The sequence below is a fragment of the Schistocerca americana genome, chromosome 4, assembly GCF_021461395.2.
Source record: "Schistocerca americana isolate TAMUIC-IGC-003095 chromosome 4, iqSchAmer2.1, whole genome shotgun sequence".
NCBI classification, from domain to species: domain Eukaryota; kingdom Metazoa; phylum Arthropoda; class Insecta; order Orthoptera; family Acrididae; genus Schistocerca; species Schistocerca americana.
In genome coordinates, this window is record NC_060122.1 from 139,183,026 (window position 1) to 139,327,204 (window position 144,179).

The following is a 144,179-nucleotide window of genomic DNA, read 5'->3' on the forward strand; positions in this document are numbered from 1 at the left end:
TAGCATTCGCAGTGCTTTTACCCTGTTGGAATCCGAACTGGTTTTTAAAAATTATATCATTTACAGTAAGAAAGTTATTAATTTGTTTTGCTGCAATCTTTTCAAACACTTTAGAGAAGACCGGCAAGAGAGAGATAGGGCGGTAATTCCCCATATCTTCTGTCAATCCTTTCTTGAATAGAGGTTTGATCTCACCATATTTCAATACCTCTGGAAAGCATCCCTGTTCATAAGATTGATTTATAATAGTTGACAGTGGTTGGGAAATAATATCATACACATACTTGATTACAGATGTTGTTATTTCATCCCACCCATGTGAGGTTTTGTTTTTTAGAGACAATATTTCCTTTTCCACATCCCTTTGGGTTATTTTTTCAAATTGTTTAAAAGATGTGTTCTGGCTGTTTTCCAAATTTGTGATGCCCTGATAGAATGTCATATCCACATCCGATCTTACTACGTTTAGGAAGAATTCATTGAAACAACTTGACATCTGAACAGGGTTTACTATAATTTCATTTTCATGTCTAATTTTCAAAATCTCATGAATTTTTGCTTTGGCTCCTAGTTCAGACTGAACAACTGACCACACTGCTTTTGTCTTATTTCTGTGTTCTCGTATGAATTTATTATTTGCCATTTTTTTAGCTGCTGCTACAACTTTCCTAAATACAGCTTTATACTGTTTGACATAAATGACAGCACTGACAAAATAAAGAAGGTAGGGTTATCAATTTTTCATCAAAATGTGAGAAGCCTCCCTAACAAAATAGACCAATTGCTTATCAACATTAATGAGAAATACTGTATAAATAATGCCCAGATATTGTGCTTCACTGAGCACCATGTTACTAGCAACTGCATCATGCCCTTTTTACCAAGTTACAACTTAGCAACCCAATACTGTAGAGTAAATAAAGAAGTGGGGGGAGTGGCAATATATGTTAAGGAAAATTTTGACTACAAAGTAATTGACATTACAAAATACTGAATGGACCAACATTTTGAAGCATGTGCTACTGAAATAAAAACTAATCTCAATTCATTAATAGTCCTGGCTGTTTACAGGGCACCATCAGGAAATATAAAAATATTTTTTAGTCTCATGGACCAGGTATTGTCAATTTTATTTTCAAAAACAAAGGATATTGTAGCCTTAGGTGATTTTAATGTAGACTGTCTGACTGATAATAACAATAGAAGTAATTTCCAGAATGTGATGTACTCAATTTTCCCACTAGAATCACACCAGATTCCCAAACTATGATAGACAATGTATTTTTAAATGTAAGTAGATACCAGAACATTAATGTAAACCAGGTTATAAATGGTCTCACAGACCATGATGGTCAATTAATCACTCTTTACAGTGTAAACCCTCTTGTTAAACTATCTCCCCAGTGGAAATGTATAAGAATAATGAACAAAGAGGCAAAAGAATCCTTCAACCGTAAGTTGCAGCTAATGGACTGGTCCTTTATTTACAACATTGATAATGCTAATGACAAATTTAACTATTTTATAAATGATTTTTCTGCCCTTTTCGAAGAATCTTTTCCAAAGAAATGGGTCAAAAATATTAATCCAAATTCCGTAAGTAAGCCTTGGATCACTGAAGGTATTAAACAGTCACGCAGAACTAAGAGAGAAATTTATGCTAAAATCAGAACTACTAATGATACACAAAAATGGAATCATTATAGATTGTACTGCAAAATTTTAAAGAAAGTAATACAGAAGTCAAAAGCCCTTTTCTATAAGGAGAAAATAAATAAATCTAATAATAAAATGAAAACAATTTGGAAACATTATAAAAAGTGAGACAAAGACAAAAACAAGCGACACAGATGACCTAAAAATCAGGCATGGGGGTAACTTAATAGAAAATCAAAAAAGTGTGGCTGAAATTTTTAACAAACATTTCCTGTCAGTAACCCAACAAATTGGCTGTAGGCCCTCTGTTGAGGAAGCTATGACTTTATGTCGGGATGCATACTCCAACATAATACCAGAAATGAACATTAATCCTATCACTGTAGAGGAAATTCAAACAGTCATCTGGTCTTTAAAATGTAAGAACTCTGCAGGAGTAGATAATGTATCCAATAATTTATTGGAATTTTCATGTATTTGGATTAATGATATTCTGTGCCATATTTTTGATGCTTCATTTCAACAAGGCATTTTTCCTGAAAGACTCAAGTATGCCATTGTGAAGCCCCTATACAAGAAGGGTGATAGAGGTGAGCTCATTAGCACAATTTCACTGTTAACAGCCTTCTCTAAAATTCTAGAAAAATTAATGCACAATAAAATTACTGAACACCTCATAATGAACAGACTTATCAACAAGAGCCAGTTTGGCTTTCAAAGGGTCTGTTCAACTGAGGATGCAGTGTATGCACTTACAAATGAAGTACTTGAACGTCTAAATCAAAAAATGATAGGAATTGGTGTTTTCTGTGACTTATCAAAGGCATTTGATTGTGTAGATCATCACATTCTCATGCAGAAAGCCAAACTACTTGGAATAAGGGGTGTCGTAGGTAACTGGCTGCAATCTTATCTTCAGGAAAGAAAACAGAAAGTAATTTTAAACAGCTCAGATGAGTCAAGGGATACCTCCGCTCAGTCTGAATGGACTTCTATTAGTTGTGGTGTGCCTAAAGGCTCAATTCTGGGGCCACTGTTGTTTTTGATGTTTATAAATGATTTACCATTGTGTGCAAGCCTGCCTTGCAAATTTACTCTTTTTGCTGACGATACCACCACCTTCATGAGTGGAAAATCTGATGTTAATTTCGAGGAGTCGGTTAACAACATACTCTCTGAAGTGATTAACTGGTTCAGTGTTAATGGTCTCTCTCTAAACTCAAGTAAGACAAATTTTATCCAGTTCCATACAAAGACAAAAGAAGTGAGAGAAATGAATGTAACATGTGGAAATCAACCAATAGAAAGAATGGATGTGTCTAAATTTCTTGGAGTACATATTGGTAGCAAAATGAATTTGTCCTTCCATATACAACATACCCTAAAAAAATTGAGCTCAGCTATGTATGCTATCAGAATGATGTCTTCCATTGGAGATTTAACTACTATGGGTATTTTCACTCCGTTATGTGTTACGGAATTATCTTCTCGGGAAATTTACCTTGGGCAAAGAAAATTTTTGTGGTCCAGAAAAGGGCTATTAGAATTATGTGCAGAGTACCCCCTAGGACATCATGCCGTAACCTTTTCGAAAATCTGCAAATAGTGACCACTGTATCCCAGTACATATATTCGCTGATGTGTTTTGTAATTAAGAACCCTGCACAATTTCCATCAAATAAGAACTATCACAAATATAATACAAGACGGAAAGAAAATCTTCATTGTGAACTTAAGAACCTGAAAGTTGTTTAGAGAGGTGTCAAATGGTCAGGAACAAAAATTTTTAACCATCTCCCTGACCAGATAAAATGTTTAAGACAAAATTAATCTCTTTTTAAAGCAAAACTGAAGGAATATTTGTTAAATATGTCTGTTTATACATTAGAAGAGTTTTATGATGCAAAAAGGGAAATAGCATTTAGATAGAATTATCCATCTTGTTAACACAGAAATGTGCTTGCAATTTTTCTCCAAATTAAAACATGAAATTTTGTATTAACACTCAAAGAAATCTGCTGTTATATGTACAATATCTGGAATTCCTCTAAACTTTGTATTAACTATATGCAGTTATGTAGAACATTTTTTATATATTTAATGAAGACTATTTTGTATCTTTTTGTATGTTTGTTGTTTTGTTTGTATGATTCGTTCCACATCTCATGTGACGTGATCACAATACGAGCACTACGGACCATGAAATAAGTAAATAAATAAATAAACTGTCTTGAATGCTGCCAAATGCCACAAGAGTATTCATTACAATAACAAATAACCTGTTGCTTTATAAAATTAATTCCAAGGAACATAATAGGTATTTTTAGTAGTCTGAAGCAAAAAATGAACATATCAAATAAAGTTAATTATTTACCAATTATAGCATAAACAAGACATGATTGGGAGAAGAAGGGGGGGGGGGGGTAGGGTGTCACTCCCTCCACATCTCACCAGATCCCAACAAGGGGGGAGGGGGGAGGTTCGAATTTTCAAAAAAAGTGCCTCATGTAATTAATGGACATCACGTAAGGCATAGAAGGCTAAATGTAATTCTTTATGTTAGGGTCACATTTATTAAATTACACTAACTTATGGCCTAAAGTTATTGCTAAATCCCAAAGTATCACAAAAATAAATATAAACAAAGAATAATGTAGTAATATAAGAATATTGTATTAATAATATAATTAATTACATAATTTAATAATACATAAATATCTGCAGTTTTAGCTTTGTTACTTTTGTCATAAATAAATATTTTAATACCTACATTACATAATATGTTTAATTTAAAAAGCACTCCGTCATCAGGCCAGGACTGGCCTACCGGGATTATCTGACCGCCATGTCATCCTCAGTGGAAGATGCGGATAGGAGGGGTGTGGGGTCAGCACACCGCTCTCCCGGTCATTATGATGGTATGCTTGACCGAAGCCGCTACTATTTGGAAGAGTAGCTCCTCAATTGGCATCAGGAGGCTGAGTGCACTCTGAAAAATGGCAACAGCGCATGGCGGCCAGGATGGTCACCCATCCAAGTGCCGACCACGCCCGACAGCACTTAACTTCGGTGATCTCACGGGAACCGGTGTAGCCACTGCGGCAAGACCATTTTCTGTTTAATTTAAAGGTCCTTCAATTAACTTGGGTTTGCCTGAAGCTTTACTTACATGTAATATAGATTTTGTGGGATTTTTAATTTCCAGTTGGTTGAGTTTATTGAGGATAAGAGCAATGCCTTTTTCAGGGTGTATACGTGGACGAGGAAAAAAAATCCCGGATTTTTCGAGGATTTCCAGGTTAAAAATACACTTTCTCCCGGATGAAAATACACCTTTTCCGTGTTAAGTAACAAAAATGGCTCTGAGCACTATGGGACTCAACATCTTAGGTCATAAGTCCCCTAGAACTTAGAACTACTTAAACCTAACTAACCTAAGTACATCACACACACCCATGCCCGAGGCAGGATTCGAACCTGCGACCGTAGCAGTCCCGCGGTTCCGGACTGCAGCGCCAGAACCGCTAGACCACCGCGGCCGGCCGTTAAGTAACACTATACTCTTCCTCGGAACTGTAAAACTTATTAATTCTTTCAATGGTTGTGGTTTTATATACCGGCGTTGAGTTTCCCTGCACTTTAGAAAACTCAGGGGAAGAAACACGTTTTGAAAAGTTGTCTGATGTGCAGCAACATGTACATTGCATATTTTCGTATAACGGAAGTATAAATTCGAATTCGAGATTACGATGCGTTTTTTTAAGCCAGTTGCAGCTCATGTCAAGCGATCTCGCCAGCCGATGACAGAGGATATTCACAGCATAGGACACTTGATGTAGTCAGCCAATAGCAACATCACTGTTAAGTAGTGCGAACACACAAATAGGAAAAGGTCATGGTTTAACTTAATATGCATAGTGTTGCCTCTGCCTGGCACTTAAGTGTGAATTGCAGAGTAACCATGTAGGTGTATAATACTGGTCTGTAAGATTAATAAGCTGCAAAGAGAAGCTAAGCTTTCACACATAATGTTGATATTTTTTGCGCGTGTTACGCTTTAAGATACATCACACAAATGTGCCAGTAAAATTTTTAACAGCGACATAAATGTCTGATTTTCTGGGCTCGAAAATATTCTAAATGGTCGTCCTCAAAGATTTGATTTTAGAATGAGAGTCAAACGCTCTGTAATTTAAGTAATTCATCGGACATTCGTGCACAGCGTTCATCTTGCGTAAAAGGAAATTAACTTTGAAAGTAATGCTTCTCAAACAACCATTCAGAATACTTTCCCGCGACCTGTTAGAAATAGATTCGCTTCAGCAGTTACCAGAGCGTCGCCGTGCTTGCACAGCTACTATGATGTTCGTATGACTAAAACATTAAAACGTCTTACATTGTGTCAAAAAAGAAACAAGACATTAGAGGATACTCCAAGAGCATGGGAATTTTGTGGACCATACTGAAATGCAATATTCGTCTTAAAATGCACATGCGTATGTCCAGATTCAGATGTAAATTTTCTTGGAGTACCAGTACTGTATTATCTCATGTTTGGTTCTTTATTATGGCATAATGCCATACGTGCTAGAAGATGAAAATGTGAACTTGAAATACAGCGAACAGTTGAAACTAGCCAATAGTGTGGAATTAAGCACTTCATTTCAAATAAATTGACTGCCTCAGCGGAAAAGATTAATAAAAGTCAAATTTCTCTAAAAAAACAACAAAAAATAACTTTTTCATTCTGCAAGGTGATTAACGCTTGACTGTCAGAAAGGTGGAAACAAAATAAAATCTGAAACTAATAACATATTTTGATGATGATGATGATGATGATGAGGTCCCATAATCTGAGGAGCGTAGTGAACGATGCGGGAGACCCTTCAATAATTATGTGAATGTATTTTAATTCACTTGATAGCTCCCGGCCACAGAAATCCGTTTTGTTTTCATTTGACGTGAGAGCAACAAATGAAGAAGAAACAGCAAAACCACTTAACGTAAACACGGGCCACGTGGAGACTATACCACCTCCCCACTACAACTCAGACTGCTCTGTGCATCAGCTCTGGATCTACATTATTTCCGAACCGTGGCAATATTACTTAGTGGCGCTCCCCCTCCCTCGAGCGTTTGAGGTAGGACGCTAAAAATTTAAAAAATCGACTTTTCAAAAATATCTTCATTTTGTAGCTCACGTCTTTCTGGAGAGTCTGATACATAAAACATGTATGTTCGAGGGAACGTAAGACACGTTATTTGGTCGTAAGTGTGCCGAAGTGCAGTGCCATGCCTCTTCACACAGCATTCTTCCATCGCACGCCTCTCTATTTCGCTCTGTGGAATTCAAATGTGTAATTGTAATGGGTGCCATCAAACTATATTCGGGCCAGTGTAAATTAAACTCTCCTGTGGTGCCTCTCCTGCTCCCAGTCGGCCAGTTTGACAGCCTGCCCATCTTTAAAAAAAAAACTTGCAATTAATAGCGAATGAGATTATTTGTAATCGGGAGAACAAGAACTCTTCAGAAAATCTGCACTTTTTACTGCCTATTATCTAGTAACTTGCTGTTTTGTTTGACATAAAATTAAATATAGGATACATAAAACGAGTAAAGACAAGAGACAAGTAAGACAGTATACATTTCTTCAATCCTTTAGTCCTAGCTTTTTTTCTCTCTAATCTTGCCACAGCTTTATATGGAGTACTTTCCTTTCTGGGAAAAAATCTATTACCTCATCAAAGTTCGCTACATGAAAAAAACGAAAGGTCATTGTCTAATACTAGAAAAGCTGTTAATACAAATAGTACCCTAGACGTGTGGTTTTCCGATCTGATTGCGTGTATTTTGTCACTGTCTGCTAGATAAAACAAAATAAGCACACCTAATATTGCAACAATCGTTACACACACCAAATAAACGAGACTGTTTTGCCACAAATCGTCATTTTTATAACGTGGCAGAATATAATTCACGAAGTACCAATATCATATGCCTATTAGGCCTACTAAAAGCAAAAAGTTTTATGTTAGGAAATAGTTTCACGTTTCATTCATACTCTCTAGCTTCTGAAGCATGAGATCGAAGAGTTGTAGTTGTTGTGGTCTTCAGTCCTGAGACTGGTTTGATGCAGCTCTCCATGCTACTCTATCCTGTGCAAGCTTCTTCATCTCCCAGTACCTACTGCAACCTACATCCTTCTGAATCTGCTTAGTGTATTCATCTCTTGGTCTCCCTCTACGATTTTTTACCCTCCAATACTAAATTAGTGATCCCTTGATGCCTCAGAACATGTCCTACCAACCGATCCCTTCTTCTAGCCAAGTTGTGCCACAAACTTCTCTTCTCCCCAGTCCTATTCAATACCTCCTCATTAGTTATGTGATCTACCAATCTAATCTTCAGCATTCTTCTGTAGCACCACATTTCGAAAGCTTCTATTCTCTTCTTGTCCAAACTATTTATTGCCCATGTTTCACTTCCATACATGGCTACACTTCATACAAATACTTTCAGAAACGACTTCCTGGCACTTAAATCTATACTCGATGTTAACAAATTTCTCTTCTTCAGAAACGCTTTCCTTGCCATTGCCAGTCTACAATTTATATCCTCTCTACTTCAACCATCATCAGTTATTTTGCTCCCCAAATAGCAAAACTCCTTTACAACTTTAAGTGTCTCATTTCCTAATCTAAATCCCTCAGCATCACCCGACTTAATTCAACTACAGTCCATTATCCTCATTTTGCTTTCGTTGATGTTCATCTTACATCCTCCTTTTAAGATACTGTCCATTCTGTTCAACTGCTCTTCCAAGTCCTTTGCTGTCTCTGACGGAATTACAATGTCGTCGGTAAACCTCAAAGTTTTTATTTCTTCTCCATGGATTTTAATACCTACTCCGAATTTTTCTTTTGTTTCCTTCACTGCTTGCTCAATATACAGATTGAATAACATCGGGGAGAGGCTACAGCCCTGTCTCACTCCCTTCCCAACCATTGCTTCCCTTTCGTGTCCCTCGACTCTTATAACTGCCACCTGGTTTCTGTACAAATTGCAAATAGCGTTTCGCTCCCTGTATTTTACCCCTGCCACAATGCTAGAAACGTAGGTTTGCCTTTCCTTAATCTAGCTTCTAAGATAAGTCGTAGAGTCAGTATTGCCTCACGTATTCCGATATTTCTACGGAATCCAAACTGATCTTCCCCGAGGTCGGCTTCCACTAGTTTTTCCATTCGTCTGTAAAGAATTTGTGTTAGTATTTTGCAGCCGTGACTTATTAAACTGATAGTTCAGTAAGTTTCACATCTGTCAGCACCTGCTTTCTTTGGAATTGGAATTATTATATTCTTCTTTAAGTATGAGTGTATTTTGCCTGTCTCATACATCTTGCTCACCAGATGGTAGAGTTTTGTCCTCGTGAGATAAGCCTCTACATCCTTACATTTGTCCTCTATCCATCCCTGCTTAGCCATTTTGCACTTGCTGTCAATCTCATTTTTGAGACGTTTGTATTCCTTTTTGCCTGCTTCATTTACTGCATTTTTATATTTTCTCCTTGCATCAATTAAATTCAATATTTCTTCTGTTACCCAACGATTTCTACTAGCCCTCGTCTTTTTACCTACTTGATCCTCTGCTGCCCTCACTACTTCATCCCTCAAAGCTACCCATTCTTCTTCTACTGTATTTCTTTCCCCCATACCTGTCAGTACAAAATTTTTATATAAATTTAGAATCATCATATTCTTCTGTAATTTGTGTGAGTCCCCGTTTCTTCTCCTTCCTCTGTCTAACAAACAATATTGTCATCACTAATTCTGTAACTATTCCTGCCAGTGTGAAAACTTATTCTCTGGTTAACTTCACTAACCCGGCCACAATCACCAGTTTAATATCCCGCATTTATTCTCCAGTTAGGCATTATTACCTGTTCGTACAACGCGTTTTCCGCGCTACTTCCAGAATAGAACTTTAGCGGCTGCTAGCTGGGGACTGTATAACTGGCCCTTAGTAGTGTATCGATCTGGCCAAAAATTTTCTGTCAAAATTTCATTCTCTTGGATACACGGAGAAGACAATACGTATTCCTGTTGGTCATTTATTTCCACTCTGGTAGTCTGAATCTGTGGATTTCGCTAATAATTATAACAACGCTGATCATTTGCAAACCCAGTCAACCACATAAACAGCGATTGGCATTCACCTGTTCGGCTTTATTCCGCTCAGCTCATATATACCCGTTCGCTTATGTCTGCAGGTAAGTTTATTTGTAGATGCGATCCCCTGCCAGAGATATCACGTACACTATGCACACATTAAAAAATCAGCTTATGATTCATTCAGAAATCAACTTACAATTTGTTCAAAAACCAATAGGGATGCGTTCAAAACCATATGAGTAATCGATAGACCAACGTACGCTGGATGCTAGGCGCTTTGGAAACAAGGTCTTTTTCCTCAATAATAAGAATTTGGCCCCACCCGCCCCCCTCCCGAAACGCCCAGGGCAGATACCCCAGTTTGCCCCCGCCCCCTAGTTTCGGGCCTGTTGCGCATATGCGAATCTGACAGCTTAGGCACACCAGTGAAATTTTTCCGGATAGCATCTGGTTGCTTGTTATTTTTGCTTATACAGCTAACTGCCACACGTCTGTAGCCAGAAGCGGGAGAAGGTACTACCACAGTCTATGTTAGACTGTGGTACTACTCATATGCAACTAATCTGCACATGTGCATAAGCTCGCTCGCAACCACTCAAACGAATCTAATGTAAACAGTTGTGACGTCACGCTCATCGGAGGCAATTTGTTGTTATGAAGCATTGCGTAGTCTTCATAAAGCCTTTGACACATTTTGCTGTTGGCAGACGCTTGTATGAGCACTGTATTTTGTTATTGTATATGATGCATTTCCTCTGCAACTTAAGTTTTATTTTCATTTTTTTCTCTCGTTCTTGTTTTATTGCTGCAGTATTATTCTGCAATAGCGAGATACAGCAATATTCTTTGTTAGAGTACTGGTTCTTACCAGTCAGTTACAAAAATTTAACTGAAAACTAAAACAATGAAAAATTCCCGGAATTCTAAAAATATATATATATATATATATATATATATATATATATATATATATATATATATATATATATATATATATCATGTTTTTTCCCGGTTTTCTCCCGGATGAAAAAATTCCCAGGTTTTTCCCGGATCTCCCGGTTGCCCGGGTCTTATACACCCTGTTTTTATGCCATGGACAAAGTTACAGGCAAAATCTAATTTACCTTTCAAATACCGAGGCTTTCTCTCCAACACAACAATACAATTGTAACTCATTACAGTGAATATTACACAAGCACTTAACATAATCTCTTCAAAATGTACCTCCAGGCACTTTCATCTTGTGTATCCTCATCTTCTACACCAAATCTTCTCATTTTCATTTGTACATTTTGGAGCCACGCAGTCATCAATCACTTTTTGAAAAATACCCTCACCAGTATAATTCTCTGCTAGTGGCCAACAAAATAGTAAATATTTCTGTACATTCACTGAATACCAAAATATTACCCATGCTACCAGCTGTACAAAGTTTGTAGCATGAATGTATTTATCCATGAGAATTGCAAATTTCAAACGTTCTTTAATTATTGAAACATCATGGTCACACTGGTCATTATTAATTTCCAGAATATGTCTGGGTCTACTTACTGTATCATTTGGCAGTGGAACTTATAAGTTTTTGGTTCAGGATAATAGGATTTGATAGACTTGTTTTTTATTTATCTGACTGCAATAGCACTTCAAAACATTATTGCAATAAGAAACATGTTTTGTAAGTGGGTGCACGTTTCTTTCTTTCAGTCACTAAGCATTCATTACAAATCAAAGATACAAGTCTGGCTTCAGAATCTTACCTCCTTCTTAGTATCACTGCCACACTTTGAAATACTTGTATTATTATTATTATTATTATTATTGTCATCTAACAAGCATTACTAACTTCCCAGTGTGATGTGGCTTGTATTTACTTTCCTCATAACTTGAGAAGAAGTTAGAGGCAAAGTTAGATTCTCTGTACCTATTGAAACTGCAACTATAACAAGCGAACATTTGTTCTACTTATCTCCTGTTGATTATCCATCTGTTATCCCTCTCGTTGTTAGCACAGTTGTCTAATTGAAGATTGCTATTTGCAAAAAAAGGGAGTTTTCCCAGATTCAGTGTCATCTCATACAAAGTTTTAAACAAATTTATCACAGACTGTTCATTTGGATCTTCCACATTTTATTTATTCTTTTAGCATTTCTCATGTCAACAGAATTCGATTTAATGCAGTACTTCTTCAACACATATTTATGACATGAAATCTGACTTACAATTCATGTCACCATAAACCATTATACCAAGGAAGATACATCAAAGAAGCTTCACTCTCAGTTCATTGAGAGTCTTTTCAGACAATAATTTTTCTTCATACTATTTCAATTTAAATACATCATGATTACTGTAGTCTGTTTATGTTAAGATTTAGTTTCTGTATAAATTTATTTTTATAGTGAGTATCATTAATAATTGAGTCTCCGATTTCAGTGGTCAGTTTTAAAGGAACCAAATAAATTTTACTTTTGTCACAAGTCTCTCAATAATCAGTAATGCTACCAACGTATCATAATAAAGAAAATAACAAAAGAATGAAGTACATAAACAAATGACAAATTATACATGTGGGGGCTTGACCAGTGAGACTCCCCAACACAACATCTCTATCAAGCAGTGATGAGTAGATAATCTCTGCCAGTTTATTCTGAACTCAGCCTGTTTTATGTTAGGAAATTCGGTCCACAACAGTGTACATACATAATGTAAATTGCACCCATCCGTACCCAAGATCCTGCATTGGTTACCCTTGACTATCGTATTGTACCATATTTTCTCCTTTTACTGCCAAGTCGGTTGCTACACAATAACAATGCAGCTATTATCGCACTCTATCGTTACACATTTCGTGCAAACTGACAGCGATTTTCCTGCATCCTTGTTTTACATGCCACGCTACAACATAGAACCTTCTTGTGCAAAGCATCAAACTGGTTCAAATCTGAAACAGTAAAACAACTGTGTAGTGTACCAACCACCCACTGCATCTACAGTGTTCCGCCATCCATCAGTGTGGCTCGTTTGGGCATGGAATATACAGCTGACAAGTTTGGTGCTCCACAAATGCGTTCTGAACGCTCTCCATGGGACTTAAATTCAGTATGAAGTGTCATTATAGTTCCAGATGGAGACACCCTATCCAACTAGTTAGATAGTATGTTTTTTTCGATGCTACTGTTTCAACCACACCATGTTCGGACAGTACACATTTTCATGATTGTGCTTTTCAGCCAAAACAGTCCTCACATGCTATTTTCTGCCCTGTTTTTTGTACAGTCAACAATGTGTAACCAACACTGTCAACAATGGCAACCTTCTTGCCTCACTGCAATCTCCACACACCTCCCAATGGCAAGAACCTGAACATGTATGAATGCAGCCAACTGTCACCGATCATGACATCGTCAGCGTGCCATTCCAGCTGGCTGATGTATCATGTCTCCCAACCATCACTGTAAAAGCTGGCGTTCTCTCCCTACCATGCTACCATGGCAGTCAGCCATGATGTCATACCTCCACCAAGATGATGTGACTGGAATGATCATTGCCTCGCAAGAGGGGGGGGGGGGGGCACTTCCCTACAGTGGCTGTCAGATGATGCAACAACTTGTTGTGCAGTGGATGCCGGTTTCCCACTATGTGCCACATGTCTATGCTAGTTCCACCTGCGGTCTGGCTCTTCCATATGCAAGTGCAGATGGCCTTGGACATTTTGCCATCACGTGTGACCCACATTGCACATGCAGAATTGCCTGGAGAATGCTGTTACTGCAATGAACATGCAATTCGAGCAGCATAGCACGGTTCCACTGGCATCTAGTGGGCAACTTGTTACACACCGTTCCTTCCTGAACAAGTGGAACACTTGTGTGACCAAGTTATGAGATATAATTTGCTGGTTTCAGACCATCCTCTCTCACAACAGATGGCAACTGCAGATCAGGGCATTCAATCTGCTGCCCATGTCACAGTTATGAATTCCCAACCTGATGACTCATATCCTACAATCTCTGTGAGAAATGGTCCAGTTATGCCTCATACACCTTTGCATCTTCCCATGAGAAACAGTCTGCCCACCCATGCTCTGTCCTGCAGCCAGCCATGACACAGGTGGTCACAAGCACCTGTCCTCATCCTGTGCTCTGCACTAGATGGAGTGAAGGTGGGGGAGGAGGCTGGTCTCTGTGGGGACTCGACCAATGAGACTTCCCAACACAATATCTGACTATAGAGCAGCACCTAGTGGATACTCTCTGCCAGGTTAGTCTGGACCCAGCCTGTGTTACATTAGGACATTCAGTTCACAGCAGTGTACATACATAATGTGAATATAGTAGTGAACTCTAGTGTATGGATCCATGTTGTGTCTTATTGTACCCATCCATACATGAGGTCCTACAGATGAAATGTTATTGAATTAACATTAATCAGATTCAGATTCAATTGGAAAAAGCATTTTGTATTGATACATGTGTGTAAGTAGTACAAATGACTCAACTGTAATAAGTAACAAGTAATGTATTTTGTTTTTTACTAAAACTTAAAGGCGATTATTGTCCAGTTTCAAAAAGAATTTGTGGAAAAAATTAAATTTATGACACAGAAAAATGTCGCACTGTAGTTTTACTTTATTATATATAAAGTCACAAAGTTTGCAGTTTTGTTGCTCTGCACATACTTATGGTAGCTAGATCATCCCAACTTGGTAGGACCTATAACTTCAGTATTATCTTTTATATTGGAATATGACAGATTTTTACAACTCATTCCATGCTAAAATATTTTAAATTCTATTTGGCTCTAACAATATTAATTTCATGACGCTCAATAGCCTGGTGCAAGTCTTTCAGCTGGATGCAACATAAGTGACACCTGTGTTTCTGAGCCAACATCGCCTGGTTCCCAGGTGGGCACCAAACCAAATTAACACTTAACTAGGCCAGACGTTACTTAATGCCAATGCCATGGGAGAACTAGTATATCCATCGTGGAAAGGCCACAGGCAGGTTTGAATTGCATAGTTGCTAGTAGTAGTAGTAGCAGCTTTATTCATCTGTAGATCTCTTTTTACAAGAATATAGGACATGTCGAAGTACTTAACAATGTAGATAATTTTAAAATAAGCTAATTCGTATACACATATATTTACAGACTTCTAGTTAGAGAGAATCATTAGATTTACTTCTGGTATACAATACTTTTTTTACAAATAACTTACTAAATAATGTAATGCCACACTGTTCACTCATATCTCACTATCAGTCACTGCACACACTATACACACATTGTTTCATAACACTTCACTCACTACATACACACACACACACACACACACACACACACACACATGGGTGATCTCTGGGCCGCAACTAACCATTTGCTATCCTGAAAAACTGAGTCAGCATCCCTCCATAATGAGTGAGATGTTGAGCTCAGAAAGAGGAGGAAGTGTTAGTATCGTGCTATGCATAGCTTGGGGTAATTATTTCTAGAAATGAAAAAACGAAGGCAAAAAGAAAAGAAAGTGAAGGTGTTATGTGGAATGTTGGATATTTTATAATCATTATTATTATTATTATTATTTACTTGTATAATATTTTTTATCAAACCCCTACTCTGTTTTAGCTAAGTAATCCTTCAATGAATAAAATGTATTGCATAACAGGTACTTTTTAGCTGCCTTTTTAAATAAGTGTATTTTGGCAATTTCTTTAAGCTCTTTTGGTAATTTATTGTACAGTTTTATTCCTTGGTAGAAAATGTTTTTTTGAGTTTTATGTTTATTTTTTCTTGGTAAATGTAAGTTGAGTCTATCTCTTGTTGCATGGTCATGGACGGAGCTGTTTGTGCAGTAATTACCAATGTTATTTTTGATGTGCATAACTGACTGGTAAATGTATTCACATGGAGCAGTTAAAATCACCAGTGTTCTGAACCGATCTTTACAATGAGCTCAACTAGTATTTTTGGATATTATTTTTATGGCTCTTTTCTGGAGTTTGAAAATTGTGTTCATATTTTGTACATTTGTTCCCCAAAAACGAATGTCATAGCTAAGAATTGAGTGTACATATGAATAATATGTAACTAAAAGACACTGCATGCTACACACTGATGACAGGATTCTAAGGGCATAACATGCTGATGGCATTCTGTTTGCAAGTACCTTTGTGTGTTCACACCACTTCAACTGAGAATCAATATTCATTCCTAGAAATTTTGCATTTGTAACAGAGGTGTCATCTACATTTAATTTAACATTGTCATTTTTTATCTTCAAACTGAAATTCATGGCATTAGTTTTCTTTACGTTCAATGTCTCTTTATTACTTATTGACCAATCATAAACTTCCTTGAGAGTTTCATTTGCTTTCTCGGCAAGGAGTTCCCATTTTCTCAGTGACTATAATATTGCTGTCATCAGTGAAGAGATTTTTTCACCATGAGTAACACTCCTGGGAAAGTAATGATGTATATCAGGAACAGTATCCGTCCTAATATGCTGCCTTGTGGAATCCTATATTAATGTATTTTGGTTCTGATACGTGTTTTACTTAATGTTTGGATCTATTTGAAATATGTGTTATCTCTACTCTTTGTACCCTATCTGTTAGGTATGATCGAAACCAGTCATTAGCTACCCCTCTTATTCCTAATGCTTCTAATTTATTTAATCTTGTGATCGATTGTATCAAACGCCTTAGAAAGATCCAAAAATATGCCTGTGACACACTTACCTTTATCAAGAGTATCAAGTACAACTTTTGTGAATTCTACTATGGCTAACTCAGTATTTTTGCCACTTCGGAAACCAAACTGTGATTCGCTTAAAATATTGTATTCAGGTAATTCATTAATCTGTCTTCCATAATTGCTTCTATTATTTTTGAGAATGCTGACAGCAGGGAAATCGGCCGGTAATTTTCTATGTCTTCTGCATTACCTTTCTTAAGCAAAGGTACAGCTCTTGCCTATTTTAACTGCTCTGGAAATGTCCCTGATGTGAAGGATTCATTTATTACATTTGTTAAGGGGCCTTGCATAATCCCTAAGCATTGTTTCAATACACACTTTGGTACTTCATCTAAGCCTACTGACTCTTTATTTTTTAGTTTTTGAATTGTTTTATTGACTTCATTCTCTGTGGTTGTAACATCATTGTATTTAGTGCAACATTATTTACAGGTGTTATATTTGTTTTGGGGAATTTTTGCTGTAACTTCTCTGCAATACTTGAAAAATGCTCGTTTACATAGTTTGCTAAGTGCTGTGGATAATTTATTACTTTATCCCCCTCCCTTAGCAGTATGTTATCCTGTGTTTGTTTGCCTCTCCCCGTTTCCTTTTTTATAACATCCCAGACTGCTTTGCTTTTATTCTCTGCATTATATATTATTTAGTCATTAAATGACTTTCTTGCAGCAATCAGCACCTTCCTATAGATCTTTTTGTACCTACAATAGAAATTTAAGAATTCTGCATCATTGCAAATCTTTTTCATGGAACTGAGGTGTTTGTTTGAGAGAACTTCATAATACCCGCTGTCCCATCTGTTTTTGTGAGATGTTGATATAGACATGCATACTTTTGGAAACGCCTTTTCAAAGTTCAAATTAAACAATGTGCAGAAGTTAGAGAATTTCATATTCACATTGGTTTCCTTATACACTACATCCCAGCTTTGTTTTTCTAGTTCTTTAAAAACATCTTTTATTTTGATTTCTGATAGATGTCGTTTGTACGCTCATAGTTTAGGGAACAATCCGATGCCTGACTTTACTGTTGTCATTTGACAGAGATGGTCTGATAGTCCAAGATCTTTTACAGCTACATCACATTTTTCCCTGTCCATATTTGTGGCCACATGGTCAATTACTGATGAAGTCATTGTGGTAACCCTTGTTGCACTATTGACCAATAGGGACATGCCAAAACTTTGAAGAATGTTTATGAAGGTGCTGCTGGATTCATTTATGATGGTAGTGTTGATGTTAATGTCCCCACACAGAATTATGTTGACCTTTGTACTTGAGACTTTATCTAGAACTTCTGTTAACTTATTGAAAAAGGTTTCCACACTACCACTGGGAGATCTATACACACACGAAATGATTAATTTCTTGGTGATATCAAGCCATATTAATTCAATAGCTGATATTTCGAAGTGTTTCTCTTCGTTTACGGTACTGAGGTCATGTCTTGATTTAAACTGTGTTCCTTTTCTGATATAAATGCATGATCCTTCACCCCTTGAAGTAGTTCTGCAGTAAAAGTTTGCCTTTCCATATAATGATAATACTACATGTTTGTTTTCTGTGTCTACACCAGTGCTCAGTAATACAAACTAATGTGCAGTTCAAAGATTGGAGCTCAACTTCTAATAGTTGTATTTAATTTTTTTATTGATTGCATGTTTTGATGGAGGATTGTTAAGTCTGTGAAATGCCCCATGTTACTCTTTCCAATGGTTTGTTTTTCTTTGTGGCATCTGGTATATGTGATGTTTGAGGTGTTAAAATCTGTCTTGAGAGCAATTGTTTTAGTATTTTTTAAAGTGCTGGAGATACTCTGTAGGCAGGGGAACCTGTTGTCTGGATTTATCCTAAAAAAGACCTACTTTTCCCTACCTATGACAACAGGTATTTGACCATGTGTAGCCCGAGATCCACCCCTATACTTTCAAGAATCAGCTGTACCAATCTTCCCTTCCCAGTCCTGTTTAGGTGTAGGCCATGCCTAGTGAAACCCCATCTGTTGATAATCCCAACGGGCACCAGAGAAATATGAGCAAAGTTGGCTGCCTCAGAGCTATCCCTAACCCCACACAGATTCACCTCACAGCTCCATCAAGGTGTGGTCGATCATGATGCTGAAACAGCTCAACAAAGTGTACATTGGTACCATGAGTCAGGGAAGTTATCTCGTCCAGGGCACTACCTATGTCCTATGCCCCATCCCTGTCCAAACTGTTTCCCACCCCACCCACTATCACTACATGGTCATCTTTTGTAGTCCTTACATAAAGACCCTAGGTCCTCTATCACATGACTTAGCCCTGCATTTGGCTTGAAGATACTGGCGGCCTGGTACACTGCCCCTAAACTTCCCTGTAACTGAGGCTTACACCTCGCCCATGGCTACTACCTAGCAGCAGCAATTTCTTCTTCCTGACACTTTGTACATTCCTAGGCTTCTTGGCCTCGGTTGAAATGTGCTGCACATTTCCTGCTTCTCGTTCTACCTGAGGCTCTTCTCCACTTAACTCTGGCAGTGGTAGATACCTGTTTTTTGTGTTTATGATAAAACTGTCCTCGTTCTCTTTCTTCCTATCCTCCTGCCAGCTGCCAGTTCACAACCACCCTCCTCCCCCCTATCTCCCTTGATCCTTATGAGTTCCTACCTTGCTTCCTCCAACTGTGCCTGAAGGGCGCAGATTTTCATTTCCTGTTCCCCAATCAGAATGTTCCTACTGCATACTCTGCAGCTCCAGGAGAGAGCCTGTTTCGTTCTCCCACCATTCTCCCCACTGCATCCCCCCCAGTGAAAATATTTCCTACAAGATTGGCAACAAATCCCTCTACTCACTACCCTATAACAGCTCCCACATTTCTCACTCATGGTCAGTTTCGAAAGAATAATTAAGTCTCCGGCAGCTCACTGAGAAACTGGGTGAATATGGTAAAGATTTGCATATTTTATTCTTTGATTTTAAGAAGGCATATGATTGCATACATTGCAAGAGCCTGCTCAACTGTTGAAGGGAGTTTGGCATGGCAGCGAAACTCATCAATCTGATAAAGATCTGTCTGAACGAAACACGTGCAAAGGTGAAGTTGGGAAATTGGGTAACTTAGGAATTTGAAATTGTGACAGGACTCAGGCAAGGAGATGGGTTGTCCCCTATCCTGTTCAACCTTGCCCTCAAGAATATCGTACGTGACACCTTCCAAGAGAATGAAGGGATTGAAATCGGGGGAAAGAGACTGGCATACTTAGCCTATGCAGACGACATCTGTTTACTCTCTAGGTCGGAAGAGGAGTTGGAGCAAATGACCAAAGCACTAAAGGAGGCTGCCAGCAAATTTGGGCTAAACATAAACGAAGCCAAGACAGAGTACCACGTTATGGCGCGTGATCATTGTCAGACTGCTGGTCATCTACAATCACTGCCGGTTGGGGACCAGTCCTACAAGAGAGTGCATGAATTCAAATACCTAGGGGCACTTTTCACTGAGAACTTGTCCTGTGAAACAGAGATCAATGCCAGAATACAAGCAGGAAACAAATCTTACCACAGCCTAGCACAACTGCTTCAGTCCAGATGTCTCTCCAGACAGTTCAAGATTCGACTGTACAAAACCGTGATCTAGCCTGTTGTTCTATACAGCTGTGAGATGTGGAGTTTCCGGAAACAGGACTTCCATAAGGTCCTTGTTTTTTAGAGAAAAGTGCTTCGGAAGATCTTTGGTCCGGTTCTGGATGCAGATACAGGGGAATGGAGGATCAGATACAACCAAGATTTTATTGTTTATGTCATGCAAAATTTCGGGTTATGTCTCGCAAAATTTCGGGTTATGTCACGATTATCAGGACTTCTGCTAAAGAACAAGTTTTTTCAAGAACAAGCGCTTCTGGGATGCTAATATTTAGTTGTGTGACAAGAACAGACACTACAGCAAGTATAAAAAAACAAAGAAAATTTAAATTTGACACTATTTCCTCTTAAAGCGGACGAAGAAAATACCTGTGATCTCACTCAGTGGCCATCTTGATTCTCTGCTTTATTTATTATTTTGTCATTAAATGACTTTTTTGCAGCAATAAGCACCTTCCTATAGATGTTTGTACCTATGATAGAAATTTAAGAATTCTGGATTATTTAATATTTGGTTCTGAAATTATTCCAGCCTGTAATTCGATACCATTCACTTACTCACTTCCAACTTTGCATGCAGAAGCACCATATAAACACTAGATGACATTAAACAGATTTATGTACATCCTGCACCAAACTTGTAAGCCACGAGGTATAGAGTTGGAAGCAGGGGTTGTGTAAGGATGGACGAGTATATTGTGTAGGTTTGGTGGACGCGGAATACCACTGTGGGAGGGGTGGGAAGGATAGTGGACAGAACATTTCTCATTTCAGGGCATGACGAGAGGTAGTCAAAATCCTGGCAGAGAATGTAATTCAGTTGCTCCAGTCCTGGATGGTACTGAGTTACAAGGGGAATGCTCCTCTGTGGCCGGATGGTGGGACTTAGGGAGGTGGTGGAAGACTGGAAAGATAAGACACAGGAGATTTATTTCTGTATAAGGCTGGGAGGATAATTACGGTTGTGAAGGCTTCAGTGAGACCCTTGATGTATTTTAAGAAGGACCACTCGTCACTGCAAATGCGACAACCACAGGTGGCCAGGCTTCTTGGTATAGAATGGGTGGCGGCTGTCAAAGTGGAGATATTGCTGGTGGTTAGTAGGTTAGATATGTACTGAGGTACTGATGTAGCCATCTTACAGATGGATGTCAACATCTAGTAAGGTGGCTTGTTGGGTTGAGGGGGACCAGGTGAAGCAAATGGGGGAGAAGCTGTTGAGGTTCTGGAGCAATGTGGATAGGGTGTCCGTACCCTCGATCCAGATCGCAAAAATGCCATAAATTAATCTGAACCAGGTGAGGGGCTTAGGATTCTGGGTTTTTAGGAAGGATTGCTCTAGATGGCTCACGAATAGGTTGGCATAGGATGGTGCCATGGAGATGCCCATAGCCATACCCTGTATTTCTTTGTAAGTAATGACTTCAAAGGAGAAGTAATTGTGGGTGACGATATAGCTGGTCATGGCATCTAGGAAGGAGTTTGTTGGTTTGGAATCTGTCAGGCATTCTTAACATTCAAGAAACTAACAATGCCATCACCTTCATCCTCACTCTGCAAAGTTACATCAATGTACATTCTGTTCACTTACATTGTAAAGTTTTTGATGCACACATAATGCAATGGTTGAATATATATTAGGAGCAAATGCATAATGTTTTTTTTTCCTTAAAACTAAATAAACATTCATTTAACCAGCCATTAACATTAACAGATTATGAGCAGCTTATTTAGTCTGCCCATCATTCCCTTTTTGCATCATCAGTGTTCCTGTTCCTATACTTAGGGCAATTTTCTTCTCACTTATAACCTTACACTGCAACTAGTAACCTGTAGTCTTCATGTAAAACATATTACTGCTTGAAAGCGCTTTCATAACACGGAGGTAAGGACAGGTTAAAAGGCATTATCAATAATAATTTAAACATGCAATAAGATACATTACTTATTATTATTATTATTATTATTATTATTATTATTATTATTCATAAAACAAAGTTCAAACAGAATAATTCTTACAGTTCTTCACAGTTATTTTCCTCATAATAGAATTACAAATATTCCCTCTAGTATGCTAAGATACATTTATGTAATGTCTGCTTTCCATGCATTTCTACCCTTCAACTTGGGCTAGTTCGCCAACCTCCACTGCTACATATATGTCACGCAGTACATTTTGTGAGGAATAGTGGACCTAGTCCAAAAGTCTTAACTTTGACCTTGCTCAGAATGTCTTAAGAAGACTAGGACAGAATTTGGCAGCCATTTTGTCACAAAAGATATGAGAGATCCTTTGTTACAAGGAAAATGTGTTTTTCATCAGTACATGTTAAATAATTTCACCTCAAATAAGAAGCAGTGAACAAATTATTTCAGTATATTTAAATACATATAAAATACAGAACTGAACTTTTTTTCATCCACATAACAATGAGCATTTAAGGCTAGGTAACTTCAGGAATGTTTGTCTCTACAATATCCATGTTTCCTTTCAGTCTGAGTTAACTGTAGATGAGATTACAGAGATTTTAAATAATACAAGTGAACATGACTTCTCTCAACCTGAAAATTCTTACAAATGATAGAAATTTCCCCATATGCTACTTCTACTCCTGAGATGCTGCAAATGAAAGATATTTTTGAGTCAGTAAATCTTGAGGATGCCCTATAAGGTATAGCGATGTCATGGATTAATGTGGACTTTATTGCAGAAAGCCAGTCTTTTGTGGAGCTTCCAGCAGTTGATCCTCAAGAAATCCTCCCGGTTTGGAGTATTTTAAATACCTTATGATACACTGAAATGATGAAACTCACTCTTCAACAAACTAGTATTTATAGAGCTTGGAAATAGAGCAATGTTTATTGGCATTCCTGTAACTGAACAAGAGCAGTTTTCAGGTATGTAGTTGCAAATTAGACTTTGTTCAAACACCTAATGTGAGATGTCATTCACAAACAAAGATAAATACAATCTGGTTGTCCAAGTAACAGCATGAAACTACTTTTTAAAAAATCAACACAATTTCCTAGGCAACCTTACTGATTTTTTTTCTTTTTTCTAAGTTATGGAACATTTACATTCACTTACTAGGTTCTCAACAGTTTGCCTGTTATTTCCTTATTGGAATCAGTGTATTGAAAAAGAAATTACAGCTTCCAAAGGACACAGCAGTCTTTGACAATACATTCAAAACAAGACAATAAGGTAGGGCTTCAAAATGTTGGCACACACTGGTTTCTCAGGACATTTTTATCACTTGATACATACCAAGGTGCAGCATCTAACGTAACCACTTTGAAAATGTCTTGGTTACAATATTGTAAATAAACTAACTAGAGAACCAGAAGACAATCACTTTTTAGTGTGTGTGTGTGTGTGTGTGTGTGTGTGTGTGTGTGTGTGTGTGTGTGTGTGTGTGGGAGGGGGGGGGGGGGGGGTGGAGGGGGGGCATGCGAGCATCTGTATGCATGCGCACGTGTGCATGGGTGTGTGGATGCAAATATCTCTGGCATTCTGAAAGAGGTTAACTTCACTGCAGGAATACGAATTACTGATTTTTCTTACACGTCAGGAAAGTGAAGTTCAGCTAAAATAGCAGTTTCATTAGCATAGGTTACATTCACTTTTACAGATAAAAAAACCAAAACAGGCATTTCTGAGCATTACAATGAAAACTTGCATTTCTAGACCTATGGGAACATATACATCTATAAAAAAGGAAGCCATTCTTGTGATTTCAATAACTGTCATAAGTCTGATAAGAAGCAATAGAGTAAAATGGTACTCAGTGATAAACAACATACAAGTTTCCAGAATGAGATTTTCACTCTGCAGCGGAGTGTGCGCTGATATGAAACTTCCTGGCAGATTAAAACTGTGTGCCCGACCGAGACTCGAACTCGGGACCTTTGCCTTTCGCGGGCAAGTGCTCTACCAACTGAGCTACCGAAGCACGACTCACGCCCGGTACTCACAGCTTTACTTCTGCCAGAACCAGGTTCGCAGGAGAGCTTCTGTAAAGTTTGGAAGGTAGGAGACGAGGTACTGGCAGAAGTAAAGCTGTGAGTACCGGGCGCGAGTCGTGCTTCGGTAGCTCAGTTGGTAGAGCACTTGCCCGCGAAAGGCAAAGGTCCCGAGTTCGAGTCTCGGTCGGGCACACAGTTTTAATCTGCCAGGAAGTTTCAACATACAAGTTTCCTACCACACTCAATGCAAAATGAGATATGCATTAGTCAAAATAGCAAAATCCTAGCAGGAAACAGTTTTGCTTGGATGAGGAATGTGCAAGTTTCAAATGAAAGGAGACTTTTCTCTCAAATTTAAGGTACATAATTCCCATTTCTCATAATAAGGTACATGATTTCCATTTATCATAATCTGAAGTTTTGCCTTCCAGCACCACAATGTACAAAAAAATCAATATTAACAAACATGGTCCCTAATACAATAATCAAGTACTTATAATTGAGCACTGAAATACAGAAAAAATGTCTTTGTCAGTTCTTTTGCAGAAGTCTTGACTTATTTCTGCTTACAGAAAAATAAAAAAATAAAAAATTCATCTATGGTCAAATTACAATAAATGCAGTTTTCTATCTGGAGAAATATCAGCCTCTTGACAATCATACTGATAGTAAATCTGTATGTTTCTCTTTTGGTTCCACTTCATCTAAAGATGGTACAATGGTTGCACAAACGAGACCTATCACTGCGACTCCAGACACAGTCTGCCAGTCGGGACTATGACGTCCAAATACAGGCAATGCTAACAAGCAGGCAACCATACGTGCCACAGCATTAGCCTGTGGAGCGGCCCTTGTCTGTGGAGCCCATAGCTGCAGACATGTTCCCAGCACTCCGCTGCACAGACAACCAATATAGAATCTTATCTGCCGCCTGTGGCGGAAGTGCAACACGGAGAATGCCTCCTCCAAGTAAAAGCTTGCAGGGGCCAACACGACAACACTGAAATACACAAATACAATATATTCATTATCTGTTCATCATTGAAGTTCCAAATTAACAACAGTATGCTTATAAGAGTACAATAAAAATTAATGTACGGACATAAAACCATGCCCTATGACTACAATGACAGCTGTACTCTGCTGCTGTATATCCAGTGTTTAAGCCACATGAGTATGGCATGTGCAACAGAATGTTTAAACACAATGTTGCAGTATTTATCCAGAGTTAAGTACACAAAATTATATAGTAGAAAATTTTCCTACAGGAAGATCGACATGGAGTGATACAAGCCACAAATCCCATTATTTCAAGATTTACAGTGCTAGTATCCTTATTGTGGAAAGTTACCATTTGTCTTCCTAGCCCTGAAAAGCCTGAGGCATGACGACAAGAGACGCCAACTTCCAGACATTTTGTGAACAGGGAAGTGTAACATCTGCAAGCAGTACACCCTCACGGCATGCAGGTGTGTGTGTGTGGGGGGGGGGGGGGGGGGGGGGGCGCACACACTTGTAAAGGTGTAAAGGAATTTCTAGAAATAACATGCTTGTAATTTATTGTGTGATTCAATACCTAACAGCTACTAAATTCCACAAGACTTGACGATTAACTCTCAAGAGCTCATTTGACTTTCATTCTTTATGCAGTGTGAAGACTAGTCACAAAATCTTTGGCCCACCATGCACATTGCTTCCAACATTGACAGCTAAGACAAAACATATAAGTTTCATAATCTCTTTCAAATAAAAACTATTCTGAAGTATCACACTAGTTCCTCTTGTGCTAAAAACTGTTGCTCTCCTATTCCCTATACTACATAAACAGTTAATGTAAGTCTTCAAATCGATATCGGCTGCCATTCAGTTAGCCGTACTTTCAAATACACGGGTTGTCCAGTTACACCACCTGATTCCTACAGCTGCCATCATGGCATGAGGGTGCTGCCATGAACAATTACGCCAATGCTGCCAATGAGATGCAAGCATCCCCTCTCTGAATATCCAGCAGCAGATGTACTTAAATTTACACATTTATGCACTGACCCCATTTTGTATGTCTGTTATTTACAGACTTTGATAGTGGCCAGGCATCTTCTGAATAGACATTCTATTGATGAGTGACAGATTTATAAATATCTTGTATTCATATATATTTCTACATTCAGATATACTGTTAGCAACTGATGTTGCAAATACAGCAACAAAGTTATGTATTATTTTTACTAGTTAATAGTGTAGAATAAATTAATATCAGAATTCTCTGTTCATAAACAGCATCTGTTCCTCACTCTTGTATCCAATAAGGAATCCAACAGCATGCAAGGGAAGACACAAAATCTCTGGCCAGTTCCATTTCCTGTTGTTGCTGAGACACAGTAGGTACATTGAACTTGCAGTTCTTAGTCATCTACCACAACTACAGTGATCATCAGTCCTCCAGCCGAGAGTGTGTACAAAAGAATAGGTTAATGGCATTCTTAATATACCAGGCAAGTCATAGCATATGAAAATCCTTGAGATATTTACCATCTGGTACCAGACACACTGACCACAGGCTGCAATTGAAGCAGTTCTCTAATAAAATCCCTGCCTGCACAATAATTTTTTTCCCATGTACGACCTCACTTTCAAAACTTCCCTGTTCTATAAATTGATGTTCCACTGTTGGGAGAATTGCACATGTACACTGCCATTTCATTAATACTACACTGGTTCAACTTTAATACTCTTCTATACCAGCATCTCAGGTTACCTGTTACATGTCACAATCTGGTTCAGTTCATACCATAATTGTATTATAACAAATCACAAAGTACTGAGTATTAACTGCAAGACATTTAGATAATTTTGGAGATTAATGTGCTCTTATACACAGAAACGAAACAAACACACACAAATCAAATCAACTAACCACTGAAGCTGCTAGAGTAACATGATTTTATCACAGATTATGCAATACATCTACCCTCTTGGCTAAACTTGGTACAGGAAATTTAAGTATTTTCCCTGCCTTTCTGTTAAAATCAGGGATTAGCTATTGGAAACTCAGGTTTCTCACATTGTGCTTTGGTAACAGTTATTTATTACTACAGGTTTAAATGATCACTTCCATTACTAATGTTAGGCTATACACTTTGGAACTCAAATCATGACGATGCAGGATTAGCTTGTCCATGATCTTCTGAGTCCTGCTGTGCAGTATGAGATCTGTATCAGATAGGATTAAAGTGCCTGTCATTCAGCTGAGACCTCAATCATCCCAATAAGCCTCACAAATCTTTGTGTAACTGATACCATGAATTTAACAGTTTAGTGCCCATAGTAAAATTGTATGAGACAAGTGCAGATAAAAGTTATACAATAATTATATTCTAACTACAGTAAAGAAAAAAAACTACAAAAATGCCTTAAACTTACTCTCACACACACACACACACACACACACACACACACACACACCACCCTCCCTCTCATTACAACGTAAAATTCAGTTAGTTAAAACGTGGTATATGGTGTTTTGCAAACCACAGACATTATAGACAAGAAAGAAGAGGGGGGGGGGGGGGGGGGGCACAGGAGATGACCTCTCACCAGAGTTTTATGGCATTATTAGGGATCAATGCCCACTATAGACGCACCAGACTGACCGGTCTGAGCTCTGTGTTAAATGGAGGGTGAATCTTGAAGAAACAACTGGGGAACAATACTGAACAACCAAGGCAGTCCTCTGTTTTGAACCATCAGTGTACACTGCTTTAAAACAATGGCGTCTTTCTAAAATGTTACAAAACACAGATTTAAATGTTAAATCTGGAGTGCAACCTTTCTTAAAGTTTGTCATGTCTAAAATAGTTCTTGGTCTCTTTAAGAGCCAAGGTGGAGATCTGCCCCAACTGTGGTATAAAGCTTTAAAATCTCTAAAAGGCAATGTTTGACAATAAATATCCCAGTCTACTAATGAACAAGATAACTTTACTTTTCCTTGTCTGTAAGTGGTCACTTCCTTGTTTGAGAGGAGGAGAATGAGATACCCAGACAAACACATTTGACCTTCCAGAAAGTATAAAACAGTTGCTTCATAGGAAAAAACAAAATATATGAAACGGAAACAGAATTTTTGTATATGTGGAAAATTTAATGCTAGCCCTTGATTAGGAAAGCAAGAAATAATAATAAGTTACAATTTTGGATTGAATTTCCTGAGTACTTATTCACAGGAACAATACAGTGCACAGAAAAATAATTTAGAAAAACAGGAAAGAGCCTAAACTGGAATGATATCATTAGTCCTGATCATTATTGTCTAGGATCATGTCTCCCATGTACAAGGAATTCATATCCTTTTCATACATATTTTTACAGACATTACTTATATATCATTATGTTGTTTTCCTAAAATTATATTTCATAATACTCTATAGAACTGACTATATACAGGGTATTTATAAATGAATATCGGGGTTTTAACACTTTGCAATATTTATTACATTAAACTTACAATTATAAATGGTGTGTCAAATGAAAGGGCAACTCAAACAGTTTTACCAACAACCTTATAAATGTTCAATGTGAGCACCATTTGTCACTGGGCACACATCAAGTCTATAGCCCAAGCACTGGATAGGTCGCACGGGGCCCAATGACAGGGCTTGCTTTGCATGGCCTTCACGTTCACCCGACCTAATGCCATGCGATTTTTTCCTTTGGGGCTTCATCAAGGATCATGTGTAAGTGCCTCTGCTACCAGCAGACCTACCTGAATTAAGAAACTGGATTGAATCAGCTGTTGCTAGAATCACTGAAGACACACTTATCAATGTTTGGGAAGAACTCGCCTATAGACTTGATGTATGCCATGTGACAAATGGTGCTCACATTGAACATAATAAATATTATAAAGCGCTAAAACCCCGATATTCATTTATAAACACCCTGTATATAAAGGTTAAAGCAGTGACATAAATAAACTCACCTAAAAATGTTGCTATAATACAGCTTATCTGTCTCTGTGTAGTGACTGTCAGTTATCCTGCCATGCAGAATTTGAGCTGTTATGAAAACAACATGTGCCAACAGCCAGGTGTATCCCGAATCTGCAAACTGTCCAGGTATGATTTTGAATACTGCAATAAAATGGAACAAACTGTTGACGACAACAAATTGAAATTAATATTTAATAGTATATATCAGCAATAAAATTGTTACACAGTCATTTGAAGTTCTGTTTCTTTGACATAAATCCATTTTTGTGTTAATTTCTTTTACCACAAGTTAAGAAATTAACTTTCCTACAGATTATATCTTCCTCTTTAAATGTTTAACTAAGAAATAAGAGAAAATCATAAAAACAACTATTCTGAGCCATGTAAGCATTTCACTTAAATTGACAGAAGATGATGCAAAACAGTCTTCCACAATCTCTATCATCAATTCAGCAATCCACTGCTGTGTTTGTGTGTGGGGGAAGGGGGGCAGGAGGTGCTACTACTTTAATTTCAGCATTCAGTACTTTCATGTTGCCCTGCTTGTCCACCTACCCATTTATTTGTTCTATTTTTATTTCTTTGATTGCTATTAATAATTACTGATAAGTAAGTCTCGGCTGTCAATTTCTTTTTTTCTCTTTCATTACAAGTTATGTCTCACAATTACTACAAGTCAAAACAGACATAACTAGCTAAAGACAAACCTTGTTTTTAAGAACTGTGTAGCACACCAAAGACACACTAAGTGGTTTTTTACTCTTCTATTTATTTATTTTTTATATCTGGTTGGTTTTTTTTTTTTTTTTTTTTTTTTTTTTTTTTTTTTTTTCTGTGGTCCCAGCTGCAAGAACAGGTCCATCTGGTCCGTCTATTGACTTTGTTCTCTTCTATGTGATGGTTTTATACATTTGTGGCTTAATATAACTGATTTTCAGGGATGCTTTCAAATTGCTTTACTAAGTTTATCTGCACTATAAGCAAGCACACATACACAGGCCTACACCCCTGAATTAACTGTGTGTATTTTACTATCGCTCAGAAAAGGATCATTCCGAAAGCTATTACTTTTTTTAAAAAATTTTTAAAGCAGAAAACTGCACTTGCCAAGTAAAGATCCTAGCTGCTTAGCTATCTCTACACAGTTTGAAATGTTTCTGGAGGTCTTGGAAGCAATCAGCAAATTTTCGACTGTGATGTTTGTAAGCTCATTTGTTACAGCTTGTTAGATGTCTGTGATATCTTGATGAAGCTTTCCTTTCAGTCCACTTTTCACTCGCAAAACAAGGAAAAAAATTGTAAGACAAGAGGTTGGGCAAATATGGCAGATGAGAGATGGCAACAACAAAATGTCTGGCCAGATAATTGGTAATAGATAAAGCAGTGTGGGGGTCTTGAATTGTCATGCACTAAGAACTAGTACGGAGAATGCCAAAAACTTGGGTGGTGATGCTGAATTGCTTGTCACAAACATTTCAAGACTTCAATGTAAAGAGTTCGATTCACTGTTTGAGCTGGAGGAACATACTTATGGTGAACTAATCCTTTACTAGCAAAGAATCTGATCAACATTGCCTTTGCTCTCGAAGGTTGTTGTTAGACTTTTTTTGAGGCTGGTGATACAGGACTCTGCATTCAGCACTTTTGACGCTTCATGTGAGGGGATACTAGTAACACCAACTTTCATCCCCAGCAACAATCTTTGGAAAAACTATGGATCATGTCTAGCTCTATCCTAAAGTTTAGCAAAAATTCTTTGTCTTTCCTCTTTCTGTTCATCTGTTAGTATTCAAGGGATGAGTTCTGGACTAATTTTCCATTTCCCTAAATCTTAGCGTAAAATCTTATGACACAAATGATGAATCAAATTAAGTTCTTCTGATACTGCATGCACAATTACATGATGGTCTTCTTGCAATAACTGCTTTACATGCTCCACATTTGCATCGGTATGTGCTGTAGATGGGTGGCCAGCTCTGGAGTCATCTTGCACTAAATCTCTCCTTTCATGAAACTTTTGTGCTACTCAAAAACACAACTTCTTGAAAGTGCCTCACCTGCATATGCTTGCTTAATCATTGTCCACATTTCATTAGGCATTTTACCAAGCTTTAACGCAGAACTTAATGTTCACTTCTTGCTCACAATCAGCATCAATTGTGTCACTGTGACTAACGCATCAAGAACCCAAACAACATGTTACTAAGCACAGCCCTGCCACACAGTGAGTTTGTGCGGAAACATGGCCAAGGTCATTTCAAGCATGCAAACATACCAGGTAACATAAAAACATTTGTTCCTTTTTAGTATTGAAAACTCAGAAAAAAGCCTGTCATGGAACTTTTCTGACAAAGAGAGTCAAATAAATGAATGCCATGTCTCAAGGGCCATTTGCACAGATTATGTTGAAACTGACTCAAAAACTACTCCAGCTTTTATGAATATTAAGTAAAAATTTAAACATTTCTACTGAAATATCATCAATTCTACATACCTTGCCTTTCTACAAACTGCAACTCATTTTATACACCTCACCTAGACATCACTTCCTGACAGTCACTACTTTCATTACAAACTAATTGCTTCGGATTCATCTCAAACTACCCAAACATTTACAGAAGTCATCAAATGCTTCTAACAATTTTCCCTCCACCATAAGTTACTGTGCCATTTTTCTGAAATGTCATTTCTACCCACCATAAGTTATGGGGTTGTTTCCTTCATACTCCTTTTGTTTACACTTTTTTCTCTTATCAGACTGTAACTGTACCTTCAGACATCCTTTCAACACCATTTCCAAGTATTTCTATTAACTCAGCCTATTCTATACGGTGTCTCAAAAGAAAGTTTATATCTGATGTGTCAAAACAAAATAGAGGCTGAAGTCTGTCCACAAAATCTTCATGTATTTTTGAAATTTACAGTTTAGGAATTTTGTCCTCAAACATAATGTCATTTAAATGGAATCCTGCAAGCCTATGGCACTCATTTAAATGATGAACAAAATTTTGCATGGCGGCTTCACTGCGGATATTTTCTTTCAGTTGCTCCAAAGAAGTTGGATTATTGAAATGCACTTTAGATTTGACATATCCCCATAACAAAAAACTGATGGGGCTCAAATCTGGAATGTGAGGGACCAGTTTGTGTCACTCCTCCAGAAGATCAGTTTGCCAGGGGAAATTCCACGAACCTGTAGTATAGACACATTTGACAAGTGTGCTCTGGCTCCATCTTGCTGAAACCATATTCTTTGGTTTTAGCCGACAAAGTTTTACAATTCAGGCACCAAAAAGTCATTTAAATCATCACATAATGTTCTGAATTCACTGTAACTACACGACCACTCTTGTTGTCGAAAAAGACTGTCCCAATTACTCCTTGAGCTGACATCGCAGCCCATACACTAACTTTTGGTGAATGAAGGGGTTCCTCATGCTTCTGTTTAGAATTCATTGCACTCCAGTAATGGCAGTTTTGCTTATTGACATGACTGTTCAGCTGAAAATGAGTCTCATCAGAAAATGAAATGTCGTTAAATGAATGACACTCAGTCACATCGTTAATGAACTGAAGTCTATATGTCTGGCTACCTGAAGCTTTAATTCTTGCATCAACTGGATATTGTAAAGATGCAGTTTAAGGTCTTTTTGCAGAATTTGGTGTTTTTATGATCTATGCACATTTAAAGAACCTGCACAGATGAAAATGGGGAAGTTAGGATTTTCATGAACAGATCAATTTTCACTCTCCATGGATTTGGTCGCTCTTGATAACCTTGGTCACCCAATTTTCAGTTTTGGTCAGTGTTGAATTAGTCTCCTCAAACGTTTTTAACCATTTCCAAATAAGGGGAACACTTGGAACATCATTTACAGTCTGCAATCCACAATTACTGCAAAATTTCCTCCATGCTAGTCACAAAATCACCATTTTTATAAAATTCTCGTACTCAGAATATGCAGTCTGCCCCTGAGAAGCACTCCACATTTATTAATTCCTAAAGGCCAAGCAAACAATGAATGTACATCCAACTCTGCTCCAATTTGCTATGCATGCACAGAGAGCTCTTCAATTACAAACTTTCTTTTGAGACACCCTGTATATTTTTCTTTATTGTTTGCTCATAATTCTCAGTTTTTCACAGTTTCCTCTTTCTGTCTAAGATGCTTTTCTTTTTCCTTCTTCATACAGTATTTGCAACATTTTTTGATATTTTTTAAATAACTTTGTTAAACAATTATCCTCTTCATTTATGTCCACATAATCTTAATTTTCCAAGATGCTGAACTTGTTGCTGAATTTGATATAGTGTACTTCACTATTAAGTGAATTCTCTTAATCAACATTTCTGATTCTCTGCTTCTTTTGATTTTTGTGTCAATTTTTACTTTTGGTCTTAAAAGGTTATGATCAGTTGAAAATCTAAAATGGTTTCAGCCTACAATATCCTGCTCAATTTCTTCATTGTCTGATAAATATAATCAGTTACAGTCATCCGGCACGCTATTTTGTCATTTTTTCACTACTCTCTATGTAACCTTACAACATACAACATTTGGTTTAACTTATTTTCCAAATCCACTAACCTATCACTCCTTCATAAAATTCTGTGATGTACTGTCTCTTGAATAAAAAAAAAAGTTTAAGTAGTTGGATTTTTAAAATCCAAATCATTGTTTTGTGTAATTGTTTGTTACATTATCTAAAGTACATTAAGGTCTGACTGAATCACAACACACTTAATAAGTACTTCATCTCCTTCCACTGACAATAAAAAATTTGCCACGGTGCTCACAAACTGCTGTTTTATTCAGCAGTGAAGCAATAAATAATATAAAATGTACGAATCCAACTGTCTACTTTTACAATCTAAACTAACAAATAATGACTCATCTTCCACAATTCATTCAAAGCACTAGTCTCACCTACACAGCAGTGTTTACGACCATACATAGGCAAACCTTTGATACAGTGACAACAGAAATCCTGATGCTCGTACTGCTACAGAGGACAAATCCCATGGGCACCCAGTCACGGTGAGCTCGCTACCAACAAATATACTGCTGTCTCAATACTGATCATCCTAACAATGACTGTCAGTCATATAGCTATTGTGTGTGTGTGTGTGTGTGTGTGTGTGTGTAATTATTTAATTAGCTGAGGTAACAAGAGAATGCTCTCTCTTCATCGTGGTGACTATCAGAAATTAAACTGCTCATAACTGAATACACATCAAGAAATGGATAGATATTATGGGGTGAAAAAGTGGCTTAACTCGGAACTGGGAGGAGAATCCTTAAGGGGAGCTGGAACAATGAAAATGACAAAATTAGTGTTTTTTGTTTTCTTTTTCATTATAAAATTATTTGGAGTTTTCTGAATAAAACAAATCAAGTTTCACCCTTCTAAGTGAATTCTATGTGTGTTATTTATCGCTGCAAAGTTGACGTGCCGCGTATAACGGTTGTAGTGACTTGGTGTGTCACCTCCGACAGCGCCGCTCACTGGCTGTAAAAATGTGCACCATTCCAGCAATAGAATGTTTAAGAAAAGGCACAATGAGTGGAAGAAGAAATCTTTTGTTGTCTCGAAGGGAGATGCTGCTGAGACTGCTTCACCAACTACTCCAAATGAATGTGATAGAACTTCTTCCAGCAAGAAAGTTTGTGACAACAAAGAAAAATTTGAGAACTATGAAAGTGACAGTAATGATGTGAATGAAATAATTAACATTTCCTTGCTCTCTAATATTTTGAAACATAACGTATTATGCCAAGTTTGCAAAGAAAGATGACTGGAATTGAAAATAACTTCACACATTGGTTTGGCATGTAAAATGTTATTGAAGTGTAACAAATGTGCTGCAGAAGTTCATCTTCTAATTCTAACAGTATTCCTCTTATTGGTAATAATGGAAAGAAGGTGCATGACATAAATGTTAGGCTAGTGTACGGCTTGTGTTGCATTGGCAAGGGCAGTGTGCAGGGACAATGCTATGTGGAATTATGAACTTGCCAAAATCACCAACCAAGTTTGGATTTTATAATAAATTGGTGGGATCTTCTGCTGAAGATATTGCTCAAGCAACAATGAAGAAAGCAGTTGAAGAAGCTGTGACAGATAATGGGAATTGTAGAGATTTAACTGTTGCTTTAGATGGATCATGGCAATGTGGAGGTCATAAATCTCTAAATAGAGTTGTGGCAGCTACCAGTGGAGACAGTTGCAAAGTAATTGATGTTGCTATTCTCTCAAAACATTGTAGATGTAAGGGCAACACCAAGGACAAACATAGTGAAAATTGTGAAGCAAATTTTCACGGTATGATTGGAGCAATGGAAGTAGAGGGAGTGAAAGTAGTTCTTTCCAGATCACAGGAATGGTATAATGTATGATACACTAACTATCTAGGAGATGGTGATTCTAAGGGATATAAAGCTGTAGAGGAACTCAAACTTATGGCAATGAAATTCACATTAAAAAACAGGAGTGCACTTGACATGTGCAGAAGTGCATAGGGGCTCACTTGTGCAAACTCAAGTAGACATTAGGATCCCAGAAGCTTAGTGATGGTAAGACCCTTGGAGGAAGAGAAAGATTGACAGATGAAGCAATTGATAGATTGCAGAGGTATTATGGGTGTGCAATTAGGCAAAATACAAGAAGCATTGAGCATATGAGGAGAGCAGTATGGGCGTTATTTTTTTATACTGCATCAACAAATGACCACCCACAACATGCACTGTGCCCCACAAGTGATGACTCATGGTGTAAGTACCAATCAGGAAAGGAATATGCCCATGAAAACAGTTTGCCAAATGCTGTAATTAATGTAACTAAGCCCATATTCAGAAATTTATCACAGCCAAGTTTATTGGAAAAGTGTTTACATGGGAAACACAAAATCCAAATGAAAGTGTAAATAATTTAATTTGGATTAGGATTCCCAAAAGACTACTTGTACAGATAAAAATGTTGCATTTTGGAGTGTATGATGCAGTGACAACATACAATGAAGGAAACATTATCAAATATGATGTGCTGAAATGTTTAGGTTTCCAACCAGGACACAACACCATTTCCACAATGCGACTAATTGATGAAGAAAGACTAAGAGGTGCAGGAAGGAGAGACAAAAGCCTACAACATGCAGCAAAAGGGAAGAAAAGACCAGTGAAAATGAAACAACACTGAAAAAAGAAGAGGATGCTGATAATCCATCATATGGGGGCAGGAATGTATTAAAAAACTTTGGAAGCCATTTCCCGTAACTTTAAAATTTTCATCTTTGAGGAACATTTTCTCGAAAACTGCAAACAGTATACCATTTAAATTTATACACAACATTGTTTTCTTCTTTTCCTTCATTTTTATAACAAATTGTAAAAAAATATTGCATAATTCAAGAGTTATAGAAGAAAAAGTGCAAAATTTTAGAGAAAAAATAAGCATCTGTTTAAAAAAATTGTAAAACAAAAACCAATAAATATTTCTTAACATGGCATTATAACTTTGTAGAGAAATATTCACTGAACATGTACTCCAAATTTCAGAGCAATATGTTTAATGGTTTTAGAAAAAATGTTCCTTCTATTTGTTAAAATTAACATGGAGGAGATGGACCATTCCGGCTCCCTCTAATTATACCTCAGAGAGGATTAAGGGAAACAACCAGATTCAATCCCATAGTCCAATCCAGAGACACTCATTATGCATCTGTTAGCCATTGTCTTCATGAATCACTTCATGGAAAACAAATACAAATGGGCTGCTCGCCAATCTGTTCAGCACACAACAAAATAAGGACTGAATATCTGCACCTCCTTAGACTAAATGTATTATGTGCTGCCAATAAAGACTGACTGCGAAATGACAATATCAGCATGAGATTCCCGCTGACCTGCTGGCCTACAATCAGTATGTGAACTGCTCATATTGATTCAGACTTTTAAATTCAGAAACACTCAACTCTGGGCTCAGAAAGCTATCAGCCTAACTTCGCCAATATTTATAATTTTTCATTTGTGTCATGGTACTTTTTGGCCTTCCATGATAGTGTACTAGCGGTAGGGCTCTCAAAAACCTTTCTGCCATAGGCAAAATTAGTATTCTGGTTCACATAAGTGATTACATGGAGGAGTGGACTGAAGGAACTTGGGCAATGGCTTCAAACACATCCAGTTATTTCTATATCCATATTTTACTGCATGAGATAGGGCTAAACTGTGATGCTGATGGTAGCAATGGTGGTGGAGGTGATATATTTGTTTCACTCCATGACACCTTGGTCTTTAGCACTCTTACGATGAGATGTGTGTTGTTAAAAGAAAACAGTATTTTAGACTTGAATTAAAAGGTACGCCAAATCACTCTCTCTCTCTCTCTCTCTCTCTCTCTCTCTCTCTCTCTCACACACACACACACACACACACACACACACACACACACACACACACATTAAAATCCAACCACCAGTCAGTAAAACTTCCGACTAAAAGAGAAATGACACAATGACTGTAAAAAATTATGTAGCAAAATTCATGACTTAAGAAAGGTGAGCCAGCCACTTGAGCACACAAGACCTGCAACCTAATACAAGGGCCAGTAACAAAATTTTAAAGCACGAACCTTACTCGTCTCATCATCTTCTGAAATACAAGGCAGGCCCTAACATAACATCAAAATATGAAATGAATTTCATTAAAATCACACATAGTGAAATACCACAGGTATTAAAATGGTTGGATCCTTTCACAGGAGCTAAAGTCATGCCTAAGGTGCCTATGTCCTACATAAAACTGAGTGAGTGAGATTTTTTCTTTCTTTTTGTGTGATTGGAAGGAGGAATGCCACAGGTAGGTAGCTGCTTTCACAGACCACATATTCTTGCACACTCTATAGTGTGAGCACACACAATCAAACACTGTGCAATACAAGTGCCTACAGAGGTCGCATCACAATGTGGTCAGACAGTGCAGCAAGGTTTGTGCCATGTGCACAACAGCCCCATATAAGTTCGGTGCACTGGCCTCACTTATGTTTAAGCAAAGTTGTTGTATGTCACCTAAAAGACTCTATATTAATGTGTTCTATAATTACGAGACTTTGGACTGCTATATACTTCATTCAGTGTTATTGTGGATCTCTTCATGTGGAAGAAGAACATTGGCGGTGAGTGCAGCATTCTACTCCACGTGTTTCATTTCTGTGGTTCGATATAAAACCCAAACGTTAATGGAAGAAGTTCTTCAATCTCTTGATGAATAACAGTGAGCTCTCACTGTCCAGTGGCAGGCTATCTCCATGGCATTAAGCATTTTGGCAGCCTCAGTGACATCACATTCCACAGCTGTTGACACAACCCCCACTGTTTCTTCCGTATGATGATTCCGTGGAGACTGGGACACACATGAAAAATGCCTTTGGCAACATTTTCAGGCTTTTGGAGTCACCAATCACAACTTTTGTATGGCTTTATTTTTTCCAATAGATTTCTCCTCGTGTTTATCACCTTTTGTATCAGCTAGCTCCTCTTCAGGAACCTGCCAGTCTCTCTTTTGATGAAATATGTCAGTTGCCCTATAATTACCATTGCAAATGTACTCATGTTATTGCTGCTTGCATTGAGTTATACTACTATCAAAAGTGACGGTAAGTCATACAGAGCTTGGGCAGCAGAACTCCATGAGCTTAGTGTAGTCATTCAAGAATTTCTGTGTGAATTCTAGAACCACTCAGCCTTCTACCGTCTCAGACACCTGATATTCTGGATATGAGTGTGGGACGGTAGAATCTTACCAACTGCACGTCACATGTTTGTGTCTGCAGGTTTAAAATCAGTCACAGGAAGAAAGTAGACGTGACGGATGAACGGCATCGACAAGTACCTGTCGGGCAAACCATAGATGTTTTAGTGAGTGTGTAGGGAAGAACCATGGAGTTTATATGCAGCTTTGTGCTTATTGGGTCATTGACTATTGTTATTAAAACAAAGACAGTTGAAAAGGAACTCTTGAAAACTCGACGTAACCTTGCTATAGGTAAGACTTATTTTGTGATTTATGTTAAGAAAAGTTATGGTATCAAAGCCAACTTTCTTTTAACTGTAACTCAATTTGTTTCTGACGTTCGACTGTTACCGGAAGTTATATACTTATGTTGAAAGTGGGGTTTTATTGTGTATGAAAGTCAAATACATCGTTAATTGACGAAAAGGAAAGTTTGTATGTCTACTTATTTCATAAGTAGAAAGAGTCTAAGAATTCCTGTACCTAGCTTTATTCGACAGAGAAGAAGTCAAGAGGGTTTCCAGCAGCCGGCTATCCAGTAAAGAAGATTGGCTGCAAATTCCAAGTAAGTCACCTCGCAAATAACTGGAAAGTGGTTTCGAGGAATAAACTGAAATAACCCAGATTCGCACTCACACTTTAAGTCGGAAACTTTAGATTAGCTGTCACTGCCAGTTTGTTACTGAAGCCTACAAGGGCTCATATGCTGATTCAGTGATTCGTGATGCTCTAACATGCCTGGCTCCTCCTCAGCTAGCATTGGTTAGCTCATGGTAGAAGATGATGAGTAGCAACCATGGCCTCCACGCCGCATGGGGCAGCACCATGCCAATCAGCAGCAGCACCAGCAGTTGGCATCAAAACAGCAGACATGTGCTCATCTCCCAACACAACCTTATTGTTTTGTTTAATACGTACAATGTGCCAACCTGCTGCACCAGACATGAACCTGGATGTAAGCAGTGTTTTCCACGTGATGGAAGCCTCAAACAAACTCTACACTGAAGTATGTGTGGTAGACAATGTTAAATGTGCAAATGTACACAGATGTGACAGTAATGTTAAATTCTTAAATGTATATGGATCTTGGATTACTGGCACTGCCGTCTGTATCTCATCAGTTGGTGAGTTACAACAAACAAATAATACCCATACTGGGACAGTTTTCAACTACCATAGTGTACAAAGCAGTTGTTCAGCCTTTCACCTAACACTACCAACTCTCAAAACTTATTTGGGTTAGATGTCTTTGAAATTTTTGGGTTCTCTATTTCTTATGAAGTGCATCTGGCATCAAGCTCTGTATCAACAACTGAATGTGCTCTGCTGGGATTTTTCCTCCCTGTTCTTGGAAGATTTAGGATGCGCTACCAGTTTTAAGGATCATAAAACAATGAAACTGATGGCATTCTCCCCCTCACCTCCTTTTCTTTTGTGCCTGCCCAGTCCCAACAACTTTATGGGAGAAAGTCAAAGTGGAACTAGATCATCTTACATCTTTGAGTGTTGTCACACCTGTTCTATAGTGAATATTCTACTCTGTTGGTAAATGTCAAAAAACCTAAAGGCTACCTTCAGCTCTATGGTGGTTTTAAAGTGCCTATAAATTCACTGTCTGTTAGTGATACTTATCCCTTACCCCATCCGGAAGATCTCTTATCACAACTATCTGGGGGCCAGTACTTTTGCAAAACAGACTTGTCAGAAGCCTATTTACAACTGCCTCAGGATGACGATTCCAAACATGTCCTCGTAGTGAATACCCTCTTCGGGTTATATCAATCCCAGCACGTGCCATTCAATGTGTTTAGCACCCCTGCCATTTCCCAACGATTTTTGTAACAAATCACGGCCTCTGTGCTGGGGTGCAGGTTTCTCAACAGGCAGAACCTACATGCCTCGTTCACAGGTCTACCGGCCTCTGCTGTAACTTGGGCAAGCCACAATTTTTTTAGTCTTCTACAGTTTATCTCTGTTTTGAAGTCTCACGTGCTGGCATCAAGTATTTACACCAGCATGTCAATGCCATTACAGTCTTGATGCATCCTACCAATGTCAAAGAGTTGTAAGTCTTTCTTGGGAAGATTGTATAGTATCATAAATTTCTTCCTGGTGTAGCCACAAAGGCCCAGCAACTTCATGATCTCCTACGTAAAGTTGTTCCATTTCACTGGTCGTCCACCTGCCAGTGTGCTTTTACCCCATTAAGGTCGAAATTACACTCAGCACCTTGGCAGGTGGTTCCGAAAGCCCTATTGCGTACGCTTCTTTAACATTAAATCAGATGCAACAGAAAAAGAAGCCCTTGCTATTTCTATGTACTCCAAAAATTTCATGTTTTCCTATACAGTTGTAAGTTTCATTTGATTACTGCTCATAAACCTTCAGTTTCTCTTTTCAGTCATTCAGCATCTTTACCAGATAAAGTGGCCCATCATCTGCAATGCTGGGCTCTGTTGTCATGCTGTAAAGATGAGATTCATTTCTGACCCGTAGCACAACACACTAATGTGGATGCTCTTTCTAGTTTGCCAACTGACCCTGATCCAGCATTTGAACAGAAGGAACTGTTGTGTTTCCATTTAGACATCAAAGCCCAAAACACCATGCCTGGTTTTCCCATTACCAGTTCTCAGACTTTGGTGGCTGTTGCAGCTAATTATGCTCTCTACCATCACCTCACAGCTCTCAATGATATTACTGTTGGCTACTGAAGAGCCAGCACCCAGGTTTGTGATCTTATCTGCAGTGTGGCGGGATGTCATTCTCCATCTGGACCACTGGGGTGTTTCTCATACAAAATTGCTGGCCTGCTGCCACGTTTTGGCCAGATATTGACAATGACATGTGCATTGTAACAGCCTGCCTGCAGTGCACCACCCATCAAGATCTCTCTTTCCCTTTGGCCCGCCCCCCAGCACCGCTGAGAGTGTGGTCATGCTGATCTTGTGGGGCTGATCATTCACTCCTTTTGGTTTGAAGTAGCTGATGCTTCTTCAAAATTTCCTTGTGTGGTTTGTTTCCTGTCCACTTCCACAGTGGCTATGGTCACAGCCCTCTCAAAGATTTTTTTTTCTTTAGAAGAACTGCCACATACACGTGTGGCAAACAACGGCCAAAGTTTGTGCCTCAAGATTTCGTAGATTTTTGTACAAAGAGTGCCAACAAGCATGTTATGCCCCTCCATTTCATTCCCAGTCCAATGGAGAGGTGAAATGACTGGTCCATATGTTTAAAACTCAGATGAAAAAAACACTCACTCTTTTCCCAAGGAAGCCTTCGATAGGTTCTTGAGTTCATATAGGTTCACTTCAGTTTGCGACCATAGCCTAGCGGAGCTTCTTCATGGCCGCCGGCCCTGCACACTGCTTCATCTGCTCTGGCCAACACCCAGCCACCCACCAGCATCCGACTCACAGCAATTCTATATGGGCTTTGCAGTCAGGGGTCCACGGATTTGGCTGGCGCCCTAAGTGGGTACCAGTAGTCACCCATCACCGCTAAGGCTGCTGCCTCTGTGTCGTGCGCAACTCTGGTGGCTCGGTGTCATGACACTACAACCAGCAAAGTCCGTAGGCGACCGACCATGCACCACAGGGGCCTCTGCCCCCATGGCCACTTCCACCATCTGTGCCAGCCTCCACAGTGCAATACACACCTCCTCCAGCTCAGAAGCCATCTTTGCTCTGGGTGCTGCCACCACTGGGTGGAGCAATCAGTGCCAGGCCACCTCCATCTCTGCAGGCCCTATTGCTGCCACCATTTTCTCTGCTGCCTCCATCACCGCATGCCTGTCCGGATGTTGACATGGGTACAGCATCACCATCACCAGTACTTCCTTACTGTCTCTCAAGGGGAGTCGGCACCACACATATCCGTACCCGTGCCATTTCAGACCAAATTCTCCTGTTACAGCACGACAGCCACTCCAGCAGTCGTTACTTACCGATGAAGATACGGACAGTTTTCCCCAAAGGGGAAGAAGTGTTGGACCTTAAGTGTGTGTGTGTGTGTGTGTGTAATCAAAAAGTGCATGATGCAAGTGCCTCCACAGCTGGCCTTTGTACTGTTCTCTACCTCATTCAGTGTTAGTGTGGATCTCTTCATACAGAATAAAACTTGGCTGGTGTTACTTCTGATATTGTGTCCATACAACAGTACAACATCCTTCATCCATACAACAGTACAACATCCTTCCTCTCCGGTCACTCTTCCACCCACTAGTAAAGTATTTTTGGGCTCAACAGCAAGCTCACAGCCTGCACAGAAGTGGCACACTTTTCAATTCCGTCATTCCTAAAGGCTTTTATTCCCATGTGCCCTTGTAGCGAGTAGAATGCTATTCCTGTTTATGCTGTTGCAGCAAGACAAGAGCATGCTGTATATTCTTTATAATTTCTCAGTCGGTTCAACATAACTGGAGGGCAATGCATTTTAAAATGTTAGGAGCTTTGAGGGATTCAGTACCCATGTCGTGATATGTGGCACTCATGTAAGCTACCGAATGAAAGTGGTGCCCAGAAACCTCACTGACTCTTTAAATTTGAAAAGGTATCTCTCAATTTAAGGTCCACCACTTAACACCCCCTTTACAAACATTAAGTGTATTGTGTTGGTCAGTTACAACTGGATGTTTGCCTAACTTTTGACATTTCAGTAGCAGTTATGCTTGCTCAGCAAATGATATCTCTCCTGGAAGGATTCCATCCTAGAGGCATTCCATTGACTTCAAATTTACGTAATCGATTCTAATGTTATATGCAGTAAAACGGGGATACTAGAGGGAGTACTAGACGGAATACATTTTGAAACATGGATGTTTTCACTTTGTGGTACTGATTGTTTTGGGAGCTAGTCTGTTGAGCTCTCCTGTTTAGTATTAATGTCAACCAACGATCTACATCTATAATCTGCGAACCACCGTGAGGTGCATGGCAGAGGGTACATCCCATCATACCAGTTATAAGGGTTTCTTCTGGTTCCATTCATGTATGGAGTGTGGGAGGAATGATTTTTTGAATGTCTCTGTGCATGCAGTAATTATTCTAATATTATCTTCACAATCCCTATGTGAGTGATACATAGCAGGTTGTTGTACAGGATACTATGTTTTCTCATTTTGTGAAGTGCACTTCACATTTCTGAACATTTAAAGCAAGTTGCCAGTCTCTGCACCACTTTGAAATCTTGTAAAGCTCTGCCGCAATATTTATGCAGTTTCTTTCAGATAGTACTTCCTTAGAGATAACTGCATAATTTGCAAAAAGCCCGATTTCACTATCAGTATTTTCTTCGAGGTTATTAATATACAACATGAGCAGTAAGAGCCCCAATAGACTTCCCTGGGGCACATCCGAAGTAATTGCTACATCTGCTGATGACTCTATATGCAAGATAACATGCTGTGTCCTCCCTGTCACAAAATTCTCAATCCAGTCACAAATTTCATTTGATACCTCATATGATTGTACTTTTGACAATAAGCACAAGTGTTGCACTGAATCATATGCTTTTTGGAAATCAAGAAACACAGCATCTACCTGGTTGCCTCAATCCTAAGCGTTCAGTATTTCATGTGAGAAAAGTGTGAGTTGGGTTTCGCATGATCAATGTTTTCGAAATCCATGTTGGTTGGTACTGAGGAGGTCATTCTGTTCAAGATACCTCACTACGTTTGGGCTCTGATCATGTTATAAGATTCTACAACAAGATACTGTCAAGGATAATGGATAATAGTTTTGCGGGTCACTTCTACTATCCTTCTTGTGCCTTTTCCCCTAGAACTGGGCATGGTTTTTTGTTTGAGGGATCTACAATAGATTGTAGTTAGAAGAGGGGCTAATCAGCCGCAAATTCAATATAGAATCTGATAGGGATCTCATTGGGCCCTGGAGCTTTGTTCAGTTTTAACAATTTCAGCTGTTTCTCAATACCACTGACACTAATACTTATTTCATTCATCTTTTCAGTGGTATGAGGATTAAGTTGGGGCTACTCTCCAAGGTTTTTCTTTGTAAAGGAAAATTTGAAAATGGAGTTAAGCATTTCAGCTTTTGCTTTGCTACCCTCAATTTTAGTTCCTGTCTCATTCACTAGGGACTGGACACTAAATTTGGTGCCACTAACAGCCTTTACATACAACCAGAATTTCTTTGAATTCTGTGAAAGATCACTTGACAATATGTTGTTACAATAGTCATTGAAGGCATCACGCAGTGCTCTCTTGACAGTCAAACACGTTTCATTCAGCTCCTCTCTATATACAGCCTTGTGTTTTGTCTTACATCTCAGTAATCTCTGTTTCTTTAGAAGTTTCTTTACAGTGACTGTAAACCACGAAGGGTCCCTTCCATTATGAACTGTTGTACTGGGTACATATTTATCTAGCAACTAATCTTTTTAAATTCAGCCAGAGTTGCTCTATACGCTCCTGCCCTGATGGACTGGACATCTTTTGGCCGAGAAAGATATGAGCCATTTTGATTCTATGAAATTTTAAGGAAATACTTGTACATCCAGAAAGAGGCCTTCATGTAGATATGCCTTATCAAATTGGGGAACAGTAGGTGGCTCAGAGGCTGCTAGCTAACACTTGCTTCGTCTCAAAATCCATTAACCCCATTGGCACATAGCACAGTCAGACTGAGGGTGCTTTTTTATCTTCATGATGTAAGCACGCCCCCTCTGACATACAACATTTCACCTCTACATTGCACGATGGTCATTGAAAGTTTATGGTTACCAAGTACTTACGTTATTCAGCAGTCCCCAGCTCAGAAACTAAGGGTTCGGCAAACCCAGAAGCCTAGCTCCCTGAGGTGATCACAATTTGACACTACCTAGGAGATAAACATTGCTTTACAAAGTCATGGAGACAGAGATCATTACACTCAAGTAAGGCTTTGTAAACTGTGTGGTTACTTGATACGCAAGTGGAGTTAAAAGAGAAATCAAGCAGCATCAAATGGGGTGCAGTAGGTCACAGGTGGGCAGCACGCAGCCTACAGGTCAGGTGTGGCACACAACTGGTTTCAATCCAGCCCGCAGAAGAAATTTGTGGGGGAGAGAGAGAGAGAGAAAGTAAGCAAGACACTACAGAATTTTGCCAGAGGAGTTTTTAGGATAGCTATTGTCAAATGTCATAACTAAAGAAACAATGCTCACCACACACAAATAAATGTAAACATCTGAAAATGGGGTAAACATAAAATGAATGTATGTACTCTCAAAAACGTGTGTTTCTGAGGTGTAATTTTCTACTGTGGCTTTTCATTAAAGAGGTGTCATTAATATCGGTGCAATATACCGTACACACTGTCATGGACGCTACAGTTCTGGAGTGCTGCTGTCGTATCATGCCTGCGAGCCTAACAAACGTGTAAACAATGTCCACTGGTCACCAAAGGTTAAGTCTGAGTACGGTTATCAGAAGTGCAGGAAAAAACCAACTTTACAAGGACTAAATTGAACTAAAAATCTCATTTATCATGGAATACCAAGCAATGAAGAAGCTGTATTCATTTTAACAGTCATATATTATTTCAGAATATTTCATGTGGAGATAGACTAGTGCTTTACAAATTGAAACTAGGTATAAAACTAGAAAGAAACTTACTGATTAGGGAGGAAATCTGAAATGTTGCACAATTATTTAACAATTCTACATATGCAAAAAGCAAAAGTTCAGGTGTGTAGAAGCCAAAAGAAAATCTCAAATGAAACTAAGCCGCTATTAAATATAATGTGAATTTCAAGCAAACGATAAAAGGAACACGGCAGAATACTCTGAACTAAACAAAATTATTCACAAATATCTTTAAAAGTATGCCAAAAGAGACAATAAAAATTTTGCAGGGGAAAAAAGATATCAGTCAAATCCTTTGCAACACGATTTGTCTAAAAGTAAGAAATGAAATAGATGAGAGAAACAATGATGCACCTAATTTGATGTACACTATTGTCAGTGCCCTTCATAGATGTGTCCAATGTTTCTCTAATCTATTTTATTTCTTACAGATAGACAAATCATTCCGCAAAATATTTGACTTTTTTTTAATGTTTTGTTCAAAAAGCATGATCTTTGTGGCACCTCATTTGCTTTTCTGGTGTCTTCTGTTCTGAAAACATCCTAAATTTAGTGCTTGATTTGTAGGAAGCCATTTTAAAAACCAAATATTGCACCAAAGTTTTTTTTACTCAAAATTACTACGCTTAGAAGAGATGACATTTTTAACACCCCATTTGCCTTCCTAGTGTCCTCTGTTATTGACGTGTCCTAAATTTCGTACTTGATTCAAAGGAAATCTTTCTAACAGTTAAGTACCACACCAATGTAGCTATTTATGTGTAAAATAGCTAGGCCACAAAGAGATTAACTTTCTGACACTTCATTTATATGGCTAGAAACAGCTGTTCATGAAATATTTCAGTTTTACCTCAAATCACTAATTAAGTTTTCCTTAATTACCCAGATTAGTTTCAAGCACTTGATTTTTTTTTTTTTTTTTTCAAAATAGATCTCACACTGTCAATTTGACACCCCATTTGTCCATTTCCCACTCTCAGATCAGCTATATAAATTTGGACAAAAATGTATTGTGTTATTTTGCCTCAAATCACAAATTAATTTTTTATTAACTACACTAACTTCTTTCAAGCAAATAAACTCTATTTTGCAAAACTACATCTTACGCCAGCCAATCTGATACCTTCCCATTCTTCATTTCACTAAAACAATGCAGCAATGTAGGCAAAAATCCACTGCATAATTGATAGAGAGTTTTGTTTTCACCCCGCTCAAACATTTTACCAATAATTGAAAACAATAAGACTACAAGGAAAACAAAACAGAAACTTACAATCATTGCTTACCTGTTCTTACCTGTTGGGGATAATAACAACAGAGTTAAATGTACAAGATTCCAATATTATCTTCAAGTTCTTAGTGTGCAAGAGGAGAAACAGATAGTTGAAAAAAATGTCATTCTGAATGTAATGATACACAAGATGTACAAAGCCATGGGTATGAAGGAAGGAAAAGTTCATGGGGATAATTGTGATTCAATAGACTTGTTTATAGCTCACGGAAAAATAAAACATAACAAACTTACAAAGATTTGGTTAATATCACCTGCCAATAAGGAAAAGTCTGAAAAAATTCAATCAAGCAAAGCAATAAGCTGGTTCTGGCACCTATCCAGGCAAAGCAATAAGACGGTCTCACATTTAGTCAACATTAATGTCAAGTGGTCGTTATGTTTGTTGTTATGTTTGTTATCAGTTGTTGTTGTTACTGTTGCTACTGCTGCTGATGATGATTTATTATTAGAACCTGTTCATCAGGTATACTCACAGGCAGACTCACGTCCAGCAAGATGACAGATGTAGCTGCCAATAAGCAAACCAACCCTGCAGTCAGCTGCAATGCTGTAGCCTTGATAGCTGATGACACATAGTCCAGCAGGAACACACAAACTCTTGGAAGGCTACCCACACTCACGAATACCGGAATAGGCTGTAATCACAAAATTTTCCTCAGAAAGTAATAGCCACTATAAGTTAAGAGTATAATGACAATAACTACCATAAGTTAGAAAAGAGAGAGTTAACAAAATTTAATTTGCCTTGATACCTGCACTGTTGTTCCACTTGAATGGGTGCTTTACAATAGCAAAATAATTTATAGATCACTTTTGAAACTAATGTTGGCTCAGTACACCTGTATTTACTTAAACTGCAGAGAGCAATAGAATTTTAATATCAGTGTTTGATCCTGTGTGTATTCACATCATTTTCAGCACTGGTAGAATTTAATGAAAACTATGTAATATTTGTACCTGCATTCATACTTTAAAATTCATTACACAAAAGCACGTGGTAACATCTCCTGGTACAGAACTAACATACAAAGGTCCTTAATGACATCTTGGTGACAATTAAAGAAACTAACCATAGTAGATCCCAATGTCTAATCCAAATGTTCAAGCAGCAATTAGTACCCCAAGGTAGCACCTTCATGGTTTACTTTACAAAGAAATAGTATGTATGGGCTACTCACAGCAGATGGCAATATCTCCAGCCTCTTAGACTTCAAAGCATGTCACACAAAGACAGTCTGTTGCACAACAACATCAGCACACAATCGCACACAAACAAATTTTGAGCCCACACTCAGACTCTGAAGTATTCAGACTTGAGATGAGGCTGCTGGACACATGTGTTGCCAAACTCTTTGAACCATGGCAGGCTATAGTACAATGGATACTGTCATGTGCTGGTTCATATTCCTGTCTGTGTGGCAGAATATTGGGAATACCACTCAGGGAACTCACACAATACCTCTACACCATGGACCAAATTCTTTGCAGTCCTCACAAAACCTCACTATCCGAAATTAGTTTCCACATCTATATCTACATACATACTCTGTAAGCCACTGTATGATGTGTGGTAGTGGGTACCCTGTACCACTACTAGTCATTCTGTTTCCTATTCCACTTGCACAGGTGGCAGGGGTAAAATACAGGGAGCGAAAGGCTATTTACAATTTGTACAGAAACCAGATGGCAGTTATAAGAGTCAAGGGACATGAAAGGGAAGCAGTGGTTGGGAAGGGAGTGAGACAGGGTTGTAGCCTCTCCCCAATGTTATTCAATCTGTATATTGAGCAAGCAGTAAAGGAAACAAAAGAAAAATTTGGAGTAGGTATTAAAATCCAGGGAGAAGAAATAAAAACTTTGAGGTCGCCGATGACATTGTAATTCTGTTAGAGACAGCAAAGGACTTGGAAGAGCAGTTGAACGGAATGGACAGTGTCTTGAAAGGAGGATATAAGATGAACATCAACAAAAGCAAAACGAGGATAATGGAATGTAGTCGAAGTAAGTCGGGTGATGCTGAGGGAATTAAGATTAGGAAATGAGACACTTAAAGTAGTAAAAGAGTTTTGCTATTTGGGGAGCAAAATAACTGATGATGGTCGAAGTAGAGAGGATATAAATTGTAGACTGGCAATGACAAGGAAAGCATTTCTGAAGAAGAGAAATTTGTTAACATTGAGTATAGATTTAAGTTTCAGGAAGTCGTTTCTGAAAGTATTTGTATGGAGTGTAGCCATGTATGGAAGTGAAACATGGACAATAAGTAGTTTGGACAAGAAGAGAATAGAAGCTTTCGAAATGTGGTGCTACAGAAGAATGTTGAAGATCAAGTGGGTAGATCACGTAACTAATGAGGAGGTATTGAATAGAATTGGGGAGAAGAGAAGTTTGTGGCACAACTTGACTAGAAGAAGGGATCGGTTGGTAGGACATGTCCTGAGGCATCAAGGGATCACAAATTTAGCATTGGAGGGCAGCGTGGAGTGTAAAAATTGTAGAGGGAGACCAAGAGATGAATACACTAAGCAGATTCAGAAGGATGTACGTTGCAGTAGGTACTGAGAGATGAAGGAGCTTGCGCAGGATAGATTAGCATGGAGAGCTGCATCAAACCAGTCTAAGGACTGAAGACCACAACAACAACAACAACAACAACAACAACAATTCCACTTGCAAAGTGAGCAAGAGAAAATTGACTTTCTATATGCCTCCCTACCAGCCCTAATTTCTCTAGTCTTGCCTTCATGGTCCTTATGCGAAATGTACACTGACAGCAGTAGAATCGTTCTGTCGTCAGCTTCAAATGCTGTTTCTATAAATTTTCTCAATACTGTACCTCGAAAAGAACATCGCCCATCCATCAGGGATTCCCGTTTGAGTTCTCCAAAGATCTCCAGAGGACACTTGAGCAGTACTCAAGAATGGATCACACTAGGGTTGTGTATGTGGTCTCCTTTATAGAAGAACCACACCTTCTTAAAATTCTCCCAAGAAACCTAGTTGATCATTCCCGTTCCCCACTACAATCCTTACATGCTTATTCTTTTACAACATTATGCATAGATATTTAATTAATTGTACTGTGTGAAGCAGCACACTACTAAGGCTTTTTCTGTAACAATACAATGAATTCTATAAATATAACTGCTTCTACTGCAATTTTCTGAGGAACAATAAACCCCAGAAATTTGGGCATCAAAGATGGGTTATTGGAGTTGGAAGAGGTGTTAAAAACGTTAAACGGGACATGACAGGATTATTAGAAGTGTGCGGAAGGGGGAAATCTGAACTTTGTGAGGAACTAAAAGCAAACCAATGAACAGATTGTATAGGATGTGTCAATCCTAAACAGCTTTACAATTGCTAGTGATCAGACCCTTAACACGAAGAGTTAAAATAATACTAAAAGAAACAGACTCATCAGGCAAGAAATAAGATATGCAGATTATGATACTTTACTTAAGAATAGGTAAGCATACAAGATTAAATTATGCAAAAAATTGAATATCTAAGAAAATTAAGGTTACACAAATGTAAATGAATGGGGCCATTTTATAATGAAAGTTCTTATGGGAACAGCATATGATGTGCCAACTATGAGCAAGGAAAAGCAAAAACACAATGTCTCAAATTGAGCAAGGCAGCTATTGAGGCAAAGTGGAGAATTTCAAACAAACAATGAAAATAACATGACAGATTATGTGTGAACTATGCAAAGCTTTTAGTTAAAGGCTCTGAGGCAGATCTACCTCAAACGATACATAAAATGTAGTTTTCAGTAATGTATTACAGAACTTAAATTATCAGGAACCATTCCAAATATTTTCCACGTGGATTGAAATAATGACAGTCAACTTTTTAGAACTGCTGGTATAGAGAGATGTTTTTCAAGCAGCTAGTAGACTTAAGGCTGCAATTACAAATGAAGGTTAGCTTCATGTAATAGATGTTGGGGAGGGGAGAAGGGGGGGGGGATGCTTCTACGGGGTACTTCTCTTTATGGGCTTCCAGAAGGTTCAAAATCCGAGTCTAGGGCAATTGTTCAACTGTACGGGAACAATTACTGATACCCTTACCAATCATCGATAACAGCCGCCTACTTCCAGTGGTTACTAGAATGTTGGTATTCTAGAAGGTTCCAGACAGGGCAGTTTCACATCAACAGTTGGAGAGTACCCCATCAGACTGCATGCAGTTGGGAGATGTTGGAGAGGCATCAGTGGATTACAAGTAGCCAAAGGTGATGGACTGGTGATGACTCGGAAGCAAAAAAGTTGTTAATCTTTCTGAACATAAATTACATGGTGAATCTTGTCACTGAGGCTAGACAGCCTGAGTGACGTCAGTCTGTGTGGGACTCACTAAGGACCATATACATGTTTAAAAAGATAAATAAACTGTGTTAAAATTGAACGACTCTTTATTATGCTGGTACTGTCATTAAGCATAGATCCATAAAGACATAGGAAGTATTGTGTAGGTTGGTTTAGGCACACGGTAAAATTCAGTAGTTGCCTTCATATCTGTGTACCACTAAAATTGAGTGAACTGGAATTAATAAAGTAAATAAGGGGGAGGGGGGTCTACAAATGGCGCTGCATGAAACGACAGTAACTTTTGGTGAAGAAGTAATCGTGGACATTGAATACAGACGATATGCCACAAAAGTGAACTAGAAACAATAGATGCTAATGGTAATACTACACATGAGGGAAGTGTTTTCATAATCACATTTGGTTGTACGCAGGAAAGAAGGACTGCAGAATCTTTACATCACACTGCATTGCCTTTGCAGTGTGTAATGGATCTGAGAGATGTGTTATTTTCTACCGGATTTGTCGATACCAAATCTAATGAGGGAGGTTGTAAATGTTTTCTTATATTTTTGTCAGAATATTTTTTGTGAATAGTAATTTGCCTTACTTTATGCTAACTTGCTTATATGTTCGAGAGTGACAGCATATTGATTAATATTAGTAGATATGACGAATAATATCAAAGAGACTGGGTACAAGTGGAAGCTTGTGTGTTGTGTGAAATGTCTTTGATGCTGGAGTCGTCTTTGACCGTAGTCAGTCGGCAATGAAGCACATTCAGAAAAATGGTATTTGAAGCACCAAAAATGAGGCAAACACATTGAACCAGGACATTTCCGCAGCCGACAAAACAGCATTATGAAATCATACTTCCACTAGACGACTGAAGCCAACACAAAAAAGTCAAATATCATCTCATAAACATCCACAGAAAAGTGAGTACTGACACGAAATATGCTAAATTCAAGTGTATAAAAATAGTGAGCATATTTCAAGTGCTATACACCAGCAGCCAGATCATCACCATGTACAAAGAAAATGTTGCACGTAACAGCAAAGTACATTGTGTTTCATGGCACTGCATGGTTGCTAAGTGCAATTAACAATGTACATACTGTACTGCAATTTTATTTTGTGGAATAACTTACTGCCCTTCGTTAGAATCCTTTTTATGTCATGTTGTAACAAATTCAAGATGACAAAAGCCAGATGGCCAAAATAGCAAACATAGACTTAGTTATAGATGAGAATATAAAAAAGAAATAGCCATAGATTTAGGTTATGGGGAATATAATATAACTGAAGCCAGTTTTAGTATGAATAATACTCTGCAGATAGTGGATCGAAATGCCTCTGCACCACTACCAGGAACTACACGATACAACAATACGAAATAAATATGAGCAATCCAGTGACAGAACATGAACAGTTTAAAGAGTGAAAACCAATAGAACATAGTGAAAACTCGGAAAGTACAGAAAAAAGTCAAGGTAGTAACCGTCTGCCGTTACGTAGTGTTGTGTCACACGTGGTGTGTGCATGTGTTTGTAAACACTGTGCTGTCAAACATTTTGCACCAGACACCAGGGACTCTGTGCTTTATATATGTGTTTTGGTTTTGTTTATTCTTTGATTTATGGTTTTTATGTTATTCTATCTTTCGTGCCTAATTATGGGATAACTTGCATGTATATTGTACCTTGTGGATTAACATTGACTTATGAGCTGGTATTAAAATCCATGGAGAAGAAATAAAAACTTTGAGGTTCACCAATGACATTGTAATTCTGTCAGAGACAGCAAAGGACTTGGAAGAGCAGTTGAATGGAATGGACAGTGTCTTGAAAGGAGGATATAAGATGAACATCAACAAAAGCAAAACGAGGATAATGGGATGTAGTCGAATTAAGTCGGGTGATGCTGAGGGAATTAGATTAGGAAATGAGGCACTTAAAGTAGTAAAGGAGTTTTGCTATTTGGGGAGCAAAATAACTGACGATGGTCGAAGTAGAGAAGATATAAAATGTAGACTGGCAATGGCAAGGAAATCATTTCTGAAGAAGAGAAAATTGTTAACATCGAGTATAGATTTAAGTGTCAGGAAGTCGTTTCTGAAAGTATTTCTATGGAGTGTAGCCATGTGTGGAAGTGAAACATGGATGGTAAATAGTTTGGACAAGAAGAGAATAGAAGCTTTTGAAATGTGGTGCTACAGAAGAATGCTGAAGATTAGATGTGTAAATCACATAACTAATCATGAAGTATTGAATAGAATTGGGGAGAAGAGGAGTATGTGGCACAACTTGACAAAAAGAAGGGACCGGTTAGTAGCACATGTTCTGAGGCATCAAGGGATCACAAATTTAGCATTGGAGGGCAGCGTGGAGAGTAAAAATCGTAGAGGGAGACCAAGAGATGAATACACTAAGCAGATTCAGAAGGATGTAGGTTGCAGTAGGTACTGGGAGATGAAGAAGCTTGCACAGGATAGGGTAGCATGGAGAGCTGCATCAAACCAGTCTCAGGACTGAAGACCACAACAACAACTATGAGCTTCTATTCTCTGGACCTAGTATGTGTATTCTCCATTTCTCCTGCGACTGCATTCAACAAAGTTTGTCATTGGTTGCACAAGGGACCTTTTCGTGTTGCCCAATTTACCCATATTGAGATACATGCAAGATTATATCATCAAACTACAGCCTACCCGACTTGCACCAACAAACTGGTGTGATGGCCTGCGTAATACCACTGAATTAACAACTGCTCACAAAGGAGATTTATGAAATGTCTGAGACATCCGCTATGACTAATCCTGCTATGTCACAACTGGTCATACAGCTACCACATTTCCAGCAACACAATCCGACTTTATGGTTTGTGCAGCTGGAGGCCAGCTTTTTTATTCCAGAATTTTGGTAGATGATACCAAATTTGCACTGATAGTAAGTCAATCAGATCACCTGTACACTGTGGAGGTAGTACAACATGTAATTACCATACCACCAATGGCTAAATCCTGTGACAATTTTAAGGCAGAACTGATCCAGCGAATGTCAGCATCACAGGAAGAGTGAATACAGCACTTTCCCCACATAAGAAAATATCAGAGACAGAAAGCTTTTGCAGTACTTGCGGCACCTACAAAGCAAAGTGGATGTGGGAACCATACTGGGCTATTTAATATGCACAATATAGAGCAGCCATTTACCACCGCCTGTCAAAGCAATCATAGCGTCCCAGGCTCACACATCCTTGGACATGGTAGAGTAACTGGTAGCGGAACAGGATGCAATGAGACTGGCTCCTGTCGGCAAAGTCCGCACTAGTGCAACGCCAACTGTTTTGCGCACAGCCCTGACACAAACTTTTTGCATGCCTAACTAAGCAGCAAATGCTTGACACTGTTCATTATACCAAGACAACCAACAGGCCTCCCTCATCTTGTAGTCCATGATGTTTGGCTCCAGATCAACTGGTGATCACAAAGACAGTGCTTGCCTGTATGATCCATGAGGAGTCATGTGCCCATTCAGCTGCCCCTGGTACTCTCACTGTTACATCTAGTTCTGAAAAATTGTGGTGTGTGGGGTCTGTGTGACAATTATAGAGTTCTTAATGCCAGAACAATACCAAAAAGATACTATGTGCCATTGGTGCACGATCACAATTGTGTGTTGGGTGGTGCCAACATCTTCAGCATACTGGACTGTGCTAAAGCATAGATGCAGGTACCCATGGCACAACAGAATATCCCATAGGTGGTTATAATTACTCCTTTTGAAGTGTTTGAGAGCACATTTATGATACTTGGTTTCAGGAGTGCTGCACAAACTTGGCAAAGGTTTATTGACTCGGTACTACAAGGTCTGTCCTTTTTGCTTCGTCTATCTTGGTGACATTGTGATTTTTTTCAGCATCTTCAGAGCAGCATCTTCAAAATGGCCGAAATGGCATGGTGTGGTCCTCAACAGAGCTAAATGTACCTTCACTCAGACACAAGCGGATTTCCTGGGGCACAGGATATCATCTGTGGGATTGCTACGACTACCTGAGGAAGTGGCAGCTCTCTTGCCCATCGCACAGCCCAGCAACACTTTGGAATTGCGCCAATTTCTGGGCATGTTGAATTTATATCGTTGCCACCTTCAAGACTCACCAGAGCTACAAGAGCCATTAGCTGCAGCACTTTCTGTCCCAAAGAGTAAAGGCAACTCACCCATAATGTGGACTGATGGTACAACCTTGGCAGGAAAGTAGCCAAAAAGAGTTTCATGTATGCTGTACTGCTTGTGCATTCTGACCCTAGTGCGCCCTTGGCAAAGGTAGTTGATGCTAGTCTGTCAGCAACTGGTGCAGTGCTCTAGCAACGGTGCAATGATGCATGGCAACCACTAGTATTCTTCACATACAAGCTGTCACCACTACAAAAGAAAAGGGTATGACTGGGAACACATAGCGATGTACAAGGCCATTAAATACCTCAGGCTTCAGCTGAACCCCAGAGACTTCACATTTACAATGATCACAAACTGTTGATGTATGCCTTTTGAGAGAACAACATGAACTGTTCACCAAAGCAGTAAACCAGCTGGTGTTCATCTCACAATTTAGCACCGATGTTTGACACATACCTGGTATTAACAATGAAGTTGCCCATTGTCTCTCTTGGGTCGGCAGCATCTCTAGCATGATTGATTAAACTAAGCTTGCCAGGGAGCAACAAATAGACCGGGAACTACTAACAGCAGCATCATAAACATTGACCTCCAGCTAACTGAGACTGCTGCAACCAATATCAAACTGTATGCCAATACGTCCACCCTAAAACATCGCCCTATCCTACTAGCCACATTCAGAAGTGACAAAGTTACAACTTTCACACAAATTTTGACACCCTGGTGTATGATCAAGGAACCGTCTGACGACAAATCGTTGTGTGTGGTTAAGGATAGAAAAAAATTGCCATAAATGGATGAGCAGTTGCATTAAGGGTCAGTGCAGAAAGAGTCACAGAAATGTGCCTGCAGCTGTAGAGAACTTCTGGAACTCAACTGTCTGCTTCATCCATGTCCACATCGAAATCATCAGGTCATTACCACCATCCAATGGCCAACGCTATCTACTTATTATCATGAACCATTTCATTCACTGGCCAGGAGCTGCAATGGTAGACAATATTTCAGCAGAAATATTAGTCTTTGCTTTCTTTCTTTTTTGTCGCAATGGGTACCATAATTTGACTGTCCGCTGTACATCACAACAGAGCATGCATGGTAATTTGAATTAAAGTGCACTAAATTTTGTTGCATAGTCCACCACAAAACGATGAGCTACCACCCGGCCAGCAACAAGATGACTGCAAGATGACACTGCTCATTTAAAGCAGCACTGATGTGCCACGACACTGAGTGGACTAAGGATGTTCCCATGGTGCTACTGAGCCTCAAGAACACTTTTAAACCAGACTTAGATGCTTCATCAGCTAAGCTAGTGCACAGTGAGTTGTTGCATGTACTTGGTGAATGTGTGGACTCCAACACTCTGCCACCACCGGATCAAGATTAGCCCAATTTTGTCCATCAGCTCAGAAACCATGTAACCCAGATCCACTCCCACCAGCCTTTCAGACAAGGAACAGCCTCTACCTTTGTTCATCAGGATCTTAACATCTGTTCGAATTTCATCTTACACACAGGAAGTATCAAACCATCTTTACAGCCTCTGTACAAAGGTCCAAATTGTGTACTCGCAAGGACTGGAAAACTGCTTGACATTTTGACTAATGTCAAATTGACCACATATTTCATGCATGGTCAAGCTATCATCTATATTTCATGAAGCACTCTCGTTAGAAGTTCCAAGGCCCCAGCCTCATTCAACAGCTGCCCTACCACCAACACCACCATCACCAGTGCCGACTCCAGTGTTAACAAACCACAGGATCTGGCTAGTACATCCATTTTTCAGTCCGCTTCCACTTCCACTGAGTGTGCTGATGTAGTGACCAACTGCCATTATGTAATGTTGTGTCACACACATCATATGCATGCGTTTACAAACACTGCACTGTCAAAGTATTTTGCACCAGAAACCAGAGGCCTGTGTCATAATTTGTTTATTGTTTGTTTGGTTGGTTTAATGATTAAAGGAGACAAACTATGAGGTCATCAGTCCCTCCTACCTGGAGCAGGCAAGTCAACAAAATTACCCACCAAATAAGACCATAGTGCGTGAAACCCAAGGAAACAAAACCTCATGACTTAGTGAAGGGTGATGAAGCTGAGAGAAAAGACCAAGGAAGAAGAAATTGAGGGGAAAGGGAAAAAAGCAGGAGAACTGCCCCATCCAGGGAGCAGCCGGAAGCTTCAAAAGGCAGAAAGTGCGATGGGGGGCACATGCCCTGTCACTTATCAGTGGCACTCCGCTCAACTACACCCAAGGAAGTCCAGTAATATGAACTATAGGAACTGGGGGGGGGGGGGGGGGGGGGGAGAGAGAAAAGCACAGAAAAACAGAGGAAGAGCACCAAGTCAAATGGAACACATGAGAAGGGGAAAGAAGGGCAAAAGAGTGGGAAACACGAGTGCCAAGGAGGACAACCAAGCCCAGACAGTTGCTGTCTGTTCGGGGCAGAAGAGGCAACAGGGCATCCTGCCAATCCCTCAATGGGCCACCAAGTCTGAGGTGCCCTCCCTTAGAGAGAGAGAGAGAGAGAGAGAGAGAGAGAGAGAGAGTTAAAAACATCCTTCACAAATAAACCATGAAACCAGGTAAGCTGCTGAGGCATCTACTGCTAATAGCAGGGGTAGAAAGTGAGAAAGATTTAAGAGTCCACCATAGGGCGGCTGGGTTAGGACAGTCCAGCAAAATGCGGACCTATGTCAAACAGGCACCACAATAACAGTGGGTCGTACCCTTGCGATGGAGGAGATGGCCATTAGTCATCCAAGTATGGCTGATGCAGAGCCAGCAAAGGATGATGGAGCACTTGCGAGAGGCCTGCATGGAGGACCTCCACAAATTCGTGGTCTCCTTTATCACATGTAGTTTGCTCGACAAAATCAGAGTATGCGATTCCACATCCCAAATTCTTTGAACTTGACAGCATAATAACAATCAAAGGTCCGATTCTGGAATACAGACCTCATGAGATGGTTTTCCAGTAGCCAATGCGACCAGCCTATTGGCAAATTCATTCTTTGGGATATCCAAATGTAACCTGGGATCTGGTATCAAAAGATCACCAAGCATCCACATTGTTCATGGCCAAAAAGGGAATTCTGGACAGTCAGAACCAATAAATGGAGGTTGTAACACTGGTCAAGAGCTTGTAAATTGCTCAAAGAGTTACTAAAAATGAGAAAGGACTCACTAGTGAAGGAATGAATATGCTCAAGAGCATGAGACATGGCTACCAATTCCGCAGTGAAAACACCGCAGCCATCCGGCAAGAACTGGACTTCACTACATCCTGCATGAATATAAACAAAGCCAGTGTGACGCAACCATCAGTATAGATCACTTCTGAACCCCGAAACACTCTGAGAATGGGGAAGAATCAGCAGAGGGCCTCAGGGTGGTCAAGTCTTTCAGACGTCGTGACAGGTCAAGACAGCTGTGGACAGGGAATGCACCATGGAAATGTATGTGAGCGGACTCAGAGAACAGGTGGTAAGGAGAAAGCTGGAGTTCAGAAAAAAAAGCCACATGAGGATGGTGATCATAACCCCAGACATGTGGGAGGTGGATCTCTATATCTAGAAAAAGTAAATGGTAGTCAGAGGGCTCCGGGGAGCATTGGATGCGTAGCGCATAAGTGATCACCTGCTGCTGGCGCAAAACCCGCAACAGTGGAACCCCTGTCTCCTCTAGGAGACTGATCATGGGGCTAGTCCGAGAGGTACCAGTTGCCAGTCATACCCCACAATGATGTACTGTGTCCAGCATCTCTAACATCAAAGGTGATGCTCAGCTGTATGTGAGACTCCCATAATCTACACAGGACTGGACCAAGGCTGTATAGAGCCATATCAGAGTAGAGCAGTCCATGCCCCAGTTGGTGTTGCTGAGGTATCAAAGAGCACTAAGGCATGACAAACATGTCCAATTTAGCTCACAAAGAAGGGGGAAGTCATATCAATCAGACGTCAAAGACCTCTCCTAAAAACAATGACAGTCCATCACATTGAGGTACTGGCTATGAAAAAATAGATATGGATGAGAATGGACTGTATGGTGACAACAGAAATGTATAATGTAGGTCTTGGTAGTTGAAAAATGGAAGATGAGTGGGAGCCCAAGATTGTGCTCAGCGTATAGCTCCCTACAGACTGCATTCAGTAATGCCCATCACAGCTGAACAAAACTAAATGGCCGGCCGCGGTGGTCTAGCGGTTCTAGGCACTCAGTCCGGAACCGCGCGACTGCTACGGTCGCAGGTTCGAATCCTGCCTCGGGCATGGATGTGTGTGATGTCCTTAGGTTAGTTAGGTTTAAGTAGTTCTAAGTTCTAGGGGACTGATGACCACAGATGTTAAGTCCCATAGTCCTCAGAACCATTTGAACCAACCAAAACTAAATGCAAAAATCAACAGCATACAAAAAGGGGACACCACAGACCCTGCAGCCACCACTAGACTGCTGATATCCAGTAAAAAAGAGGTACTCTCAAAGCAGAACCCTGTGGAACCCCATTCTCCTGCAGATGAGAAGTGCTGCCGGAGATGCCAACCTGTACCTGAAAAGTGCAGCTTGAAAGACAGTCCTGGATAAAAATCTAGAATAGGCCATGGAGACCCCACTCATGTAAGGTGGCAAGAAAGTAGTAGTGCCATAGGTATCATTAGCTTTATGCAGATCATAGAAGAGTGCAACAAGATTTTGATGACAGGTGAAAGTCATTCGGACAGAAGACTCCACATGGACTAAATTACCCACAGTACAATGGCCTTGCCAAAAACCATCCTGGGTTGAAGTCAAAAGATCCCAAGTTTCAAGAATCCAATACAGCCTCACCATATGTTCATGTAACATGCACATGAGATTAGTTAAACTGATCAACCTATAGCTGTTCATCTGAGAAAGCAGTTTACCTGATTTCCAAACTGGAATAACAACACTTTCTCACCACTGGGAAGGGAATTACTCCTCACTCCAGAGACATTAAAAAGGGCTAGTATGTGACATTGACTAGCCACCGATAAGAGTTGAAGCATTTGGTTGTGCAACCAGTCCGGTCCAGAAGACTTGCCGGGACAGAGAGCAATGGCGCTGGGGTATTCCAACTCACTAAATGAGGACACTATAAGGTTCCAGAACAAAGGATAAATAGAGTTGTTCTGTTTGAGAAGATGAAACACACGCAGATAGTGGATCGACACTGAAGCCTGGGCAAAATTCTGAGCAAAATATTCATGACGGAGTCCAGGCTGGTGAGGATAACACCATTCAGGAAAATCAGAGGATACTTGCAGGAGTAGAGTAGCCCAAAATGTGCCTCGTCTTAGTCCATACCTGCGAAGAGGGAGTATGACACCGTTCAGAAGTGACAAATTGTTCCCAGCAAATTTGTTTCTGGCGTTTAAGAAAATAATGGGCCTGGGCATGAAGGCATTTAAAGACCTGGAGATGGTCATGAGACAGGCACCATTTGTAGCACTGGAGGATACAATGGCGATCTTAAATAGCCGCAGCAATTTCAGGGGTGCACCAAGGGACAGTCATCCATTGGGGAGAGCCTTAGGAAGAAAGTATCACTGAATTGGGTTGCCAAAATAGTGGTGCTGGTCAAACTCCATATGGACTCATCAATGTCGTAGTGTGGTGGAGTGGTTGGGATGGCAGCTGAAGAAAAAAGCATCCCAATTCATATTAGTAAAGGCTCAACTGGCAGGGCATGCAAGTGAGTGATGCTGAAGGAAAGATAAGACCGGAAAATGATCTCTGTCGTACAAATCATCACGAAGTGCCCACTGAATGGAGGGTAGGAATTCAGGGCTACAGCTGGAAATATCAATGGCCAAGAAATGCCATGTGCTATATTATAGTATGTGGGAGCTGCAGTATCGAGAAGGCAGAGATCACACCCTGCCTGCAGGACATCAACAATCCTGCCCTGGTAAGTGGTAGCAGAATCACACCACGGAGGGTTATGGGTGTTAAAATCTCCAAGGAGAAGGAAGGGGAGAGGGAGCTGTTGAAAGCGGCCAAGCAGAGCAGGAAGCATAGGAGGCTGATTTGGGCGAGATAAAGATTGCATATTATTACTGCAGAGTCTAAATAGATCTGAAGGGTCACCACTTCCAGCACAGTATGAAGAGGAAAGAACCTAGGAACTAAAAGTCTGTGTGCACCAAAGTACAGACACCACCAAAGGCTTGCAGAGGGCCGACCCTGTTCCAGCAGAAGGTTTGGAAGCCACAAAGAGTCAGTGAATGAGTATCTACTAAATGAGATTCCCACAATACAACATAAGTTACAGAGTAAAGAGAACGAAGATACTGCAATTCCAGTTGGTGATGATAGTAGTCATTAGAATTCCATTGGAGGAGAGTAATATAAATGGCTGGAAGGATGCTCAATGGGCCAGAATCGGTCACTGTGTCAAGTCAGCGTCCATCATCAGTAAGAACAGAGTGACATCCTTGAATGTAAGATCAGACCCTGACTGAGAGGGAGGGGGCGACACTTGCTGCGATGTCGGGTGACCTTGTCACTAGACTTATTCAACTTCTTCTTCTCCTTCAGGAGGTGAGAGGAAGTGTGGTCAGGAAGAGAGAAAGTCACAGCAATATCAGGATCCGAAAGAGAACGAGCAGCCTTGAGGCTCACAAAGCATGGGTCGAGTGTCCGACTCAAAGTAATAGGCTTCCTGTCCTGGAGACACTGGAAAGGCGGGTTCCTAGAGGAAGCCCAATCTTTGGTGGGTGCCAGAGAAGAGGGCTGCTTCTCTGGCTGAGGAGGAGGAAAAGGAGTGGTTTTGTGAGGAGAGGGAATGGGAACTACCAGCGAGGACAAAAGAAAACGATGACAGGATGACGGTAAGGAGGAGGAAGCAGGAAGAAAGAATACAACAGAAGTAAAAGTAAATGATAAAGAGAATGAGTGGAGATGGTCAAATTTCTGCTGGGCCTAAGAGTAGGATAGGCAATCAAGACTTTTGAATTCCTGATCCTTCCTTGCCTTTTTACTGATCAGGCAATCGAGCGAGCGAGGAAAATGTTGGAGGGAACAATTCGAGCACTTGGGTAGTGGGGGGCAAGGACTCCCCACATGGATAGGGTGGCCAAAATTGCTACAAATAGGATTTGCCTAACATCACAAAGACATGTGACCAAAACAGACACACTGGAAACAAAGCACGGGAGGTGGGATACAGGGCTTCATGTCACAATGGTAAACCACAACTCTGACTTTTTCTGGAAGAGTATCCCCTCAAAAGCCAAGATGAAAGTGCTGTCCTTGTCCTTAAGACCTGTCTGAATTCACCGGACAAAATAAATGCTGCACCGTTCCAGGTTAGTCCTGAGTTCCTTGTCAGACTGAAGGAGGAGGTCCCTGTGAAAAATAATACCCTGGGTCATATTTAAGGACTGTTGAGGAGTAATGCTCATTGGGATATCTCCTAAGCACCCACAAACACAAAGAAGCCAACTGACTGGCAGAAGAGCTTATAATCAGTAGGGAGCCAGATCAAATATTACTAGGTGAGTCAACTTCACCCAATTTATGTTCAATATGTTCTACAAAAAAAGAGCAGTTTGGTAGCAGTGAAAATCTCCCCGTCTGTCCTGGAACAAACGAGGTAACAGGGAAAGGGTTTCACCCCATGCCGGCAGACCTGATCCTCCTCCCATGGGTTGGCCACGGAGGGGAAGGCCGAGGAAGTGAAAGTAGGAGCACAGAAAGAATCATTCCCATATGAAAAAACAGCTGTGTAAGAGGAGCCAGAAGTATAGAGTTTAGCACACTTCATGTGCAGAGTGTCCGCTCTGGTACCACCCACTCCAATCAGGGACTCATCCCACGGGTGCCCCTCAACCACAGCAAGGGCTGCCTGGCGCGGCAATCACTGGCAGGAGTTCAGTGCCCCTAAAACACGAGTAACCACTCCTAGGCGTACACAAGGTAGCACCAGCTCAGGTACCAGAAGTGTGATTCCGGTGTTGTGAGGGGCCTCACCCCACCATGTACCACACAGACTGGCTACATACGCTGGTGACCTAGGGGTTGGGGGTGCTACAGCAGGGAAGGGGAGGAAGGAGGGGAGGGAGGCGAACCCATGCCGGAGATGCTATGGAAGGAGTTCAAGTTATTCTCCAAATGGCTCACACGATGTAAACAGAATTTAGAAGGTCAAACCCCCAAGGGAACCAGAAAAAGCCAAGGAACCAAGGAAAATGAGAGAGAGAGAGAGAGAGAGGGAGATAGAGAGAGAGGGAGAAGGAGAGAGAGGGGGAGAGGGGGGGGGGGAGAGAGAGAGAGAGAGAGAGAGAGAGAGAGAGAGAGAGAGAGAGAGAGAGAGAGAGAGAGAGAGAGAGAGGACCAAAAGGAACAGAGGTACCAAGGGAATGCCCGGGTCATCAAAACAGGAAACACCTAGGAAGAAAGAGGGAGGGGGCAGGGAGGGGCAAGGGGGATGGGGGAAAGTTACAATGGGAAGGAGTGGATACAGGGACAGTACTGCAACTCAAGGGAGAAGAAAGGCTCCTAGAACTTGGGGCCCCATGCTCACTGCATACAAACCCACTTTGGTTAATGCTTTTTATGTTTCTCTATCCTCCGTGCCTTGTTATTAGTGTATAGTTATGGGATAAATATTACATACTGTTCTTTGTGGATTAACGTTGAGCTGTGAACTTGTATTCTGGAAGTTATTGGCAACCGGAATAAAATAATAATTGGATCCTTATACCAACCTCTTAACTCAGATGGTACAATTGGTGAAACATTCAAAGAAAACCTGAGTCTAATTTCAATCACATACCCGACTCATACAATTATAGTTGGTTGTGACTTTAAATTACCCTTGATATATTCACGAAAATACATGTTTAAATCTGAAGGTACACATAAAATATCATCTGACATTGTGCTAAACATGTTCTCTGAAAATTATTTCCAGCAGTTAATTCATGAGGCCACTCGAATAGTAAATGGTTGTGAAAACAAACTTGACCTCTTAGCAACAAATAATCCCAAGCTAATAACAAGCATCAAAATGGATACAGGGATTAGTGAACACAGGGGTGTCACAGCGAGACTGAATTCTTTAACTCCTAAAACAACCAAAATTAAAAGAAAAATATAAATGAAAAATATATCTATTCAAAGAAGCCGATAAAAATTCACTTGACACCTTCCTGCGAGAAAATCTTCACTCCCTCCATATTAACAATGTAAGTACAGATGAGATGTGGCTTGAAATCAAAGAAATAGTATTGACAGCAATTGAGAGATTTATACCAAATAAATTAACAAATGATGGAGCTGATCCCCCATGGTATACAAAACAGGTCAGAATACTTTTGCAGAAAAAACAGAAAAAGCATGCCACATTTAAACAAATGCAAAGCCCCCCCCTCCCCCCCACAAGATTGGCGATCTTTTACAGAAGCTCAAAATTTAGTGCAGACTTCAATGCAAGATACTTATAATAGTTTTGTTGTGGACACCTTGTCTTGAAACCTGGCAGAAAATCCAAAGAGATTCTGGCTGTATATAAAATATGCTAGCAGCAAGACACATTCAATGCCTTCTCTGTGCAATAGCAATGGAATTACTATCAATGACAGTGCTGCTAAAGCAGAATCAATTCCTTCACCAAAGAAGATGAAGTAAATATTCCAGAATTAGAATCAAGAACATTTGCTCAGTGGAGCAACTTAGAAACAGATATCCTCAGAGTAGTTAAGCAACTTAAATAACTTAATAAAAGTAAGTCTTCCCATCCAGATTGTATACCAATCAGGTTCCTTTCAGAGTACATTGATGTGGTAGCTTCTTACCTAACAATGATATACAACTGCTTTCTCAATGAAGGATCCATAAACAGTGAATGGAAAGCTGCACAGCTCACAGCAATATTCAAGAAAGCCAATAGGAGTAATCCATAAAATTATAGTGCCACATCACTGATGTCGATATGCATCAGGATTTTGGAACATATATTGTGTTCGAACATTATGAATTACCTCAAAGAGAACGGTCTATTGATACATAGTCAACACAGATTTTGAAAGCATTGCTTTTGTGAAACACAACTAGCTCTTTACTCACATGAAGTATGAGTGCCATCGACAAAGAATTTCAAATTGATTCCATAATTCTACATTTGCAGAAGGCTTTTGACACCATACCTCACAAACAGCTTGTAATCAAATTGTGTGCTTGTGGAATACCTGCTCAGTTATGCAACTGCATTCATGATTTCCTGTCTGAGAGGTAGAGGTCATTATTTTTAGCAACTGATGGAAAGTCACTGAGTAAAACAGAAGTGATTTCTGGTGTTCCTTGAGGTAGCATTATAGGCCCTCTGTTGTTCCTTTTCTATATAAACAATTTAGGAGACAATCTAAGTAGCCATCTTAGGTTATTTGCAGATTATACTGTCATATATCATCTAGTGAAGTCATCAGAAGATCAAAACCAGTTGCAAAATGATTTAGATAAGATATATGAATGGTGTGAAAATTGGCAATTGATCCTAAATAATGAAGAGAGCTAAAAGGAATGCATTAAACTTCAGATACATAATAAACATCAATCAAATCTTAAGGCCATAAATTCAACTAAATACTTCGGAATTACAATTGCAAACAACTTAAATTGGGAAGAACAAAGAGAAAAGGTTGTGGGGAAGGCAAACCAAAGACTGCGTTTTATTGGCAGAACACTTAGAAGATGCAACAGATCTACTAAAGAGATTGCGTGCACTACACTTTGCCATCTCTTTTTGGAATACTGCTGTGCAATGAGGGATCCTTAGCAGATAGGATTAATGAAGTACATCGAGAAGGTTCAAAGATGGGCAGCACGTTTTGTATTATCAAGAAATAGGGGAGAGACAGTCATGGACATGATACACGATTTGGGGTGGAAATCATTAAAACAAAGGTCTTTCTCATTGTAGTGGGAACTACACACAAAATTTCAATCAGCAACTTTCTCCTCTGAATGCAAAAATATTTTGTTGACGTCGACTTACAAAGGGAGGAATGATCATCATAATAAAACAATGGAAATAAGAGCTCGCATGGAAAGGTATAGGTGTTCATTTTTTCTGTGGGCTGTTCGACAGTGGAATATTGTGAACCCTCCGCCAGTGGAATTTGCAGAGCAGTGATGTAGATGTGCATGAATATTTCTCTGTTGTTTCTCCTGTGAATGCATTCAATAAAGTTTGTCACTGGTTACAGGAGGGAGTTTTTCATGTAGCTCAGTTTCTTCATATTGAGATGCTGCGGATTAAATCATCAAACGATAGAAGACCCAGTATGTACTGACACTAACAAAATTTTAAAATGCCACAAATATTTTGATGCTAAAATCAAATAAAGCAAAAATGTACAAATGGACAGTTGAAAGAAATGCAGGATAATATAGCCAAGGAGTTCAAGGAAGAAAGATGAGTTCTTCTTCTGTTTCAGAAAGATGTAGCTAATAAATTGAGTGCAAAATCAAAATTGTGTTGTTGGTAAAAAGGATTTCACTGGTTTTAAAAAGAAACAAGAGAACAAGCTCAACAAGATATCAGGAGAAGTAAATAAAATAACAAAGGAACCGGGAAGGATGCAGTGATAATGCAGAGAGCAATAGAGTGGTGCAAGCCTAAAGGTAGCAAATTTTGATGTGAAGGTGCAAAAAGTGGCTGTGAAGCAGGGAAAGCTAGTGGTAAAAGTGACTCAGATAGTAGATCTGATAGCTAAAGACAACTGACACATGGTCTTGATCAAAAGCACACACCAATCCAGGCTCATGAGATTGGAAGGTGAACCAATGTGGTATATAGGTTACCTCCGGGACTGACCAAATGTATCAGCCTTCCATGCATGCATTTCTGTGATGTAAGCAACGATGATTGATAGCGGATGTGCTTTCTCCAGAGTGAGATAGATTCAAGCCTCAAGGGGATATACATCTAGTAACATTCTTTAGAAGTCTTAGAGCTGTATTGCCATCAGCATGGGCTGACGCTTCATTGCTAACTGCTTGGATGGAGATGTGTGTAACTGGGGATAAAGGAAAAGTGATGTAGACTGAATCTGAAGCAGTTTCTTTGACACAGGAAAGACATTTCTTGGACTTGCAGGTTGCTACAGAAGATTTGTGGATGAACAGATACTGTACAGTGAAGCATTACATATTTTGGAGTGGTCAAGCAGCTGTGATATTGACTTTCAGGCCCCCAAGAGTAAGCTAGGTATTGCTCCAGTTCTGCGTCAGCCAGATCTGGATAGAAGGTTTTACTTGGCTTTTGACTCATCAGACTATGGAATATGATTGCAGCTGTATCAATTTACATGACAATGGAAAGATAATGACGTTCTGTAAGTTGAACATTAACTAGTAGGGAAAGAAAATATAGTGTGGCAGAGAAGAAAGCTAATGGATTTTCAGAGTTCCACTATTACCTGCCAGGGCAGAAATCATCCTTAGTAACTGGCCATAAAGCACTAGCATTCTTACTCAGTTGTAAATCGAAGCAAAGTCGATTAACAAGATGGATTCTAGTACTTCAAGAACTTGATTTTGGTACTCACCAGATACCACGACACGAATACACTGTGCCAGATGAATTGCCCAGGCATCCCAGAGGACTGAAGATTCACAAAGGACAACAGCAGATTGTGAAAGTGAAAATTAGAGTTATGAGAGAAACGCAATATGAAGAATTTCGTAAGAAAGTATTTCAAAATACTGAAATTGAGCAAGTATGATTGTACAGAGTAAAATAAGATTAGAACATATAATCTATTATAATATATCATCAGACAAATATACGACATGAAGACTGAAAACTGTGTATCCCAGAGCATGTAGCAAATGAGCTGATGTGGTATACTCACTACATACAGTACACGTCATTTTTGAGCAAGAAAATGTCTGGAGATGTTAAGACATTAATGCCTCTTTAATAAAATGACTCAGGAGATATAATAAGTATTGAGAAAAAGTGATATTTGTTACGAGATAAGGCTTATGTATCCAGTAACACGAAAACAATAAAACAGGTTGTTGCTTTTAATCTTGTGGGTCCATTATCACAACTACTGGTGCTGTCACACAGCTGCTAATAATATTAGAGCTATTCTCCAAACCCATTACAAATGGCAGGAGGAACTGCCATAGGATCAAAACCTTGTTGAAGATCTGTGCTCGGGAGAAAACAATTAGTAACAATGGAAGGCAAATCACTGGAAAGACTTGGAACGAAATGCTGAATGAATTTAATTTTAAGTCAGTGTAAATATCACACTACAGGCCACCATTTAGTCCAGCTGAGCATGTAATGAAAGGAACTGGATATACTTTGGAGTATATTGCCAGAAAAGACATGGAAACCGAGTACAACCTGTCACACTCTTTGAGGATAAGTTAAATAATGCACTACATGATTCCACTTGATTTGGCCCAAATAAAGTATAATTTAACAAGAAACATGGCAGTTTAATAAGTAAAGCAATTAGAGATCTACCTGCTAATGATAAAATGTGTTCTGAAAGGATAGAAAGGTTGAAGAAACATTACTGAAGAAAGTATCAGAATGTAAAGCTTCACATAGTAAGTTGGTGCACACAGTAGTATATAAATCAGGAAATTTAGTTCTTGTGCGTACTCACATGAAATCAGAAAAAAAGGAGTACAAAATGACATAAAGAACTTTTGACCAATTTATAAAGAACCTTATTGTATTGCTAGAATAGATCATACAAATATGCTTCAGCTTGAGCAGTCAGGCACTTGAATAGACTACGGAAAGGAACATGTAGGAAATGTTATTAAAAACTACGCTACAGAAAATAGTGACAATCATGCAGTGGATGCAGTGAATATGTGCTACTGATTGATAGGCATCATCAGAGTGTTACAAATGCCCAAAGGTGATGGTCATTTGGCAGCCTAAAAGCAGGATAAGTTGTTATGGGTGAGGAAATATTAGTCTGATTGCAAACACGAGAAGTATTGTGAATAGAGGATGTGTTTATGTACACATGGAAGAAATTTTGTGAATTTATAAACAAAGCAAAGTAGTAGTAAAATTAGTAAGAAAGGACTGTGGAGGAGAAGAGAGGAAAAGAGATTAGTGTTTAATGTCGAATCGACAACAAGGTGATTAGAGATGGGCCAGATGCTCAGATTAGGGAAGGATGACCTTATACCTGTTTCACAGATAAACAAACTGTGCTAAAATTGAATGACTCTTACCATGCTAGTACTGTCATTAAGCATAAATCCCTATATGCATGGTTCAGTTTATGCATGCTCTAAAATTCAATAGCCACCAATGTACCTGATGTCAATGCCACCCCCTATCCCTCCTCTGATATCCACTAAAATTGAGTGACTTATCATTAATGACTTAAATATAAAATACATAAGGGGGTTTACACAAGCTCCACATAATTTTCACATTCTGCTGCTTACAATGATGGGGAATCAACAGAATGGCTAAGACCTCACTCTTGAATCTCTGTCTCTGTACCACTACTATGCAGTCAAGCATCATTAACCAACATTTCACTCTATCCTGCTAACAGCGTGTGTGATTGTGAGTGCGCCAAGTGTGGTGTCACTGTGTGTGAGCACGTAAATCAGCTGCCAACTGTATCAACGCATGCCAGAAACTGGAGGCTGCCGGTGGGAGGCACGCATGCGGTGTAGTCTCTGCCACGCTGTCTGCTGCCGACTCAGCAGTGCTGACCGGCCCTCTCTATGTTCTTCCAGTTGTGTTGCTAACATCAGTTGTTCTGTTTCTTTTCAAATGCAGATTCACAAGAAGCTTAATTCCATTAGTGTTGAGAAGTTACGAATAAAGGCATATTTGTGTTACTTGGATCAGTTTCGTGTACTACTTGGTTACTACCCTATTGGTGATGAGGTGGGGTGGTTTCCGCAAGTGCAGTCTTCAAGTGTAGTTTCATCAAATTAGTCATTATGGGCGATATACTACTGGCCCTGACTGAGAGGCTTACTTTGGCAGTGACCACATTGTCAGCTTGCATTAACAAACATAGTGCCATTTCACCAGTTCATCCACGCGCATTTTCTTTCATATGATGATTCAGATGAGGATTGGGAAGCTTATGAAAAAAGACTTGGTCTTCAGTGTGACAGACTCAAATTTGTGCAAACCCGTCTTCCTCTCATGGATTCCACCTAAAATGTATCTATTACTGTGTCAGCTTGCCACTTTACAAAAACCAGCAGCTCTTACTTTTGAAAACATGTGCATTTTATTGTCCAATTACCACTGCACATGAACATGTGTCATAGCGGCGCAAGTTGAATTCTACCAATGCCGAAAGAAACCAAACCAGTCATACAGGGCCCGGGCAGCCCAACGTCACAGTCTTAGCCATAAGTGTCGGTTTGTTACTGATGCCCATAATGATTCTTATGTAGACTTTATGGTGCGCGACACAGTTATCTGTTTACCTTCAGACAAGGAATTGCACCAGAAGGCTTTACTCTGTGTAAACCCCCCACTGATAAAGTTTTGCAAATGGCACAATCTTTCGAAACTTCTTGGGAATCGGGTGACCAAATTAAAGCAGAGGGCGATGTGGCAGTAGTGTCATAAGATGCATCCACTAGGACAACAGATAGCCTGCACGAGGAAGCAGCAGTGGTGATGAAGGAAATGGCAGTGGTGGCGATATACATGCAGGTCCAGCACTGAGCAGACCAATGCTGGTCCCATCAGCCATGACAGCCACAGTGCCAGTGTCAGCTCTCTCTGTTCCCGTCTTGTCCTAACTGTTTTTTCCAGCACAAACATTTAGTTGAACTAAGCACTGGGCTACTTGCAATGCCTGCCAGAAGAAAGGCCACATTGCTTCCGTGTGTCATTGTCATTGTCAGTATAGGGACATGGATGCAATCTGAATGACTCCAGTTCTTGTGACTTCTCCCAAGTTATTTATTGAATTACGTGTTCTTGCCAAGTGTTCCAGCCTGTGGTCAACACTGGTGTTGCAGTGAGGTTATTGCATTCTGAAACCTATGTGAGTTTAGGCTCGTTGCCGTTGACACTGGTCACACGGAAGCTGGTCACTTATAAAACAGAACATTGCACTGTTAGAACAATTTATGGCACCTGTCTCTTATAAGTCAGTAGTCCATTCCATTACATTTTTGGTGGTTGCTGATGCTGGTACTGAGAACTTTTTCGAGACAGACATATTTCAAGCATTTGGATTTTCTACCACCGTTGCAGTTAACCTTGTGTCCAATCAGGTACCGTATTCTCAATTGGCAACATTGTGTGCAAAGTTTTCAGGTTTGTTTTCGGAAAGTACAGAGTGCGCTATGAATTTTCCTGCTCATATTTCTCTGAAATTCATGGTTCGGCCTCATTTTTATCGTGCTCGTCCTATACCAGTAACCCTGAAAGATCAAATGAGAGCAGAATTTCAATCTCTAGGGCTGGTGCAACCTGTTATGGCCAGAGGACGTTCATCTTTGCTGGTTGCAGTTCGGAAGCCATTGGGGGAACTTCACCTCTGTGGTGACTTCTGTACTACTGTCAATGCACAGAGGACTGTGGATTCGTATCCTCTCCCACGCCAGGAAGAACTGTTGGTAAAAATATTGGGTGGTCAGTGCTTTTCTAAAATTCATTTGTCTGAAGTGTATCTACAGGTTCCTGTACATGAAGGGTCTCAGCAAATTCTGGTTTTGATACACCTTTCAGTCTCTAACTATATTTGCACCTTCCTTTTAGTGTAGGTAATGCCTCTGCTATTTTCCAACTATTCTTAGAGCAACTGACTATGCCCGTCCCAGATTGCATTAATTATCTGGATGATATTGTTGTACAGGCTCTTCCAGGCCAACAACTTGAAAAATATGCATTCATCCACAATGCATCAGGCCTTCCTAGGGAAGATACTTGCTACCATAAATTCCTGCCGGAGGCGGCTACATTGGTCCACCCATTGCATGCCTTGTTACGCAAGAATGTAAAATTTTGCTAGAGCCCAAATTGCAAACATGCTTTTCAAGTGTTGCAATCCAAATTAATTTCAGCCCATTGTTTAGCTACTTTCTCTCCGGACCAACACACAGTTTCAGCGACTGACACCTCATAGTACAGCTTCAGCATGGTCCCTGCACCAATATGCCAACAGCTCTGAACAACCTGTTACTTTCACCTCAAACTCTCACTCCGGCCAGCAGCATTAATGTCAGGGGGAAAAAGAGGCTCTTGCCATAGTCTATGCTCTCTGGAAATTTCATGTTTTTTTGTATAGCTCCAAGTTTCACCTTATTACTGACAATGAACCCTTGGTTTCCTTGTTTCACCCCACACTCCCTTGCCAGAAAAGGCAGCACAACATCTACAATGTCGGGCACTGTTCTTGTCTTGCTACAATTATGAATTCCATTTTTGACCTTTGACTAAATATGCCAATGCAGACACCTTATGTTGCCTTCCTGTGGGTCTGATCCTGACTTTGATTGTGAAGTATTGGTTTGCTTCCATCTAGATACTGAAATGCAGACCACAGTCGAGTGTTTCCCAATTACAAGCTCGAGCTTAACAGCTATCGTTGCCACCGACCCTGTTCTCCCCCAGGTGGTTCAGTTCATTCAACAGGTCTGGCCAGATAAAATGCCAGGTCAGGCTTTGGACCCCCCCCCCCCCCCCCCCACACACACACACAATCATTTTTCCTTACGGTATTTTGCTGTCATCTGTGGAAGACTTCTCTCCCAGAGTAGTCCTTCCCACTGTGTTATGTGTGAGGTTCTACGCCTTCTCCACCGACGTCAATGGGGAGTTTTGCACACTACACTGTTAGCTGGGATACGTTTTCTGGCCTGGGATTGATGGCAAATTTCTCCATCTTGGCATAGCTTGTGAGCAGTGTGCCCAACAACATGCAGCTCCCAAGGCATCTCTGCCCATTCGCAGGAGAGCTTCTGTAAAGTTTGGAAGGTAGGAGAAAGAGGTACTGGCAGAAGTAAGACTGTGAGGACGGGGTGTGAGTCGTGCTTGGGTAGCTTAGTTGGTAGAGCACTTGCCCGCAAAAGGCAAAGGTCCTGAGTTTGAGTCTCGGTCTGGCACACAGTTTTAATCTGCCAGGCAGTTTCAGAATGACTAGTGCATACATTCACGTCTCAAATGAAAAGCCTATTGCAGATTCTTTGTTGGACAATGCCTTTCTCCATTTTCTGAGCACCTATCACTTCATACCAGTAGTGGAGCAGAGGCCAACTCCGCACCTGCCGCCGTCGGGATCATTTGACCGCTTCACGGCGGGCTCACCAATGTGGGTGCAAGGGTTTGGTTGCTAACCGAAGTGGATACCAGCCACTGTTGTTCACAGCTGGGGATCGTGTCTTTGTGACACTCATACAGCTTATGGGCTGGTGGCATGTCATTTTGATCAGTTGTGCCTTCACTTGCCACTGGAAGCTATTGATTTGAGGGTGCAGCTTCCATCACTGCAGTGCACCCCACTGCCCTCCTCCTCAAGCCCATCATCACCTCCTGTAGAGGCAGCCCCATCCCATTTGCTGTCTCGTCTAGGTGCACCACCCTAGGGTTCCAGCTTCCTAGTGTCGGGTACCAGTCTGTTGGCGCAGCCTGTCATTCTAGTTGGGCTGCCTCCACTGGTTCCCTCACCATGATCCCTCAAGCCATCGTCACCAATGGATCCAGCCCTTTTCCTCTGCACTGGGACCTGCCTGCTGATGATGATGCAGGGATGGCGATGGCACCCTCCTCTCCGGCGCTGGCGTCGAGAGCCACATGGGGGGCCTTGAGCTCCGATGCCTGCCCAGCATTATCATCTCCTCCCCCTCTGTCGGCACCAGCTGCTGCCACTCCAGATCCAATGGATATGTCTCTCGTCATGCTGCCGATGTCTCCTCAGTTGCCCGGGTGCCCACTTCGCACGAGGGAGAGGTGTGCTGTATCCTGCTACTAGTACACGTGAGAGTGAGTGTGCCGAGTGTGGTGTCGCCGCGTATATTAGTGCTGAATTTGGCCCTCAACTGTATCAGCACGGGTCAGCCACTGGAGGCCGTCTGTGGGAGGTGTGTGCACGGCATGGTATCCACCATCCCATCTGTCAGCAACTCACGCATATACATGTACGGAGCAGTGCTGTCTATTAGAACAGTGTGGCTATATTCTGTGTTAATGGGTCATGGCAGCACGTGACACATGCATATGCATTTTCTAACAGCGTGACATCAACTGCAGTGCCTCACATGGGCTCATACCCATATCAGTCGGACCCTATACAACTGGAAAACAATGGCCTTGTCACATGGTGGCCAATTTCAGTTGGTAAGAGCTGATTGTAGGGTTCAAGTCTGATGCAGACCCCACAAAGGCATGGACCCCAGGATATCAACAGGGCACTGTGAAAGCTGATCGTGGCTTCAGACTGGAGTGGGCTGTGTTTACATGGAATGGGTCCTCTGTCCAGCTGCGCCAATCATTGACTGGAAATGTTTATGTTTGGCTACATGGAGACCATTTGCAACCATTCACGGACAATTCACCATGTCACCAGGCCACAATTGTTTGTGACTGGTTTGAAGAGCATTCTGGAAATTTCAAGTGAATGATTTGGCCACTCAGGTTGCCCAACATGAATCCCATCGAACATTTAGGTGACATAATTGAGAGGTCAGTTCATGCACAAACTCCTGTACCAGCAATACTTTCACAATTATGGGTGGCCATAGAGGCAGCATGGCTAAATATTTCTGCATGGGACTTCTAACAACATGTTGAATCCACACCCTGTCAAGCAGCTGCACTGTGCCCTGCAAAAGGAGGTCCGACACAGTATTAAGATGTATCCCATGACCTCTGTGTAGCAGCATGACCTACCGAAAATTTCAAATACAATTAGATAAAATAAGGGAATGAAATGTGTCTTTACTTTCAGTTGGTAACAAGTGCCTTTCTTCCTAATGACATTTACACAATGAGTTGTTAGCATGTTTCTTTTTGTTACATGAGACGCATATCCACAGCTTTTGCAATGTGTGCATTATATAAAACTGTAAGAAATCTATATTTTCTGACATAATTTAAGGAACCAATCTCTGGTATTCAAGAAATGAAATGAGCGTATGGCATCGTTAGCCGGGAGGCCCCTATTCGAAGAAGTCTGGCCACCAGGTGAAAGTCTTATTTCATTCAATGCCACATTGGGCAACTTGCACACTGGTGATGGGGGTGGAATGATGATGATGGCAACACAACACCCAGTCCCCGAGCGGAGAAAATATCTGCCGCAGCTGAGAATCAAACCCGGGCCTGCTTGCATGGGAGGTGAGCACGTTACCACCCAGCTAAGCAGCTGGACTGGTATTCAAGAATATGACTACAATGGTAACAGATTTACAAGTTTCCCAGTATAGAAACCATGAGTTGCCTCCAGTGTGGACTAAACAAAACAATATAGGGCAGTTCCGTAAGGGGATCTGATAAGGTATAATATAAGTTTATTATGAAAAAAAAAAAAAAAAAAAAAAATGAAAACTATGTCCACCTCCATAGCTGAGTGGTCAGTGCAGCTGACTGTCGTGCAGGGAGGGGGGGCAGGTTCGATTACTGGTTGTATCGGAGATATTTTTTTCGCTCAGGAATTGGCTGCTGTGTTGTCATCATCAATCATCATTTCATCAGCACCAACCTGCAAGTTGCTGAAGCGGCATCAAATAAAAAGATTTGCACTAAGCAGGCGAACAACCCCAGATAGGGTCTCCGGCAAAAATGTCATATGATTATTTATTTCAGTGAAAACATTGAGAATGTGATGAAAACAAATCAAAATATCCTATTTGAAGACATACTATGACAAATTTACCCCAACAGAGTGCCCAGAGAAAGTAAACCGTGGCTAGGTAAATTTCACTGACATAAATTTGTTGTCTTTCCCTTCTCATCAATGTTGTTCTCAGTAACAACTAGGTCATTCCAATTTAACAGTTACATTACTGATTGCAAGGGGGGGGGGGATGTCAAGTCATATCATAGTAACATTACTAAAGGCTTTCTTAGCTTTGACAATTGCTAATTAATTTTCCTGGTCCCAAATGTAATGAAGCAAACCCTGACTATAGCTGCAGTGCTGTGTTCTGAACACTGACTGCCACAGTCAATGAGCCATGCTGACACAACACCCTCCACCGCAAGTCACAACTGGGCTCCAAGTGACTTTCACAAGGCAATGACAAAGTCCTCAAATACTAACTATCTACATCTAGATCTACACCTGCAGGGGTACTCCGCAAATCAGATTTAAGTGTCTAGCAAAGGGCTCATTGAACCACCTTCACAATTCTCTATTATTCTAATTTCGTACAGCCCGCAGAAAGAACGAACACCTATATCTTTCCGTACAAGCTCCGATTTCCATTATTTTATCATGGTGATCATTTTTCCCTACGTAGGTCGGTGTCAACAAAAAATTTTGCATTCAGAGGAGAAAGTTGGTGATTGGAATTTCGTGAGAAGATTCTGTCGCAATGAAAAATGCCTTTCTTTTAATGATGTCCAGCCCAAATCCTGTATCATTTCAGTGACACTCTCTCCCATATTTCGCGATAATACAAAACGTGCTGCCCTTCTTTGAACTTTTTTGATGTACCCCATCAGTCCCATCTGGTAAGGATCCCACGGATCCCACACCGCGCAGCAGTATTCTAAGAGGATGGACAAGTGTAGTGTAGGCAGTCTCCTTATTAGATCTGTTACGTTTTCTAAGTGTCCTGCCAATAAAATACAATCTTTGGTTAGCCTTCCCCACAACATTTTCTATGTGTTCATAAGTGTAATTCCCAGGTATTTAGTTGAATTTATGGCCGTTAGATCTGACTGACTTATCGTGTAATCGAAGTTTAACAAATTCCTTTTAGCACTCAAGTGGATGGCATCACACTTTTCGTTAGTGTCAACTGCCAATTTTCGCACCATTCAGATGTCTTTTCTAAACCCATGTTGACTGTGTGCCAATAGACTTTTCTTCGAGGTAATTCATAATGTTCGAACACAATATATGTTCCAAAATCCTGCTGTATATCGACGTCAATGATATAGGCCAGTAATTAAGTGGATTACTCCTACTACCTTTCTTGAATATTGGTGTGACCTGTGCAACTTTCCAGTCTTTGGATACGGATCTTTCGTCGAGTGAACGGTTGTATATGATTGTTAAGTATGGAGTTAATGCATCAGAATACTCTGAAAGGCAACTAAATGGTATTCAGTCTGGACTGGAAGATTTGCTTTTGTTAAGCGATTTAAGTTGCTTCACTACCCCAAGAATATTTACTTCTATGTTACTCACATTGGCAGCTGTTCTTGATTTGAATTCTGGAATATTTACTTTGTCTTCTTTTGTGAAGGCATTTTGGAAGGATGTGTTTAATAACTCTGCTTTGACAGCACTGTCTTCGATAGTATCTCCATTGTTACCACACAGGGAAGGCACTGATTGTTTCTTGCTTCTTCACATGCGACCAGAATCTCTTTGGATTTTTTGCCATGTTTCGAGACAAAGTTTTGTTGTGGAAACTGTTATAAGCATCTCGCATTGAAGTCTGCTCTAAATTTCGAGCTTCTGTAAAAGATTGCCAATCTTGGGGATTTTGCATCTGTTTAAATTTGGAATGTTTGTTTTGTTGTTTCTGGAACACTGTTCTGACCCATTTTGTGTACCAAGGTGGATCAGCTCCACTGTTTGTTAATTTATTTGGTATAAATCTCTCAATTGCTGACGATACTATTTCTTTGAATTCAAGCCTCATCTGGTCTACTTATATTATTAATTTGGAAGGAGTGGAGATTGTCTCTCAGGAAGGCATCAAGTAAGTTTTTATCTGCTTTTTTGAATAGGTATAAGGTGTACACTCCATACAAATACTTTCAGAAACGACTTCCTGACACTTAAATCTATACTCTATATTAACAAATTTCTCTTCTTCAGAAACGCTTTCCTTGCCATTGCCAGTCTACATTTTATATCCTCTCTACTTCGACCATCATCAGTTATTTTACTCCCCAAATATCAAAACTCCTTTACTACTTTAAGTGTCTCATTTCTTAATCTAATTCCCTCAGCATCATCCGACTTAATTCGACTACATTCCATTATCCTCGGTTTGCTTTTGTTGATGTTCATCTTATATCCTCCTTTCAAGACACTGTCCATTCCGTTCAACTGCTCTTCCAAGTACTTTGCTGTGTCTAACAGAATTACAATGTCATTGGCAAACCTCAAAGTTTTTATTTCTTCTCCATGGATTTTAATACCTACTCCGAATTTTTCTTTTGTTTCCTTTACTGCTTGCTCAATATACAAATTGAATAACATCTGGGAGAGGCTACAACCCTGTCTCACTCCCTTCCCAACCACTGCTTCCCATGGAAGTGAAACATGGATGATAAATAGTTTGGACAAGAAGAGAATAGAAGCTTTTGAAATGTGGTGCTACAGAAGAATGCTGAAGATTAGCACATAACTAATGAGGAGGTATTGAATAGAATTGGGGAGAAGAGGAGTTTGTGGCACAGCTTGACAAGAAGGAGGGACCAGTTGGTAGGACATGTTCTGAGGCATCAAGAGATCACAGATTTAGCATTGGAGGGCAACATGGAGGGTAACATCATAGAGGGAGGCCAAGAGATGAATACACTAAGCAGATTCAGAAGGATGTAGGTTGCAGTAATTACTGGGAGATGAAGAAGGTTGCACAGGATAGAGTACCATGGAGAACAGCATCAAACCAGTCTCAGGACTGAAGACCACAACAACAACAATAAGATGTACAACTCTGCTTCCGCCATTTTTTCCCCAACATTTGAGGCATTAATGAAACAAATTGTTTACACATGTATCATTCAAAGTATTTTCCATCGCTAGCCACTACTTTCTCCCATCTCCTGTGCAGTGTACGAGTCCCACGTCGAAAAATTTTTTCATCTTTTGAAGTGATCCACGAATCGGTCCAATTTGTGACTTCTCCATGAGATCGGAAGTGCTGGTCAGCCAGGCCATGCACCATTGATCTAAACAGGTGATAGTCAGAGGGAGCAGTGTTTGGAGAATACGGCAGGTGGGGTAGGACTTCCCATTTTAGCATTTCCAAGTACATTTTGACCTCTTTTGCAACGTAAGGTCGAGCGTTGTGCTGAAAAATCACTTAACCGTGCCTCTCACTGTATTGTGGCCATTTGCTCTGCTCAAATGCATTACTTGCATTCGATAACGAGCACCTGTGATTGTTTCACTTGGTTTTAACACCTCATAGTACACGACACCGAGCTGGTCCCACCAAATGCAGAGCATGATCTTGGATCCAGGAATATTTGGTTTGGCCATTGACGTGGAAGCATGGCCGGGGTATCTCCATGAGTTTTTGCATTTAGGGTTATCATAATGAACCCATTTTTCATCCCCAGTCACAATGCGATGTAGAAATCCCTTCCGTTTTTGCCTCTGAAGCAACTGTTCACAAACACACAAATGCCATTCAATGTCTCTTGGTTTCAGCTCACACGGGACCCAAGTTCCTTCTTTCTGAATCATGGCCATGGCACTGAGATGTTTTGAAATGGCTTGCTGTGTCACTCCCACTAATCATGTCAATTCTTCTTGAGTTTGACATGAGTCTTGACTCAGCAATGTCTCTAATTCTGCGCCTTTGATAACATTCTCTCTTCCACCACTATGTCAGTCTACGATGTTAAAATCACCATTCTTGAAGCGTTGAAACTACTCACGACATGTTATTTCACTAATAGCATCAGCTGCTGTTTTCTTCATACTGAAACAAAACAGTAACACCTCCCGCAAATGACGAGAATTAGACTCATAATCTGACATTTTCAATCAAGAACAACTTTATGATGCAGGCACAAATCGACTAATGTTTGAATGAGGTTATGTTGACCAAGGTCCAAGCTAACTGCCTGACATCTGCAGTCTGTTTCTTTCGACCGCTACTTACTGTTGTCGCCACATATCGGCAAATGATAGAAGCAAAATTGTACACCTTGTATATTTTTTTGTTTATTTTTGGAGGATTTGGGGGTTACAATATTCAATCTCATTACGACAACCCTGTGTTCACTAATCCTTGTATCGGTTTTGATGCTCATTATTAACTCAGGATTATTTGTGGCTAAGAGGTCAGGTGTGTTTTCACAACTGTTTACTATTTGCATGGACTCATGAACAAAATGCTCGAAATAATTTTCAGAGAATGCACTTAGCATAATTTCTAATGATGTTTTATGCATACCTCCAGAATTAAACCTGTATTTTTGCCAACATATCGAGGGTAAATTAAATTCACCACCAACTATAACCATATGAGTCGGGTATGTGTTTGAAATCAAACTCAAGTTTTCTTTGAAACTTTCAGCAACTGTATCATCTGAATTGGGAGGACAGTAAAAGGATCCAATTATTATTTTATTCTGGTTGCCAACAATGACCTCTGCCCATACTAACTCACAGTAACTATCTATTTCAATTTCACGACAAGATAAACTACTTCTAACAGCAACAAACAAGTGACCACCAACTGTGTTTAGCCTATCCTTTTGGAACACCATTAGGTTCTTCGCAAAAATTTCAGCTGAGCTTATATCCCGCTTTAGCCAGTTTTCACTGCCTATAACGATTTGAGCATCAGTGCTTTCTACCAGCACTTGGAGCTCTGGTACTTTCCCAACACAGCTACTGCACTTTACAACTGTTATACTGTTGGTTCCTGTATCTACATTCTTCCTGTGTTCGGCCTGCACCCTTTGTGACTGAAGCCCTTCTTGTTTTTTCCCCGAGACCCTCTAACCTAAAAAACTGCCCAGTCAATGCCAAACAGCCCCTGCTACCCATGTAGCTGGCTCCTGTGTATAGTGGATACCTTACCTATTCAGCGGAACCCGATATCCGACCACCCTTTGGCACAAGTCAAGGATTCTTGATGCAGGAAATGGACGACTGAAAGTGAACTAGATAACATAGTGTGAGTTCAGGGAGTGAAAAGGGTGGAAGAAATTGCACTGGGAGCAACAGGATGGTTTTGTGGTGTGAGCATATTTTACTGTACTTAAGTTATCATCATGTACGGGGAAAAAGAAAAGATTTAAAATTCTGACAGGAGGAATGTGGGAGGAGGACGGTGTGGTTTTGGTGGTTAAATTTAGCGGTTAGTTGCTGGAAAGTGTTAAGACTGTGATCCTATTGATGGGTGGTATGTAGAAAAGCATCGACATGCCCCTCGTCACCCAAAATCACCCTAGACTGGAACATATGAACCATTCTTTCACCAGGTCTTTGTTTATCACTCATTCTGCCCTGAAATGAGGGATATCCCACACAAGATACTTCCTTCTCTTCTAAAGTGGTGTTCTGAAACCCACCCATCCTACACATTATCCTAGTCCATCCATACGCAACTCCCATTCCCATTGTTAACATAGGTATCACATCCCTGTGGCAGACCAAGGAGCAAGACCTGCCCAATTCAACCACCCAGGACTTCCTACTCCAGTCTTGTCATAGGCTTATCCCAATCTACCATCGGCTGGCCGAGAAAGCAGCCACATCATATACCAACGCTGCTGCAAATACTACACAGATTTTCATGTCAGTGTGACAACCAGTCAGCTGTCTACCAGGATGAATGGCTGCTACTGCTACACTACTGCCAAGAACAAAGTTGACCATGCCGTGGCACACCCTGTAACTGGGCACAACATGCTCAATTTCAATGGCTGCTTCACAACATGGGTCATCTGGATCCTTCCTGACAATACCAGCTTCTCTGTACTACGCAGATGGGAGTTATCCTTACAACACATCCTCCGCTCCCATAATTGTCCTGGCCTCAATCTCAGGTAACCCACTGTCCCTGCTCCCTCTCAGCGTGTGCTGCTTACCACCAGCCCTACAACAGTGCAATACATGCCTAGCCTATATATCTGCTACACCTCACTCCTGCATTCCTAACCAGCAAACTGACTGCCAAGCCACTGGCCACCAACCCCAGCCCCTCTCCTTGCCTCCTTCTCCCTTTAACCACCCCACCTGACACAACCCCCACCACAACCAGTCCACATGCTGAGAAACAAAGCATTGGCACTGTTACCCCATGTGGCAAATGTAGGGGCAGAGAGGTGAGAGGCAGAGAGAGTGTGTGTGTGTGTGTGTGTGTGTGTGTGTGTGTGTGTGTGTGTGTGTGTGTGTTTTACTCTAGCTCATCAAAGGATAGCTCTGAAAGCTAACAAGTTTTCTTTCCTTTGTGTGTGCCTATCTACAACTCAACACTTCTGCTTTTCAATGAGTGGTCTCCTTAAATCTGAAAGAGTTTGCAAAGAAATTAATCCTATAGATACCAAAAGTAGCTGCCATATCGTCTCAAGAATAACTTCTTAAAGTCTTTCACTGGTGTAATAAGTATGTTATGTTTGCTACCCAAGACCTACAACTGAAGCATTTCAAGACATTAAAAGCTTCAAATAAGCTTGCTTTCAATTCTTACACAAGACACAATGTTATTGAGAAATCCAGATACACAATCAAAGTCTTAAAATTAAAATCTCCTTACACAAGTTACATTAATAACTGGGTCCCTCACCTGAATTTCACGTTGGTGAAAAACATGCTTGCGGTAAACATAAGTTTTCTCTTGAGGAATTTAAAGCTAGTGGCCACTGTCCATTGTAATTGCTTCTTAATAACCATTTGAAACATAAAAGTTATCACTCTAAGGAAGTAAGAGGGGCAAAATACAATAAAACTACCACTGAATGAAGTGCATAATTTGCTTTAACATAATAAATAAATATGTACATTATTACGTTGACCACTACGGTACAGAAAGTTGCACTTAACATGGAGTGTTGAGGGAGATCATTCTCTCACTAAAAATGGCACTAAAGGATGGAGTTGACAACTACTAAAGAAAATGAAAGCAGAAAATGTCTACAGATTGTGTAGTGCATGAACCACACTTTATGAACTATTACTCTCAAAAGTGACTAAAAAATTCATGTGACTGGCAGTTTAAGAAGATGATTCATAAAAGTTTTAGGCTTTAAAAACTAATTTAAAGCATAGCTCAAAGCCAAATTTAAAAATTTGTAAAGTGAGCCATTATACTTACAAGTTTCGATAATGCTTTCGATCCAGCAACAATACCACCAACAAAGAAGACGCAGTGTGGCAGCAACTGCAAAGCTGCTGATCTATCCAACGGAACAACATCTAGCATTTTCTTTGCATTCAAGTATTTAAAAATGACTGCTCCCACTAAAGTTTGCCAAGCTTGGAACACTGTGGGGTACGTGAAACTTAAAACAGAGAGAACATACTGAAAAAGAAGAGGGTTTGGGTTAAACATGGTACAAAAGATGCAATTCAGTGTTACACAAATGGAATTTAAGCAGTGCTATTGCATTACTGGCCATTAAAATTGCTACATCAAGAAGAAATGCAGATGAAAAAAGGATATTCATTGGACGAATATATTATACTAGAACTACACATGTGACTACATTTTCACGCAATTTGGGTGCATAGATCCCGACAAATCAGTACCCAGAACAACCACCTCTGGCCATAATAATGGCCTTGATACACCTGGGCATTGAGTCAAACAGAGCTTGGATGGCGTGTACAGGTACAGCTGCCCATGCAGCTTCAACACGATACCACAGTTCATCAAGAGTAGTGACTGGCATATTGTGACGAGCCAGTTGCTCAGCCACCATTGACCAGACATTTTCAATTGGTGAGAGATCTGGAGAATGTGCTGGCCAGGGCAACAGTCAAACATTTTCCGTATCCAGAAAGGCCCGTACAGGACCTGCAACATGCGGTCGTGCATTATCCTGCTGAAATGTAGGGTTTCGCAGGGATCAAATGAAGTTTAGAGCCATGGGTCGTAATACATCTTAAATGTAACATCCACTGTTCAAAGTGCCATCAATGCGAACAAGAGGTGACCGAGACGTGTAACCAATGGCACCCCATACCATCACGCCGAGTGATACGCCAGTAAGGCGATGACGAATACACACTTCCAATGTGCGTTCACCGCGATGTTGCCAAATACGGATGCGATATCATGATGCTGTAAACAAAACCTGGATTCATCTGAAAAAAAGACGTTTTGCCATTCGTGCACCCAGGTTCGTCGTTGAGTACACCATCGTAGGCGCTCTTGTCTGTGATACAGCGTCAAGGGTAACCGCAGCCATGGTCTCCGAGCTGATAGCCCATTCTGCTGCAAACATAGTCGAATTGTTCGTGCAGATGGTTGTTGTCTTGCGAACGTTCCCATCTGTTGACCCAGGGATCGAGACATGGCTGCGCAATCCGTTACAGCCATGTGGATAAGATGCCTGTCATCTCGACTGCTAGTGATACGAGGCCATCGGGATCCAGCACAGCGTTCCGTATTACCCTCCTGAAATCACTGATTCCATATTCTGTATTCTGCTTACAGTCATTGGATCTCGACCAACGCGAGCGGCAATGTCGCGATACGATAAACCGCAATCGCGATAGGCTACAATCCAATCTTTATCAAAGTCAGGAATGTGATGGTATACATTTCTCCTCCTTACACGAGGCATCACAACAACGTTTCACCAGGCAACGCCGGTCAAATGCTGTTTGTGTATTAGAAATCGGTTGGAAACTTTCCTCATGTCAGCACGTTGTAGGTGTCGCCACCGGTGCCAATCTTGTGTGAATACTCTGAAAAGCTAATCATTTGCATATCACAGCATCTTCTTCTTGTCCGTTAAATTTCACTCCGTAGCATGTCATCTTCATGGTGTAGGAATTTTAATGGCCAGTAGTGTAGTTCTACAGTATATTTCTTCTACAAGGAAAAATAAGTATAAGCTTTACAAAATGTTTCCAGGATGGACAAAATGTCAGGGGAGAGGAAAGCCACAAACTAACATCCTAAAATTCTGATGATGTAGAAGATTTCCATACACAGAAACAAAAATTGATAAATGACAGTAAATAAACTAAAAGCTAATAATGTATTTAACACCAAAGTAGGACAAATAAGAGAACAATTATCCATCAGGAGGGACTTTCAGAAATGACTGAGATCATATGCTAGCAGAATTTGCCAAGAACAACAAAGTTTGTTTTTGGCACATTCTTCCATTTGAAGTATGAAAAAACAGATGGCTGGAGATAAAGGTGTTACAACAGAAATGAGTGAACCCAGAGGGATGCTAACTGAAAAAGAACCCTGCAAAATTAACTGCTGCATCTCTGCATAGAAAAAATACTTCACACAGATAGAAAAATGTTGTAATTAGAGTACTTTGCAGAAAAGGAGACAGACAAGGCTACAGTTATCAAACTCTCACTTTGGTAAGATTCTTAGATTTTGAGATTGCTACTGACTCAACTTCAATAAAAGCTGTTTTACCAGCCCTTGACATACAAGATACTGATTCTATTTATGTTACTATGCTGAATAATACCTTCATCAATGCTAAAGCTTCAGTTTCACTATGTAAGGATTTTGAAAAACTTAACACTGATGGATTAGACATGCACCCGTCATTTGTATCACCAAAACTATTCTCAGCAATCCTAGAGGAAATTTTCAGTCTTTCAACAATAAACACAGAAATTAACAAAGATGCTACAGAATCAGTTGATGAGTTCTTGCATTTAGGGAAGTTGAGGAGAACCACTGGATGAGCTGCAGAAGAAATAAACAGAAGAGTAAAAGTGACCTGGAGTTCTTTTGGTCATCTAAATAGAATGTTCATAATTAAATTTCCAAGGTGTCTAAAACAAAGTTTGCAGCAAGGACACGTGGACGTTTCATACAAAAACAATTCAAAACTTTAATATCTCTACAAAAATAATAAATTTTTTTATGTAATTAGATTGCTAAAAAGTTTGCTTACCAAGTGGCAGCAGGAGAACACAAACATAAAGGTACTGAAATTTGCAAACTTTCAGAGCCAGTGGCTCCTCCTCCTGGCAGAAGGGTTGAAGGAGAAGAAAGAAGGGTGGAGGAAAAGGACTGGTGAGGGTCAGGGTAAGGGCATTAGAGAAATTTGGGAAAGTCACCCAAGGGTTAGGAGAGGCTTACCAGATGGGTTGAGAAGGAAATACTGATTGTTGGGGACCACACCAGACAAAATGCAAAAACGCAAGAGCTTAAAGATGTTAAACAGGGTAATGTGCAAGACAGGGACTGCTGACAAAACATTATGCTCAAGTTAATAAGAACGAAAAGCTAAATGCATTTCATGTAGTAGAGATAGGTTGCGGAAAATGGACAGGTCTGAAAGTAAAAGAGTTAGAAAACTAAAAGGGAGTGCTGAGAGGAAATACTGAGCCTGAATAACATAACACAATATTAGACTAGTTGGCTGGTGGGTGCTGAGAACCAAGACATGTTGTAATGCCAGTTACCACCTGTGAAGTTCTGAGAAATGGTTTCTGGGGGAAACTGCATCCTCATATGGCACTTTCTTTTTGAATATTTATTTCCTATATACTCTTTTGTTCATTCTTTCACATCATGTCTAACCAGTATTGATGTTGAAGACAGTGGCAGAATTAAGTTTCAAGAGCTCTGCAGGCAAGAGCTGGTGTTACAAGATGTCCTTGGTTCTTACTAACCACCTGGCCTTAACTTACATAATTTCTTTGATCACAAGAACGATTATGTTCTTCATTCCCTTTTAATTCTACATCTTTTATTTTCCAAACTGTCTATTTTTCCTTATCCCTCCCCACCTCTACCACAATGTACATTAAGATGCTTGTCAGTAATCTCTGTCTTGCACATTACCCTTTATTCCACTTTTAAGCTCTGAGGTTTTTAAATCTTAACTGATACAGTCCCCAACAATCAAGCTTTTGTTTTCACACCACCTAGTAAGTTTCCTGTGCACTACAGTTCCGGGCAACTTTTCCGAACTCTCCTGATTCCCTAAACCTCATTAGTCCTTTTCCTTCACCCCTCTTCCATCTCCTTCAATCCTCCCGCCAGGAGGAAGAGCTCCTTGGCGCCAAAAGCTTGCAAATTTCAGTACCTTTATGTGTGTTCTCTGGTTGCCACTTTCAAATCAAAAACTTACCATCGTTCAGTCTGCAATGGGAAGATTAATTACCACAAGATGCAAATTTATCAGAGGACAGCCTGGAGCAGAAGATGTGGTTTGGGGGAGGTGGTGTAGGTGGGGGGCTGAAGATGATTTACGAATGATGTTGTTTTTGTTTGTGTAGTGGGTTCACTATGTCTAATAGTTGGGGAGGGGTGTGGGGGGGGGGGGGGGGGGTGTGGGGGGGAGGAGGGTGTGGTCAGTTTGGGAAGCACCTGTGGATTGTTTTGTTTCTTAGGCTGTTCATGCTAGTGTGCGTGGTTAGCCAGAAAAGATTTGTGCATCGGCAGCTTAGATGAATGAGTATTTTTTGTAGTGTTGTTTGATTCTTATTATAGTGTGTATGACATGTGAGTTATGTTTGTAATTGTGCGTTTCTTGTATATCGATTTCAGTAGTTATGCTAGCTTTTATGAATTTCTGGTTTGTGCTGTTAAGTGGATTGTGTTGGATTGAGATTGGTAGGTATCAAGAACATAGTTTTATCAGTGCTGGTGAGATTACATTTTCAGCATTTGTATTGTGCGCAAAGTTTTGTTTTGTGGTATCACAGACTTCATTTGAATTGTATTGGTCTAGTGAAATTTCTGATACCACTACGTGTGTGTGCACGTTTCTCTCTCTCTCTTTTTCGTCTCTCTTCTGAGAATTTTGTTTGTTTCATTTCTGCTTTAATACTGGTTTTGGTACGTTTTCGGTATTAAAAGTGTCATATATTTAATTTAGTATGTCACAGTCAAAAGTTCCAATTCTCACAGTTGTGTCAATAATTCCACTGTATTTCTGTAATAGAATATTTCACGTATTGTATGTCTGTCTCAAGGGATGTTGTGAGTGATGTCACAGTCATCGTATGGGATATGTTTGAAAGAGAGGTGTCTGCAATCTTGATGTCACTGGTCAAAACTGATGGGTAGTACCCCAATCTTCAATTTTGACAATAATTGAGGGGGGCATTAGTAGAAATTAGTGAATTTTGTTTCAGGAACATTTTTCTCATTTCTCTGTGCATTTATTGGAGGTTGGAGATGTGGTCTGAATATAAGGTAGAACAACATCCTCAACTTAGTTTACAGAAGATTAAAAGTCGTAAGTGTAAGCCAATGTTAAAGTTTTTAGTCTTATGTTGTTCAGGACAGGCATGCTGCCACTCCACCAGACGTTATTAAATTGAATTTAGAGGAGGAAAGTATTTTGACGGATAGACCACTAACAGAAGGTTAGATGACCTAAACTATCAGCAGTTTATGGTTAATCATCAGGTGGAATCCAACAATTTTGAATTTTGGAGCATGTACACATGCTGTAAGTTTTTACTGGCTTGCAATTAGGGAAGCTGGTCTGAGGGGCATCGCAGAACTACACAGCTAACATATTTGTACGAGTATGTGTGGATGAAATGTGTGACTATAGGCAAATGGTTTGTCTTCCAAGATTCTTGTGAGAGGTCTTAAAAATTTAAACTTTTATTTCATTTTATTTATTGGTAGTCAGATCACTGTGTTGACGTATGATCTTCATGTGCTTGTGGGTGTGGTGAGACGTATGCATCTTTAAGGTCAAGGGAAGAGTCCGATTCCAATGTGTCGTAGCTGTGTGTTTTTTGGTATCGTGAGCTGCTGCTGACCTATATAGGTCAAGGGAAGTGTCCGATTCCAACTTTCGTTGTTTTTGGTGTTCGTTTCGTGGTATCGATAGCTGAGGAGTGATTATAATTTTTGGAGTAGTTGAGCTAGGGGCAACAATGCAGTTCATAAAAGCTGCATCACTTGGAGATTGCATACTTTGTCACATTCAGTACCTGTGAAGTTTCTTCTTTCCTATGGGATCTGTGAAACACGAGAGATGAATTAACAACCAGGTAGCACATTTGTTGATCACTGGTGTTTGGTCGTTGATGGAATACATATTAAGACTTAGAGTCGACAAGCTTCTGCTTGTGGCGTCGACTTACTGTTCGACTTTAATTTAAAACTGCCGCCATCAAACACCGGAACAAAGGGTAAAATAATAGTTAGATTTTGTTTTCCATTCAGCTCCACTTCAGATCAAGCCGTATCTGAATGCCAACAAAGCAAAACACATGTGGTGATGTCATGTATTTACCAGTACTCACCTTGTTTATAAAGACTGTGGAAACGAAAAGAAAAGAATGAGTCACAAACTCTGAGTAAACTATTTTTTCCGCACAGTGCATTTTTTTAATTAATGCACAATAAAGCTCCATCATTCTTGCCATATGAGACCCTGCTTCCACATGACAGGTGGACCTGAATACAAAAACGTGTTGTGTTTACAACGCTGAATGCTCCGCGTCTCTCTATATCGACATTCGACAGTTACGGTATCGATTTTACTCCGACTCTAAAATCGATCGATAGTCCAACTCCCAATAGTCACAGCGAGATTTTAAATTTCTGCTAGGGAAACTGCATAGTGTTACAACATTTCTTTATCTAGTAATCGACGACTTTTATACCAGTCTGAACTATTTATTTCACATTTCAAAACTTGTTCCTGAAATTGATATACACTTAAGGAGGTTCTTAGTCGTTATGTGAATTGCCCATTTGTATTTTAGTTCATAAAAAAACTGTTTACACAACTTTAACTACGAAAGATTATACGTAGATTGTCCTCGGACTCTGAATTTCATAGACGTCAACCTCCTCTAGAAGAGAGGTTACGGTTTCCAATTTTGTATTTTTTGCTCCAGCGATGTCCTTCATTTGAATTCCTAGTAAACTAAGAGCTACACATACACCATCATTTCTTTTGTTCAGATATCACACTCCTCAGTTGTTGCTCTAACGTCACCATAGCATGAATATTCGTCCTCTGTTTTCTCATACACTTTTCGTAAATTTCTCGCTTATTCTTCCCCGTTTTCCCGCTTCGAAACTTGCGGTAACTTATTCTTTAGAGCAATATGATCCGAGACTGTTTATCTCTTTTTATCTAATACTTGACGCTCAACGCATCACATCTCAAATATGTATTGAAATAATCTTGAGAAGCGGCATTCCATACGACTTTTCTTTGTCTGTAATCTCCTAAGGCGTGCTTCTTTTGGGGTCAACATATACTTTTGCACGTAAATAACGTCACAGCATAACCTCAGCAAACTACACGATGAAGCACACATTAGCCCCACCTACCTGTCGTCTGCAAAAAAAAACCGCACAGATTCCCACCGAAGGTCGGTAGCAATGCGCTAAACGCACGGCCTCCATGTCCAGGAAATAACGCATGCGAATGCGCAGTTGCGCTGTTGGAAATTTCTGCGCGTGCGCTAAGTTGAACAGAAGAAACGCATCACGTGGATGCCCCTTTAAGTACGACTCACTGATCGAACAGTGTACACCACATTTCGGTAAACCTCGGATTCGATCTTCCGATCGGCCCTCGATCAAACGACTTCTGTTGCTTATTTGCAAGATGTATGTGGCACTGTAAAACAGCTTCTGCCATGCACCCCATGGCAGTTTGTAGAGCATAGATGTAGATGTAGAACTGTGATGTGCTGATTACAGTATCTTATAGGGTACTGGTAATATGTAACTAACAAATAAATAAAAGATAAGAATCACGATGCAATCCAGTTCCCGAGCATTCGTCCATCCCACTATCTAGTGACATCCGTTGGTACTGTCTCCACTACGAGTCTTGCCGCTGTAATTTTCTCTCGCGATAATGATCATAGTCAGCATAGTATGATTTATTTTGTTGATTAGGCATTTAATTTTCTTCCTCTGAATGTTACCATGTTGTTTTCAAACTGATTAAGGTCAGTAATGTTTCTACCCATTATTACAGCATAATACTGGTATGCGGACAGGGATCGAAATTCTCCTTTGCAATACACTTCATAAATCTTTACAGTCTCTCATTGCCCGGCGTAAGCTGTCACCAGCTTACTAGTTGGCAAAGATGAAGGGCAAAGATCGATAGTAGGCGCTGGATCAAGAGTCCTATCACGAGAGAGGCCAGAGACACACTGACGAGCAACACTCCACCAACGCCTTCTCGACGGCAGATATTTAGGCTGCTGACCGGATGGCCTCACTCGTCTCACTCTTCCAGTTTGGCGTCTGTCTGTAAAGTCGCAGAGTGGGCTCAGTTCACATCACAGGCTACAACAGTTCATAGCGACCACATCAGCGACTACAGGGAGACTAAAGTTTGTAATAGCAAGATTACTGATGAGCTTGTACCAAAGCACATGGACTCTATTCCAGTTAAGGAAACATTCATGTAAATAAAGAACCGTATTAATCCACATGCGCCTTTGTGTTGTAAAAAGAGGATGAGGGCCATCCACAACAATATGCTCTCCTTTGCTTCTTTGCAGTACAAGACTTTACACTCATAATCAAGTAAAAAGTTATGCTTGGTTAAGAATCAAGAGATATTTTCTGAAGGACAACATTTTCGCCTCGACTAACACCTTTACTTAAAAGTAGCATAAATGTTTGTATATTTATAGATACCAGTACTGTACAGCAACCCTCTTGCAAATTTCTTCAAATACAGCAAGAGTCTGTAAGATGGAAAGATTTAATGCTATTTCCTCATGTGTTTCACGAAACTGTCAAAATTTAATGAGAGCTATAACCTATAGGGGCTAGTCATAGTTTCTCACATTCGCTCCACTTGAATCAAATGGCAAGTGGATGTTCGAGCAGGTTCGATACTGTATCGAGCTCTGCAACGCATCGGAAATCTCAAGCCCATTCAAATGCGAGAATTATTTGCCCAGCTGTAATTCCACCTATATTTGTCGCTGAACTACTTATCACATCTGCCACAACACAGCTGGTTACAATCGTTGGACATTTATAATGTGAATGAATTTATTTTTATAAAAAGAAGGTAATGAAGAGTGTCTATATGGCTATGCATCGAAAACACAAAATGATGACCTCTTCGAGAGAAAGACAGAAGCTATAACGATTAGAAAACTAGATGTAGAAAAGAAAAGTACAGCAGGGGTGATGGAGTTGTCGGGAACTCACCATTGATGACGTAAAATATTATAAAACAAGCCTCTTTGGGAGTGAGTTTAAACTCCCACAGGGACAATATTTCCGCCATCCACAAGACATATGGTCCCAGGGACCTCATCCACTGCCGCCATCAGACCATCAGCCTCAACATGTCAATGCCAAATTACTATGGAGCATATATACAACGAGTTTTCTCCCTAAACTACCGCCCTTTCAACCACAAATCTGGCAGCACAGTTCACAATCATCGACTTCATACCACACAGCCATTGCAGCTTTGATGATACCTCTTAGTCCATAGTCTACTAGACAACATAGTGGACACGCCCTTATCATCAGCGATGTCATACAAGCATCACTGGCTGATACCGAATTTGTCTCTTCTGGGGCACATAGGGCAGCCGGACACCACCTCAGGTTTGGAGTCATCTCAGTACATCAACCAACTCAACTCTCATGCCAGGCAGTCTGCTATGGATGACACGGCTCATCGAACTGCTGCCTCAGATAAAGTTAGCAATGATCTCGTATAAAAGCAAAATGATGGAATGCGAATTATTCCAGGATGATGGACTTTTGCTATCCTACAGAAACAACAATACACGAAATGTGACAGATAAAATTGATTGCCACCAGTAAATTCCCTGCGCTACCTGCCACCTGCTGCCACAAGCATCCAACACAAACTGAGTGATTCTGTACACTTATGAGAGTGATGTCACTAGACCCCACTGCAATGTGGTAACATTAAGTCAGTCGCAACAGTCATACCCACAGCTGACAAAAACTTTCCTCTTACAGGCGAGCTGATGCAACCACAGCTGTGTTGGTTTCACAGTCTCTTTGGCGAGAGGGCACACAACTGCTCTATGCCCTGGATTGTCTCGACATCCCGACAAAACCCAATTTTGTCCCGATTTTGCAAAATACTGTAATGAGCTTGGCTCTAGTACTGAAATAGCGCCATCTTTAAGGCAACATGTAAATGCAGTCTCAATTAGTTTTATTTATGTCAACAAGTTTATGTTGATAAGGTCATTTTAGAGATGGCTTAGCATGTTGCGTATCCTGTATCAACGATGTAAGCACCTTCTAGATCTAGTGCTATAATTCAAGAAAATACCAGATTATCACAAATTTATACCATAATACTGTTAGTAGAGGCTGTTTGCTTAACACTGTCAGCAAAGTTCATTTAAAAATAGTTTCGTTGATATACAGTCACATGAAACTATGTAGGCCACTAGATAACAACCAGAAAACTCCCAAGTCTGACAGCTCTAAATTGATTGACCCATCTCACTTAGTGTTGTTTCTTCAGTCCTGTCAGATTAGCTGGCTGTTGTTCAAGGAGTTCCTTGCAGGCAGGGGGAGTGGCTATGCACATAAAAAACAGTATTCCATTTGAGTCCATAGACCTATCATGGCACTGCACTGAGCAGATATTTGATTGTTGTGAAGGGGCAGTTGTATTTATTGAAAATAAGCTTCTAATTGTCGTTGTTTATAGGTCCCCTAACTCTGACTTCAGAATATTGCTGCTCAAGCTAGAGAGGGCTCTTGATTCACTTTGTAGGAAGTACCAGAAATTAGTTATGTGTGGTGACTTCAATAGAAATGTTCTGTATGATGGTGCAAGAAAAACGCTGTTGATAGATCTCCCAAATTCATATGATCTGATGCAGACTGTGTTTTTCCAACCAGGAAGCTGGGGAACAGTAGCACAGCCATAGACAATATTTTTATTCATTCTTCATTACTAGATGGGCATTCTGTTAGTAAAAGTGTGAATGGCCTTTCAGACTATGATGCACAAATTTTAACATTAAAAGGCTTTTGTATTCAAACAAATGTCACATGTAATAACAAACTATGAGTATGCAGGAAAGTTAATCTAACAGCAATAGAGTTTTTAAACCTTGTGAAGGAACAAGAGTGGTAGGATGTTTATAGTGCTGATGACATATATGATAAATACAATGCTTTCCTTAACTCATTTCCCATGCCCTTTGAGAGTTGCTTTCCATTAGAACGTTCTAAATGGGGTACTAGCAGTAATAGGCAGCCTGGGTGGCTGACTAGTGGAATAAGGATATCAAGTAGAACAAAGCAGGATTTATATCAAAACGTTAGAAGTAGTCACAATCAATCTACAGTACCCTATTGCAAACAGTACTGTAAGGTGATTCAAAATTTTATTAGGAAGGCAAAGAGTATGTTGTATGCAAATAGAATAGCTAGTTCACAGGATAAAATTGAAACCATGTGGTCAGTTGTGGAGGAAGTGTCTGGTCAGCAGCACAAGGTCGATGATATAAAGTTAGTTTGCAGTAAAAATATTTCTATTTTTGGTAAATCAGATATATGTACAGTATTTAACAATCTTTTTTTTTGCTTGTGAATTAAATAAAAATTTAGCTTCTACAAGGAATAATATAACTCTCTTGGCAAATCCCTTTCTGAGATTTATGTCTGAAATACTCCTCTGTGTTACATACAAGGGGGAGATAGAGTCAATAATTAAATCACTGAAGAGTTAGGACTCTCATGGTTATGATGGAGTGAGTGCGTAGCAGAACGTTAAAATACTGTGCTGCACATGTTAGCCCTGTACTTAGCCATATTTGTATTTTTTTCTTTGCAAATGCTCGGTTTCCTGAACGATTAAAGCACTCAGTAGCAAAGCCACTTCACAAAAAGGGAGAAAGGGATCACACAGACATTTTTAGATCTGTTTCTATGCCATCAGTGTTTGCTAAAGTTATTGAAAAGGGCTGTGTATGTAAAAATAATTGATCATTTTACATCACACGATTTGTTGTCAAGTTTACAGTTCAGCTTTAGAAATCGCTTAACAACTGAAAATGCTATATTATCTTTTCTCTATAAGGTACTGGATGGGTCAAACAAAAGGTTTCGAACGGTAGGCCTAATTTTTGATTTAACTAAGGCATTTGATTGTGTTGATCACAAAATATTGCTCACCATTACGGAATATGGGGAGTAGCTAACCTCTTACTTTAGCAACAGACAGCAAAAGGTCATTATTCACAATGTTGAGAATGGCTGAGATGTGGGGTCTGAGTGGGGTATGGTCAAGTGGGGGGTGCCTCAGGGATCAGTGTAGAGGCCACTCCTGATCCTTATTTATATAGTATTATGGGTAACTATAAAATATTTCTGTTTGCTGATTACACTAGCTTGTTACTAAAGAATGTTGTGTGCAACATTGGTTCAGTTTCAAATAGTGCAGTTCATGACATAAGTTCATGGCTTGTAGAAAATAAACTAACGCTAAATCACAGTAAGACTCAGTTTTTACAGTTTCTAACACAGAGTTCAACAAAACCTGACGTTTTAATTTCACAGAATGGGCATATGATTTGTGAAACTGAACAGTTCATATTTCTAGGTGTTCAGATACATAGTAAACTGTCATGGAAAGCCCACATTCAGGATCTTGTTCAAAGACTTAATGCTGCCAGTTTTACTATTCGAACGGTATCTGAAGTGAGTGATCGTTCAACACGAAAATTAGTCTACTTTGCTTATTTTCATTCGCTTATGTCGTATACTTTCCCAAGCGGTACATGGTATGTCTCTCCATGTGAAAGATTCCGGAGCTAAAACTTCCCCTCATTCGGATCTCCAGAGGGGAACACATTGAGAGTAGAAGTATTTGAAAGGAAGAAAGGGACAGTGAAGGGAGGAAAGATAAGGATAGGAACATAGAATGTAAGGATACTGCTGCAAGCAGGGAAGCTAGAGAATGCAAAACAGGAAATGAAAAGAAACAGATTAGATGCTCTCAGTTTGTGTGAAATGAGATGGGGAGAGAATGGGGAGATAGAAAGTGGAGATTATAAGCTCTTTTACTCAGGGGAAATCAAGAGTGGTGAAAACGGAGTAGGAATATTGATAGGGCAGAAGTTGAAAAATCAGGTAATGAAGGTACAATATATTGATGATGATATGACTGAAGGGTAGTTCAAAAGATTTTGTATTAATACAGGTATATATGCCAACCAGCCAGCATAGAGATGGGGAAGTGGAAAAATATTATGATAAAATACAAGAACTCATCGAGAAAGAAAATAGAAATGCCTGAGTTATCATCATGGGGGACTGGAAAACAGTGGTGGGTGAAGGAGGAGAAGAAGATGCAGTAGGAAAATTTGGATTATGAATAAGAAATGAGGGCGGTGAACGGCTAATTAGTTTCTGTAAAGAAAATGCATTAGCAGAGGGTAGCACATTATTTGAACACCACAAAAGGAGACGTTACACATGGATATCAAATTTGAATAGGGAAAGATATCAGTTGGACTACATCCTGATACAAAAAAGGTTTAGGAACTGTTTGAAAAATGCTAAAGATTATCCAGGAGCGGATATAAATTCAGACCACAACCTAGTAATGGGAGAAATACAAGTGAAGTTGAAAAAAGTCTGGAGGACTCATGGACTCTGTCAAAGAAGTACTAGGAATTAGAGCTTCCCAAAGCACCAGGAAAGAATGGATAACAGAAAACATGTTGAAAAAGATGGAAGAGCGGAGAAAGTGGAAAAGTGTAGACACTGAAGATGGCCAAAAGAGTTACAGGAAACTGAATAATGAATTAAGAAGAGAAACTGAAGAAGCAAGAGAGAAATGGATGAAACATAAATGCAACGAAATAGAGAAAATGGAGAAAGAGGGAAAGTATGAAATGATTTATAGACTGGCTAGTGAGATAGTTTTTGAACATAAAAGAAAGAGGAATAACATTGAAATAGAAAGAGTGGATGGTACTCTAACAGAAGAACCACAGGAGGTTTTGAACAGATGGCAAGAATGTATTGAATGTCTGTATAAGGGGGATGAAATGCAAAGCAAAATTAAGGTTGAAGAGGGGCAATATGTGTCGGAAGATGGAAAGGATTTTATCATCTTGGAAGCAGAAGTAGAAAAGGCGCTGAAGGAGATGAAGAATAGGAAGGCATGTGGAATTGATGACCTGCCAGCAGACCTGTTGAAGAGTCTGGGAAACAAGGCAAGAAAAGGAATAGTCTCCCTCTGTAACGACATATATGACAAAGGGGAATGGCCAGAGGACTTCCTTGCAACAGTTATGGTACCAATAGAGAAAAAGAGACACACTAAAAAAATGTGAAGAGCACCGGACCATCAGTCTAGTTTCTCATGCAGCTAAAGTCTTGCTGAGAGTGTTGAATGGAAGGCTATATGGCAAGGTGGACAGAGGGATTGCAGAGGAGCAGTTCGGATTTAGAAGATGAAAAGGAGCAAGAGATGCTATTGGCCTGTTATGAACTATAGGGGAAAGATATATGGAAAAAGGTAGAGAAATCTTTGCTGTTTTTATAGATTTAGAAACAGCTTTTGACAGAGTTCAGTGGAACAAGTTGATGGATATTTTGAAGAAGAAAGGAGTAGATTGAGAAGAGAGACGACTGATACGGAATCTGTATTTACACCAGAAAGTAAGGATAAGGACTGGAAATTAAATGTCAGAAGGAAGCAGCATTGGACGAGGTGTTAGACAAGGTTGTTGCCTTTCCCCACTGTTGGTTAACATATAACTTGAAGAGATTATTGCGGAAAGCTTAGATGGGAAAAGAGGTGTATGTATTGGTGGAAAGAGGATAGAATGTATAATATTTGCTGATGACATGGCATTAGTGGCACAAAGTGAGCGGACAGTGAATAACATGCTGAGAGATCTGAATGAAGCTTGTGTGGAATATGGAATGCAAATAAACACAGCAAAAACGAAGAGTATGGCCGTCAGTACAAAACGTAGACTGTCCAATATTAAAATAGGACAATATACCATTAGCCAAGTAAGTGCATTTAAATATCTTGGAAGCACAGTAACTGAAGGCTTGAGATATCACCAGGAGGTGAAAACTCGAATTGCCATAGCGAAGGAGGTATTTAACAGAAAGAGAAGACTCTCATGTGGCAAATCAGATAAAGAATTAAGGAAAAGGCTTGGCAAATGTTTTGTCTGGAGTGTGGCACTGTATGGGGCAGAAACATGGACGCTGAGACGAGAGAATGAAAAAAGGTTAGAAGCATTTGAGATGTGGATGTGGAGGAGAATGGAGAGAATAAGCTGTATGGAAAGAGTGAGTAATGAAAGAGTATTGGAAAGGGTTGGTGAGAGAAGATGTCTGCTGAAGGTTGTAAGAGAAAGGAAAAAGAACTGGTTGGGGCATTCATTGAGAAGGGAGTGCTTGCTAGCAGATGCTTTGGAAGGATTGGTTTGTAGGAGAAGACTGAGAGGAAGAAGGAGATACAAGATGATAGACGACATAAAGGGAAGAGGAAATTATGCAGACCTGAAGAGGATGGCAGAAGACTGGACAGCCTGGAGAACTACCATGTGAAAACCTGCCTTTTGGCAGAACACTGATGATGATGATGATGATGATATGTCATATAGTATTACACTCCTGGAAATTGAAATAAGAACACCGTGAATTCATTGTCCCAGGAAGGGGAAACTTTATTGACACATTCCTGGGGTCAGATACATCACATGATCACACTGACAGAACCACAGGCACATAGACACAGGCAACAGAGCATGCACAATGTCGGCACTAGTACAGTGTATATCCACCTTTCGCAGCAATGCAGGCTGCTATTCTCCCATGGAGACGATCATAGAGATGCTGGATGTAGTTCTGTGGAACGGCTTGCCATGCCATTTCCACCTGGCGCCTCAGTTGGACCAGCGTTCGTGCTGGACGTGCAGACCGCGTGAGACGACGCTTCATCCAGTCCCAAACATGCTCAATGGGGGACAGATCCGGAGATCTTGCTGGCCAGGGTAGTTGACTTACACCTTCTAGAGCACGTTGGGTGGCACGGGATACATGCGGACGTGCATTGTCCTGTTGGAACAGCAAGTTCCCTTGCCGGTCTAGGAATGGTAGAACGATGGGTTCGATGACGGTTTGGATGTACCGTGCACTATTCAGTGTCCCCTCGACGATCACCAGTGGTGTACGGCCAGTGTAGGAGATCGCTCCCCACACCATGATGCCAGGTGTTGGCCCTGTGTGCCTCGGTCGTATGCAGTCCTGATTGTGGCGCTCACCTGCACGGCGCCAAACACGCATACGACCATCATTGGCACCAAGGCAGAAGCGACTCTCATCGCTGAAGACGACACGTCTCCATTCGTCCCTCCATTCACGCCTGTCGCGACACCACTGGAGGTGGGCTGCACGATGTTGGGGCGTGAGCGGAAGACGGCCTAACGGTGTGCGGGACCGTAGCCGAGCTTCATGGAGACGGTTGCGAATGGTCCTCGCCGATACCCCAGGAGCAACAGTGTCCCTAATTTGCTGGGAAGTGGCGGTGCGGTCCCCTACGGCACTGCGTAGGATCCTACGGTCTTGGCGTGCATCCGTGCGTCGCTGCGGTCCGGTCCCAGGTCGACGGGCACGTGCACCTTCCGCCGACCACTGGCGACAACATCGATGTACTGTGGAGACCTCACGCCCCACGTGTTGAGCAATTCGGCGGTACGTCCACCCGGCCTCCCGCATGCCCACTATACGCCCTCGCTCAAAGTCCGTCAACTGCACATACGGTTCACGTCCACGCTGTCGCGGCATGCTACCAGTGTTAAAGACTGCGATGGAGCTCCGTATGCCACGGCAAACTGGCTGACACTGACGGCGGCGGTGCACAAATGCTGCGCAGCTAGCGCCATTCGACGGCCAACACCACGGTTCCTGGTGTGTCCGCTGTGCCGTGCGTGTGATCATTGCTTGTACAGCCCTCTCGCAGTGTCTGGAGCAAGTATGGTGGGTCTGACACACCGGTGTCAATGTGTTCTTTTTTCCATTTCCAGGAGTGTATATTCTGGGGTAACTCTTCCTATTCTAAAGGGATTTGTTTGGCTTTGAAACGGGCGTTTCGGGCAGTAAGCGGCAAAAGTCCACAAACCTCTTATCCACCCCTGTTCACGAGTCTCGGTATTTTGACATTGGCTTCTCAATATACATATTCCTTACTGTCATGTCTTGTTAACAATATTAGCTTATTCACAAGAATAACCAGCTTTCACTCAGTTAATACTCGGAAGAAATCAAACTTACATTTGGATCGGACTTCCTTAATTCCTGTGCAGAAATATGTGCAGTATACTACTGCATCCATTTTCAATAAGCTACCACTCGAATTGAAAACTCTTAGCAGTAATCCATGTGCTTTCAAATCGAAACTGGAGAGTTTGCTCATGGGTCACTCCTTCTATACTGTCGAGGAGTTCCTTGAAACAGTAATCTGATTCTTGTTGTACTGTTGATTGCTTTTACTTAAACTAATGGATTGACTTTTTCGGATTCGTAAACATTTTATTTTTATCTGTTATTACTTTTATGTTGTAATTTCATGTACTGAAATGTTCCATGACCTTGGAGATTTGATCCTCAATTTGGCCCTACTTAACTTGACGTGTAAATAAATAAATAAAAAACTTCTTCAATAGTACAGAACTAGAACTATTTAAGGAGCGCCATGCAGATGAATTTAACAGTTCCCATTTGAATAGAAATCTGATAGGACGTTTCGTTCTAAACGTATTACGAACAACGAGTGCAAGTTAGTGATGTTGAAGTGTTTACTGCGGGTTTATAGGACGTGCAGTGTATAGTGACGTGTACTTCGGTGACTAAAGTGTCATCGTCGACTTTTCACCGTCTAATGATCTTATTTTACCACAGCTTATGAAAATGCCTAAGCATGGAAAGAAACGGTGTCACTTTTCGGTTGATGACACGAAAGAGTGGTCTTTTGTCAAGAAAGAATGCATGGATCAGAACGCGTTGTGTGAGATTTGTAACTACTTCACATCAGTAACTCATGGAGATAAGGCAGTTTTGAGGTATCACATTTCTACAAATAATCAAACAAACTAAGCCGCAGTAGAATTGACATCAAAGCCTATTTCTACGTTCTTGATTAAAGGATATACCCAGGAAGAATTACTCGTTGCTGCTGCAGAACAAACAATGGCTTATAAAGTTGTCAAGCATCATCAGTCCTTCAGTTCTCTTGACTGTGCCGTAAAACTGAATGCCACGATGTATCCCGACTCCAAAGTCGCCGCAAAGAAATCTACAACCAGAAGAAAAGCTACAGCGATTGTTAAAAATATTGTCACACCACACTCTTGATAAGATGTTTCTTTTAGTCGCTCAATACTTTACTGAAACTAATGGAATCCAACAGAAGCTGTTGAAGTCTGATTCGCTGAATAACGAAACATCAGGGACAATTGCAATGTTTTGTCTAGACACTTTAAGACAACTGCAAATTCCATTGGACAAATTAATAGCTTTTTTGGGGACCTTACCAATACTAGCTTCGGAGGGCTTCAACGACTTGGCCATCGGAATGTGTTTCACCAAATTAGAGAAGAACTAGGAAAAAGTGTAGAAGGAACTGGAGGCCATGCCAATATTCTCCACAATATTATATCAAGCGCTGCTGGATTATTAACTGCTGACATTGCAATAATCGTTATGAAAATATTTAATTATATTTCAGTATATACGGTAAGGACAGAGAAGCTGAAAGAGTTCTGCTTATATGTTGATGTCAATCATCACACTCTTCTATCTCACTCAAAAACGAGATGGCTGTGGTTAATGCCTGCAGTTGAGAGAATTCTAAGCTTTGGATTTCATTAAAACAATTTTTTGGTGCCAAGAATAGACAACATAAAATAATTACAGATTTTTTCAGTAGTAGTATCAGTGAAATCTACTTCGTGTTCCTTCAGTCAGACTTAGCTCTGTTTGAAAGAAATATAAAAAGCGTAGAGAAGAGTAAATATCAATAATTGAAATAAGAAATGAATTAAAGGAAGACTGACTATTTTACTGACATGTAAACCAAGATTAATTTGAACAAATTAAAGAATGAGAATCCTAACCAAGAAATAATTAATTCGATTTCGAAATTTGAGGAAGAGATAATGGCCTTTATACCATAGCATTTGATTACTTAGAGAAACGGCCTATTTCTTTCAATAAATATCAAGTATTTGATTCGATGACGCTATCTGAAGCCTAGGATTGAGTGATTATGGAAAATAGTGTTATATACCTGACTAAAAATGGTGTGAACAATTTAGGCGATAATTTTTTTCGGGAATATATGAATCTGAAGAGCTTTTTAGAAACTAAGTGTGAATCGCAAGAATGGAATTCTAACCACTCGATGGAAGAAAGGTGGATTTACTTTCTTAACGAAACAAAAAAATCCTGAACACTAATGTCAGCTGCTAAAATTATGCGAGTTTTGTTTTCCATTCCTGCACACAACGCCACGGTGTAATGAGTATTTTCGTTCATGTTGGCCCACAGGACTTCCGAAAAAATCGACTGCTGCCAGGGACTGTGAACTCAGTATTACAGTTCCAGTGTAACTACAAGCTGACTTGAATGGACTTTTATAAATACGTATAAGGGGGGAAAAAACTTGCTGAAAAACGCGAAATCTTACGAAAAGTATGGTGTACCTGTTGTGTCCTTCCTACTCTTCGAACCTACGTAGGAAACCTTCTTTCTCGGACCGCTAGACAACAGTTCAAGCAAATCGTATTAATGAATTTTTATTACAGTAAGATAAATGTCAATACTGAACTTTGAGAATTTACAATGGTGTGTCGTAAGCAATGGGCGACAGACGAAATAAGAAAATCTCTTCAGTACACACAACTCCTAATACAAGTGAAACAATAATGCAGAGCTCGTAGAACGGATAGTCTTCAACTGGGCCACGGCCAGGCGGCGCAGCGCTTATGTGCTCTTCGTCTAGACGCCGCTGTTGTCTCGGTGTCGTCCTAGAGAGGGGTATGTCAGCATACTATTGGCTGACGTCTCCGTCACAGCCCTATCTGCTCTACTGTTCCTGAACGTCGTGTCGGCGCTTGACTTTTATGCTGGAACAGTACCAAATATTCTGCCGCAACAAGTTCTTTGTATTTGTGTTCAAAATAAAAAGTAATTACATTAAATAAATTTTTTACTTCAAATTGTTCCAACAGAGATCCCACCTACATATGGCAACACCAAATGTAACCCACGCCAATAATATCCCTCAACCGACTATCTGGCGCACAACGAAGGTCTGCTTCCGTTTCATTTTCAACATGTTCTAGCATTGCAACCAGGTGACCACAACAGGTGCATGGGATTTGTCCGGTGGTTTCTGCAGGAATCCACTGTAGACTGAAGTTTCACAGCGAGTGTCCTCGTCACCGACGAGACTGCATTCTCACTCCAGGTGTGATGAACGTTCACGACCTGCATACGTGGGTAAATGTGAACGTACATGCTACCTGTATGCATGCCTAACGTCGCAAATTTACCCTTAATGAGTCGTCTGGCATGGTAGGGGACGTTTAATTGCTACATACAATCTCTCGCATGGATTTGATGGTCACACATATCTCATACTCCTGTGAGAGGTTCTGGCGGATATACTGAATGATATTCGCGTTCCTATTCGTCATCACATTCTGCTTCAGCACGAAAGAACCCCAGTGCGTTTCAGCAGAATAATGAGAGCACATCTTTAGATAACCTTTCCTGCCTGCTGGATTGATCATGGTGGGCCAGTCATACAGCCACCACGATTACTCGATCTACCCTCAGTCGATTTTTTCATGTGGGGATATCTGAAGGAGCTTGTGTATGCAACACCTGCTACATCTCCGGAGGACCTAGTGAACAGGATCGTCACGACAGCAGGATGTCTTCGATATACACCAGGTATCTTTGAGAGGGTGTGCTGTTCAATGCAGCATCGATGTCAGGCGTGTCTCAGTGCATCTGGACAAAACTCTGAGCATATCCCGTGGTGGGTTCCAATTGCAGCATGTGACTAAAAAACTGCAACGCCATTTAGTAGACCCAGATGGCCTTAGTGATCCTTGGTTCCTTTGTGATTATTCATCCTTTTATATGCTCAATGTGCCATTCAGTTTGTAAACTTTCTTTCTTTTAATCACCTTGTATATTAGAGGGGCTGTGGCACATTAGTTAGCGCTCCTTGCGGAGCCACGCTATACCATTAGCCGCCATATTTTCAGAAGTCAATCTGTGGTTGTTCTGAAGGCGAGGTAGTATGTGTGCGAACCTGTAAGGCATGCAACTGCTGAATTTCTTTTCGAAATCATGCATAACATTTGTGCAGCATGTAAATGCATGTTCAGAAGAAATAAAACTACGAATATTTCTTATTTCAAATGAATACTGTTTTAGTGATCGTCTGGGGTTAGCCGGCCGGAGTGGCCGTGCGGTTCTAGGCGCTACAGTCTGGAGCCGAGCGACCGCTACGGTCGCAGGTTCGAATCCTGCCTCGGGCATGGATGTGTGTGATGTCCTTAGATTAGTTAGGTTTAATTAGTTCTAAGTTCTAGGCGACTGATGACCTCAGAAGTTAAGTCGCATAGTGCTCAGAGCCATTTGAACCATCGTCTGCGGTTACAGTGTTTACGTGAAACATACTGACACTGTCGAGAGATGACGTGTGCTATACTCACAGGTAATATTCTTTCTGGTTATAGTAGTTAAGCAGCAACAGTTGTAATTTCGTAATTCCCTTGTGTGCAATCATGTTCCATGTCGCCCTTTTATTGACTTCTGAAAATATGGCGGAGGGCTATTCACAGTGATCTCTATACTATGGAGATCACTGGTTATTCAGTTTGCTTCATTATAGTCATGGTGTTGCCTCTCTGTGGTATTCTGTCTCTTTGATTCTCCACAAAGTGTCGCAATGTTGTGTTCCGAGATTAGACTGATAAGCACTATATACTTCAGACTTTCTAAACTAATGTGTCGTCGTGCTGTATGGTGTATTCCTGGAGAGTGAGTCAGGTAGTTTCATTCTATGCAGAAGTTTAAACTTGACAAGTCGGTAAAATGAAACATTTTACTTTACAAAGTGATCTATAATAGTTTTGAATCAATTTTGAGGCACTTTGTACAACTCAGTGTCTGCAGTGTCTGTTGATGTTAGTTCTGCTTATCAGTAATTGAAAAGACGGTAAAAACCAGAATCAGTGGATACCTTAGTCTTCCCACATAGTGAAACCCTGATCAGCTGGTTAGTCTACATATATAGCCTACACGGCCTAAGTATGTAGTGGTCCAGAAATTGTATTAAATTTTATGCTGGAGACATTTATTATCATTCATCAAAGGCAAGTTATATAAACTTTACAGACTTACAAGTCCAGCCACAAGTGATCTGAGCAAATGTTGTGGTTATTTTCAGCATTTACAAGAATATATTTTATGTCACAAAAACCATAATGAATATTTGCTATACGATTACAAGCTGACCTTTACAAATTTCTTTCCAGATTCTGGATTTCAGATTGGATCTCCCAATTTTCGCTACCAGAATCAGGTTACCAATTACTGTACTGAACTGACTCAATTCTACAGTGTCCAATAAGTTTGTTCAAATTCTTTTCAAGCATACGTTCAGTACTTACAAACTACTCTTTAGAAATTTGTATAGTATAGTTCACTGAGTCAGCGTTAAGCCCTGCCTGTTTACAAACTGTTCTCAGTGCTGCGCTATTCCTATGTCAATGGACAATTTTTGTGCGTTGATTGAGAGATAACAGAGGCAAAAAATGTGACACTCAGAATTTAAATCAGTTCAAGAAGTGCAATAAGGTAGCCTATCCTGGTAAAGCGAAGAAAGTCGATCCTGGTTCGTGTACTGCGCTTAGCATAAATATTCAGTGATCACATTGTAACACACAAATATCCAGTATCAACGAATGATGGAATTTTTTACTAGTACAGTATTTGCACCACATGTTTCTTGCTGTATCTCCATCTGACAGGGTGGTCCACTACGATGTTCGCTATCGACGATTTTGGAGGCCGATAACAGACGCCAGCGGTTCGTCACATTGGCCTGGCCGTTGATGTGAAGCCTGAAATAAAATCTGGCCGCCAAGCAACTGCAAGGCACTTTGAATCAGCGTGTGTATCAGGACAACACACTAATTTCGTTGATCATGGATCTGGAATTCATGAAACTGTGGCAGCAAAAACTGCAACTATAGAGCCTTCAAAAGTTCAATGAGAAGAATAGTGAAAGCAATAACTGCAACTTTGAATGTAATTAACCAACAACAGAAGCAACAGTTTATATTACAGGAACTCATCAAGCCCAAACAGCATCCACCACTACCATTTGCACCATTTCACCCAGAAGATAACTGGATTCCATGCTACTGACATCTGCAATTCCACTTCCAGGTAAGTAGTGGAACCAACGTTTTTAAGCAAAATGCTTTTCTGCTATCTACAAATCCCCAAATACTGTGTCTTCCACAAAAATTACGTCTTCCCGATAAACCTGGGTGTTTGTATTTGCCTGAAATCTGTAGTTTGCCCTCTACGCATTACAGCAGCAAACTCACGTTATAGCAGCTAGGCTCGCATTTTTTCATTGCCACAAGATGTTGCATCGATGATGTTCTGCATGGGCAGCTTATCTAAAAGGCCTGACTTTTCAGTGGCTTTTATTTTGTGCGAAAATTGTAAATGATCCAATGCTGGATCGTTAGTGCTTGATATAATAATTACTGAAGTGTTACTTTTTGAAGAAAGAATATATTTTTGTTAATATTTGTAAAGAGCCAGACTCTGGTGCATATGTTTTTTTCTTTAATAGGGTATGTGTATGGGTATGAATTTCTTTCACCTGCTGCTGTGAGTCCCTATTTCCCATGTATATATTACAAATAGAACAGAAATCATTTATCAGAAAGAAATGATTGATTAAATGAAAATGCTAAATTATGATGAAAGCAATCTGAATGACATGTAAATATTGTGTAAATGAGTACACAGAAACAAAATGGGGAATGTAGTATTTAAGTTCTAGTTTTAGTGCTTGAGATTATTAGTTTTAAAGAAATGAAAGAAAATATAAATACTGTAAATAGAAGAGAAATGATTAATGTAAATATTGTGAAAGAAATGTAAACATTGGAGCAAATAAAAAAACTGATTATAAGTCTATTGCAGTATTTATATTCATCTAGTTTTAGTGCAAATAGTACTTGAGATTATTAATTTTTTTCAAAAACTGTGTATAAGAAAATTGCAAGAGAAATAATTTTTTTCTATAATATCCTTGTCAATAAAGCAGAAAATATTATAGTTAACAAATATACAAAAACACTTAACTAAGAAAATTATTGACGATAAACCATACACTATTTTTATACCCTTTTCATTATTTACAAACCCTTGCACAACCGAGTGCTACTGATTAGGCACATGCAATAAGTTAGCTGTATAGAGACTGAGAAAATTATTGTTGATAATTTGCTATTGTTTATAACAAACCTGCAACTCCCCCCATGACGCTCATACCTTGAATGTAAAGGCCAGCACACAGCTGAGCTTGTTGTAAAAGATAAGAAGGGGCAGGAGGAGGGGGTGCTTGATCTTCATTGGCTCTTTATGTTTCCCAGCATTTTATTGTGTTTCTGTTGGCTAAGTGGAGTTCCCACCAATTTTATATCACATTATCACTATAAAGTAACGATGGCTGATCAGTGGCATCACTGTATTAGTATTGTCTAACTTAGCTCGACAGTCACCGTTAAAAGAGGAAGCAAAAACATTTAAAAATCAAAATTACGACAAAGAATAATGATAGCACTACTGCAAAACATAGTACTTTTCAAATAAGTATTATTAGTCTAATTAATATGAAGAAAATACGAGAGTATCTTACACTAGTACTTTAAACAGATAAGGGCAATGAGAAATAGGTGAAGTGGAAGCTAATCATACTCAGTATTTGTGTTTAAAACCAAATTAGAACGAAATTCAGGTCATAGATCCTATACACTCTATAAATGTCTTTAGCATCATAGGAAAGCTTATTAAGTTTGTTTTTTTAACATATTGTTCTATTATTGGTCATTTTAAAGAGGTGAATTAAATGGATTAACTATATCGTTCAAAGCTTTAATTGTATCACAAGAGCGCATTACTAGAGTCAGCTGGTGACCTTTATAGTGAGCAGACCCAAATGTAGCATCACTATTAAGAGGTATTGCATTATTAGAGTTGTGAGCGGGCCATTAAAGAAAGTAGACATGAACGTGATGGTCGAAGCCAATTGCAGTAATGAGTATAAAGTTTTGTTAATTCAATGAGCTGCAGGGTACATAACTTGGTTCACTGCTCACAAAATGTGTTATATCAAGCATTGTTGGATTTGTGTGGCAGGATGTTACGTAAGTGCAAGATTGTGTATTCATTATTTCACATAATCATTTCGTGTGATAACTTTGCTGACGTAAGACTTAGAGCATAGAATAAAGTATGACAGCTCTGAAATTCTATTGAAGGGCTCCTATAACCAACTTTTACAGCACCAATTCATAAACGAATCCATGACCGAGCATGTCGTTTGCAATAAAGAGGACGTCATCATATTTTCAAGAAGCCAGATAGGAGAACTAAAAACACTGCGAGGTGTGCCTGTTGTTTTACTTCTCCAACTTTAGCCTTGATGTGTATGGTCAGTCTGTTACAGCCAGTTACCGGAACACGTGAGACGGTAGTTTGGTGAACACTATTTTGAAGAGGATCTACGGTGACAAGTGATCATAATATCACTAAAGATCATAAAAATTAGTGTAAGTCACTTTGGCGATTGTTGTTATGATCTCAAAAGTACGTAACACTTAAGTGACAGTGCATATTTTGAGAGACTGTGGGTTGCTTGAGGAACATATTTGATTCTGAGGTGGGATTCGATGTAAAAGACTGACATCAAGAAAACAGGAACTGAAGACTTTGGAGTGGAAACATAGCAGGTGCTATGTTGGCTCCGACGTCGACCAGTAGACTGGTACCATGCGACCGTACAGTCCCTTCCAGTAAGGTGGCATAACGCCGTCGCACTGAACAGAGATTATGTTAAAAATTTTGTTTTGCAGAGTAAAGAGTGGGGAATAATATGATGTATTGGAATCCTGAATAAGATCAACCTACTTTTTTTTAAAAAAAAGTGTTGTATTACTTATTGAACGTTCCTTGTGTATTCCTGCTGTGGCAAGAATTGGGCGTAAGTCCTTTGCAATGTGCAAATATTCATGCACCTTTCTTGTTGGTTTAAGCACCATATCAATATTTTATTTACCGAGTACTTTACTGTAGCGTGCTGTCATAATTTTTTTCAAATTGAAGGAAAACTTTCCGTTTAGTTGGTTCTATTTCATTAGAAACTCCAAACCTTTTAGGATATAGTTCCCTACTTACCCCTTTGTCAGAGTAATCATTTTTTCTGGAGACAGTTCTTAAATGATCGAGCTCGTCCTCCAATTACTGGCGTTCAAAGATTATTTTATATTTCCTGTTTGGGGTGGTGACCGGAATCCTTGTGATGGTATCTATCAATGCGAGTGGCTTTCTGTAGAATTTATGCCCTAAATTTCCGTCGTATTTTGTGATTATCTGTGCATTTAAAAATGAAATTTGGTCGTCTTTCTCTTTCAGAAGAAATGGCTACTCTCACAAAGACGTAAATGGGGCGCTACAGCCTAAGAGGTCGAGAGTACGGCTTGTTGAGCTTGTTTGAGTCTGTAACAGCTCCCTAAGTCGTTAAAGCCTCTGATGAAGTCTCCATTAGCGGGAGACGAATCGTTAGTCAGAGCATGCGGTAGATGCTCATTGTCACCCTTCTGGTCTTGCCACAATATAGTAAGCAGTTGTAACAGTAGCCATCAGTAAGGCCCATAGTTTGTATCCAAACCGTATGTACTTGAGTCTGATAAACTGCGTTATAGGGTGATGTCCATAGTACGTCACAACTATTTCATCAACTGCTACATTTTCCTTAAAGACTCACCACCTCCGATAATTTCATGCCGGGGCCACTGCTAATAGTTTTACTTTAAAATGTTTTTTTTCCGTTGGCCTTTTTATTATCACCGAAAAGTAATACAGATTTAAGTACAAGATACCAGTTACGAGTCATTGCATATTTCACTATTTGGCCACCAAGTTCATCTTTAGACTAACAATCTCTTTCACTGGACAACTTGTGATAGCCAGTTAAGATCAAGAGCCCACCAAATACACGAATTTCATCAGGTACAACTGAAAAATGTATTTTATTTTCACAATCCCAAGCGTATCTTTCAATTTCCTACATAATCATGCTTACAACTTCTTCTGAAAAGAGTTGTTCAAAAACCTGTATGGGAGTGAGACCACACAACTTTTATTTCAGTTCATCCGACATACAAGAAGCTTTCTTATAGTTATTTCCTGACAACTCATCCCCAACATTTTTCTCATCTGTCTGCTCATTTACATCTGGAGGTAGAGCTACCACATCTGCTTCTGTTTCTTAAAAAACAGGTACTCTACTCCCCCTTCAATAGTTTTGAAAATTTTGCGAGCCATGACAAAGAAATCTTTAAAAACTTTAAAACATTACATTTACCACTTAAGTGTCCAGTGTCCTCGAATGAAGACAGCAAGTTTTATACACTGGAACACAAAATGCTACAAACTATTTTGGCCATCACTATTACAGTACTACATTACGCAGCAGCAAAAAATAACAGTGGTCTTGCCTTAAACACAGTCACACCAATAAAAATAGGAATAATCAGCAGGCTCTGCAAAAACACTCCATTCATCTTAACAGTCTTGAACTGAGTAACTGTAGCAGAGAGATAACAATAGTATCCAGTGCTGAAGGAAACTCACTTTACCACAACAAAAGCCCATCGTTGGTTTGAAGCAGCACACATTGTAATAATAATGGAAAACCGACAGTCCTCAATTGAGTGGGGTTAATGGGATAACACTTCTGTATAATACTTGTGTTGTCCTCCATGTTATCGATTACCATATAATGTGATTCTTCAGTTTCTCCCAGCGTATTTATTGTTCGAACAGTCCACGGGTGTACTGTCGGTCCATAGTGTCCAACGGGTACCTGACGTTGGCGACATGTCTGATTGCCGAAATATCGTGCCCGTTGGACACTATGGACCGGCAGTACACCCGTGGACTGTTCGAGCGATTTCCACATAGTGCACAGGGAGCAACAAAGTGTGTATGTTATGAGGGCTGGGATACAATTAACTGAGTCCAGGAAGCTGCTTGAAAAACAATCACTGTGAAATATATGTAACAAGCTAGAATATAACACGCATTTTCGACAAATGCATATACACTGGGAAACTAAATACACTCCTGGAAATGGAAAAAAGAACACATTGACACCGGTGTGTCAGACCCACCATACTTGCTCCGGACACTGCGAGAGGGCTGTACAAGCAATGATCACACGCACTGCACAGCGGACACACCAGGAACCGCGGTGTTGGCCGTCGAATGGCGCTAGCTGCGCAGCATTTGTGCACCGCCGCCGTCAGTGTCAGCCAGTTTGACGTGGCATACGGAGCTCCATCGCAGTCTTTAACACTGGTAGCATGCCGCGACAGCGTGGACGTGAACCGTATGTGCAGTTGACGGACTTTGAGCGAGGGCGTATAGTGGGCATGCGGGAGGCCGGGTGGACGTACCGCCGAATTGCTCAACACGTGGGGCGTGAGGTCTCCACAGTACATCGATGTTGTCGCCAGTGGTCGGCGGAAGGTGCACGTGCCCGTCGACCTGGGACCGGACCGCAGCGACGCACAGATGCACTCCAAGACCGTAGGATCCTACGCAGTGCCGTAGGGGACCGCACCGCCACTTCCCAGCAAATTAGGGACACTGTTGCTCCTGGGGTATCGGCGAGGACCATTCGCAACCGTCTCCATGAAGCTGGGCTACGGTCCCGCACACCGTTAGGCCGTCTTCCGCTCACGCCCCAACATCGTGCAGCCCGCCTCCAGTGGTGTCGCGACAGGCGTGAATGGAGGGACGAATGGAGACGTGTCGTCTTCAGCGATGAGAATCGCTTCTGCCTTGGTGCCAATGATGGTCGTATGCGTGTTTGGCGCCGTGCAGGTGAGCGCCACAATCAGGACTGCATACGACCGAGGCACACAGGGCCAACACCCGGCATCATGGTGTGGGGAGCGATCTCCTACACTGGCCGTACACCACTGGTGATCGTCGAGGGGACACTGAATAGTGCACGGTACATCCAAACCGTCATCGAACCCATCGTTCTACCATTCCTAGACCGGCAAGGGAACTTGCTGTTCCAACAGGACAATGCACGTCCGCATGTATCCCGTGCCACCCAACGTGCTCTAGAAGGTGTAAGTCAACTACCCTGGCCAGCAAGATCTCCGGATCTGTCCCCCATTGAGCATGTTTGGGACTGGATGAAGCGTCGTCTCACGCGGTCTGCACGTCCAGCAAGAACGCTGGTCCAACTGAGGCGCCAGGTGGAAATGGCATGGCAAGCCGTTCCACAGGACTACATCCAGCATCTCTACGATCGTGTCCATGGGAGAATAGCAGCCTGCATTGCTGCGAAAGGTGGATATACACTGTACTAGTGCCGACATTGAACATGCTCTGTTGCCTGTGTCTATGTGCCTGTGGTTCTGTCAGTGTGATCATGTGATGTATCTGACCCCAGGAATGTGTCAATAAAGTTTCCCCTTCCTGGGACAATGAATTCACGGTGTTCTTATTTCAATTTCCAGGAGTGTATAACACGATATGACGCCTATAATTTGCATACAATACAGACTAAGTAAAAGATGCTATGTATACAACGTAATCGTAAAGGTTCCTTCGGAAAAAAACTGGCTAACAAGTGCAGAAAAAGTGGAAATATTTCACTAATTACTTTATTACTCTCACCGCTGTTATGGGGGAATCGATTCTCCTCAGCCGATATTGCTACTGAAATTTCTAGAAAACGCTTCTGTAACTCGTAACCTTAGGTTTACTGTCAACTGTATAACGTATAACACTCCCAAAACTTTGAAAAATTCTCAAAAATATACTACTATTCACTAGACATATACTAAAATTGTGGTCTGAATGAAGATAATGTAACCAAAATTTGTATAAAGCAGGAATATAGATTGCAGCTGATAATATAACATGAATTATACGTTTCGAAGCGCTCATTGTTCTAAAATACACAATATGTAGTATCAACACAGAAACACGAGTAGTCACACAATCACTAACAGATAGTGAATAGACAACGAACGACGTGATTGAATTGAGATCTAGATTTTGAATGTGAATTAATCTGACACAGGTACTATCACGTGCTAAATAGATGAATTTGACATCTACACCACCCTGTCAGATACGAACGCTGCAGTGCTCTTTTATTCCACTAAAATGAGAGAAGATCGTGCAAACACAAAAAATATAGCGGAGGCACTCCAGTCACTCCACAACTTCTCTAACTCCCCTGAAGAAGAATAATATGCTTTAATAAATATACTACACAGCTAGCGTCATACAGTGAGTCGATATCATTCTGCACTAAATCTGTTAACAAAAAGTTCATACAAAACGAAGGTGTCACTATTTTTAATGTAATTTAACTTTCGTTCACTAGCCAACCACTGTACAAAAAACCATCTCTAAAAAGGTAAGGAAACATATTTAAATTGTCATTGTTTATAAAGTCTCCTTAGGAAAAGCATTTCTGATAATTCGATGGCGTTACCATTTATTGGAGTTAGCTACATGTATCACAGATCATTTGAATGAGTCTTTAATCGAAGTGATGTGGAACGATTCAGTTTACAGGGTATGCATATATAAGTAATGTTAACATGAATAAACACATTTTTAAGTCCTACTCATGCAATTACGCTTCAAAATTGTTTCTAATTTCTAATACAAATTCGTCCATGGAATAGAAAAAATTGTACAGGAGAAATGATTTTAAGTTAGATTTAAAACTGACTTTGCTGTCTGCCAGATGTTTTATGTAATTTGGCAAATGATCAAAACTACACTTCAACTCCCTTCCGAGCCACTGAGAGCATAACGACGGGTAATAAAGATCATTTTTTCTCCAGTTTTGTAGGTGTGGACATCACTATTCTTCTCAAATTCTGATGGATTATACACTGAAGCACCAAAGAAACTGGTATAGGCACGCTTATTCAAATACAGAGATATGCAAACAGGCAGAATACGGTGCTGCGGTCGGCAACGCCTGTATAAGGCAACAAGTGTCTAGTGCAGTTGTTAGGTCGATTACTGCTGCTACAATGGGAGATTATCAAGATTTAAGTGAGTTGGACGTGGTGTTATAGTCGGCGCACGGGCGATGGGATACAGCATCTCCGAGGTAGCGATGAAGTGGGGATTTTCCCGTACGACCTATTCACGAGTGCACCGTGAATATCAAGAACTCAGTAAAACATCAAATCTCCGACATCGCTGCGGCCAGAAAAAGATCCTGCAAAAACGGGATCAACGACGACTGAAGAGAATCGATCAACGTGACAGAAGTGCGATCCTTCCGCAAACTGCTGCAGGTTTCAATGCTGGGCCATCAACAAGTGTCAGCGTGCGAACCATTTAACAAAACATCATCGACATGGGCTTTCGGAAACGAAGGCACACTCTTGTACCCTTAATGACTGCGCACAAAGCTATACGCATTGCCTGGGCCAGTCAATACCAACATCGGACTGTTGATGACTGGACACAAGTTGCCTGGTCGGACGAGAGTCGTTTCAAATTGTATCGAGCCGATGGACATGACGGGTATGGAGACAACCTCATGAATCCATGGACCCTGCATGTCATCAAGGGACTGTTCAAGCTGGTGGAGGCTCTGTAATAGTGTGGGGCGTGTGCAGTTGGAGTGATATGCGACCCTGATACTTCTACATACGACTCTGGCAGGTGACAAGTACGTAAGCGTCCTGTCTGATCACCTGCATCTATTCATGTCCACTGTGCATTCCGACGGACTTGGGCAAGTCCAGCAGCACAGTGCGACACCCCACAGGTACAGAACTGCTACAGAGTGGCTCCAGGAACACACTTCTGAGTTTAAACAATTCCACTGGTCATCGAATTCATATTGAGCATATCTGGGATGCCTTGCAACGTGCTCTTCAGAATAGATCTCCACCCATCGTACTCTTACGGATTTATGGACAGGCTTGTGGGATTTATGGTGTCAATTCCATCCAGCACTAATTTAGACTTTAGTCGAGACCAAGCCACTTCGTGTTGCGGAGCATCTGCGTTCTTGGGGGGGGGGGGGGGGCGAAGGGGAGGGGCTACACGGTATTAGGCCGGTGTATCAGTTTCTTTGGCTCTTCAATGTATATGATGAATTTGATCAGCAAATATGTGTATTGTTATGGTGCGTTCAAATGTGTAGTTCCTTGAAGACATACATACATGTCAACCGTTGGGTGAACACCATACGTTATTCATACTGCACACGTTTGTGCAATCAATACGTTCTTTTTAAAAATGAGTCACCCCAGAAAATTACTCCGTATTGCATTATTGAGTGGAAATATGCAAAATATGTTAGGAAGCTTGATGTTCTTTCAAATCATTCTGGTTCGATATAGATTTAAAAAATTTGGAAATTTGTGGTAAGATCCTATGGGACCAAACTGCTGAGATCATCGCTCCCTAAGCTTAGACGCTACTTAATCTAACTTAAACTAACTTACACACACACACACCCATGCCCGAGGGAGGACTCGAACCTCCGACGGGGGGAAGCCGCGTGGACTGTGACAAGGCGCCCTACACCACGCGGCCTCGATATAGATACGAAACGAGACGCGGGATGGCATCTTCTGCATCGTCAGCATTCTGAAAATGTGTTCTTGTCTACTGAATATGCACTCTTGACTATGGCACCTACTTATTGAGCTGAAATGCACTTCCCTCCTCATGGCGTCATTCTGATGATTCGACACAGGAGGCCTGCATTACACTGGGGAAAGTCATGGTACAACAGCATCATCCATAACCAGAGAACGTGGTATTACCAGATCAGAGGCTGCAATTTATAACTGCAGAATGTATGGTCTGTTTTATCCTGCACAAACCAACAGTGTTTAACATGTGCTCTGTTGTAATGTGCCAGATGTTTCTATGTCGTGTGAACTATCAGACAGCTTACAGAACAGCTGCTGTGTTATGTTTAACAGTATTCTGCAATGAGTCCACTGGAACCGTAAGAATACGCGAAAGTAGACTAACAAACCTTCCAGACAATCGAGACCGAGAAAAATTATAAAATATGTTTTTATGCCAACAGTTTTAATTATTTACGTGTAAACTATGTCGTTATTGATAACACAAGGGACAGCATAGGTATTATATGGAGATGTTATGTTAAAGCTGGAGAAGAAAATGTTGAATTGGGGACGGTGGTCACAAATAACGTTCTTTTGGAGCCCTTTAAAAAAATCAAATTTATCGAACAGACCTAATCCACTTCTAATTAAAGAAATTATTCCTTTAAGTGCAGGTAATGTGTTATGTCTACGTAAATAAAACTGTAAATGGAAGAGAAAAACGAAATCTGGAACATTTGTCGACAACTGCTATAAAGGAGGATGAATTGAAAGTGACCAGATTGGAAAGCCAGGGCAAATGACGTCAAAGTTCACAACGATTAAGTCAAGTGCCCCAGCCTGTTGAGATTTATAGGCCATGGGTGTTGCTCTTTGGCCGGCCGCGGTGGTCTAGCGGTTCTAGGCGCTCAGTCCGGAACCGCGCGACTGCTACGGTCCCAAGTTCGAATCCTGCCTCGGGCATGGATGCGTGTGATGTCCTTAGGTTAGTTAGGTTTAAGTAGTTCTAAGTTCTAGGGGACTGATGACCACAGATGTTAAGTCCCAAAGTGCTCAGAGCCATTTGGCCATTTTTTGTTACTCTTTGAGAAACACTAGCCAGCCTGGCTCATACACTGACAAAAAAATCGCAACACCAAGAAGGAGTTGTGCTACATAAACAAAAGTTGATAGGCGTGTTTATACACCCGAAAGATGTTTATTCCAATTTCGCGCCACTATGAGGAGGCAAATCATGTTTGCTTTAAATACACGTTCTAACAGTTGTGAGCGTTAGTTGCCTTTGAGATTGGACACAGTGAGTTCACGTTATTCAAAAATGCCTTTGAGCTGACAAAGACACCATTATCAAGTTCTGAATCAGGTCGTGTAATAGGGCTACGAGAAGCTGGATGTTCCTTCTGCGATACTGCGGAAAGGCATGGCAGGAATTTGGCAACTTTACGTGATGGCAGCAGTGCTCATTAGAATGTACGGCTCAAAGAAGTCTGGGCTCTGGACTACCACATGACACTACCAAGATGGAAGATGATCGTGTTTGGCGTACACCTCTGTCGCATCGCACTGCATCTTCAGCAGCAAAATGAGCAGCATTTAGCACCACAGTGACACAATGAGTTGTTACAAACCAATTACTTCAAGGACAGCCCCAAGCCAGAGGCCCAATAGCGTGTATTCCGTTGATCCCCAACCACCGTCATTAGCAATGTCAGTGATGTTAAGCGAGAACTCACTGGAGGGCAGGGTGGAGGTCTCTTGTATTTTCCGATGAAAGTTGGTTCTGTCAATTGATGGGCTGCAACAGACCTTTCTGAGTGCTAGGCGCAATGGATCTACATCTGGAGTTGTGCTCTAGCGTACCATTTCATATGGTTATGTAAATTTGCACCACAGTCCGGTGGTTCGACCTGTTGTGCTGCCATTCATGAACAGCATTCCAGTCGTTGTTTTCCAACACGTTAACGCTCGCCCACATATCGCTGTTGTAACCCAACGTGTTCTACAGAATATCGACGGGTTGCCTTGGCCTGCTCGATGACCAGGTCTGTCTCCATTCGAGCACATATGGGACACCATCGGACGACAACTCCAGTGCAACAAACAACATTAACTATCTCTGTGTTGACCAGCCAAGTGCAAGAAGCATGAAGTCCAGTCCCCAAACTGATATTCGACACCAATACAACACATAGCATGCATGTTTGCATGCCTGCATGCAACATTCTGGCAGTTACACAGGTTATAACCTAGGTAAATGTATTCCCGAAATTTCATTACTCTACGTTAATTATTTTTTGGTGTTGCGATAATTTTTTGATTTTTTGTACAAATAAATATATACACACACACACACACACACACACACACACACACACACACACACACACACACACATATATATATATATATATATATATATATATATATATATATATATATATATATATATATATATACCCACACCGCAAATTCTCAGTTGTGCACAGTACACCCAGCTATGAGGTCGACGCTAACCACTAGTCATGAGATGAAGTCTGTTTGCATTCCGAGACGAAGCAGCCAGCGACTGCCATCACAGTATGGTGTCTACCTGGTGCCTTTGCATCACTGTGTCACCCACTGGGTGACTACCAATAACTGGTGGCCTGTGGATTCGAGTCTGGGCCATCTAACTCTCCCGCCACCGCAGCCACTTGTGGACATAAGTCATTTGCTGTCCAGCATCCAGAGTGGGCACACGCCACCATCATTACCCATGCTGGAGGCTTCATGTTACAGCATCCCCCCCCCCCCCCCCACCGTCCCTCGCTGGCTCTGATGTGTTTCCAGTTTAGTTGCAAAAGCTGCCCATCACAGGTAGGTGCCAACTGCCTTGCATCAGAGCTCTACAGTTGTGCTGATCGCAGCAGAATGCTGTCAGCCATCAACTCGCCACACACAATCCTCCTGGTGAACAACTGCTGATGGCACAAACTTCAGTGGCGGTGGTCTCCTACGTTACAGAGAACAGCGACCGCATCTCAAGCTCCGATTTCACCACTGAAACAGTTATGAATATAGGACTTTCTCAACAAAGAGTGTTTATGTGATGGGCCACCATTTGACACCTACGAGCATCACCGCTGCAGACATATCCTAGCGGGGAATCGCATTTCATCTTGACATACCAGCAGCTCACTTCAGTCCCTACTGCAGGGTTCAGTCCCCCAATCTGTAAAACGCATATTAGGACACTTATTAAATCTGCAAGGTAGCTGCCGCTCTCTATGACTAATGTGTTATACAGGAACATATATTTTGAGACGTCATGTAGAAAAATATAAATTTTATTAGCTACCACAGCGTGGAACTATTAGAGACAATAAAGGTATGAGACACAAGGTATTCTTTCGATTTAAATTTGAAATTTGAAGTTTATTTTCCATATTATTCTTTGTCAGATGAAACCTGCAGAACAGAAATTTCTACGAAGCTTCTGTATGATGCTCATTCCAAAGGAGGAGTTTTGCGTGAAAACAGTTGGCCACCTGTACTTGAAAATCGTTATGTAAATATGAGATGTTCCACCTGTAGCGGAATTTCGCTATGACGTCAACAGTATGGCAGCTAAGAAAAGATGTTCGAATTTTGCAACAAACAACCACTTACATGCTGAGTGAATTAAATACTATAAACAATACAATTACAAGGTTTTAAGTGTATGTAATTAAAAGTATTATGTTCCTTTCTTCGTTCATGGTGATTTTGAATAAAAGACTGAAAACAAAACATGAATCATATATAGGGAGATTATGTTCAAAAATGGTTCAAATGGCTCTGAGCACTATGGGAGTTAACATCTATGGTCATCAGTCCCCTAGAACTAAGAACTACTTAAACCTAACTAACCGAAGGACATCACACAACATCCAGTCATCACGAGGCAGAGAAAGGATTATGTAAAAGATATTTATGTTGCTGTTTATTGTTAATAATATGACTTAATGAAATGAAACTATGTGGTTACAGAGACTTTTCCAAGTCTCTAGCAACCATGATGCATATATGTATGCTCAAGTGACGGATGAAAATTTGTACCAAGGCCAGCATTCAAAACTGGGCCTGCTGCTCACCAGGCAGATGCGCTAACCACTGTTCAGTGGCTTTGCACAACTATAACGACTACACCAGCACACCTCCCTCCTCAATCCAAATTCCCATTCACACCTCAACCCACTGTTTTAAGGGGGAACCTTTGTGACATTGATCAAAAATGTGAATTTTCAATTTATTTTTTATTCATTAGTAAAACTTATGGACTTTAAGTTCCCAAAGTTTCAAGGATGCAGTCGCATCAGAAGTTCCTGAAAAACAACTAAATGTGTGATGCGATCTTGTTGGCACTTCACTTTTTGAAGCAACACTTCAATATTAGTTCAGTGAACAGCGATTCCGTGGATAATTCTCAAGCAAACTTGGACGGAATACATCCGGAAGGTTGTGATACACACTCTTTTGGTTTTATAGATTGTCTCTGACTCCGTACCATATCTTAGAAACTAAAACAAACCAACAGCTTTGCTTATGAAAAAGAAATTCTTGTTTTGCATTGCGCTACTTACTGAGATGGCAAGGCTATCAGACAGAAACTCTCCAGCGTAACTGACATGGAAAGTGCAGTGTGGGCTACATATTTCCATATGGTGTCAACAGATGGACATCCCACTCATCATTTCATTTCATGTCATTTATTGGTCCATTTGATTCATTACATACTTAAACAGTACATTGAATGTAGGACAAGTCAAAATTGCGAAAGGAGCAGAAACACACACACACACACACACACACACACACACACAGAGAGAGAGAGAGAGAGAGAGAGAGAGAGAGAGACAGAGAGCATGACAAAATTAATTCAAAATTAATTACAGATAACAATCATAAATCACAAGTGACAAATATAGCAATTTGAATTTAACCATTATTACATAATCATCGTTTACAAGGCTATTTTTTGTAATTTAAAAATTCTTTTACAGAGTAAAAACGTTTTTCCACTAGAAATGACTTAAGATTATGTTTAAAAAAATTTTATGTTGCTGCGATTTTAAATCACTGGGTAGGCTGTTATATAGCTGAGCTGTTATCTGTGATACATTTTTTTTGGTACAGTGCTGTTCTACACTGTGAAATGTGGATATTATTTGTGTTTCTTGTGTTGTGACTGTGTATATGCTTATTTTGTTGAAGATGTCCTGTTTGGTTTAAAAGATACTCATTTGCGAACAGGACACACTCATATATGTAAAGGCTCGGTAGGCTCATTATTTTCATCTGGATGAAATGTGGTCTACGTGTTTCCAGTTTCCTTAGGTTGCAGATAGCCCTGATTGCTCTTTTCTGCATCCTAAAGATCTTTATGCTAGTGGCTGAATTTCCCCAGAAGATTAGCCCATATCAAAGTAGTGCATGGAAGTATGCATAATACGCCTGAATAACTGTTGACTTGCTAGCACTTTTATTTAACACACGCAGTGCATAACAAGCTTTTGAAATTTTTTTCTCAAGTTCTTTTATATGACAGTCCCTTTTTAAATTACCTTGTACTACCCATAGACCTAGAACCTTAGTGTCAGTAACCGAGTTCAGTAACGTATTTTCAAGGTATGGTACTGTAACAAAGTTTTGCACATGTGGAGAAGAGTGGAAATTCATAAAGACAGTTTTTTCTTTATTTATTATTCTTTTATTTTTTTGAAACCAGCTAGTAATTTGGGACATTACAGTATCTATTGCTACTTCCAATGAGATTTTGTCAGCAGCTGTTATTAATATGCTGATGTCAACAGCAAATAAGATTAGTTTTCCCAATTTAATAAAGTCATTTATATCATCAATACAGGGTGTTACAAAAAGGTATGACCAAACTTTCAGGAAACATTCCTCACACACAAATAAAGAAAAGGTGTTATGTGGACATGTGTCCAGAAACGCTTAATTTCCATCTGAGAGCTCATTTTAGTTTTGTCAGTATGTACTGTACTGCCTCGATTCACCTCCAGTTGGCCCAATTGAAGGAAGGTAAATGTTGACTTCGGTGCTTGTGTTGACATGCGACTCATTGCTCTACAGTACTAGCATCAAGCACATCAGTACGTAGCATCAACAGGTTAGTGTTCATCACGAACGTGGTTTTGCAGTCAGTGCAACGTTTACTAATGCGGAGTTGGCAGATGCCCATTTGATGTATGGATTAGCACGAGGCAATAGCCGTGGCGCAGTGCTTTTGTATCGAGACAGATTTCCAGAACGAAGGTGTCCCGACAGGAAGACGTTCGAAGCAATTGATCGGCGTCTTAGGGAGCACGGAACATTCCAGCCTATAACTCACGACTGGGGAAGACCTAGAACGACGAGGACACCTGCAATGGACGAGGCAATTCTTCGTGCAGTTGACGATAACCCTAATGTCAGCGTCAGAGAAGTTGCTGCTGTACAAGGTAACGTTGACCACGTCACTGTATGGAGAGTGCCACGGGAGAACCAGTTGTTTCCGTACCATGTACAGCGTGTGCAGGCACTATCAGCAGCTGATTGGCCTCCACGGGTACACTTCTGCGAATAGTTCATCCAACAATGTGTCAATCGTCATTTCAGTGCAAATGTTCTCTTTACGGATGAGGCTTCATTCCAACGTGATCAGATTGTAAATTTTCACAATCAACATGTGTGGGCTGACGAGAATCCGCACGCAATTGTGCAATCACGTCATCAACACAGATTTTCTGTGAACGTTTGGGCAGGCATTGTTGGTGATGTCTTGATTGGGCACCATGTTCTTCCACCTACGCTCAATGGAGCACGTTATCATGATTTCATACGGGATACCCTACCTGTGCTGCTAGAACATGTGCCTTTACAAGTACGACACAACATGTGGTTCATACATAATGGAGCTCCTGCACATTTCAGTCGAGGTGTTCGTACGCTTCTCACCAACAGATTCGGTGGCGGTGGATTGGTAGAGGCGTACCAATTCCATGGCCCCCACGCTCTCCTGATCTCAACCCTCTTGACTTTCATTTATTGGGGCATTTGGAAGCTCTTGTCTACGCAACCCCGGTACCAAATGTAGAGACTCTTCGTGCTCGTATTGTGGACGGCTGTGATACAGTACGCCATTCTCCAGGGCTGCATCAGCGCATCAGGGATTCCATGTGACGAAGGGTGGATGCATGTATCCTCGCTAATGGAGGACATTTTGAACATTTCCTGTAACAAAGTGTTTGAAGTCACGCTGGTACATTCTGTTGCTGTGTGTTTCCATTCCATGATTAATGTGATTTGAAGAGAAGTAATAAAATGAGCTCTAACATGGAAAGTAAGCGTTTCCGGACACATGTCCACATAACATATTTTCTTTCTTTGTGTGTGAGGAATGTTTCCTGAAAGTTTGGCCGTACCTTTTTGTAACACCCTGTATAAAGGAGGAACAGTAGAGGTCCTAGGACAGAACTTTGTGGCACTCTGTACTTTATTGTTGATTTACTGGAGATATGTGTTAATATTCCCTTCTACTGAAATGTCATCATGCGTTAAAACCACCACTTGCTGCCTGTTTTCTAAGTAAGATCGTATCCACTGATTTGGGATTCCTCAGAAACCTTTATGATCCAATTTGTGAATGAGGAAGTCATGGTCAATTATGTCGAAAGCTTTTGTAAGGTTCAGAAAGATACCAGTAGCATCTTTTCTGTCATCCAGTGCTTTAAGCACAGCTTCTATGTACTCATACATTGCTGTTGTTGTAGACTTTGATTTACTGAATCCATGTTGATTTGCTGAGAGTAATGAATTTTTTGTAATGTAGCTTAGTAGTCTACTGTAGAAAATTTTCTCAAATATTTTGGAGAAAACAGTGAGTTGGGATACTGGACGATAATCATTTATATTTTCAGAGCCCCCTTTTTTGAACAGTGGAGTTACTTTAGCTGTTTTTAGGCTATTGGGAATGATTCCAGTTGATAAGGAGTTGTTTAATATACATATTAGATGTTTTAATACATTATCAGATGACTTTTTAAAGACATAGTCTGGCACACCATCCAGTCCACATGAATAATTGTTTTTGAGTGACCTTATTATCGTCTGTGCCACATTAGCTGATGTAAATATCTACAGGCTCAGAAAGTTGTCAGCCCCTACAGTCACAAGGAGAGGGTTACGTATTGTATCCTGGATGTTGTCAAACCCACTCACAGGTTCCTGCCGATCCTTGCTCCTAAAAGAGTGTGTTCATGGCAAGAACCAGAATCAAAATGAGACTTTAAATGTACTCATATGGGAACGATGCCCTACAACTACATTTTCATCTGCTACAGTTGTCAGAATGGCAACTTATGAAGCAGTTCTTGCATTTAACGACGTATACGTAGGGAGGATAAAGGTATTAGAGAGAATGGGCATTGAGATAGGAAATTTCACTCAAGACATCTTGAGAAAAAGAGTTTTTCAGCACCTATCTGCATCTAAAAAATCAATCGAAGACCTAGTAAAGGAAAGAAGGCAGAAAACAAGAAACCAGAAGAGAAGCCTTGAACGGAAAGAGGACCCTGTTTACAATCTGGGGCCTTCTAAAGAGTTGACACAAGAAAAAAACGTGTTGAACTTAAATCTGCTTTTCCTGAAAATTATGTTTCTAAAAGTTTATGTATCTTTTCTTAGAATCTATGAAGGCTAAAATTATGAAATATTGTGTACTTGTTTCTATAAACCCAGGAAATTTTGTCTCAAGAGTAAATTTTGCATTTATGAGTGGCACCCAGCAATGTTGAACAGGTGTAGACAGCAACAAGTGATATCATTTCAGTAGAAGCAGTTCCATCAGTGGCACCCAGCAATGTTGAACAAGTGCAGGTAACAGTCCATAATATTCACTATCACTAATCAGACAGTTCATCAGAGTTTATCAGCAGAAATTAAACATTTCCAAGTGGAACCCATCGATGTTGAACAAGTGCAGGTAACAGTCCATAATATTCACTATCACTAATTGAACAGTTCATCAGAGTTTATTAGCAGAAATTAAACATTTCCAAATGGCACCCATCATGTTGAACAAGTGCAGGTAACAGTCCATAATATTCACTATTACTAATCAGACAGTTCATCAGAGTTTATCAGCAGAAATTAAACATTTCCAAGTGGCACCCATCATTTTGAACAAGTGCAGGTAACAGTTCATAATATTCACTATCACTAATTAGACAGTTCATCAGAGTTCATCAGCAGAAATTAAACATTTCCAAGTGGCACCCATCATTTTGAACAAGTGCAGGTAACAGTCCATAATATTCACTATCACTAATTAGACAGTTCATCAGAGTTCATGAGCATAGATTAAACATTGTAAGTGGCACCCATCAATGTTGAACAGGTGCAAGCATGAACAACAGTTTGAATGCACACACAATTGCTTTTACAAAATTACCATAATGCTCTTACACTAAACATAAAAATAATAATAAACACACAAATGATATCAGATAATTGTCATATTAAATATTACAAATACACAAATATCAGTAAACCTATAATATTTATAGGTGTCAGTGCAAGCCACAATAAACAAGTAAAATAATATTTAGGAGATAGGTCGGTACCAATTATTTGGGATTAGGAAAGGAAAACACACAAAACACACTCGCTCATCTTTCATCCACATTAAGTACTACTGTGTAATCGAATAGTGTTAACTGTGTAAATGCAATTCTATCAAAATTTGATGTTCAATATGTGTATCAAGTAGTAGTGGCAACAGTGTATAACAGTCAATAATAGTTAGTCAACGTCATAGTCATCATGTCAAGACTAATGTTTGCCAAGCCAAATCAAAATGTACAGTTGCTGAACAACTGTCAGTGTGCCAAGATATGCAAATGCTTCCTCTCTCCAAAAAAAAGTATATACTGCTTAGTGATTTAACAAAGTGTGTGTGTAGACAATCTTCCTTCCACTTGAGTGTTCTAGTCTGCCATCTTCATCCTCCTTGTTCCATATAAACCAACAAAAAAATATGCTCCTCACTTACTTTACCTCTTATCCACCAAAACTCCAATAATCATCAGCATCACATAATCTTAATACTTCAATAATACCTCTTACGTCAATACATATAAACCTTATCATCAATATCATTTACCTTACCTCTTGTCCACCAAAACTACAATAATCATCAACTTCACACAATCTCAATACCTCAATAATACCTCTTCAATACGTTGATACATATAAACCTTATCGCCAATATCATTTCACTTCCATAACAACTATTTCCTCTAGTCAGTCTCCTCGAACAAGTACAGATAAAATTCTAGTGCAAACTTCAATTCATCATCCCATACAATCCGAAGACACAATGTCCTCACACAACCTCTGTGTAATCCATATGACCCAAATCTTCTACTCATTATGAATTATAAAATACATTTTGGTTACCTTGTCCATCATTAAATAAAAGAAATGCATATATGACCTCTAACAGCCTTTAGTTTGAATAACTTTCAGTAAGGAAGTACAAGTGCGGAGTGTGAATGATCATAATATTTCACAGTGTGTACACCACTTTAAGAATCATGGCAAAACAGAAGCAAACATGTGGAGTATTTCTTGTGTCAAGTGTCACTTGCTATTTCAATTGCTCACGAAGAATGCAGTGTAATAACTGTCAATGGTCTAAACCTAGTGTTGGTATGTCATGTCGTTAGCTTCCTTCCTATTAGCATAAATTTATACAGCTTCCATAAAACCTCCAGCTCATGTGACTTCAGTGAAGTTTCTTGTACCAATGTCGTTCGTAGCATTATAGCAGTTCATTTTCTTATCTTAAAATATAAGGCACTGAACGTAAGCAAACATGCAATAGCGATTAAATATACCAGTAGAGAACAGAATGTCACCAAGTGGATGCAGCACAATTCCTACAACGAGGCTCTGCCAAGCGAACAATCTATAATTAATACCATTGTGTGACCTAAACTCCATGTTCGTACACCGCATATCAGTATTTCTACATACCAAATTAAAGAGTAGTTATGACAACAAAACAGAAATGTGTAAATATGCAATCCATATGCAAAGCAGCAAATATGTATCTTACATAATAAACAGGTCATTAGCATCATATCAGCATAAGCAAATAAATGTTCACATGTAATCTTAATAAGTAAACATGAAGGCGCAAGCAGATAAATCACAAAGTGTAACCTACATACATAACCACATCAGCACAATTAATCAGGTGACAATTATAATTTAAATAAATAAGCGCAGCAGGCATATAATAGAAAAATATGACATCAGTGAAAAAGCAGTGCAGCCAAGCGATGCATAATATACACAAGTAACAACCCTGTTCATTAATCAATCATTGCCAAAATCAGTTAATGTACGCAAGCACGTCGCTTCACAAGTAAATTCATAGAACATGAAATTTAGCACAAAGTATGAATCACGTAATCGCGAGCAGCAAATTACGTCTAAAGTACGTACCTAAGTGGAAATATGTTACCTGAAAAATAAACTCAATTAATAGTTACCTTTTTAGTCTATTAGTTCTTCTTCAAAATTACATTCTTCCTGAAATTTTCTCGATAGCAAGTCCTCTTAACGTCGGACACACACAGAATTTACCTGAAGTTCTTAAATATTTTATACAACCGTATCCTGAAAAATACTGAACGTTAATAACATAATTTATCAAGTCACTATAGCTTTATACTGAATTTATTCGAAGAAATTAGACTGTGTATTTGTTTACGGCTGTCAGTGCATTCGCACTAAGCGCTCGATCAGCTGTAGGTACGCGTGACGTAGGAAGTAATTGTTTGCGGTCAACGACTGCCTTGTGCGGCGCGCAGACTTGACTGTTGCTTTGAGTATGTGCCGCCGCCAGAACACGGCGCGGTATCCTTGTACTCTCCGTGTGTTTACGTATAACTGTTAGTTTCTCAAAAGTATGTCATTCCACAAAAATTTTAACGTTCGATATGTGATGTATTCCCTTGGAGCGTCGAGATTTAAGAGTTTCTACTTCAACAGTGTTATCATGAATAATTTTGCAAACTCTATATGGACCGTTATAAAGCAGAAAAAATTTGCGACACAAGCCTTTTCCTTTGTGAGACTTAATTAACACCTTTTGGTCAACTGACAAGGTTTTTAAACGACCAGGACGTTTAGCTGATTTCTCTCTTCTAGCAGCCGCAGATGCAATATTTCGTAGAGCCAGGTTGACAACTTCAGAATGCCGCAGTTTTCGTGAAGGCGGAAAAGGAACGATTTCAGAAATGCGATTTGTCGGTGCTTTATTTTTTTAATATTAATATAGGCGGTAAAGAAGTTGAATCATTAGGGAGTTCATTCAGAATGTTTTGAAAAATATGAAGACACTGATCCCACGTTCTATGATTCTGATGACAATAAAGTCGACACAATTTATTGATTTCCTTCATCCATCTCTCTGAAGCGTTAGATTGAGGGTGAAAAAGTGAAATGAAAACTGATTTAATCTTACGACGCCGTAGAGTACGAAGCCAAATTTTAGAGCGAAACTGTGATCCATTATCTGATATAACCTTATCAACATGACCCACTTCTTTAAGAAAATGTTTGATGAAAGCGTTAGATGCTGAACGAGCTGTTGCTTTGCGTAAAGGTGTAAAACACACATATTTTGATGTCAATTCCACTGCTACCAAAATGTACGCAAAACCATTAGTAGAACGAACCACTGGACTGAACAAATCGACTGCAGCCATCCCCTTTAATTTCGCTGGAATGATAGGAAACAACGGTGCTCTGTGAGAAACTGTTGGCGGCTTAGCCTTTTGACATAATTTGCATTTGGCCAGAACAGATCGAATACGTTTTTCCATATTACTGAAGTAACAATTTTCCCGTAATTTATGAAAACATTTTCTGGGACCAAAGTGTGCATAACTGAAATGTGTACACCAAATCAATTTATTAACCCACTCATCAAGAATGCAAACTAACCAAACAGAGTTGTCGACCGATTTTCGTTTGAAAAGAATATCATTGCGAACTAAATAATACTGTCTAATCGCTACGCTTTCCTTTCTCCTCCACTTCTCCTTAATGTCCTTCCAGATTGGATCCTTATTTTGCTCCTTAGCGATGTCCTGGAGCGAAGACGAAATAAAACTTTCGAACGCAACGCCTTGAATATACATCAAACAATAATTGCTTTCTTTGCAGTCCTCTTCAGCACTTTGTTTCAAACCCATAGGTGCACGTGATAAAGCATCAGCAATAATATTTGAAGAACCCTGTATGTAAACAATACTAAAATCAAATTCATGTAGATACAGCGCCCATCGTGACAATGTTACACGAGTTAATTTTGTTGACATAAGAAATTCCAGAGCTCGATGATCGGTGTAAACCTTAGTATGTCTCCCATACAAAAATATGCGAAATTTTGTGAAAGCCCAAACAACAGCCAAGGCTTCAAGTTCCGTAATCAAATAATTCTTTTCTGATTTAGAGAGAACACGACTTCCAAATGCAATAGTTTTCTGTACTACAACGCTGTTTTCTTCTATCTCTTGAAATAAGTGTGCACCTAGGCCTTTGTATGATGAGTCCGTCGCCAAACAAAAATCTTTAGATAAATCCGGATGTGAAAGAAGTGGAGCAGCAACTAAAGCATCACGAAGTTGTTCAAATTCTGATTGAGCTTCCTCATCCCAACACCAATTACAATTCTTTCCAGATAGTTCACATAAACGAGGTGTGGCCAAATCGTCCAATCTAACAAAGCGTCTAAGAAAATTACAGACACCAAGGAAACTTCGAACGTCACGTTTTGTAGCAGGAATGGTATAATTACGAATAGCATCTAGTTTCTCTGGATCAGGAAGAACACCTTCTGTAGAAATAATATGACCAAGAAATTTCACCTGAGAACGACCAAATTCAGATTTTTCCAAGTTCACTGTAATGCCAACTCTTGCAAAAATACGTAATAATGAATCAAAAATTTTGTTATGCTCACTCCAAGAACGTTTAGCAATAAGAATATCGTCAAAATATGAAGTAATATTGTCACGAAGATAAACAGGTAAAATTTCGTTTAAACTACGAATGAATGCTGCTAAAGATACAGTAAGTCCAAACGGTAATTTCCGAAATCACTTTTGGCTAAAATAGTCATATCCAGTTATTCTTTACCGACTCTCTAGATAGATTGATAGTTGAAGAGTTGTTTTGGTAGATACAAAGAATAGTAAGAGAGGAGGCAGCGGTGCAGAAAACTAAAAGTGAAATAGCACTACTACAGCTCGGGGCCCTGTGCACACTACGGCACATATTCACTTAGTGTAGCGAATCCCCTGAGGACATTTACATCTTCTGGCTAAAGCAATTTGTCTTATGGATTGTGGCAGCTTAGTTAAACAAATGCGAATTAATTCAGTCGGGCTATAAGGGCCGGGAAGGAACTGATTCTTTCGAATCATGTCTTCAAAGTATTCTGCTGGCGTGCGGAACTCAGACTGTTTAAAATTACGCTGCATAATAAGACTGTGTTTGACTCCGTCTTGCGTGTTTTTGGACCAATATGCCGATAGAAATGCATGATAAAAATCAGTTAAATTATTACAATCTCTGTCATTTGGTACGGATTCCTCGATTCTCTCAAATATTTCTTCCTTATCGTGTGCACGTTGTAAATTTAACTCTGAAAATTTTTGTACTATCACGCGATCTCTTTCTTCCTGTTCTCTATCCCGTTCCTTTTGTCTAATTTCTATTGAAATCTATTATTGTGAGCATTCAAAATCGGTTGTACTTCTTCTCTAATTTCTTTCTCTAATTCATCTTTCATATTTTTGAAACATGTCCCTATTCGTGAGTCTAACCGTGTTTCCATTGTTTCCATCTCTGTTTTAATTGTTCCTATTTGTGAGTCTAACCGTGTTGCCAAAGTTCCCATCTCTGTTTTTAATTCAGATCCTAACTGTGTTTCCATTGTTACCATCCGTGATCCCAAATTTAATATAGCACCCATCAACTGCTCCATATTAACTGGTTCGAAATTCTCTTCGCCCCTAACATTTCCCGCAAAACCAGCTTCCTTCGTCATAGCTGTAAAGCTATCTGTGTTCGATACTATTCCAGAATCTTCTGTCGTTAATCTCGTATTCTGTAAATTCTTTAATTGTGAAAAGTTTTGAACTGGTTCTGGACTATTTTCCCTGCTTATTAATTTGTTTTCTACTTCATTATTCATCATACTGTTCTCCTGTGTTGGCGAGTTCGCCATGTTAACAATTTCGTCATTCTCACTATCCATCATTTTTGCCTTTTTCATCGATCGTGTAATCATTTACAAAACATACAAAAATCGTCACTATACGAAAATTACACGTAATATGACACTTTATCACCAATAATACCATTCACACGAAATGCTTACGGACAAACACGGTTAACGAACAATTGAAATCTTCATAATTGCACAAAATTGTCAAACCCGTATACAAGACATCAAAAATTAAATTCTGCAGAAATACCATTAGAAGAATGACAAGACAACTACAAATGATCAATTAGCAAATCTACACATGCAATATTCTATTACTACAAATTACTACAACAATACTACTGTCTGCTACTTTTACTATCAAAAGAATTCCAAGGGACGATCCGAAGCAGCGGTCGCCACGTGCATGGGGGCTTAATTAAATAGAATGCAAATATTTTTAATTTTAGTAGCTGTATGTACGATTACGATGTCTCGTAACCGGTTGGCCCTGACTAGTATTAGTACGCAATCTGACTGCATAGAATAACAACAAAAATGAAAGGAAATTTCCGTTCCACAATTAATTAATTAAGTCCCCAGCAACTATAAAATCTACGAAACAAAAACTACGGAACAACAAAGCACAAGTGTAACTGTTCTGTGTGTGGAAGTGTGATTCAACGTACACATCTGGCACAGTTCTTCCTCAATAAGACAAGATATTTTAAATGCCATTTACACTAAATCAATTAAAAAAACTGAAATACTATAATTGCACATAGAAACCCGAATTACAGTCTAATACATGAACACAAGCCAGATGCTTTGTTGACTGAACCTGTGACCAAGAGGCATTGTTAGTTAGAAAATTAAACAAAAAAATTTAAAAAATGTTTTTTACCTTCATATGTATTGACTAAAAACACACTCTGATCATTACAACATCTCCATTCGAACAACATCTGCTGTCTAGCCCATCAAAACAACTGCACAGGACATGGCCTCAAATAGTACAGCTATCAACATCCTCTCAGCAAAGCATTAACCACCACAACTTCTGAACAAGCACTGCCAGTGGAGGCGGCGGAATAAAACTCTTTGGTGCGATCTCTGGCGCTGTGACTCAGTGTAGCCACCTTTCAACCGTCGCAGTATCAGTATAAAGATGGCCACCCCACTTGCGACTTGCACCACGGAAGAACAGTGTTCTGTCATTCGGTTTTTGCGTAGTGAATGTGTGAAACCTATTGAAATTCATCGACGAATGAAGGTTCAGTACGGTGATGCATGTTTCTCACAGCAGCAAGTCTACAAATAGAGTAGGAAGTTTGCAAATGGTTTGACTTCAGTGGAAGACGCTCCTCGTCCAGGTCAGGCACAACGAGTTGTGACTCCACAGAACATTGCAGCAATTGAAGCCATAGTGAAGGAAAACCGCCGAGTGACACTAAATGACATCGCAGCATGCTTACAGATTAGTCATGGGTCAGCACACCACATTGTGCATGATGTGCTCCAGTTTCACGAAGTGTCTGCAAGATGGTTGCCACGGTAGCTGACTCCTGAAATGAGAGAACGACGTGTTGATGCTTGTGGAGAACTTCTTCGGCGCTTTGAACGAGAAGGTGATGGCTTCCTTCCAAGAATCGTTACTGGGGACGAAACCTTGATTCACTTCCACCAACCGGAAATGAAGAGAGCGAGCAACCCAGAACTTGCCCCAAGTGATTTCCATATGTTTGGACCACTCAATGGGAGGAAAGAAGTTCCGTTCTGATGAAGATATATGCCACGCGGTGCATGAGTGGTTGTGCAGACTACGAAAATAATTTTTTCTTAAGGAATTTATGCTCTTTGTAAGCGCTGGAGGACTTGCATTGAGCGTGGGGGAGATTATGTTGAAAAGTGATACAGCTTTGTACCATTTTTACACAATAAGTAATATTTAAAAAAATATTTAGGGTTCTCGTTTGACTCACCCTCGTACTTACAAAATTATAATTAAAAAATACTGAAATTCTCCTATTCGATATATTGAAAAAAATCAATAGAAACTCTTACTATACGCAAAAAGATTAAACACAAAAATTTTTGTAGAAACCTTTTGAATAATCTCTGAGAAAAAGGTACATATATTACTTATTGAGATTAAAATTTTTAAATCCCGTGAAAAAAGTTAAATATATGTGACCCAAGGAATATAATAGTGAATTTGTTAAATTCGTGTTACGCTTATTACAAAATTTCATGGCCTTATCTTCAAAATTGTGGATTTAGCGCCTCTTTTAGATAGTGTGATTTTTCATGAATGTGCCCTCTTAAAGCACCTATACCTGCGTTTCAGACAGTCCTCCCTTTTTGTTCGATGCTAAGCTGCTATTCCAATACAGTTGGAGAACCTCTGCAGTGCCGTTCGAGTTTAGGGGGAATTCCAAGAGGACTGAAGTTTGAATGGGAATTTGGCTTGAGGAGGAAGGTGTGCTAGGGTAGCCCTTACAGTTGTGCAAGGTCACTGCCAGGACGGCGTAATGGTTACCGCATCCGCCTACTGAGCAGGAGACCCAGATTCGAATCCCAGCCTTGGTACAAATTTTCACATGTCGCTTCAGCCTGCATATACACGTTAATAACATGGACTGTGGTGATTAGAGTATCGAAAATGTTTGGTGCGAGATCTGATTTTTGTAACACTCACTCACACCGTTTTCGTTCGACCTACTACGTTTTTTGTGCCATATTCGTTTCTTTCGCAGTGGATGCATTATTGAACATTTCCGAATCTCACCAAAAATAAATACGTCTCTTAAATCCCTACCCGAGGCCATCTTGCTTTCCTTATAATCACTGTTGTCTTACCTCCACTTTCAGGGATTGCTGGTTTTCTAGCCTGACGGGGGGCGGGAGGCGTATCTTGTTTAATACACGGTAAACGTCACTTTGGTAATGCGAGTTAAGAGCGTTCTTTTAATGAAAAACAGGCTCTGTTAGCTGCTGTTAATCTCATTGCCTTACGCCAAAGGTGTGCAGTGTTTCTAGTACTGTGGGCCGAAAACGCCCCACCGTGACTACGTAAGGACCAAAAAGTCGAAAAATAACGTCCCGTGAGACAAGTTATTCTTCCGAATCCCTACCCCATGTCAACCACACTGAGCCAACGCCACCTAGACTGAGAAGGTTCAAATGGCTCTGAGCACTATGGGACTCAACTGCTGTGGTCATAAGTCCCCTAGAACTTAGAACTACTTAAACCTAACTAACCTAAGGACATCACACACATCCATGCCCGAGGCAGGATTCGAACCTGCGACCGTAGCGGTCGTGCGGTTCCAGACTGTAGCGCCTTTAACCGCTCGGTCACTCTGGCCGGCAGACTGAGAAGGCCTGTGCGCTGAGCAACCCACATTATAAGACTAGTCCAGCAAGTCTTGTCCACCCAAGAACACTTCTAGAAACGTTTTTTCTAGCTAAATGTTATATTTCTAGTGACAACTGCAATCCTCTTATGTTCTTTTAATTTCAGGAGGGTGAAAATGCAGTTTACACACCTACAACCAATGGTCTCCTTGCCAGTTACGCAGGACTGATTGCCATGATCCTAATAATGAAGAAATAATATTAGTGTGGGACTAGTCTAAAATAAGTTTTTTCAAAACTTTAATATTTGTAAATGCTCAGCATTACATTTTATAAATATTGCTGGTAGGTATCTATGAATTATTAGCTGAATTATATTAACGACCTCGGCGTCCGACCATTCATATTGGGCTACCTGCTCTTTCCCAAGTCACATTATTCAAAAAGCACCGTTGTTAGTCTGGAACGGCCACATAACATAACATCAAAAGAGAGCCCCTTCTCTAATCGCTTGGCGACAAGACAAAAAACTGTACTCTTTTTTGTCTTACTGTTAACTGTGATCCGAGAACCTTGGCTTTAGTCTGGTGAACCACTAATCCAGCTAGAAAACGTCGTCATAAATTTCTACGAGTAGCTCCGTTGACATACTAATAACCCCCCCCCCCATATGTAGTTCTTTAAATTAATAACAAAATAATCTCTATAAACACGTTACTTGGATCACGACAAAGCACACGGTGGTACGTTCTTTATCCCTATCAGTTTTCACTTTCATAACAAACAAAAAACTAAAAAGGAACAGGAAATAATAACACGTTGTAAGTAAAAATTCGCAGGCAAATGTTACACACGAAACCCAACAAGAAATTGGTGTTTAGTGTCCTGTAACTTCTGTGGATACAACAACGAATGGAAACATTTGTGAAAAATCAAAATTCCGAACTACAAAATTTAAGATATATCAATGACGATGATAATAATACAGTACTGCCAAAACAGTGCCACAGAGAGTACTAAGTTACGTGTAACTCTAAGGGTATGCTTCACGCTATTAGCTTCATACAACTTCATAATCATAAAGCAGCTTAAATGATTTACATATGTTGTTCCCCTGTTAGTTGAATTTACCATTTCCATTTTTCTAATAACTGGTCTTCCTTCGGAAAAGAAAAATACTTGCACTTCCGGTCATGCCGGATAATTTCTTGAGATCTGGTGACATAACATCAGTCGGATATTTTGTCTGTTACTAACACAAGTTTGAACCGTGCATCACATGAAAAACATTAAAATATTCTCAAGCGGTCACAATGTGCGACATTCACGTATTCCCATGCTACACAACACTAGTCTATGCTGTTATTAAAGGCTGCTCTTGTTTTATACATCACGCTGTTCGCAGGCAGCGGTAGATGAGTGATCATGCGTTGGACACTTGTACCGAAACTCACGAGATAGAATCCACTGGAGGATGGCGATTATTTTTTGTTTCAGACTTTATAAGTCTACTGCACTTTAAGCCTATATGGTATATGGATACAGCTTATCTCTAATTTACTCGTGGTTATCCTACATTCCCACACCCAAACTGTTGCTGGTAGAGAAGGCATGGAAATTAAAATGTGAGGAATTCGACGTCCTGGTAGCACAGACATGGAAATGTACACTGGTGGGAATGCGATGGCTGTATTTTCGTATGATAGTTATGAGTTAGTCAAAATTACTATTGCTGTATGTAGACGTACAATAATCCTGCCTGTTTCTTAATTTGCTGTTGTTTTGCTGCTCTTCCGTTCCATGATTAAATCTCGCGGAGTTTCACTGGACCCACCTTTGACTCAACATAATTGTTTTATGGCCTACCTAAACGATACAATATTAAAACTACAAGATGTTGTGTTCTAGAAACGGGTAAGAACATACTATCATAAAGAGAGTGGCAAACATGTTACTAATCTAGTGCGTCGAAAACCTGTAGCCAACAGATTCTGGACGTGTGACCAGGTTCTCATATTCTTATCAAAACCATCATGTCGGTCACTGGCAAAAGTGGCCTATCGTTCGCTCATCCATACAACAACATGACAATAAGATAACATATCAGGACGCGTTTTATTGAAGTTGACGTTTTGTCATAAAAGGGGCCGTCTTTTAAGTTTTTGCAGCAAAAAATTAAAGAAATACTCTATTTGGTACAATTCGATGAAGTGTTTATCAAAATACTCGTCGTTAAAATTTTGAGTACATTCGAACAATGTCCGGAAACACTTTATCGTTCTGATTTTGGTTCTTCAATACCATTGTTTCGGAAGGAGTCAACAGCTACCTGAGATGATGCAAATCGGCGTCCACTATTTTCTTGTTTGACGTAAAAGAACAAAATGAAGTCATTAGGTGGTAAGTTATGCAACAGGATGTGACAAGATATAATGATGATTTGATAAGAGAAGTCAAAATAATGAACGGTATGAAAAGAGAACAGAAACTTCTGTTGTGTAGACATCAGATTTTATAAATTAAGACAGCAAATGGTACAATAACTGATACTAGAGGCAAAATTATGAAAGCAATGTTGGCAAAGAAGTGGGATTAGGTGTAAAAACCTTGAGAACAGAACGTTAACGGAGGCTGTCGTAGGGCATGTCGTCATTTATTGTCTAAGTAATGAATCAGCAGTTTGGTATTTTCCAGCTGCAAACTCCATATTTCTAGCCAATAACAAAATTTAAGTGAAAGTCAGTTGCATGACCCTTCTAATATTGTGCAATAGCTTTCAACTGTTTTAAATGGCAAATTATTACATTTGATTTTTTTTTCAAACGTCTGTCACGCAGTCTGGTGGCACAGCAACAAACTAGCTAATAGTGCGTCCTGGGTTTAGTGCATTACGTCTAGTGTCAGAAATAGAAGAAATATTAGGCAATAATCAGCTGCCTACAGATGCTGAAGTCTGCAAATATGAGCACAGTTTAATGGGTGAGATACACAGATACAATAGACGTACACAGTTAATATAGGCACATGTAAGGCAGGCGTTACACTAGTAGGAGGGAACCAGCCAGAAACAGTCCATGGAAATCCCACAATCAAAGTCAGAGTAGTCAACTGACAGCAGCCAGTGAAGTGAAAGTTCCGTGTAAGCAAACACACGACAGAATGAATGTTCCGAACAGTGGGCGCACAGTTATCGCCATTCAGTGGTCATAGGGGCCCGCCAGATGACATGAATTGCGCTCCAGAGCCATGGATTCTTCGCAGAGCGCCACTTGAAGTGGCTGCTTGCAGATCGTGGCGCCACCGGTGGTGAGGACTGCAAGTAAGGTCGATCTCCGTCAGCTGTCATAGCTCCAAGTCGCTGTCGGAACCGGTTACAGCATCCCTCTCCTGGAGAAGGCATATGAGGCAGGATTGGCCCGGTTTGTGTCTGCTGCATGACGGTCGGGAGGGGGGGGGGGGGGGCGCTGCACCTGGAACTGGATCTGGGAGCATCTGCGTCTCAACCTCAAAGACTTCAGGCTGAATGGGGGCAGACACAAGTAGGTCCACATCACTCGTCGAAGTTAGGTCTGCGGCTGCTGATGCTGTAACAGAGGAAGTCCAGAGTCTCATAGTCCAACCTGTGGCCGACTGATCACATAGAGATCTGGTGGTGGCAATGGAGGAAGGAGGCAGTTGTGGCTGATGAGGCCGGCGCCACAGGTTGCACCGACCACATGGGCACACTGGCAGTCTCTTGGAGTGCAGCTGGTTCTGCTTGTGCCTCCAGAAGTGGCTCTCGATGGAGGCCTCAAACATCTGGTGGCCTTATGAAAATTAGACGATGGCCAAAACACACACAGTGCCCAAACAATCATGCTCACTCCAGGATGCCGGCCTGGTTCTGGTGATGGCCTGGAGGCCAGGATAGATGAGTGTCTAGGGGTGAGAGTGGAGAGAGAAGGGTGCAAGGCTGCTTCCCAAGGAGCAATTCGGCTGGGCTCTTTCCCATAATTGGAGTGGCCCTGTGTGGTAGATGGCCAAGAACAGGGTGAGTGCATCTTCAAAGAGGGTGGATTTTGCCAGGGCCCCCATCTTCTTTTTGAAGGCCTGCAATATCCATTCTGCCAACCCATCGGATTGAGAACGTAATGTCGGCGAGAGGAGTTGTTGCATCCCTCGCTGCTCATAGAAATGGGAGAACTGGGAGAAGGTGAACTGCTGGCCACTGTCGGAGATGATGGCCTTCAGAAGACCATCAATGGCCAAGATTTGTGAAGGCATCTTAATCACACCTCCCACTGTCGTGGAGCACTGAGGTAGACACACAAAAATTTTGAGTATGAGTCTACCACAACGAGCCACACCTGACTCAAGAAAAAACCAGCAAAATCGATATGGAGGTGCTCCCAAGGACGTGATGGGAGCCAGGGTGAAAACACTTTGGGTGGAGCAGATTGCTGTTGAGCACACATGGTGGAAGAATGGGACATGGTCTTGATGCGCTTGTCGATGGCCAGCCAACATGCACGACAGCATGGGAGCTGTTTCACGTGGAATGTGCCCCCAGTGTCCCATGTGTTTGTGCACAAGTTTAGTGGGCGCAGCGCCGGAGGAATAATGAGTCTAGGCCGTTCGAGTTGTCTTTGCAGAATGGCGGATGATCCTGTTCTTTCAGGCACAGACGTCTTGAGCAGGCTATGTGCCAGCGCACATATATGCTAGAGCCATCCTCACTTAATCCATTTGGTAACTACACAGAGAGCAGGGTCCACTTTCGTCTGGACCTCGATCAGTGCAGCATAGACAGGAAAGTCGTTAAGGGCCGACGAAGAATCAAAATCTAGCTGAAATATAAAGACTTCTTAGGTATAAAAGTCAGGATCCAGGTCTGCTGCAAGCTAGGACAAAGCTTTGGCTTTGGCGTGGCACCTTGTCAGCTTATAGATGGTATCATAGGCAATGATAAGAATAAAGCCCATCATTGCAGCCTTTGAGCTGTCCTGTCCAGGAGGCTACAGTGCGGCTTATGGTTTATCCGCAGCTGGAAATTGACACCATAAAGACAGTTACGATATTTCTTAACGAAGTAAACAACATCCAACTCCTCTTTTTAGTCAGGGTGTTCGTCTGTGTTGAGTGTCTTTGAAACGAATGCAGTAGGATTTACAGAGACATCAGCTTTCTTGTAGGACAGCAACGTGCCCGCCCCATGCTGCAAGGCTTCGGTGGCAAGTAGAGACTTCCCAGGCGCAAATGGGGCGAGATATAGCGGCGATTGGGGGGCTCTTTTAAGTGCGAGAAAAGATGCATTGCACTCTGGAGACCACTTGAATGTAACCCCTTTTCTTTCACAACACGTTGAGTGGATAGCACATTTTTGTGACATGGGGAATGAAACAGTCGTAAATGATCATTTTTTTCCATAAAGGACTGCAGTTCCTTGAGGTTGCGTGGCCTGAGTATGCCCTTCGTGGCACGGATGTTCTGCTTGGTAGGATGAATGTCCTCCTGCTAGCTACTCTTAACTCCAAGGTATTTAAAGGACAGTTGAAAAAAATGCACTTCTGTTGGTTTCAGTTGAGGCTACATTGGTTAATTGAGAAAACAAAGAGTGTAATTTCCGAAGTTGCCGACTGACAGAAGCCTGTCACTACAGTGTCCAAATATCTGCATCATGAAGGAATGTCCTGTATCAGTTGCTCCAGGTAATGCTGGAATACTGATGGGGCACTGAAAATACTACAGGGCAGCCGGTTATATCGGCAGAGGCCGAAGAGGGTGTTGAGCATCAACAGGTCCTGAGATTCCATTTTTAACAATAACTACAAGTACGCTTCCAGCAAATCAACCTTAGTAGGACAGTCACTGTTTATCAGATTGGGAAACAGGTCTTTCGGGTGCGGAACTGGAAAATTTAATGGTCTTAAAATCGCCACATAATCAGGGAGAACGACCTAGTTTCTTACGATTTCCAGGGGAGAAGCCCTTTAGCTCGAGGACACAGAGGCAATCATATCGAGGTCTTCTAACTCTTCCAGTTCTACTTTGACCATGTCCGATGGGACATGGGAATCTGACGCACCTTCAAAAGCGAGCCATGGATAATGGTTTTAAATTAATTTTTACTGGTAAATCCATAGCCCTATCTAATGCAGGAGTAAGCAGGTCGGAATATTAGGCAATTATTGATTCTTCAATACTGTGGAACAAAATCTCCACCGACACCAAACACACATTTTCCGAAATGGAGAAACCAAAATGTTTGAATGCAGCTAACTAAATATGTTTTCCGCATTATCGGAAGTAACAACAAAGAATGAAAACTTCCACAAAACGTTATTATAACAGACTTCTTGAGAAATAACATCTTTCACCTCTATTTCATAGCCACTATATGCAGTTACTTCTCTGCGAAATGGTTGTATAGGAGGGGAACCTAATGCAAAATACATAGATATTTTCATGGCAGAAGAGGATGCACCAGTATCCACCTGAAAAGCGGCCTGCAAGTCATTCACTGGTGGTACATTAAATGTATTCGCATTTGCAAATAAGGAAACAGCTGTAGAATGGAATGACGACAATGAAAATTTGTGCCTGGCCGGGACTCGAACCCGGATTTCCCGCTTATGGTCACTTTACCATTTTTTATTTATTTACCTTTTTGTTTTTTGTTCGTTGTATTTGGTCGCAGCGGACGTCACATGACATCCGTTGAAGTTCTTTGTTGATCCTTTCACTAAGTTTTTTTTTTATTATTATTACAGAGACCAGCCAGCTCTCTGACCGGGCACGCTGAACTACCGTTCCAGCGTCAGCCAGGTGTTTACGTTAAGCTTTCTCAGTGGAAGAGTAAGGCTTGTGAATTCTGGCGTTTTAGCTCGCGTTTTTCATAGCAGCTGTTGTCGCTGCAGTGCCTGTTGCATCGTAATCAGAATAACTCAGGCACTGCAATATCGTATTCACATGTAGCGTTGAAAACAATTTGACTTCTTTATCCGAGTATGGATGAGTCACTGTTTCAGTAGAGTGTACTACTCCATAAGGCGATAATCAATTAGGTCTATCAAAGGAGGAAACGATAGAACAAGTCTGTTCAGTATGCCCGTGCCACCGCATAAGGGGCGACTGATGTCAAATGGCTCTGAGCACTATGGGACTTAACATCTATGGTCATCAGTCCCCTAGAACTTAGAACTACTTAAACCTAACTAACCTAAGGACAGCACACAACACCCAGTCATCACCGACTGATGTCCACTAACAATGTGACCTTTAATGCCGCAGGAAAAACAGGTAGCAGATCGACGTTGGCAGTAGGAACAAGGGTGCCAGTGGATATACTGAGGGCAAGAGGGTAAACAACGTTGATTAAAGTTCCATTTACGCAGAGAATTCTGGAGATTGAAGTATGATAGGGAGAATATTTGGGAAGACTTGAGGTTCTGCTGCCCCGTTCTTGTTGTGACGACACTGGTTTCTCACATGTCGCTAAGCAATAATATATATCATGATTTTATGCTGTATTCTCGTAAGCTTTCTCGATAGAAAAGCACGGCCTGTGAATTCTGGCGTTTTACCTCATGTTGTTAGAATGTGGCGAGAAGGTCCAGATTCAAAGTTAAGGTGTTGGGTAGATAACAGCGGAGTTCTAGGAGCTTTCTCACCCTGGGCAGTGGTCATGAAATACGCTGCTTTGGGTATCTCTTAAGCAAGAGTACTGCAAAAGCACCTTTCAGTGCAGTGCGAGCCACGTGAGTTCCCATGAAAATGGCACAAAATCCCACAGGTTTTCCTATATTTTGGTGCAGAGAAGGAGCCACTGCAATCTTTCCGTAAACAGCATGGGAAGTGAGCTGCATTTTCATCCCCAGATATCTTTCCGCTAATCAGACTGCGAGAGTTAATACGCTACCAACCTTAGTTTGTTACCAGAGAACATAACAAAGTCCGGAGGAATTAATTTTGCAGCCTTTCCCTACATGCAGGAAGAGAGACGGCAATTTTCAGTTGTCACTCTGGCAAAACTCGCATTCCCCCCCCCCCTCTCCCCCTCCCCTCCTACGGCAATTTTCAGGAGAGCCGAGAGTCAGTCAGTAGTCGCTTCGGCGTGATTACACGGTTGCTTTCCGTGTCTCTGGGGTGATTACATTGTGGCTTTCCGTGTCTCGTCATTGGAGAGTCGCTTTTCGGTGCCAGGCTTCAGCCTG

General features: G+C 40.3%; 1 protein-coding gene across 3 annotated transcripts; it reads right to left on the bottom strand.

Moving 5' to 3' along the window:
• Positions 1–24,389: 24,389 nt before the first annotated feature.
• LOC124613201 (transmembrane protein 241-like) lies at positions 24,390–90,801 on the bottom strand. 3 transcript variants are annotated; one of them, XM_047141866.1, is made up of 5 exons: positions 90,618–90,801; positions 84,508–84,677; positions 48,295–48,456; positions 29,142–29,269; positions 24,390–25,166 (listed from the first exon to the last, which is right to left on the bottom strand). In XM_047141866.1, the coding sequence occupies exons 2-5, from the start codon at positions 84,613–84,615 to the stop codon at positions 24,824–24,826; spliced, it is 741 nt and encodes a 246-aa protein (XP_046997822.1). In that variant the 5' UTR covers positions 84,616–84,677; positions 90,618–90,801; the 3' UTR covers positions 24,390–24,823. The 3 variants fall into 3 exon arrangements, with proteins under 3 accessions (XP_046997822.1, XP_046997821.1, XP_046997820.1); XM_047141865.1 differs by having other exon boundaries at positions 84,508–84,694; XM_047141864.1 differs by having other exon boundaries at positions 84,508–84,714.
• Positions 90,802–144,179: the final 53,378 nt, after the last annotated feature.

Excerpts from the sequence above, each read along its gene's own strand:
- LOC124613201 (XM_047141864.1), bottom strand. The coding sequence starts at position 90,740 with ATGGCAAGAATGATGGAGCTTTATTGTGCATTAATTAAAAAAATGCAC. Across the intron at positions 84,715-90,617 it reads CCACAGTCTTTATAAACAAG|TATGTTCTCTCTGTTTTAAG; the intron begins GTGAGTACTGGT and ends CTTCTTTTTCAG. Across the intron at positions 29,270-48,294 it reads TGCTGGACGTGAGTCTGCCT|TTTGCAGATTCGGGATACAC; the intron begins GTGAGTATACCT and ends ATACCTGGACAG.